Source organism: Orcinus orca, chromosome 1 (assembly GCF_937001465.1).
Source record: "Orcinus orca chromosome 1, mOrcOrc1.1, whole genome shotgun sequence".
NCBI classification, from domain to species: Eukaryota; Metazoa; Chordata; class Mammalia; order Artiodactyla; family Delphinidae; genus Orcinus; species Orcinus orca.
The window spans coordinates 211,289,658-211,425,078 of NC_064559.1; the positions used below are offsets into that span (position 1 = coordinate 211,289,658).

The window sequence follows — 135,421 nt, forward strand, 5'->3', positions numbered from 1 at the left end:
CAGCCCCATGGAGACGCCTGCAAGGCAGGCACTGCCATGCCCCTTAACGGTTGAATTCACCCTGCCTTCACTCGGGGGCTCTGCGCTGACCCTGGGGTCTCCACGGGGAGGGGCAGGAAGCCTCTCTGGAGCAGGGCTGGGAGGCCGTAGGGCAGGTGGGCTGCCGGCCACCCACGCACTAACCACGCTCCCCCCTCCAGGTGCTGTGAGGACCGGACATGGGCCCATCTGAGGCGTGGGCGTGATGTCGGCCCAGGAGCTCGCAGCCTGCCTCTGCTGGCAGGGGGACCGGCACCTGGCCCAGGGGGAGACACCACTGGCCACCGCCTTCTACCTGGCTGCCTTCAGCTGCCACGCCCCCTCGGCCTTGCGGAGCATCCGAGCTGCCCTGGCCGGGGCTCGGGGGCCCCCCGTGGTGGCCACGCTGGAGGCCTGGTGCCGAGGTGACAGCCAGATCCCGGCCATCCACTGGGACGGCATGGCGGTGGTCTCTCTGACGGGGACCCTGGCCCGCGCCTTCCTGGCCACGCTCTGCCCCGACCACCCAGCTGCAGCCCTGCACTCCCTGGCGGGCCTGCTGGCCCACGGGTACCACGGGGAGGTGGTGCAGCGCTGTGGGGCCCTGCTGGACGCTCACTCCCAGCAAAGTCTGGAGCTGCGGCTGACCCGTGCCCTGGCCTGGCTCCTGTCCGGGACACAGGTGGACGCCGGGGTGGCCGACTACCTCCAGGCCTTTGCAGCCAGCGCCGACCGGGTGGTGGCCTTCGTTCACACCCACCAGCAGCCCTACCTCCCCGCTGTGGTCAGCACCCTCCAGGACTACATCTCGGGATTCCAGGAGGCTGGGGACGGTGCCAGCCAGCAGGAGACCGACTGCCGGAGGCTCCTGGCAGCCCTGGACCCTGTGGGCACCTGGAGCAACACCCCGTCGCCCGAAGCCCTGCTCCAAGGTGGCAGGTATGAGGACTGCCAGACGGCCTGCAGCCGGGCCCTGGAGGCCGCCTCAGCGGGCAGCAGACCCCAAGGTAGGCGTGCCCTCCACACCCCCTAAGGGCCGGGGCAAAGGTTGCTCTCACCATCGCTTCACTGCATGGTTAAGTCCTGCTTACGGTGGGGGTGGGAGTTGTGCTGGGGCTGGGGACACCACAGTGACAAAACAGAAAGACCCCTGACCTTATGTAGCACCAAGAAAAGAAGCAAAACAAAATCTGTGCTTTGAAAAATGGACTGTGAGAGGTACTGCTCTAGCCTCATGGTCAGGGAGGGCTTCTTGGAGGAGGTGTCGTTTGAGCTGAGACTGAAGGATTCAGCAGAAACAGAATGTGAGAAAGTACTTGGGGTTCCTTGCCACTGAATGGAGCCAGAATAGCTGGCGGGGGGCGGCGATGAGGGCAGAGGGAGCCGGGAGATGCTAAAGACAGTAGCGGTGGCTAAGCCCTCCTGGCCTTGAAAGACTTTGGATTTTATCCTCAGGGCCACAAGAAGCCTGGGAGGGTTTTAAACTGTGGAGTGAGGTGCTCTGATTTGCATTTTTAAAGTTTCCTCTGGCTCTTGTGCACAGAATGTGCCACGGGGCCAGACTGAGAACAGAACCTGCTGGAGGCTGGAGCACGGTCCAGGTCTGAGTTATCACTGAGACAGAAACGACAAGACTGTGGCCAGATGTAATGATGGGGAGAGGACGGGGGCGTAAAGGAGGTTCAGCAATGATTTTAAGAGCTCGCCCTCAGCAGCTCGATTGCAGAGGCCGGGGAGGAGTGGACGGGAAAGGGGGCACCAGGGGCTGGAGACACCCCCAGTCTGAGATGCCGCTCCTGCCAGGCCCCTTCGCTGGGTCCGCCTTCACGGCGGGGGCAGGGGCAGTGGGGCGTGTGGTTGGGAGCGCGCCGGAGCCACACGCCAGCCGGCAGCCACACTCCCGGCTCCCTGCCGCCTCTCCACCTCCCCGTGCAAGGTGGTGGCCACGCCCACTTCTGAGGGTTGCTGTGCAGATTCAGCGAAATTGTGTATCAAGCCCTGAAAATGTTGTCACCCGCTAAGCGCTCCCCAAAAGTGTCCCTTGAGCCCCTCAAGTGGACGTGTCATTAGGCAGCTGGACACAGGAGCCAGCTCATGAGATGAGTGGGGGCTTGGTCTGAAAAAGGGGTTTGGGGATCATTCACACAAGGAAGGGATTTAAAGTCAAGGTCTAGATCGGGAGGGAGCTCGGGAGAGAGTGGGGCAGCCGGACACCTAGAGGTGGGGGGCAGGGGCCTGCCATTCACTCAGTGGCGGAGCCACTGTGTGGGTTTGATAGCATTTTCATTGCATCCACACAGCACCCCTCGGAGGCGGGTGCGGGCACATCCCCACGTGCCCGTGGGGCCGCCAGGGGTGCACAGGGTGTTCACAGAAGCTGCAATTTGACCCCTGGGTGCTCCTAACTGCCCACCGCACTGCTCTCCACCAAAAGAGGACCCAGCAAAGGGGACAGGAGGACAGGAAGAAGGCGGAAGCTCAGGGGCCTGCAGGGCAGTGACGAGGGTGCTTGCGAGATAAAGAGCTGCACCGCGCTCAGGGCTGCCTCAGCTGAGTCCACGTGGAGAGCGGGCCGCGTCTGTGTGTCCCGCGAGGCTGTTGGCGACCCCAGGGTGACAGGGGGGCCAGACAGAACTGAAAACTGAGCGGGCCAATTTCTTTCTGGAAATACGCCAGACCAGATACGCTGAAACCCTCCTGCTATAAATTACCTAGAAACGCTCGAGTCACGAAGAATCCTGAGTAGGAGGCCCTTGGTGCCCACAGCACAGACAGGCAGCGGCCTGTGCGCTGGGGGCGTTCAGCACCCCCTGGGTGGAGGGCGTCTTCCACTCTAATGGCCAGATAAGCCCCTGCAGAGACCCAGAATCCCCAAAGGGCTGCAGCCTTGAGGAACAGTGTTCTAGAAAAACTCTGCTCCACCCCACCCCCGCCCCCAGAGGCTGCAGGAAGCTTGTCTGTCCCGCCTGGGCTCTGCAGCGACAGGCAAGCCTTCACTATGGATCGCTGCATTAATTAGGACAGAGTCACTTACGTCACTGGGAGTCACCTTATTATCCCCACCCACACTAGCATGGCTTACCGTGTGAACAAATAAATTCTCCTGTAACAAACTTTCTACAAATGTAGATTCCAATAACAAGTGCATTCTAATCTCCAGGTTACTTATCCAAAGTCCTTGGAAACATCGAACAAAACCTTCCATATTTGGGAATATGCTCAGCCCTTTTCAGTACGTGGACATACAAGGACACTCAGTGTATGAGGACAAGATACAGAACAAGAGTAGCTTTAACTCACATCCGCCAGGGGCCTCAGTTCCCTGACTGCTTATCCTCTGAAAGTCCCCAGGGCAGCCGTCTCCAGTTCGTTCAAGGCTCCTCCTTAAGAGCTACTGGGGTAGGTGAGAGACAGAGCCATGGTTGCAGCTCCACCCAGCATGGAAGCAGAGTTCACTTGGCCTTGAGATTTGCTGGGACCAGCAGGAAATAGTGGAAGTGATGCCGTGTGGTTCTGGAGGCCAGCCTCCACCTCCATCCTCTTGCAACATTCCCAGTGCCCTGCAAGGAAGCTAACTAGTGAACCACGAGGGCACACACAGAGAGGGAGGCTCAGCCCACGGCCGACACCAGGGCCCCAGACATGTGAGTGAGGCCACCTTACCCCCTCCTGCCCAGTCGAGACACCAGGTGGCCTTAGCCACAGGAGTGATCCCCAGTGAGACCAACAGAAGGACTGCCAGCTCAGCCCAAACTGAAAGAGAACAGCAGACAAATAGAAATGGTTGTCGTTTTAAGTCACTAAGTTTTGTGGTAGCTTGTTACACAGCAATAGTAGCTGATACAACTGCATACTGAGTCAAAGCATTGGTTGTTGTTTTTTTTAAATTTATTTTATTTATTTATTTTTGTCTGTGTTGGGTCTTTGCTGCGCGTGGGCTTTCTCTAGTTGTGGCGGGCAGGGGCTACTCTTGGTTACGGTGCACAGGCTTCTCATTGCGGTGGCTTCTCTCCTTGCGGATCACGGGCTCTAGGCGTGTGGGCTTCAGTAGTTGTGGCACACGGGCTTAGTTGCTCCACGGCACGTGGGATCTTCCCGGACCAGGGCTCGAACCCGTGTCCCCGGCATTGGCAGGCGGATTCTTAACCACTGTGCCACCAGGGAAGCCCAAAGCATTGGTTTTTGATGCATCCTTTAGCCAAAACTGAGTTGAATAATATAAGACTTATAGTTTTATGTTTCTGTAATAACGCAATTTACTACATTCATTAATGGAAGAAAGAAGAATATATTATCATTGCAATAAATTAGGGGAAAGTATTTTATAATATTTAACATCTCCAAAATGTAAACAACCAGGAATAGAAGAAAGCTTACTTAATTGCAAAAGATAAAATTTATCAAAACCAAAATACCGCACTTAATGTGATAGTTCAGAACCAAGAACATGGCGGCTGCCCACTCCCCCATTTATCCATCATTGCTCTAGAGATGCTAGCCAAGGCAATGAGGGAAAAAAAAAATGTAAGACTAGAAAGGAAGAGATAAAGCAACCATTATTTCAGACTATATAATTAGCTATGTAGAAACCCCAACAGAAACAACAAGAATGTATTAGATATAGGAATAGAATTTAACAGGAGATACAAAAAGTATTTATGTTTATAGACACCAGCAACAAATAGAAACTTTATGGGGTTTTTTGGTTTGTTTTTTTGTTTGTTTCTTTAGATTTTTTTTTTTACATCTTTATTGGAGTATAATTGCTTTACAATGGTGTGTTAGTTTCTGCTTTATAACAAAGTAAATCAGCTATACATATACATACATCCCCATATCCCCTCCTTCTGCATCTCACTCCCACCCTCCCTATCCAACCTCTCTAGGTGGTCACAAAGCACCGAGCTGATCTCCCTGTGCTATGCGGCTGCTTCCCACTAGCTATCTATTTTACGCTTGGTAGTGTATATATGTCCATCCCACTCTGTCACTTTGTCACAGCTTACCCTTCCCCCTCCCCATATCCTCAAGTCCATTCTCTACGTCTGTGTCTTTATTCCTGTCCTGCCCCTAGGTTCTTCAGAATCTTTTTTTTTTAAGTTTCCATATGTATGTGTTAGCAAACTTTATGGTTTTAAAATACACCATTTGGGCTTCCCTGGTGGCGCTGTGGTTGAGAGTCCGCCTGCCGATGCAGGCAACGCGGGTTCGTGCCCCGGTCCGGGAGGATCCCACATGCCGCAGAGCGGCTGGGCCCTTGAGCCGTGGCCGCTGAGCCTGCGCGTCTGGAGCCTGTGCTCCGCAACGGGTGAGGCCACAGCAGTGAGAGGCCCGTGTGCCGCAAAAAAAAAAAAAAAAAAAAAAAAAAAAAACACCATTTACTGTAGCAAAAGAAAATAATTTATTTCAATGAGTCATATGACTTAATGGAGAACACTATAAAATTTATTAAAAGAGAATAAATTATACGTATATAAGCAGAGAGATAGTCACTGTCCATTGATAGGAACACTTGATATTATAATAGAAGAGCAAAGGACCCATAATAGACAAGACAAAGAAGAATGAGCAGATGCAGAGCAGGAGGAGGAGGGGAGAGAGGGGGAGGGGGAGGGGGAGGGGGAGGGGAGGGGGAGGAGGGGGAGAAGATGCAGAAGAAGGTGGTGGCATAAGGATTTTCTCTACCAGTTAATACAAAGCTATGATAATCAATACAGAGGATATTGACTTAAGGGATAGATAGACTAATAAAACCAATAAGAGAGGTTAGAAGTAGACCTGTATTTGTCTGGAGCTTAATATGTGAGAGTGCGCACTGCAAATCTATGGGGAAAAGAGGACCGTGTTATCCACTGCATGGTGCTGATGCTCTACCTCTAACCATGCGCAAAAACAAGTAAATTCCAGGTGAATCATGTTAATAGCTAAGTTTTCCAGTTTCTAAGAGAAAATATGAGAGAACATCTTAAGACTTCTGTGTACAGCTGGGCTTCTTAAGATACAAAAAAAGTGGAGGGGCTTCCCTGGTGGCGCAGTGGTTGAGAGTCCGCCTGCCGATGCAGGAGACACGGGTTCATGCCCCGGTCCGGGAAGATCCCACATGCCGCGGAGCGGCTGGGCCCATGAGCCGTGGCCGCGGGGCCTGCGCGTCCGGAGCCTGTGCTCCGCAACGGGAGAGGCCACAACAGTGAGAGGCCCGCGTACCGCAAAAAAAAAAAAGAGAGAGAACAAAGAAAGTGGAAACGGTAAAGCAAAATTTGATACATTTGATTAAATTGAAAATTTTAAACTTCTGTTTTGCCCATAACTATGGAAAATGAGAGGAGAATCCACAACAGAAGAAAATATTTGCAAAATATTCAGTGGGCAAAAGATGAGTACCCAGAGTATTTGAAGAATTCCTACATATCAATAAGGGGAAAAAAAAATCCAGTACAAGAATTGGCAAATGCATTTCCCAAAAGAGAAAACACAGATGGCTAATAAACAACGTGCGGAAAATATTCAACATCATAGTAATGATACAAATGCAAATTAAAACAATGAGACACCACTTTCTACCCAGCAGATTGGCTAGAAAGGTTTTTTAAATAAATGAGCCTTACCAGCACTCAGGAAAATGAAAATTAGAACAACAGTGGGGTAGCATTATAGCATTTTATATTCCCCCACTGCCAGATTTTCAAAATGTTTAAATCTAACAATAAAAGATTCTGGCTTTCAATAACGGTGAAGTAGCTGGACTAAACTGTGTGTCCCACATATAATTATAAACTTGGGGCAAAATATAAAATGCAAATAGTTGGCAACCGAACAGTGACCAAATGCAGGGAGAAACCGGAGACTGACCCCTAAAAGATGAAGACTGTACAGGTAAGATTTGCAGGCTTGCAGCGTGTTGCCTCCTTAGTCCATGTTTTTTCCACGTAGGACAGAAAGTTGCCATTTTACTGGCTTGAGATATCACATGACAGAAGTTGGGGGTGAGAAAAGTGACTGTAAAGTTAGAAGGCAAATTCTGCAAAAGAGAGAGCCACATTCAAGGGGGAAGGGTGGGAAGACCCCAAATCTGTGTACGAAAGGCCCTTAAATCCTCAGCTGACCACTGAACTATACACACATGGGAGAGACTGGGTGGCCTAAGAAAGCAACAGCTGGAAGCTGCAGGAACTAATGGAGAGTTCAGCTGCTGTCCAGTAAAGAAGACAGAATCTGGAGTTTGATCCTAGCCAATTGAACTGCCTGCGGAAACAAAAATCAATTCTCTTCAGAGGAAGACAACTGAACCCAGAGTCTCTACAAAGAATCAACCAGATGTCTAGTGTACAATTTAAAAAATTACTAGGCATGCAAAGAGACAGGAAAATAAAAGGTGAGCCACAGTCAGGAGAAAAAGAAGTCAACAGAAACTGACCTCCAGATGATCCCAGGGCTGCAATTAGCAGACCAAGGACTTTAAAGGAACTGTTATAAATATAGTCAAGGACTAAAGGAAAATATGGTCATAGTGAATGAACAGTTGTGGCATCTCAGTAGATAGGTGGGAACTATAAAAAAAAAAAGAACCAAATGGAGATTCCAGAATTGAAAAACACAACTGAAATGAAAAATTCAGAGCAGATTGGAGACAGCAGCAGAGCCAGTGAACTTGAGGTACAGTAGAAAGTACTCAATAGGAAGATCAGCTGGAAGGTGAGCAGAACCCTGGTGACCTATGAGACAATAGCTGGAAGTTTAACGTGTGCAACTGGAGTCTCAGAAACAGAGCAGAGAACACACTTCCATGTGGGTAAATAATAACCAGCCCCCCAGGCCCCATGGGCTCTCCATCTGCTGCAACTCCCTAGGATCTCTGAACTATTGCAAAAATCAGGGATACAGGTGTTTTCTCCAGGACTTCGTAAATGACGGGGAAGTCTCAAAGTTTCTTTAAATTTGGCCACCAGGAGTAGACTGGGTGACCTTGTTGTTGGTTGGTTGGTTGATCTCAAGGCGCAAGATGCTTCTTTTAGTTGGCTATGTGCTGTGTTGTGACACTTACCCACAATGGCAACAGGGCAGGGCAGTAGCAAGTTTGCTTCCATGCAGACGTGAAGGCTTTGCCCTCTCCTGTTTCAGTGTAAAGGATTATTACTGTTGTGGCTATTGAGTTAGGTTATAAGGAGAAGATCTGAAGGAGTCTGTGCAAAAGGCACTGGAGTGGAGGTTCAGTGCCCCAGCACTGCGACTCGCCGGGCCCTGAGAACTCCCCTCCCCAGCAGCACTTTCCTGACCTATAATGCTATAAGGGTGGGCACCCATGACCTTGAGCTCCTACCAGCACTGAGTTTTCTGCGATTCTTTCAACAGCACGCACCTGCCTGGCAGGGATGGGGTGGCCTGGCTTTCTTCACCAGTCGGAAAGCCCCCATTCACACAAGCCCCAATTCACATGTTTACGCTGCTCGGATACAAAGTATGGGGACGGTGGAGGTGAGGCTGCTGCTGATGGGAAAGCTCACTGAGTGACGCCACCCACCAGTCCTGGTTCCAGGCCTGGACACACATTAATCCATTCAGTCCTCGCAGCCCTGTGAATGGAGACCATCCTCGTTCCCACTATAAAGCAGAAAAGGAAACTGAGGCACGGCAAGATGCAGTAAATCCCCACGTTCCCCGCTCGTTAAGCAGCATTGGGCGCATCACCCCTCTTTCCGGAACCTGATGGGGTGATCTCATTTCAAAGACGTGGCCAGAGAAGCCAGGAAACAAAGATGCTGGCCCCTAAAAGGTCACAGGCTCAGAACCTCAGCCCTGACCTGGGGGGCAGGGGTGGAGTGGGGTTGTTCTCAGAAGAGGGAACTCAGCCCTAAACTCCATCACTGCAAGTGCCAGGGGTGTTGTGACGAAATGCCCGGGGCTGCTGGGCTGGCTGTGAGCCCAAGTGGCGAGCAAGTGGCGAACCCAAGTGCTAGGTGAGCTGCTAGGGAGGCCCACCCTGGTTGCCCCCTTCTGAGCCTGCTCTGTCCCTGATGGGCTGAGGGCCTCCTGCCAGCACTCATCCTTCCGGTGCCATGTCCTGGGCTTCTGGGAGACTCAAGGGAATCGCCGTGAGAGGCTTCAGAAGGTCCCAGCACTGGAGGGCTGGGGTCTGCAGGTGGCTCCCCTGGAGGACGTGGCCCAACAGGCAGGACCAACACCTCTGTCCTCTCTCCAGGTGAGCGTCGGGCCACCCTGCTGGTCACACGCGCTGCCGCGACCTTCCTCCTGGACAGCGGGGCCCAGGACCTCCTTCGGGACCTGCACGAGGCCTTCTCCGAGAGGCCCTCAGGAGCGCGGAGGCAGTTAGAGGCCGTGCTCTCGGCCGGGGACCGGGAGCGTCTGCGGGCGCAAGTGCAGGAGGCCGCGGACGTAGGCTTCGCGCGCTTCCAGGAGACCGTGCGGAGCCGCCCCGAGCTCCGAGAGGACTCGGGCCGCGAGCTGCTGGCCCCGGTGACCCGCGCGCTCCGGGTCCTGTGGCGCGTGGCACCGCCCGGGGCGCGCCAGGCACTGGGCACCCGGCTGGCCGAGTGCCTGCTGCTGCGGGGGGACGCGGTGGGCGCTCGGGCTCTGTGCGAGCGCTTGCTGCGGCCCTGGAGCGCCGGGGACCGTGCGCGGGACCGGGTCGGGGACCGCGCGCCCCTGCTGGCGCTGCGCGGCTTCTGCGCGTTGCACACCGGCGACGCGGGGCGCGCCCAGGAGGACTTCCAGGCGGTGGTGGAGCTGGGGCCACCGCACCCTGGTAGCTGCGTGCGAGCCCTGTGCGGCCGCGGGCTGCTGCGGGTGCTGGCGGGCAGTGCGTTCCTGGGCGCGCTGGACTATGTCACCGCCTGCCGCCTGCGGCCCGAGGAAGCTCTGCTTGTCACAAAGGCCTACGTGCCCTGGAACCAGCGGGGGCTGCTAATGACCGTGCTGCGGGAAGAGGGCCGCAGGATGCTGCAGCGGAGGCCGGAGCCGGGATCCGAGAGCGCGCCAGGCCGCAGGAGCAAGGCTGCGGAGACCGACAGCCGCGCTGCGCAGGAAGGGTAAAAACTAGCCCCGTGCACGCCCGGGGCTGCTGCTTCATTCTGGTCTCCTCCAAGTTAGTCGCGGTGTGTTTCCTACTACTTTACAGTAAACTGAGGCAGGGAGCTGCCAGGTGATTTCCTTAGATTTAGCGCCGGGGCCCGGATCTTAGGACCCTCGGTCCCAAAGGGCAGGATGCATTATGGACTTAGTTGTCAAAGAAGATTAGAAACGCAAAAATGGGAATGAAGAAATAGAACTTACCTGTCATCCCACTGTTACATTTCCTTGTTGTTCCTCCTTGTGCGTATGGAGCCCACTAAACTGTATTTGTGCTCTGTGTGCAAATACATCCCACCTGTTCTACTCCCTAGATCATGAACACTTCTTTGGTCCCTAGATACGTTTCTTGGGCAGCCCCATAGCTCATCCTGTGAACGTGCCATCAATCCTTCGGGCTCCGGGGCGTCTGCTCTTAGTTATAACGCATCCCGGGTAATCTCCAGCCTGTGCAGTGTTCTGTGCTACGGATGGAGACAGAGGTGGAGCTCCTGGGTCAGAGAACACAGCCCCCGCGAGGCCCTTGACTTTGGAGCTGCCCACCTGCCCATCGGTCCACACGCTCCAGCCCTCACGCTCCTTTCGCAAAATTCTTTGCCAGCCCAGTGGGTGAACCTGCAGCTGTTTTGACTTGCATTTCTCTGGTAGCTGGGAGGTGGCAGGAAGGTGTTTTAGCAAAGCTAAAAGCACTGAGCTGAGGGGCCCCTGGGGGGGGGCATGTTTGACATCAGCCCCCTCGCCCCTACACACACACACAGGCACGCACACACGCACAGGCACGCACGCAGGCTTCCTCAGCCCCCTAGTTCCTTAATTTGCATTGCTTTGATTTGATGCTGAGGAGGAACTTTCTTGTAAGAGATTTGGGGCCCTTTATATCTTTTCTCTCTGGGAACTGTCAAATTTGAGGCTCCGGCCCCTTTTCCCAGTGGGAGCTCCTTCTCATTCCCAAGAGGGCACCCTGGGTGTTATCCAGCTCTGCCTACGGCACCCCTGAGCCGTGCAAGGCCACTTTTATCCTGTTTTTACAGAAAAGAAAGCTAAGGTAGGGTTGGCTGGGAGTCAGCATACAGCCTCGATTTCTCATCTGTAAAATGCCCGCCCTACGGGGTGGGGGAGAATGGGGGGGGTGAGGGCCAAGGGCTGTAGGTCGGAAAGGGCAGCCGTGCGTTCTGGGGATGGCACGAGGGCCCTTCCAGCAGGAACCTGGTCTCTGAGGCCCAGCGGGAGGGGCGCTGCCTGGACCAGGTGCAGGGATAGGATTTGCCTGCAGCCTGCCTCCCTGGGCAGGTGAGAGGGCTGTAGCACAGGGGTCAGCCCCCTCCCAGCTGCTCTCTCCACAGGGACGCCCGTGGCGTGTACCAGCTGGCCATGCTCCTGATGGAGCTGGACACGGAGGATGAGGCTTCACGCCTCCTGGCAGCCGATGCCCTGTACCGCCTGGGCCGCCTGGACGACGCCCACAAGGCCCTGCTGGTGGCCCTCTCCCGAAGGCCTCAGGCAGCCCCTGTGCTGGTGCGGCTGGCCCTGCTGCAGCTCCGGAGGGGCTTCTCCTATGATGCCAGCCAGGTGAGGGGGCCCCGGTGGGCCACAGCAGGACAGATGGAAACAGGGCACAGCTCTGTGGAGGGCACCAGGACTCCACCGGCCCTCGCTCAACACCCTGCAGCCCTGCAGCCCAGAATTGAGAACAGGCAAAGCTTTCCCAGCCCCGGTTCTGCCACCTCCAGCAGGTGCCTCACCTCTCTGACCCTCAGTCTCCCCACCTGTGCCCTGATGTTCCAGGTTCTCATGAGAATTAGCTGCAGCAGGTACCCCAGGGCCCAGCAGGTCTCCAGCGTGCAGTGGCGCTCTGTATTTGCTTTTCGTGTGTTGTGAAGAAAAAGGGCCATGAGTTGAGTGTAAGCAGAGCTTAGTCCCAAGTAAACTAGGCTTGGAGGTAGCCCTGTCCCGGGGAGGGGCAAGAGCAGAGGAGCCCCAGGCCCTCAAGCCCTGCTTGCCTCCCCTCCCTCAGGTGTTATGAGGGCTTCCTGTTGGAACGCGGCAGAAGATTATGTTCCAGGGGCAGATCCAGGCTTTGGGGCAGGGCTGTGGGGCCTGTCGGCTTCCCTCTTCCGCTCTGGCCTGGTTTGGGTTCTGGTCTCCCTGAGCTGGGCCATAGGGGTGGGAGGGAAGGATGGTCTGGGACCGGTGTCCACACAGGTGCAGCCAGCAGGGGCAGCATCGGGCAGGCCTCTGTGAAGTTATGTCTCCCCGAGGGTCTCGCTCCTCCCAGAGCAGGGATTGATTCCAGGGCTTCTGCTCTGCACCTTCTGAAGGACTCCCTGGGCCCTCTGTCACTTTACGACTTGAAAGCCCCCTTTCCCACTTCTCACACCTGTGGCGCATGGGCCCGTGAGGCGAGGCGAGGCGAGGTCTCCATGTCACCGAGAAGGAGGCACGGCTCAGGGACACTGGGACCGCCCCCCCCCCCCGCCCCGCCCCAGCTCCTGACACTCAGCAGAGGAGCAGCCCAGAGCGGGGCCCACACCTCCCGACCCAGTTTTCCCTGTGCTCAGCTCTAGCAACCTGCAGTCCCTGCCCCATGAGCCACGCCCACGAGCCACGCCCCCACGAGCCACGCCCTTGCGGGCTGCATCCCTGAGCCACACCCCTGCACGGAGGATGGGGGTGGACTGGTCCAGCCTGGGGCACAGGGAGGACCAGTGGTGACGCCCCTGCCCCTGCAGCTGGTGAAGAAGGTGGTCCAGTCTGGAGACACAGCCTGCCTCCAGCCCACCCTGGACGTCTTCCGCCATGAGGACCGCCAGCTGCTACAGGGCCACTGCCACGCGAGGGCCCTGGCCATCCTGCAGACACAGCCAGGCGGCGCCAAGGGCAGAGCCCACACCAGGGAGGCCATCGCCTACCTCTCTCTGGCCATCTTTGCTGCAGGTAGGAGCCGCCCTCGTTCCTCGTTCCTCCAGGGCCCCCACCCTGTGCCAGGTGCCCAGGGGCAAGGGGCGCCTCTGCCATGCGGGGGAGGGGGTGTGGTCAGGCACCAGGGAGTCTGAGCACGTGCTTGGCTCAGGGGCGTGGCGTGCTCCCGGGCCACTCACTGCAGCAAGCGCGCTAACGCCTAGGAAAGGCCCGACCAGCTGGGAGCTGAGCTGGGACCTGAGCTGGGACCCTCTCCTGAATCCTGGGCCACCATTGCGCACACCCAGGGCCCCGAGGGTGGGAGGGCCAGACTCAGACGAGGCCCTTCTCCCAGCTCAACCCTCTCCCCCCATCTGTGGGGGATGAGGGCCCCAGCCCCCGAAGCCCTTCTTAGGAATAGCGGGGGCAGCTCCGTGTGTGTGCGCCTGGTCTCCCCGCTCACCCAGCCCACCCACCACGCCCTGCCCTAGGCACAGGAGGGTCAAAGAGTTGGGCCTTCTCAGCCTGGCACCTTCACGGCTGCAGCCATTCTGTGACCTGCCCCGTGGACCCTTCCCCCCACCCCCGCCCCTCTCCTGGCCTCACTTCAGATGCAGCTGCAGTGCCCCCACCTCTCAGAAGCCCCCTCGGACTGTCCACCAACCCTCCCAGATGCCACCCCTCCTGGCTGAGCTCCCCGTGCCCCTCAGCCAGGGCCCCTGGATCAATCCAGACTGCTGTTCCCTGGTGTGTTGTGGTGCCCAGCAATCTGGGAGCTCCCTAGGTGACCTGAAAGCCACTGCACCCCCTCCCCCTGCCCCTTGGAGCACCAGGGCAGGTGCAGTAACTCCTGGATGAGGGCAGACACACTGACCCTGGCCGTGCCCAGCCGAGGTCACATCTTGACGCCACACCCCCTTCCTCCAGGGAGTCAGGCAAGTGAGTCCCTGCTCGCCCGTGCCCGCTGTTACGGGTCCCTGGGCCAGAAGAAGACGGCCATGTTCGACGTCACCTCCGTGCTAAGGGCTGAGCCGAGAAACGTGCAGGCGCTGTGCGGACGGGCGCTCTTGCACCTGGCCCTGGACCAGCAGAAGGTACGGGCCCACCCTCCCCACCTGGGGCTGGGCAAGTGGGGGTGCCCAGGGTAGGCGCTGCTCTCCTTCTCAGCTCCCCAGAGAGAGGAAGCAGGGCCAGGCCATCTGAGCGTCAGTCATCAAACCCCCGCCGGTACCGGGGCTCACGGGAGCCTCACCATCACATCCCCGGTTTGGGGGAGTCTTTCCCTTCCATCTGCAGAGTCCCCATGCCCCCCCCCCCCGCTTTAGTCGGCATGGATTGATGTGCAAAGCCTCAGGATTACTAGGGGGCCCCCCACCTTACAGTGATGAGACCTCCGCTGCCCCCTTGGGTGCCACTCTGAGCTGTCTACACAGGGCCTGTGGATTTGGGTGGCCAGCGTGCAGGGCCAGGGGTGGGAGGCGGTCCATTGCAGGCCCAGGGCAGGCACCTTCCAAAGGGAAGATGTGCAGCCAACCAACAGCCCTGGACAAGGGCACTCTGCAGCCAAGGGCAGTGTCATTGGTGAATAACTGAAACCGACTGTCTGCCCTGATGCTTCGCTGGGCCAAAGTACAGCCCAGAGGTGTCCTCCCTGCCAGGTTTCTGAATTTCTTAAGGGTTGGGATCTTAGGAGACAAGGAAAAATGATCCAAGATGCCACTGGGATGACGGCATCTCAAGATGGTGTTTCTGCCTGTCAGGGTGTCTGTGTTTCCCCCAAGGGCCCTGGCAGCCTGATTTCTGTTCCAGCTGGGCACACGCCTGTGCTTGGGAGCCCAACCCTATGCAGGCCCCTTCCTGTGCTGGGAAAGCACCTGTAGTTCTCAGGGACAAGCCCATTAAACAGAGATGGGATTCAGCCAGGAGGGCCCTACTGCAGGAGGCGGACCCCTTGGAAGCCCACCCCTGGGTGATCTCGACATGCCAGCAACTCCTCCGAGAGGCGCCTCAGAAACAGCCCTCCCACCGCTCTGTCCAGGGCAGCAGGGCACGTGGCACGTTCCAGCAGGGCACCTGGGTGTCTGTGAGTCACATCGTCACACCCATGAACTTCCTCCTCCTGGGGATGGGCTGAGGCCAAGCACCGCATACCCTCTGGCCCTTCACCAAGAGAGGAGCTCTGAGCCAGCCTGCCAGGTCCAGAATCCAGAGCCCTGCTCCCCCGCCTCTGACTTTCTGAGCAGGCCCTGCAACACCTCTGAGCCTTGTTTCAACATCAGTAAAATAAGGGGGCGGGGAGCAGTGCTTGTTCAAGGCCATCCATGCTCAGCCGTGAGGGGGCTGCTTATTCAGTGCTGTCAGATGCTCAGCGTGGTGCCTGGTCCCTAATGAGGGCTCCATGTGTGGCAGCTGGAATCCCCATGAGTCAGCACAGAACTGGACTTTCCAAGCTGATCAGGTGTACCACTGGCCAGCACCAGGGTCACGTAGGGCCCCGGTCATAGTGTAGGAAGGACCAGAGAGGACCGTCTTCCCATCCACCCATCTAAGGGCTCTGTCTCTCCAAGACCTTCATCCCCCACACACCTGCTCCAGGAGAACCCCATCGCTGGACTTTAAAAGTATCTAGGCACACTTCCAGTGCTGGCTAGGAGAGGGTAACTGGTGTTGGGCTGCTGAAAACAAAATATCTGGATAAAATACATGACAACTGTCTTCAGGCCCTGAACAACAGGCAGTGGAGAACTGCCATCCCAGAGGAAAGGGGAACCGCACCAGGGGAGTCCAAGGGGAGCCCCACGATAACCTTTCTTCCTGGGGAGGCTTTCCCGTTACTGCACGAGGAGGTGGGGCAGTCAGCTTGCTGAGCTGAGGAGGCAGAGACTGGGGTTCCAGGCTGCTGCAGTTGCTGGGATTTGCAAGGAAGGGCAATGGAGAACATGGGGCTGTGCAGAGAAGTCTTCATGGGATTCCAAGTGGTTCTTGTCTGAGTCTGGGCTGCACATGCAGGGGCCCAGCAGAGCTCACCCGTGGCAGGAGATGTTGGAATTCTGACCCTGCCAGAGCAGAGACCTTTCTGAACACCTTGGGCGCTTAGCTGAGACCACACCCTAAATAAAGGTCATATCTTAGGACTAAGTTCAAAACTGAAATGGACCTGCCCTCACAAGGAACAAAACCAAGTCCAGCAGAACCAAAATGACCCACCAGAATAAAACACAACCTCCTTTATGAGAGGGTGACATAGTGCAGACTCTCTACAATGTACCATCCACAATGTCCAGCCCCAAATCAAAAACTGGTAGACACACAGAGCACCGGGAAATGTGGCCAACAGTAAGGAAACTAAGTACTCAATAGAAACAGATGTTCGTCTGGAACAGCCACCTCAAGATGGCTCAGATGCTGGAATTAGCATACAAGGATGCTAAAACAGTGGTCGTAAACATGTGAAGAACGTCAAGGAAAATGTTTTCATAATGAGTGAACAGATGGGGAATCCTAGCAGAGAAATGGAGACTATAGAGAAGAATCACGTGGAAATTCTGGAGCTGAAAAGCATATCCAAAAGTTTAAAAATTCACCAGGTGCGCTTAACAGCTGGTTGGAAATTGCCAAAGAAACGGTTAGTAAAATTGAGGATGGACCAACACAAATCATCCTGTCTGAAGAACAGAGGGGAAAAGGACTTTTTCCAATGAAGAGGGCTTCAGTGACCTCCGGGATGATTCCAGGCAGTCCAGTATACGTATAACTATAGTCCCAGAGGAGAAATAATGGGGCAAAAATATATGCATGTGTGTATATATGTATATGATGTATATGTATATGTATTTGAAGAAATAATGGCAGCAAATTTTCCAAGAAGCTCAACAAATCCCAAGATGATAAACACAAAAAGAACCACCCTAGGCACACCTTGATCAAATTTCTGAAAACAAACGATAAAGAGAACATATTCAAGGCAGCCAGTGGGAAAAAGAAACATTACATACAGCAGTATGAAAAAATGACTGACTTGTCATAGAAACGATGGAAGCCAGAAGACAATGGAATGGTGTCTTTAAAGATACATATTTTGGGGACTTCCCCAGCAGTCCAGGGGTTAAGACTCCACGCTTCCACTGCAGGAGGCACGGGTTTGATCCCTGGTCAGGGAATTAAGATCCCACAGGCCATACAGCAGGGCCAAAAAATAAAGGTACATGTTGTCACCTTATAGGACAACTGCCAACAACTGTTAGAGGCAGAGTTAAAAGGCCAATGGAGGAACTAAAATGAAATACTAAAACTATTCAGTTAACCCAAAAGAAGGCAGAAAGGGAGAAAAACAAAACAAAACAAAAGACACCTAGAAAACCAATAGGAGGGTGGACCTGAAGATGACTCCATGGCTTCCGACTGTTGGCCAGGTCAGAGGTCAGATGCAAATGGCTCACCAGGGTCAAGGCTCTCCTAAAGGGGCCCAGCCTCCCCCCTGGCCTTGTGTGCTTCCACAGCACAGTCAGGGCCTCTAGACTCCTCCGCCACCACTCCAAGCGCACACTCAGCCCCTGGCCCATGGCCCGTCTGGTACCAGCCCAAGCCCACCTCTGCGCCATAGCGGGTTCTTTATCAGTGTGGCTCTTCTGGGGTTCCAGACCGTTTCCCCGTCCAGAACTCTGATACGCTTGCCTCAGTTTCACCACGCCCTCCATGAATGCTCACCATACGGGCCCTCACGTTGGCTGACCCCCATTCCTACCCCATGCTGGGAGGGCAGGAGCTGGGCCATCTGCCCGTTCTGGTGTCGCCAACACCCGGCATCAGGAGGAACACGACAGATACCCAGCTGGGACCACTTCTGCCACCCACCCTGGCCTCCTCCCCTTGCAGGAGGCTGTGGACGACATCCTCTCGGCTCTGAGGCTCAGCCCAAGAACGGCGGTCCCTGAGATCCGCTCTCTGAAGCCAGAGGTCCAGGCCCTCATCACGCAGGGCCTCTCATCCCGCTGCCGGGCCCTGTTGATCCAGCTGCCGGGCACAGGGGCCCGCCTGAGCAACGAGGACACACAGAGCCTCCTGGCCGCGGGGGAAGCACTGATCGAGATCGATGCCGCGCAGCCCAGCTGGCACATCCTCCTGGCAGACGTGCTGGCTGCAGCGGGTATGTGTCAGCCCAGACATGCAGAACATGGGCGTCTGTCCCTGTTCCTCCCACCCCTGGATCCTTTTCTTTAAAATGGGAGAAAGAGACTCAGGACTCTGGCTTGTAAGGTCCCTTCCAGCCTGAATCCCAGGACCTGGTCCCTGTATGGGTCCTCCGTGTGGCTTTGCCCACCGGGAGGTGAGACAAAGGAGTGATTTGGGGTTTCGTAACAGGATCAGATGCTCAGGCCTCCTCATTAACTCATGCATGTATCCAGCAGATGTTTACTGAGTGCCCTGTTCTAGGTGAGATTGTCTTAGGCCCACATGTGTCGGTCTTCCCTGCAAAACCTTGAAAATATTTCAGCACTAATTTGAAAGGGAGACCTCTCTGCAGCCTGCGTTTCACAGGCCTGTCATCATCACTTGCAAGCCTGTGAGGTGCCCCCACCAAGGCCTTCAGGGCCTCCAGGGCTGCTCTAATCCCATGCAGCCCTGCTCAGGAGAGAAAGCAGGTCCTTGCAGTGACCATGGTGAGGGGGCTTAGAGTCCTGTTACTCCACCTGGGGGTCGAAGAGTGTAGTGACTGCCCCCAAGTCGAGGGGCTGGGTCATCAGGTGAGTCCGTGTGAGCGACATGGTGTCACCGTGCCCCTCTGCTCCCTGCTCCTTCCTTCTGGTGCTGAGCCCCTCCATCAGCCAGCCACTCCCAGAGCCAGCACCAAGAAAGGCTGAACTGGGCTTCCCAGTGGCCCCCCTGCCCCAGCTCCACCCTGACTGTCCTTCCCCAATCCCTGACAGGCAGCTTTGAGAAGGCCGGCGCCCGCCTGCAAAAAGTCCTGCACCTGGCCCCTGCATCAGAGGCGGCCCGGGCCCGGCGTGGCCTGCTCCGGCTCAAGAAGGGTGATGTGCCGGCCGCCACACAGGACCTGCAGCGTCTGGCAGAGACAGACGCCCAGGACCTCGGCTTCCTGCTGCATCTCCTGGAGGCCTCGGAGAGGCAGAGCCTCGCCCAGGTGGGCACAGCACCCCACGGAGGCCCCAGCCCAGCCCCTCTCCAGCACCTCGGGTGGGAGACCCCCAGGCCCGGGGCTCCGGGTATGCTAACTCCCCGTGCGCCTGATCTCACTTGGACAGGGGGTGGGATGGAGGTTCAAGCGGGAGGCACCCAGATCTGGCCAGCTCAAGCCCTGACACCCCCAGAGACCTCAGGGCTTCTTTACATGAGGCGTACAAGCCACAGCTGACTCGGGGTCTGGGAGAGGGAGGGGACCCCATCCTCAGAGCCAGACTGAGCCAGGCAGGAACACCTGGCCCTCGTTGAAGCCCACCCCAACCCCAAGGTCAGGCCAGGATAGGCATGTCCCTCCCAGTGAGCGCGTGGGTGGCGGGCCAGCTCCTGCCCCTCGTGAGCTGAGAGGGACCCTGAAGGGATGTTGGGCTGCGGCGCTGCCTCTTTGGGTGGGTGATTGTTCCACTGCTCACCTGACAAGAGCAAAGAGCACCTTCCCCCAGGCCTTGGGTGGAGCCACTGCCCGCACTGTGGCCCTGGCAACTTAGTGGGGGGGGGGGGGGGGACTGTTTCGGGGGAGGGGGAGTTCACTTCAGAGAGAGAAAGTGTATGGAAGACCCTGAGAGAGGGCAGTGGGGGTGCGAGGCGGCCCTGGAGGTGAGACCACGGTGGCGACAGGTAGGCCAAGGCCAAAGCCTGGAGGCAGGAAAGATCGCAGAGTGTTCAGGAAACAGGTGGGCAAAATGCAGCTGGTGTGGGAGTGCAGGGGGAGGGGCTTGGGGTGGGGGGCAGAGGGAAGGGTGTTCTCCGTCCTGGTCTGGCCACCTTATTCCCTTCACTTGCTGGGGGCAGGAGCAGGAGAGGCAGGGCTTTGGAGGGGGTGGGCGGTGAAGGGACCAGCAGGTTGGAGTGGGGCGGGGCCAAAAGCATCAGCCGGTGAATCAAACCCCTGCGCGGCCTGGGGCACGTGCTTCACCTCCTTATGCCTCCGTGGGCTCTATCACTCAGGGTCCTTCAGGAAAACGAAAACCGCACTAGGCGTGTCAACGAGGGGGTCAATAGGGGAGTTGGCTAAAATGAGCGTTAGGGACGGAAGGAGTGACGCGAGCAATAGGTCATGCAGGGGGGGACAGCCCTCGTAGGGCTGAGGGGGCCAAGAAGCATGTTAACAAGGCCTAGAACTCAGAGGAGCGGCCGCGGAGCCCGGGGATGTCGGAGGAGGGGGCCTGGCTGGGGTCTCAGAGCCTTGAGGCGGGGGAAGGGGGGCTCTAAGCTGGGAGCGGGGAGCTAGGTGAGCGTCTCTCGGTTCACAAGGCGGGGCTGGGCAGGGCTCTGTCTCTGAGTTGAAACGACGGCCTGGGCCCGGACGAGAGCACTAGGCAGGGCCGCCTGGAGCCCAGATTCGGTGCCGCGAGAATTCGCTCCACGTTGGCCGTGGCCGGGCGACGAGGGCCGACCCGGAAGTGAGACGGAAATAGTGGCGCCCCGTTTCCGGCGATAGTACGGCTGCACGGCCGGTGGCGGCGCACTCTTCCCCGGCTCCGGGAGGACCACGCAGAGCCCGGGGGGAGGGCGCTGCACGGAAAGGATGGGTCGCCGGTCCGCGTCGCACAGCAGGGCCGAACTGGCTCCAGCCCGGGCTCCGGCCTCCCGCCAGCCTGTGTGCGCGGTCGGGCTGGTGGGAAGACAGGACCATGCGTTCAGCCCGCCGGGTGCTGGGTGCCCTGTGCTCTCCTGGGGACAGGCGGGGATCGGGGCGTTGCTAGTACCTGGCTGCATGGAAGAGGAAGGGTCTGGAATGTGCGCGTTCAGTCCGTGGGGGGCCACTGTGGGCTCTTGGTAGCAGGAGGAGACGAATGAGGCCAGCGGATTTATCCGGGCCAGTTCGGCGGAAGAGGTAAGGCATTTTGGCAGGTTTGGGGAGTGGGCTTCAGTCACACTCAGAAAAGGAGAGTGAGCCTGGGGGCCAGAGGAGAGGCATCGGCCTTCAGGGCTGCGCCATCCAGACGGGGGCAGCGCCATCCAGACGGGGGCAGCAGGGGACTCAATCCAGCAGTCCCCAGGGAGAGAAGTGCGGGGCGGACAGCGCCCTCTGATCTCTGGCCTGACCCTGCGGCATCCAGCGAGGCCGAGGCTGAGTCCACCACAGCCCTCCTGGACGCACCGCTCTGCCCGTCCCTGGGGGGCAAACGCAACCCCAGCCCCTGGGTCGTGCTGGCAGGCGCTGGCAGTGCAGGGGGCGCCCGGAGAGTGTCTCCCTGGCCTTGACTCCACAGGGCCTGCGGGAGCAGCTCGTTGGTTAGCAAAGTGAGAAGCACAGTAGCGCAAAGCAGACCCTGCTTTTCTGACCCGGGGCGCAGGGGGAGGCCCAAGGAGCAGGCTCAGCGGAGGCGGTCTCGGTGGGTGGGCAGGGCGGGAGGCTGGGAAGGGGAGGGGAAGGAGGTCACCCCGGTAAGAGAAGCTGGGCCCGCAGGTGGGGCAGTAGGGCTGTGAGGAGGGGGAGGACGCCTTCTGAGCAGGGCCTGCCTAGGGAGAGGTTGCAGGGTGGAGGGATTGCAGCGGGTGCCTCCACGCTGTGCCTCCACCCCTTCCAGAGGGAGCGGGCAGCTTCTGCCTGGGGAACAAGCAGCGGCCAGCCCGTGAGGGGCCTTCAGTGTTCTGGGTTGACCTGACTTTCCTCCCTCCGTCCTCTCTGTGCAGGCCGCAGCCCAGGAAGCTGACACCCTCATGAACTCAGGGCAGCCCGGCCAGGCGCTGGGCTACTGCTCACTGGCCGTCGTGGCAGGTGGCGGTAGCGCCTGTCACCTGCGCCGGCGGGCTGCCTGCCTAGCCGAGCTACGGGAGTTTGGCCGGGCACTCGGGGACCTGGACCACGTGCTCCGAGAGGGTTCAGGGGACGGTGACCTCCAGGCACGGGCGGAGGACTTCTGCTCCCAGGGCCGCCTGCTTCTGAGCCTGGGGGACGAGGCCGGGGCCGCCGGGGCCTTTACCCAGGCCCTCAGGCTGGCGCCCGCCCTAGCCCAGAACAACCTGTGGCAGCGGCCAGGCCGGGCCCCCACTGCCCACGCGCTCCTGTGCAGGGCGCAGCACTGCCTGGACGAGCAGCGCTACACAGAGGCCTGGACGGCAGCCGAGGGCGGCCTCCTGGTGGACCCGGAGCACAGCGGCCTGAAGAGACTGAAGGCGAGAATCCGGAGGGAGGCAGCCTCGGGCTGCCGGCTCCACTGAGCCAGCGCTCCCCAGGCCCAGCCGTGGGGCCCCCCTGTCGTTAGCATTTCTCGTCCGGGCCCTGGGGTGCACCCCGCCCCCAGATCAGGGAGGTGCTCACCCACCCTCCCCCTCCTCCCAGTCCTGGGGTGGGCTGGTGACACCCAGCCTCGGGAAGCAGAGCAGAGAGCTCCCCACTTGCCTGAGTCACCATCCCAGGAGGCTCAGACACCCTCCCCTCAACAGCAGCCTGGTCCCCAAAGCTGCGGCCCTCTTGGCCCACACGTGGGGCTCGGGCCTCAGAGAGCAGCCCCAGTCCTGTCTCTGGCTTGGGACCTGCAGGGTGGACGGGGTTCAGGCCGGCCCCTCGTGGCCCTGGGGAGACGGTGCCAGCCCAGGAAGCCCTTCTCCAGGTGTGAAGCAGCCCTTGACCCTGGCCTGACGTTCGGGCCAGCCTCCTGCAGGGCCTGGGCCCCCTCAAGGACAAAACTCCCAAGCTGAGCCCCAAACGCACGCTTTCATCAAGGTTGTTCTCCAGGGAACCCAGTGCCTCCTCTCCCACCTGCCGTGCAGAGCCCTCCGCCCCCCCGAGGGGCCCCTGATGAGCAGAGCAGCCAGACGTCTACTCGGCAGGTCTCCGGCAAAGCTGCCTGATGTCAAGGCGCTTCCTACGCGGATTAAACTGAGCCACCCCCGCTCACCAGTCTGCTTGGAAAACCTTCTCTCCTGGCGGGAGCGGAGAAGCCCACCCTTCTCCCATCACTGGGGTTTCAAAGAAGCCAGGTCCGAGTTACGCAGTTTTTCTCTCCTGTTCCCGAACACAACTGCTGGACGGGCCATCGGGTAAAGCCGGGGGCCATGGGGTGCGTTCGCCCCTGCTGTCCTCCCCCCAAGATGTCCTGCCCTCATCCGTCCCCTCAAGGCCAGAGATCCCCGCGCTGAGCCTGCAGGTGCCCGACTCGCCACAGCTCTCCAGGACCTGATGCTCTTTGCGGAGCCCCCGACGTGCCTCCCACCCCCAGCTGCTCACTGCTGAGCTGGAGGCTGAGAAGCTGGGCCTGGATGTGTCCCGACAGAAGGCACAGAGGGCAGCCCTCTCCCTGCAGCCTGGCCGCCTGGCCTCATCGCCTGCCCCTGCTGGGCGCCAGGACTGCTCACAAGTGGGCCTCTCAGCCCGCGGCTTCCTCTCCCCCCTCCTCCAGGGCAGAAGCTGGGAAGGTGGAGCTAACTGCTGTCAAGCCCCTCACCACAGAGCGCATCTCCCAGAAGCTTTTCACGTGTGTTGCTGCTTCCTTTTTCTCACTGGAGGCTGAAGTAAGCTCGTCCTGTTCTGAAAGCTGAGGCTGGAAAGGTCCAAAGGTTCACAGATGGTCACAGTCAAGTTAGCCGGGATGTCTGGGGACCACTCCCAAGCTTCCGGCTCTCCGGGCAGCTTCAACAGAAGACAGGCCTACGGGACCTGCAGAGAGGGCTCATCCTCCCAGCTCCACGGGCCAAGTCTGCCCTGCCCCGAGTCGTCCCCGCCCACCTCCACCTGGGCAGGGGGTGGTTCTCACATCTGCAGGTACACATGAGGCCACTGTCCCAGCCTCCTGTTGTGGCGCCCAAGTGGACAAGGGCTAGCGGGCGCCGGACGGCCTCCAGAGCAGATGATCAGGTGGGTCTGATGCAAATCAGACTCCTCCCCCAGAGCAGATGCTGCACCTTGTTTTCTCAAAATCACATTTCAGGTCACCAAGAAAATGTTTATGATGTGGTATAGAGAGCATTACCTACTCTCAAGGCGATAAAGCTATAAATTAATTTTTTTAAATTCCCTGCAGGAGGGGCTTCCCTGGTGGCACAGTGGTTGAGAGTCCGCCTGCCGATGCAGGGGACACGGGTTTGTGCCCCAGTCTGGGAAGATCCCACATGCCGCGGAGCGGCTGGGCCCGTGAGCCATGGCCACTGAGCCTGCGCGTCCGGAGCCTGTGCTCCGCAATGGGAGAGGCCACAGCAGTGAGAGGCCCATGTAACGCAAAAAAAAAAAAAAGAAAAGAAAAATCCCTGCAGGTGAAACACCTCTTGGATCCAACAGGAAATCAAATCTGGAATTGCAGAATATTGGAAAAAATAATTGTGACAAAAACAGTCCAGGGAAGCCCCTAAGGGATACAGTGTCCAGAGGGAAGTTCACACCCTGAGTATATAACTGACCAACGAATATGAAGCACATCTTCATCTTGAGAAGTTAAAAAAAGACAATAAAATAGAGAAAATCAGCAGGTAGGAATTAGTAACAATAGGAGCAGAAATTAATGAATTAGGAATAGAAAAATGGAAGAACTCAGAAATCCAAAACACAATTCCTCAAAAATCAAATAGATGAACCAGTAGCTAACTTAATCTAGAAAGATGGAAAAGGCACAAAGACAAATTTTTTGTAAGTAATAAGGACAAAATAACAGGAAATTTAGAGAATCATAAGGCATTACTTTTCTCAATTTCTGCGCAAATAAATTTGAAGGGCTGGATGAAATGTATAGGTTCCTAGGAAAACATTATTTAACTAAACTAAGTCCAGAGTAGACGTAAACATTACACGGGACAATTACCGTGGAGGGAAACAGAAGGTTGTTAGGGAGCTTTCCTCAGAGCAGCTCCAGTTCCAGATGGTGTCAGGGAAGATCTGCCAGCCTTTAAAGAACAGTCAACTCGTAATTGCTTTAAACTCCTTCATAGCCAAGAAAAAGAAGAAAAGCTTCCAAGTTCTTTTTTTTTCTATCGAAGTATAGTTGATTTACAATATTGTGTTAGTGTCTGGTGTACAGCAAAGTGATTCAGTTATACATATACATGTATATATCTGTATTCTTTTCTTTCGATTCTTTTCCATTATAGTTTATTACAAGATAGTGAATACAGTTCCCTTCCAAGTTCTTTTTTGAAGAAAGCATGATCTCAACCAAATGAAAGCCACAAACCAATTTCATTTAGATTTCCAGTTCAGAAACTCTAAATGAAATACCAACAAACCTGAATCCAACAGCACGTTAAAAGAATAGCACACCACAGGCAACGTACACGGGAATGCAAGGATGGTTCACAATTGGGAAAGGTGTTCATATAGTTTATCACAGAAATAGACCTAAGGAGAAAGCGAGTCCCGTGACCCTTCCTGGGTCTGTAGCGGGGGCACGGGTCACGTGTGGTGAGTCCACTCCAACATGTCATCTCCCTGTGCCATTGGGTTCCTTCCTCTATGGCACACAAGGGAGGTTCTGGCATCTCAGCTTCATTAGCTACAGACCACCATTAAGTCCAGATAGAGTCACTACCCGCAGCTGGCGTGAGCCGACACACAAATGCAGAATCTTTGTTAGGTGCACCCGTATGAATGGGGCCAACCCAGCCCAGTGCTGGGCTCCCTCCACTGTGGTCTGACACCCCTAGACCCAGTCCCCACACGTAATCCTCAGCTTTCTCAGTGTCAATTAATTATACCTTGAAATTCTTTGGGTGGATACGCTATTTCCTTCTGGGAAAGATGTCGTACTTTCCCCCACCCTGAGCGTGCTGAGATTGGAGCCTACTTATGGGTCTGGGGTCAGCAGGGGGGGTTGAGTAGAATGAGGATCCTCTTTCTAGGCACCTGATCCACGTGAGGTTCTCGCAGGGTTTATAGTGAAGAAGGGCTCGGGCTTCCCTGGTGGTGCAGTGGTTGAGAGTCCGCCTGCCGATGTGGGGGACACGGGTTCGTGCCCCAGTCCGGGAAGATCCCACATGCCGCGGAGCAATTGGGCCCGTGAGCCACAACTACTGAACCTGCACGTCTGGAGCCTGTGCTCAGCAACAAGAGAGGCCGCAACAGTGAGAGGCCCGCGCACCTTGATGAAGAGTGGCCCCTGCTCGCTGCAGCTAGAGAAAGCCCTCGCACAGAAACGAAGACCCAATACAGCCAAAAATAAATAAATATAGTGAAGAAGGGCTCATCTCCTCAGACCCTGGAGGGGCTCAGAGGACCCTGCGTGTTCAAGGTTCTCAGCTTCATCTGAGCCCAACCAGACATCCCATTCCTCGTTTCAGGGTCCCATTCCTTCCCTGTCAATGCCCGAACTTTCTCGTAAGAAACTTGGTGGGGCTGTGAAGGCACCAACACTGCTGGGATTGTCCTACTCACAGGATCAAATGCTGTGTTTGCCTTTCAGCCACATCAGCGCTGTGCTGCTGAGAAATGAGGGACTCTTAGGGCTGTGGCTGGAGCTGAGTGCAGACCTGAGCTCGCGAGTGTCCAGGACACCAGGGACCTCGGCTGCTGTCATTCCGTCAACGGGGGGGCAGCCCTCAGCTCCCGAGGCCCAGATTCAGCTGTCACGTCACAGCCGAGCTCGGTGGCAGCTCGGTCACTCCCAAAGCCACCATGTGCCACGAGTCACATCTCCCACGGCCTCAGCCCAAGGACACAACTAGGCCAGTCCCCAAACCCATCTCCGGAGGCACCTGCTGGGGCCACTCCTAGTGCCAATTTATGTGTCATCAGTGTCCACTCAGGAGACAAAAACCACACCCAGTGATTCAAATAGCGAGAATTTAATATAAGGAACAGTTAGTTACGGGGGTAAAATAACTCTAGGGTCACGGAAGTAGCAGCCGAGCTCCAAAACAGGCAACCCGGCCCTCGGCACGGGGCCCTCCCGCCCCCAGGTGTTTCCCAACCACACTGTTGGGCCAGGCACTGCACATCTGTCTTCTCCTCTGACTCCGTGGCAAACCTTGTAGGGGAGGGGACCAGTGTTCCAGCTATTGGGGCTGGGTTGGGCACTCAGTGACGGAGCCCTGGGGCACAGTCAGACCGCCCTGGCCCCTTCCCTTCTGCCCTGGAGGCCCAAGGCCTGGCCTCAGGATGCAGCGAGCAGGGAGGGGGTGCGGGGCCTCCCAGAGGCCCGGCTCTCATCCCAGCTCTCCAACTGCCTCGAAGCTATTTAACCTCTTCCGGCCTGGAGGTCTTCTCCAAGCGGGGCACCTCGTGCCTGCCTGCTGCGTGGATGGGCAGGGCCAGGAGAGGTCCGGTTCCCGTCGTGCTGAGGCCCAGAAACACGCCTGCCAGGGGATGCTGGTCTTCCTGCAGAGGACAGGACCTACCCCAGACCACCCAGCCCGAGAGCGTGGGGCAGGGAAGGACCGGACCCAGCAGTAAAGGGCAGGCGTCTACAGGGTCTGAGGGTAGCCCCAGGAACAGAGGCTACTCCCTGCCTGCCATGGTCCCAGCACTGATGAGGGAAGGGATGCCCACCACCTGCCATCATGGGGGGCTGCCTTCTTGGACCCCAGAGCTGACGCTGGGCCTCAGACCTCCACATCCCGCATCTGCTGCCTGAGAGACAGGGAGGGGTGGGCAGGGAGCCCGCACTGACCCCTGAGCTCATCTAGAAGAAAGGACCAAAATCCACCTGTTGGAGGTGTCCTGAGCAGCTGGGTCGCTGTCTGTCTAGGGACCTGGCTGGGGCTGGGAGTCTGTAGCTCCTTGGCCTGTGGACTCCCCTGCCCCGCTTCCCAGCTTCTCTTGGAAGGGAGCCAGCACTGCTAGGCTTGGCACCACCAGAACCTGCCGGCCTCAGCGCACTGCCTGCTAGGAGGCCGGGCCGGGACCCCAGGCTCCTTGCTCCCTCAAAGTTTCTATCTTTCACTGATGGAGCTACAGACGGGGAGGACCCGGAACGGGGCAGTGTGGGTGGGAAAGCGCAGCTGAGCTCCTGAGACCAGCCAGCCTCTGCATCCACGCAGCCTCTGGCAGGGATGGGGGCCGCTCTGGCTGCACTGCAGGGAGCGTAGGTCCCCAGGGCCGTCACACTCTGGGAAGGAGTCTCTAGCTGGCAGGCTGGACCCTGACCCACCTCTGGCTCCCAGGAAGGGCAGTTGCAGCTTCTCAGTCCCCTGACCTTGACCTCATCTCCATTCAGGCCAGCAGCCCAGACAGCTTCCAGGCCAGGCTGCCAGCCCCTTGCTCTGGCTGGGTTCGGGGGAGCGGAGGGCTGCCAGGGCAGCCGGGGGCTGAGGAGAGCCTTGCCTGGGGGTTGGGGTGGGTTCTGGATCTGAGCCCCTGAAGTGCTGCCCTCCTCCCAGGGAGGGGCCAACCCAAGAGGCCACCTGAACGTGGACTGGAATATTCCAACGAGGCCCAGTGCAGGCCTTCTGGTGAGGGGTGGCATGAGCGGCTGTGTGCCCTCACACCCCTGGCTCTGTGGCCTGGCCCCTGGCCTTGGACAGCCTTACAGAGTCCCAGGGGCCTGGGAGGATCCCTCCGTCCGTGGGATTCTGAAACGGAGGCAGAACCATGCTGATGACCGAGTTGGGCCCAAAGAAGGGACATCTGGGTCCTGACTGGGGCCCACTCCACGCAGAACCCCCCAGCCCGGCCCCCAGCCCTGGGCCAGGGGCACCCGCCTAACGCTCTGAAGCACTGGGGTGCCTCTGCGAAGCCCGGAGGGCCCCTCCTGTCCCCCAGCCGGGCCACCTGCCTCCTAGGGGTTAGGGTCTGAGCCTCGAGACCCCCCAGGGACGGAGAGGCAGCCGAGCCCCACGCCAGCTGAATGTGGGTGTCTCTGGGTGCGGACCACCCCCGTCATGATGAGCAGGGACGCCTCTTCCCCTGACACCCCGGCAAGACCCCCAGAACCCACCAGCCTCACTGGAGATGGAAGGGAAAGGACCCCGCGGCCCGCATGCTTCTCTGGTTCCGACCTCTCTCGGGCAAGGCGGGCAGGGTGAGGAGAGGGGTCTGGCCTTCCTTCCCAGGAGCCGTGCGGCCCCTTCGGACTCCGAAGGGAGGGAGGAAGGAGGGCCGGAAGGCAGGGTCCTCAGCCTCCAGGGGGCGCCGCTCAGCAGGGAGCCTCGTGCCCCTCCCCCCACACCAAGCCCGGATGGAACCTGCCAGCTGTGAGCAGGGGGCGGTCCAGGCCTCCAGAGAACCCATGACCGCATCACAAAGGAGGCCCCACCCCGGGAGCCCTGCCGACCCAGCCTTCGGAGACCTGCCCGTGGGTAGCGGCCTTTCTGAGAGACCCGCAGGTGAGCCGGGCCAGCTTTCCTGGGCGGTGCGGCGGGGGGAACACTCTCCAAGCACCGGCCCATTTCCCAGGCCGTGGGGCAGGCAGCCCAGCACCCCGGAAGTCAGCAGGACAGAGTGAAGTGGATTAACTGAGTGATGAGCGGACTCTAGTTCTGATCAGAGAAAGAAGACGCTAGTGACCCCAGAGCCACAAGTGCCAGGCGAGGCTCGGACCCGGGCATTCATTCATTCGACAGTCGTCAATGGGTGCCTCCAAGGTCGTGGGCACCCGTCTAGGTCCTGGGGACCAGGCAGAAGCAGCCCCCTGCCCCGGCACTGACGTTCCCAAGGGGGCGGTGGGCAACAGAAGTAGAAATAAGGGCCGTAGAGGCTGAGCCGTAGGCGAGGTGGTGAAGCAGGCCAGGTCTGGGGGCAGGTGGGCCCGGAGAAGGTCTAGCTGAGGTGACCTTGAGCACGGACTTCCGGGGGCGAGGGGCTCAGGTGGGGGTCCGGGGTGGGGAGTGCAGAGAGAGGTGATGGGGGCCGAGGGGCTCCTGAGATCAGAGCGGGCCTGGCTTCTCCTCTCTGGTTGGGTCATGTGACAGGTGATGCCAGAGGTTGAGAGACCCAACGCCCCCACCCTCCAGTGGGTCGGGACAGGTGTTGGCAGGTGAGAACAGCTAACCCAGCCCTGGGCGATCTCCGGGCTGCGCGGGCGGGTGGGACAGGGTCTGTCCTCTGTCCTGGGGCGGGGCTGGGCTCCAACCGACCCCAACCCCGACGTCAGGAGTGTGAGCTTGTGTGAGGACTGAAGCTCGGCAGGGCAGCCAGCTCTCCCCCAGGGCCCGGGCACATTTCTGGGTCAGGGCTCTGTGTGCCAGTAAGAGCGGCGTGCACACGAGCACACACACGTACACCCAGGAGCACGTGCAGCCCTTGGTCCGCTGCCCCCACCTGACCGGAGCAGCACACCCTCTCCTGCACACAGCAGCAGCCCTGGGTGTCTTCCACCGCTGCTCACCGCCCGGCTGTCACCGCCTGGCTGGCTGGAGAAGGCGTCCCTTCTGTAGTGACAGGGTGGGGAGACGGCGGGAACTGCGCGCCAGCCAGGTGACTCTTGGAGCTGCCCTGCTGGGGCCCGTCGTGGCCTGCGTGGTCACCGCTGCGTAGGTTCCAGTCATTCTCGCCTCCCCCTTGCCCCTTGGGCTCCAGGCAGGAACAGTGGGCAGGGAGCCCAGTGGCCCAAGTCACCTCCCAGAGCGTGTCCCTGATGCACCCAGGCCCACAGCTTCTCGGCACAAGAACCCCAGGCAGGCTCCGCTGCAGAAGCCCCTTGACAAGCCTGAGAGCTGGGCCTCTGGGTCCCGCGTGCCCACCGCAAGCTGTGAGTGGAGCCGGCCCGGACCAGCCCCGGCCAGAGAACAAGCTTGGAGGGGACTCCCTCCAGAAGGGACAGCCACCAGGGCCAGCAGGCCAGTCCTGCCCCACCCCCGGCACTCAGACGCTGGCCCGGGGAGAGAGAGAGGAAAGCCCTCAGGCACAGGCCGGCCGTGGCCTTGGGATGGAGAGAGGGGCTGAGCATCCGCCAGCCTCAGGCAGGGCCTCGGGAGCTCCACGCCCGTCCTGCGGGCCCTGGCGCCCCAGGCTGGGTGGACGCCGCCCCAGGCCTCGGTCCTGGAGCTTCTCAGCTGTGCGCTTTCCCCGTCTAGAGACTTGCAATGAGGAAGCCCGAGAGCCCGGTGGGGATGGTGGAGATCGCAGGCTGCGCAGGGCAGAAGCGCCGAGGCTTCCTGGAGGGAGGGCTGCTGCTACTGCTGCTTCTGCTGACCCTGGGCCTCCTCTACGCCGACAGAAGAGGTGAGTGAGGGCGCCCCTCCCCTGGGCCCGCCACCGACACCCTGCTCACCGCCTCTTCCCCACGCGGCCTCGGCAACGTCTGCGTGCCCGCCCACCTGGATAAGCCAGCCATTGAGCGGGCAGGTGGGGTCTGCTCGGGGCACCAGGGGCTGCCGGGCTGTGCTGCAGCCTGGAGAGAAGGGGCACTGACCTGCGGGGGCCGGGGCCCTTCCAGAAGGCTCCGCCCAGGCGCTGGCCGGTACAAGGCTGGTTCTGCTGGCTCTGGGCTGGCGGGGCCCTGCGGGACTCCCGACATGCGGCAGAGCGGTTCCCCACGCCACATCTGCGCGGCCCCCTCCCCTCCCCTGCCGCACAGGGCGCTGCAGTTCCCGGCCTGCCCAGCAGCAGGAGCCCGCGCTCCAGCGCTGGGGGCGCGCGGCACAGCATCCCTCCAGCCAGCGGGGCTCGCCTGCCGCCTCCGGGCGGCCACCCTGCAGAGAACCTGCTGGGATCCTCCTCGCGGCCCCTGCAGGCCTGGCTCCCCGGGGCCTCGCGGCTTCCCAGTGATGGGTGGGGGCCAGGCCGGGGCCCTAGGGAGACGGGGACGCCAGGGCCATCCTGCAGGAACACCCCCACTCACAGCCCCTCCCCAAGGCCAACGTGGAGGAACCTGGACTGTTCCCCCCTTGCGTCGGGAAGCACTGCGGGGGCGGGGGCGGGGGCTCGCCTGCCTGCACCTGGGCGCCAGGTGGCCTGGGTCAAATCCCGGAGGCACCTTACTCCCAGCAGGCACAGCCTCGGGCACAGCTGGGAGATGCAGTTGGTTCCTCCTGCAGGCGGGTGGGTGGACGGGTGGGCTCAGGACTCAGGGGCATCTGCAGGAGAAGCCCTCCCCACGGCCCCAACAGTAGGGCAGCACAGGCGTTGTTACTAGAATATTCCCTCACTGGCCAGAGCCACCTGCGCTGTGGTGGGACCATCCATCCATCACTGGGCAAGGCTGTTTCTGAGAACCAGGCGCGGGTGCTGCCTACAGATGTGGTGGACGGCCCCTGCCCAGGGTTGCTCCCACCTGACCAGGTGCCTGGCCGGACCCTGCCAGCCACTGCCGTCTCTGGCCCCTCCGGGTCTCCTGGCAGGGTCGAGGGACACTGCATCTCCATGGTCACGGGATGTGGGGAGGGACCGCTCACTGCTCGGAGAGCCCTGGAGAGCCCAGACCCCAGGGAACCTCTGTTCGGGACTACTGGGCTGCAAACACCTGGTTGAGAGGCTCCCAGGGGACAGGGCTGACCCCCCCCACCCCACCCCACCCCACCCCAGTCCTCATCTAGGTGGTACCAGCCTGACAGCAGGGACCCTCCCTGCCCAGCCTGCCTCCTCCTCATGGTCCCCTAAATACAAGTGGGGTCCCTGCCAGGGCCCCTCAGGCAGGACTCTGTGCCCCTACCCCCCCGAAATGACCCAAGCCGATCTCAGCCTCAGGTCCTGATGGAGCCCGTGGAAGAGTTTAAATGCTGCATTATTATTTATTTCTAAAGACTTTCTCATCCACTATGGTTTTGTGGGGTTTTTTCATTGATTTATGAGTTATTTAGAAATCTCTCTTTTTAAAATTTCTAGATGCTTGGAGACTTTTTCTTAGTTACCTTTTTAAATTGGTTTCTAATTTAATTGCATTATTGTCGGCAGCCCTGGTTTATGTGATATTGGTTCTTTGGTCTTTGCTGAGGGCTAACACACGGTCAGTTTTATAAATAATCCACGTGTGCACGTGCAGTGCACACAATCACCCTTAAGTGAAAGTGGAGATACAGACAGAGGTTTAGATGCCCCCATTAGGTCAATCAGATCGTCTGTATGTTTGTTTTTTTCCATTTTCTTGACCTTTCAATTATTGAAAGATGTGTGTGGCTAAAACCTTGGCCTAGAGAACTATCAGTCTTCTTTGTAGTGATGCCAAGTATTAATTTGTGTATTTCAAGGTTAAACTACGGGAATTTCCTGGCTGTCCAGTGGTTAGGACTCCGTGCTTTCACTGCCGAGGACGCCGCCAAAAAAAAAAAAAAGCCACATTATTATGTGGATGCAAATTTAGAATCAGTGTATCTTCACTCCGTATGATTACGTAGCGCCCCTTTCTATCTTAACTGTGCCTTTTGCCTTAATATGTTTTGTTTTGACTTCTGTTTTGTCTGATATGAACTAGCATTTGTTCTCTATTTTTTCCATCCTTTTTCTTTGAGACTTTGTCTCTTTAGCTTTAGGTGTGTCTTTTGGAACCGTGTGCAGCTGGATTTTGTCCCCATCTTGTACCTGGAGGATTTAGTCTATGTGCATTCACACAGAAATGTACGATTTTTTTCTGTTGTGTTCTTCTGTGTTTCTGATGCCTCTTCTTTCTCTTTCCTTACCTTCTTTTGGACTGATCTGTTATTTTTCACTCTGTTTTCCTGCAACTATCTTGAAAGTTTTATATTTCTAATCCTTTTAATGGTTACCTTAGTTTTTTGTTTTAATATTTATTTCAAAGGTTATAGATAAACCTTTTTCAGAAAATTGAGTGTTTTTTGAATAAAACTTTGAGTGGGAAACACAATCCTACACCCACAATCCTGCCTCCTGGAATTCTGCTTCTCAGAAAAAGCCATATTCATTGTCTAGTGCAGAGGTCTGCAAACTATGGCCTGTGGGCCAAATCTGGCCCACTGCCTGTTTTTGTAAATAAAGCTTTATTGGAACACAGCTGTGCCTACTCACTTATGTATTGTCCGTGGATGTTTTCAGGCTACAAGCGCTAAGTTGAATAGGTGAGACAGAGTCTGTATATGGCTCACAAAGGCTAAAACATATATTGTCTGGCCTTTTACAGAAAAATATTGCCAACCCCTGGACTGGAGTGTCTAAGCCTCATCTTTGGACCCTTCTCTCTTTATCGTCAGTGTTAGATCACAGGGAGGCATCGTAAGGTTGTGGTTAACACCCAGGCTCCTGAATCTGACAGCCTGGGTGGGCTGCCAGCCCCCCGGATCCCAGCTGTGTGACCTTGGAAGGTTTTCTTCACACCTCTGTGCCTCAGTTTCCTTATCTGTAAAATGGAACACAACATAGAGGCTTACTGGAGGGTTCAATGATTTAATACATCAATAACACTTAGAAAAATGTCTGTCATGCCATTTATGATCAGATTTAATAATAAAATATTAGATTTGTCATTGATTCCCTATCCATATTGTTATTGACATCCCGAATGGGCGGCAGATTTAGTTCCTTAAGCCACCCAGGCTTCCACTGTCCTGGTATAGGTACATCATTGCTTTTGGATAAATCCATATGCGTCATTACAATAGTTCTCCTGAGCATTTTTCACAGCTGAGCCATGAAGAATAGTTGGATTACATTTACTTTCCTTGTTATTATTTTGTTTTCTTATCATTAATAGCTATCTTGTTTAAGGAGTTTCATTTCTCTCTCTCTCTCTCTCTCTCTCTCTCTCTCTCTCAGACTCTATATACATATCTGTGGGATGGTTTGATATTATCCCACAGTATTTGGGTGCCCTGTTCAGATTTTGTTCATTCTTTTACTCTTTGTGATACAGTTTGAAGAGTTTGACCCTAATTAGTCTTCAGTTCCACTGGTTCTTTCCTCAGCTGTATCCAGTGTGCTGGTCAGCCAGTCAAAGGAATTCTTCATCTCTAATAACATGCTTTTTCTTTCTGATATTTCCATTTCCCTCTTTTTTATAGTTTTCATCTCTTGTTGAAATGTCTTGTCTGTTCATGCATGTTATCCACCTTTTCCATTGGATGGAAACGTATTACCATATTAACCATAGTTATCTTGCAGTCCTTCTCTGATAATGCCAGTATCTGAGCTATCTCTGAGTCTAGTTCTATTGATTACTTTATCTCATGGCAATGGATTGTTTTTCCTTGCCTGTGTGTGTGTGTGTGTGTGTGTGTGTGTGTGTGTGTGTGTGTGTGAGATACATTTTTACTGAAGGCTAAACACCCAGCGAAAGAGCAGAGGCTGAGGTAAACAGCATTTGCACCAGAGACAAGCACAGTTGTTCTGTCTGTTAGTGTGAGAGATGGAATCCATCCAGTCAGGAGTCAGCTGATTCAGGGTTTTGTTTTCACTTTTGTCACCCTCGGTGCCCCACACACTTCACCTTTCTCTGGCTGTGAGCAATGATTACCTGTTCTTAGAGAAATGGGTCTGGGGGGGCCCGAGGTTCCCCATTGTTCCTGCTCCAGCCTCAGCTCTCAGCAGTCCCTGGATGTGTGCAGCACAGAGGGTTCTCCATGCCTCTGCCCCTCCACAGATGGTGGGCTGCCCTTGCTTTTTAGTGCTTGCCTCATGCTGGGGTGGGGGATCTCTGGTGTCCTGGCCCCGTCTCCGTCTTGGAGTGGGGGCGTCTCAGTACCCCTGCCCCGATCCCCATGTCCATCAAACTTTGCCTCATGCCTGAGTCCCCTGCCCCTCTCCTAGTGGCAGCAGACCTCAGCTTGATGTCAGTCTAGGATCCTGGGCCCACAGGGGTGTCCTGTGCCGCTCCCATGAGCAGAGGATTTTTATATCTGACTCTCCTCTGGGCCAGTAGGTTTTCACCTGGTCCATGGGAGTGAGAGGTTTACTGCGCTCCCCTCAGTGGTTTAAAGCTCTTGCTTCCCACAAGAGGAGGGTCCCACAAGAGGAGGGTCCCACAGGAGGAGGGTCCCACAGGAGGAGGGTCCCACAAGAGGAGACGCCTCATGCTGGCACCCCAGCAGAAGCAGATAACCTCCTGCATGCCTGTGCCACTGAGGGGGACTCTCTGGTCTTCTGAGACCTGCCCCAGTTCTTCTCATTGACACCTGGTAAGGATCCATGGAAATAACTGGTGAATGAGTGCAAAATCCCCCTGTGTTGGGGCTTCCCTGGTGGCACAGTGGTTGAGAGTCCACCTGCCGGTGCAGGGGACACGGGTTCGTGCCCCGGTCCGGGAGGATCCCACATGCCGCGGAGCGGCTGGGCCCGTGAGCCACGGCCGCTGAGCCTGCGCGTCCGGAGCCTGTGCTCCGCAACGGGAGAGGCCACAGCGGTGAGAGGCCCGCGTACCGCAAAAAAAAAAAAAAAAAAAGCCCCCTGTGTTGAGGCTCCAGCTGTTCCACACTGACAGGCTAACTCGCACTTGGCCTTCAAGAATTCATTAAAAGGTTAGCTGATTCTTCTTACGCACTTGTGTGGTGACTGCCTCTTACTCCTAGGTCCTGTCAGAGTTCTCAGCTCTGCTTGGTGGGACGTGTCGCTCTGTTTTCCTGGTCACCCTTTTACCTCAGGTCCTAGATGAGCTGCAGAAAAGCTGTGAGTTCTGTAGACTGTCTGGATTTTTCCTGTTGTTAGAAAGGGAGTGATACTCCAGTCGGCTTTTGATGTTGCAAGTGGGGAGCAGAAGTAATATACCTTAAACTTTATATGCGTATTTAACTTAAGGTATTCAGCTAGTCAATATCTTCATATGTCTTCCAAACAGTACAAGGATTTAGAACAGTTTAACTCGTCCTCCACCCTGATCACATGTTATTGTGGGTAAGTCCGTGGTTTCTATCTTATTTTTTATTTACTGCACATAGGCAACATTCTCTAATATACTCAATTTAATTTCGATTTTCCCAAGTCCTTATCAGTTTCTTTTTTTTTTTTTTTTTTAATCTACTTTTGGTTGCGTTGGGTCTTTGTTGTTGGGTCTTCGTTGCTGTGTGCGGGCTTTCTCTAGCTGCGGCGAGCGGGGACTTCTCTTCGTTGTGGTGCGTGGACTTCTCATTGCAGTGGCTTCTCTTGTTTCAGAGCTCGGGCGCTAGACGCACAGGCTTCAGTAGTTGTGGCACATGGGCTCAGTAGTTGTGGCTCATGGACTCTAGAGCGCAGGCTGAGTAGTTGTGGCGCATGTGCTTAGTTTTTCCACAGCATGTGGGATCTTCCCGGACAAGGGGTCAAACCCATGTCCCCTGCATTGGCAGGAGGATTCTTAACCACTGCGCCACCAGGGAAGTCCCTTATCAGTTTCTTTGCTCATCATTCTTCCTACTTCTCAGGTAGCCCTTATGAAATCATTTACCTTCTTTCTGAAGTACATGCTTTTGGAGACTCCTACACAAAGTGTGTCCATGGACCAGTGGTGTTGGCCTCACCTGAGAGCTTGTTAGAAATTCAGAAACTCGGGGCCCATCTCAGGCCTACTGGATTAGGATCTGCATTTAATCCCCAGGTAACTCAACTGCACTAAAGTTTGGGGAACACTGATTAGGACACAGCATTTGTTGATCTTGCTTGATAATCAGAGTAACCTGGGGCAATTGTTAAAAATCCAGACCTTGGACCCTGTCTCCATCTGCTTGGGCCACTGTAACAAAATACCATAAGTCAGGGTGACTTAAGCAACAGAAATCTATTTTCCTCTAGTTCTGGAGCCCAGAAGTCCAACATCAGGGTATCAGCCAGTTCAGTTCCTGGTGAGGACTCTCTTCTTGACTTACAGACAGCCACCTTCTCACTGTGTCCTCATGTGGTGGACAGAGCAAGTTCTGGTGTCTCTTCCTCTTCTTATAAGACACCAGCCCTACTGGATCAGGGCCCCACCCTTATGACCTTATTTAACCTTCTTCACCTCCTCACAGGTGCCAATGCCAAATGCAATCACATTAGGGGTTAGGACTTCAACATAGGAGTGGTGGGTGGCGGGGAGAAGATACAAAAGTTGAGTCCATAACAGGACTCAACCTAGGCAGAACCAGGAAATCTTACAGGGTAAGACCCCCAATTCTGTACTGTAACCAGCATGTGAGGCCTTTCTTGTGATCAGGCAGACTTGGGGAGCACAGCTTCAAAATACTCTTTCAACTGTAAACCTTCATTTTTGTTTACTTGAAAATGACTTTATTTGGTAGTCATCCTTCAGTGATAGTTTAACTGGTTACACAAATCTGGGCTTAGTTACGCTCTCAATATCTTAAAGATTTAGTTTCACTGTCTCTGACTTCCGTTGCTGCTGTTCAGAAATCTGGTTCAATCTAATTGGCCTTCTTGCCAGATGAACTTTTTCCCCTCTGAGCTGTTTTCTCCCTGGTACTGTGCATTTTTACCGTGAGGTGTCTAACTATGAAGCTCTTTTAATTTATTCTGCTTTACATCTGTTGTGATTCTTGAATCCGAGCACTAATGACATTTATTAATTTTGGAAACTTGTAGCCACTGTCTTTTTAATATTGTGTCTCCCACATTATCTTTATTTTCTCCTAAAATTATGATTACAATGCACTTAATTTTTCTCACTCTATCTTCCATATCTTTTAGAGAAAAGTTTCCATCTCTTTGATTTTGCCCCACATTCTGGGTAAATTCTTTAGAACTACATTAAAGTTCACTAAATCTCTCTTCAGCTCTGTTGTATCTGCCACTTAACCCATCCATTTTGGATTTTTTCTAAAAAAAAAAATTATTTTCAACAATTTCATGTTTTTTATTTCTAGAGTTTCCAAGTGATTCTTTTACAAATTGATTTTTTCAATTTTTTCTTTGCCCTCATTTTTAATTTTTATTTCTTTCAATGATTCAAACCTACGTGAGTTATTTCTGCATCAGCTAGCCACTGCTGCCTAACAAATCACCCCAATACTCAGGGGCTTAAAACAACACTTATTTATCATGACACACATCCATCAGTAGGCTGCAGGGCTCAGCTGATGTAGGTCAGCCTCAGCTGGGGCAGCTGTTCCATGAATTTCATCCTCCTACAAGGACTAGCAAGCATGTCACTCTCCAAATAGAAGCTCATGGGGACAAGTGGAAACACACTTAGGGCCTAGGCTCAGAGCTGGAGTACATTATTACCAAAGCCATAGGGGCAAACCCACAGTGAAGAGAGGGAGGAAATATTCTCTGCCCCTTCAGGGGGAAGCAACTACAATGGCATGTGCAAAGGCACAGATACAGAGACATTGAGGTTTGGGGCCTGTGATGCCAGCTTCCACATGTTATGGGTCAGATAATCCCCAAATATGAATCCTTGGGGTTCTAGTCCTGCTGTTTGCTGTTTCTCACTCATAGAATCTGGTCTTTTCATAAACCTCAGTCCATGTTCAAATTGGCTTTATCCGCGAGAAGCCTTTGTTACTTGGGCTAAGTTTCCCTCCAGACAATATGTGTGTTTGTTTCCATCAGGCACCTGGGAATGCTACCAGCCTAAATTTAATTTCTCAGCTTGTGGTTTCCTTGACCACAGGGTCATGTAAGCTCACACCCCACACCTGCATGACAACCAGCCTGTGATGATACATTCTCCAGGAAGGACGGTTATTTTCCACCCAATAAAGTTCTTTGTATCCCTCTTTTGTTAGGTAGGGAGAGACAGAGACAGAGACAGGAACAGGAGAGAGACAGAAAGAGGAAACAAATTATTCACTTCAAGGCCAATCTTTAGGAGAACAGATCTTTCAAAGGAAATGTCAGGTTGTTGGTTTTTTTTAATGTAGAGTGTCTATGTGAAAATAATTGGCATATTACAGAAGTTATTCAAGCAAATATAAAAAAGAACAAGAGTAGACACATGTCAACTGGGCACAAGGAAGTCTACTCCCTTCTGGAATCATGAAGGGGGGAAATATCCCTGTTTGGGTTCTGTTTGCTGTGTGTCCTGTTGATCCTATTTTAGCATTAGAGGAAGACTTCATTTCTATTCAGCTTTTGTGTCAAAGGCATTGCTGTTTGCCTCTTCTCTTGCTCAGAAGGCTAGTGACTGGCCGTGGGTGCATCACCCCACATGCCTGTCAGTTTTCTCATCAGAAAAATGGAGGTGGTGACCCTCACAAATGAGGTGGTGTAAGTTAAAGGCAAAGTACACAAACATGGTGATCTCATCTCATTCAATTTTGGAAATGTTTTCTCAAGAGCCCACTGCATCCTCTTGAGCTGTAGCATCAGATGAACTTACCCCAGGAACTTCCCCCAACCAGAAGGTTATGGCAGCCCACGCTGGGAATGCAGTGGAGGAAATGGGAGTGGGACATAAACATGGAGAAGGCATGAACTTACCTCCCCAGTGTTGGATGTTTGTTCTGGTTTCGTCTGACTAGACTGGAAGCAGATCAATCAGACGCACTGTTTGGGTTCCCACAATGCTTCATTCACCCTGTTTACCCTGCGCTCCCCTTTCTGGTCCTGGTCATTATTCCTTCCCACCAACCTGGACTCCCAACTGGTTACCTGCTCTTTCTATGGGAAGACTTTCTTTAGTTATTTGTTGTAGTGAGTGTTGTGTAATGGAGACAAATTCTATCAGATTTTGCCTGAAATGTCTTTATTTCACTTTCACTTTTTACTATATTTTTGCTGGATATAGAATTCTAAGTTGGTAGGTAGTTTGTTTTCTTCAAGCATCCATTCAAGAGTTTGTTCCATCGTCTTCTGACCACCACTGTTTGTGATGAGAAGCCAGCTGTCACTCTTCTTGTACCTCCCATGAATTAATGTCTTTTTTCTCCTCTGACTGTTTTTATGAATATCTCATTCTCTATAGTTCTTGGCAGCTTGACTTGATGCTGCTGCGTGCGTGGTTTTCTTTGTATTCATCCTGCTTGGGATATACTGCCCTTCTTGGATCTATAGGCTTATGTCTTTCATCAATTTTGAAAAATTATTAGCCATTATCTCTTCAAAGATTGCTGACTCATACCATTCTCCTGTGGGGCTCTAGCTACATGGATGCTAAGCTATTTAATATGGTTCCACAGATCTCAGATCCTCTGCTCATGTTGTTTCAAAGTAATTTTTCTAAATTTCTTTTTCTTTTTCTTTTTTTGGCCATGCCACACGGCATGTGGGATCTTAGTTCCCTGACCAGGGATTAAACCCAGGCCCCTTGCATTGGAAGAAGCATGGAGTCTTAACCACTGGACCACAAGGGAAGTCCAACTTTTCTAAATTTTAAAACAGCTTTAGATTTACAGAATTACTGCAAAGAGAGTACACAATTCCCATATACTTCATACCACATCTTATATCACATAAGTGTGATACATCTGTCACAAGTAATGAACCAATGTTTATATATTGCTATTAACCCAGTCCATGCTTTATTCATATTTCCTCAGTTTTCCCCTCATGTCCTTTTCTGTCCCAGGACCCCACATGACTTAGTTAGCAAATCTCCTTGGACTCTTGGCTGTGATGGTTTCTCAGCCTTCCCTTGATTTTTATGATCTTGACAGTTTTTAGGAGGACTGGCCAGGTATTTTGTAGAATGTCTCTCATTTGTCTGATGTTCAGACTGCGGTGATGTTTTGGGGAGGAAGCCTACAGACCAAGGGCACATAATTTCAGTGACTTACCACATTGATGTCAACCTTGATCACATGGCTTGAGGTAGTGTTTGTCAGCTTTTTCCACTGTATAGGTACCTTTGTCCCCTCTCTTTCCACACTGTCCTCTTTGGAAGGAAGGCAGCACATGCAGCCCAAACTTAAGGGGTGGGGAGTTACACTACACATCCTTAGAAATGGAGTATCTGTGTAATCTATTTGGAATTCTTCTGTTTGGAAGACTTGTCTATTCCGCCACCACCCCCATTTTTTATTTATTCAACAATTTAGAAAACAACTTGTCAGCACTTCAATGAAGCCTCACTTGTCGAGTTTTTCTTTCATGGATCATGCTATTTGTGTCGTATTTTAAAAGTCGTCACCAAACCCAAAGTCATGTAGGTTTTCTCCTGTCTTCTTCAAGAAGTTTTACAGTTGTGCATATTATATTTATGTCTGTGGTTTATTTTTAGTTAATTTTTGTGTAAGGCATAAGGCCTGTGTCTAATTTTTTTGGTTTGTTTTTGTATCTGAATGTCCAATTTTCCTTTTGGAGCATTTATTGAATGGCTATACTTTCTCCATCGAATTGCCTTTGCTCCTCTGTCAAAGGTCAGTTGACTGTATTTGTGTGGGTCCATTTCTGGGCTCTCTATTCTGTTGCATTGATCTATTTGTCTCTTCTTTTGCCAATACTATGCCATCTTGATTACTTGTAGCCTTATCGTAAGTCTTGAAATCAAGTCATGTGTCTCTCCAACTTCATTCTTCTTCATTGTTGTTGTCTGTTCTAGCTACTTGAGCCTTTCCATACAAACTTCAGAATCAGTTGGTCAATAAATACAAAATAGCTTGCTGGGATTTTGATTGGAATTATTTTGAATCTGTAGATCAAGTTAAGAAGAATCAACATCTTAATAATGCTGTCTTCCAGTCCGTGAACACGGAATATTTTTCCATTTCTTTACATATTTGATTTTTTTCATCAGTGTTTTATAGTTTTCCACATATAGGTCCTGTACATATTTTGTTAGATTTATACTTAACTTTTTCATTTTTTAGGTGCTATTGTAAGTGGTATTGCTTTGAAATTTTCAAATTCCAGTTGTTCATTGCTAATATATAAGAAAGCAATTTGTATATTAATCTTGTATCCTGCCACCTACTATCGTCTCTTATTAGTTCCAGGAGGTTTTTTTGTTGTTGTTGTTGTTTTGTTTTGTTTTGGTTTGGTTTGGTTTGCTTGATTCTTTGGGATTTTCTACATAGATGACCATGTCATCTGCAAATAGAGTTTTATTACTTCCTTTCCGGTCTGTGTTACCTATATTTCCTTTTCTTGTCATATTGAACCAGCAGGACCTCTCATGTGATGTTGGATAGGAGAGATGAGAGAGGACAGTGCTGCCTGTCCCCAGGCTTAGGGGAAATCACCCAGTCTCTCACTGTTAACTACCATGTCAGCTCTGGGTGTTTTTTAGATGTTTTTCTCCGTTCGGTTTTTTTATCTTTTTCCTTTGTGCTTCAGGTTGGATCATTGATACTGACCTATATATGCTGACACTAATACTTTCTTTTGCAGTATTCAGTGTGTTTTTAAACCCAAAAAATGAATTCCTCACTCTTTCTATTACATTTCCATTTAGTTCTTTTTTAGAATTCCCATTTATCTGGTAAACTTCACCATCTATCTACATATTTTTCCGTCTTTTGTACAAGACCCTTTATCTTAATTATCATGGTGAGTTTAAAGACTTTGTCTGCTAACTCTGACACCTGGTCACCAACGAATCCACTTTGAACTGTTTTGGGGTTTTCTTCTTGGTCATGGGTCACATTTGCCTGTTTCCTCATGAAGGAGGATTTCTCCCAGCTTTCCTGCCCTGGCCCTGCCTTCACCTGCATCACCGCCATGCATTATGGGAGGCCCCAGAGCAGGAACCAGAGCCTTGTGTGACAGGGGCTCCTTGGAACCCGGATCCCTCCCTCCAGCCCACGGGCAGGAGCAAAGGGCTTGTTAAAAATCCCCCCACTCCATGCCCCTCCTGGAGGAGCCCTGCCCCTCCTCCTGCTCCGGTTGCAGGTGAAATAGCCACAGTCTGCTTAGACTTTCTGCATCCTAATCAGAAGCAAAGACCCCTTCTCCCCCACCATCTCTTTGGCCAGAGCTCAGATGCCTAGTCCACTCTTCCACCGAGGGCGTGGCCCTTGTCCAGAGGCTCTGGGTTGCTGAGACTGGCAGATGCCCGTGGGGCAGACAGACGTAGCACCCACTGAGCACTGCATTTCTGTTTCTGATCCATGGGACCGTCCACGGTTTGCCTCAATCTATGCATCACTTTTCTCCTTTTCCACTGGACTGGGGGCCCCTTAAGGGCAGTGCCCGTGTGGGACTCAGGTCTGAATCTCCAGAGCCCAGCACCAGGGCTGGTTGATAATATTAGCAAATGTTGGATTCATGGATGAACAAATGGATGGGTGGAAAGAACAGCCACTAACAGGTGGAGGAGAAACACCTCTCCCCACACCCCCACCCCCCAGATCACACATCTCATAAACACTCCCTCCAATGGCCAGGCCCCCAGGGGACACCCAGCACATTCAGGGCCTCCTACACCCTCTGCGGTCTCAGGGGCCGGGCTGAACCGGGTCCCAGGCTTGCCCACAGCCCTGACCTGAATGAGGCCCTGTTCCCTCCTGCCCACCTCTCTGTGGGTCTCCCTGGTGGGGAAGGTGGCCATGCCTGGTGGGCTCTTTCCCTGGACCTGACCCCCTTCCCTGCACTCACGCCCCCTTCCTGCACCCCCTCCAGGCCGTGCCCGCCCCCCTACGTAGTGGACAAATGAGGGAGGGCAGCTTTGCACTTTCAGCTGCCTGCACAGGTGGAGGGGCTGGAGCTGAGGCCAGTGGGCCAGGAAGATTCCCCCCAGAGGACATCCTTTCCCCCTTAAAGGGCTTATCGTCCCTGTCTTGGTAGACCCCAGGGGCTGCCCACCCCCGCCTGGGTGAGGCCCGTGGCCCCGCGGTAGAGGAGGATGTCAGAGAGCACTTCTTAGGGGAGAGGTCCTGCCTCAGGACCCCTCTGGGCCCAGCAGCTGCGGCCCCAGGGCCGGCGGGCCTCCCCCTCTGCTCAGATTTGAGTTCTGCTGGAGCCCCTGTGTCTTGGTGTGCCTGGTGACCAGCCCTCACTACAGCGGGAAGGGGCCACAGCCCTACACAAGGAATCCCCAGAGCCCCCAGGACCCCCTCCGCAGGAGAATGCCTGTGCTGCCCCAGGTCGGCCCCAAGGCACCCGGGAAGCGGTGGCAGCAGGAGAGCTGAGTTCTGTGTTTCTCCCCAGGGAAGCAGCTGCCACTCTTTACTAGCCGGCTTTGCTTCTCAAAGGAAGAGAAGACCATTGTAAAGCGAACACCCCGAGGTAGTCCCATCTTCCCTCCCAGCACGACCCGAGCAGGGGGGTGCTAGGAAATGGCACCCCGCATGGGCAGGCTGGGTTCCACTGCAGGCCCGGGGTGTGCGGCAGGACAGGGGGCCCTGCCCAGGGCACCAGGGTCCCGTGGGAAGAAAGGGCAGTGGCAGGGATGCAGCCGTGAGCACCTGCTGATGCAAAATGCTTCCTGGGCGCCTGGGAACCGGCAGTTTCAGGGAGCGGCTCCTGAGGTTCTGCAGCTGCACATTGATACAACCAGCAGGTGAGGGGGTGGGGGGTTGGGAGAGAGTAAGGGCGTGCAGGGACGGGGAAGCACAGGCAGGCTGTCTGGAGGAGGTGACGCCTGATGGGTGAGCGCTGGCTGGGCCGACAGGCAGGAGGGCAGAATGGCCAGCTTCAGCCCTCAGCTGTGGGGATCACAGGGTGTAAAGGGGCTCCCGGGTCACTGCAGGGGTCAAGCCAGAATGAGCTTACCCTCACTTAAGGCCCCAGGACTGGGCCACCCAGGGAGGATGCAGGCTGCCCTCCAGATGCCCTCAGGGCCCAGGCTGGACCGCCCATGGGGGTGGGGGTGGCCGAGGTTTAACCCTGCCGGCCCCATCCCTTCCCACCCCACCTGTGCCCCGCCCACCCCTGCCAGCCCCACCGGCACCGACTATCCTCGCCAAGTGCTCACACTACTCCTTGCCGGCAGACGTCCAAAAGCCCAGGGACGCAAGCGAAACCTGCACCACCCCTGGCTGCGTGATGGCAGGTAAGCCCCCCTTCCCTCCGAGCCTCCCACAGCCCTGCCAGGGGGCTCGGGGGCCCCCCGTGATGCTGGCACAGGCGCTGCTTGAGGCCACAGGGAGCCACCGCACTCCCGAGACGCGGCATTGGCTGGTGGGCAGACCCTGGATGTGCCTGGGGGCAGGGACTCTACTGCGGGTGTCTCACCTGCCCTGCCCCCCAGGAAGCTGCTCCCTGCCTGCAGAGGCCCCCGTGACCACAGTGAAGCTGGCACAGGGACCCCAGGCGCTCTTTTTTGCACTTACAGAAGGAAGGTCACACAAACACACACACTCTCTCAAGTTGTCTCCCAGGAATTTGTCTTAAAACTGGGCGCCACGTGCCATTATTTCCAGATAAAACACAGTGAAAATGGTATGAAGAAACACTAGTGTAAAAACTCAGAAATGTGATTTTTCTGCCCACGTTGGGGTAGTGGATGGACTCCTGTGGGGCTGCCCCCTGTGAGGTCCCAGCCAAGTGGAACAGAAGGCGAGGGAGGGTCCTGGCTTGGGGTCCAGCCTGGCCACCTCTGCTGAAAGCATCCTGCCGGGAACATGGGGGCCCCACTGTCCGTGCCACATGGGGTTCTGGGAGCAAACCCATCTGCTCCAACAGAAAACAAACCCCTATGGTGGGCGAGAGCCACCCTCCCCCACGGACGCACGGACCGGTGAGGGGGCTCCAGGGCAGGGCCAGTGCTGAGCGCTCGCGGTGAGCCGGGCGGGCTTGGCCAACACCTGGCCATCTGTGTGACCCAGGCGTCCCGGATTCGCAGATGTGTGAGCGGAGGATCGGAGAGGTCACGGGGTCCGAGCTCACGTGGCTGATAAGTGGGGTCCTTAGAACTGGAGGCCCTGCTGCTGACCTCCCTGAGGTCCCGGGCTGACTAACGCTTCTGAGGGCACAGGGCCGTGATTGAATCCCCGACAGCCCACCGGGCTGTCCACACCGGATCTCCCCTCTTCCTCTGCACCACCTGGGGACGAGCAGCCGCCAGGATCCTCCAGAACATGGACCCGTCCAAGAAGCCCTGTGAGGACTTCTACCAGTACGCGTGCGGGGGCTGGCTGCAGCGCCATGTGATCCCCGAGACCAGCTCGCGATACAGCGTCTTCGACATCCTCCAGGATGAGCTGGAGATCATTCTCAAAGGTGAGCGTGGCCTCCACCCAAGGAGTGGGGACGGCCCATCGGGTCAGTGGGCCCAGGGGAGGGGGAGTCCCCTGGGATAAGGGCCTCCACTGGGTGCGGCAGGGACACGGGCACCTTTGACCTGGCCTCCCCAGCAGCCTCCTCAGGCCTCTGTCCGGTTTCTCCTCTGCCCACAGGGGTGCTGGAGAATTCTACCACCAAGGATCGGCCAGCTGTACAGAAGGCCAAGATGCTGTACCGCTCCTGCATGAACGAGAGTGAGTGGCCGATGGAGCTGCCCCGCCAGGACCCTGTTCCAGGACCCCATAGCCCTGAGACAGAGCACAGTGGAGTGGGCGCCTCTCCAAAGTCGTGCCGGTGGGAGCTGTGTGCTCCCCCTAGCTGGCCACCGGGCCCAGGTGCCCTACGGGGTCCAGGCTGACTGCCAGCTGCCCGGGACCGGCTCACACCCTGACCCCAGCCAGCCACACTGTGCCCAGGGAAATGCACATGCGTGTGTGTGTGCGCGTGCCTGTGTGTGGTTTGAAGGAAACATTATTCAGGACACTTGGTAAAGATAGTAAAAGGCAGACTCTTCAGGGCCATCTCAGTAGGTGCAGGCATCACCGCGGTGGGGTCTAGCAAGAGGGGAAGGAGATTGGGCTCCACTCCAAATACAGCGAGGGCAGGCAGGTGAGGGTTTATAGCCGAGGGGCAGGAGGGGTCAGTGAATGGAAGATTTTACTAACAGGAAACATGGGGGGGGGGCGTGTCTGGCAAAACTAACCTAATGGGATTCTTGCTGAAGGCAGGCCAGGCAGTCAGACATCACCTGGGGGACAGTGAGGGGCGAGGACTGCGGTCAGCTACCGAGAGGGATCAGATATTCAAGGGGCAGCGGGACTTCTCGTTAAAACGACCACGCAGAGTTCTTGCTAAAACTGGATTTTACCAGGAGGTGCTGTGATGGGCCCAGCAGAAGGTGCAGGAGCCTGACTGAAGGCGGAATCGAGAGAAAATCTTACCCTGTGTGTCTGTGTGTCTGTGTGTCTGTGTGTATGTGTGTGTTTTGTGTGTATATGTGTGTACACGTATATGTGTATTGTGTGTGTGTAGATGCAAATGCATGTCTATTGTGTGTGTATATGCACATGTGTGTAGGAATATGTGTGTATGTGTATGTGTTTATGTGTGTATGTGTATGTGTGTGTACACGTATATGTGTATTATGTCTATGCGTGTGTGTTTGGGTATATATATATGTCTGTATGCCTGTATGTGTGTGTGTGTCTATGTCTGTGTACATATGTGTGTATATGGGTATTATGTCTGTGTGTGTCTGTGTGTCTGTATGTGCATGTGTGTATGCATTTGCGTATGTGGGTACGTATATATGTGTATATGTGTGTAGGCATATGTGTGTCTGTGTGTATATGTGTGTGTGTCCATGTGTGTGTCTGTGTGTATCTATGTGTTTTGTGTGTATGTGTGTGTACATATATGTGTGTATATGGGCATTCTACCTATGGTGTGTATGTGTGTATGTGGGTATACGTGTCTATGTGTGTGTGAGTTTGTGTGTATGTGTGTATGTCTGAGTGTGTGTTTGTGTGTATGTGTGTGTTGTGCGGCAGGGGTGGGGGGGAGTTTCCCAGTGCTTTGGTTCCTGTTAAGAGGTTCACACACTTGGGGCCCCTCCGGCCCGTCTTCCCTTAGGCGCCTGCCTGGGGGCCTGCAAACCCAGCCTGTGGTTCCGGCTGCTCTGGGGGCCGCTTCCCCTCCCCGGCACCAGGGTCTGAGGCTGGCTGTTTCCCCAGGGGTCTCCTGCAGGGCGGGGTTTGTTTCTGGTGTACCTAGTAGCGAGACTTGTAGGGCCCCCAGCATTATCGGGGTGTCTCCATGGGGTCCTGGGCTGGCACGCTCCTCTCCTCCCCATGGAAACAGGAGGTCACGGGATCCAGTCTGGCCAGCACCTGCCAGGTGAAGTTCCCACCTGTATAGAGTTTCTGGCCTGAGAGACCAAATGTACGAAAGGGCCAGGGCCAGACCGTGTATAAAAATACAACTCTGACCCCCGGTCTGCAGCCAGGCGGCCAGGCCGTCACTACAGGAACCTGCGCAGGAAGCCAAACAGTAACTCCTGTAACGATCTGCCCGACACGGCAGACCTGACCCGGCCCTGGCAGCTCCCTAGGTTTTGTCCCTGCTCCCAACTCAGGACCCAAGAGAGCAAGCCCAGTGTGCCCCCACCAGCCACGTGGGACACCCTGCTTCTCGCTCCCCAGGCCCCGGCCCCCATCAGGGCGCCCTAGGAGCCGCCCCCCTCCCCCTGGACCGCCCCCCTCCCAGCCCGCCCCCCCAGGTCAAGCGACCAACCGGCGAGGCCCTCCCCGCCCCAAGCCTCCACCCCGTCAGCAGCAGGCCAGCTCTATTCCCACCTTCGCGGGTTCTTGTGCCAAGTTCTCCCAAGCTTCCTGGGCGCCCCCATGCTGGGAAGCTGTGCTCCGTGCTCTGTCCGCAGTTCAGTCCACCCGGCGCTGGAGCTGGAGGGCACGCGGGCTTCCCAGCCGCCGGCGTGGACCCCCGCCCCTGCCTGTTCCCGGCCTTCCAGAGTGCCGCCTGGGCTGCTCTGAGTTTCGGGGCCTCCCTTCCACACCCTTGTCCTGGTGGCGCCTGTGCTCATCGACCCCAGGCCCCTTTCCCGCCTGCGTCCCGTCCCTGCTCTTTCCAGGCCCCTGCGTGTCCTGTGCTGCAGAGTCTGCACCGGGAGGGTCAGGCTCCGTGCTGGGCGTCAGCATCCCCGCGGGTCCCTGTGCCGGCGGGCGTCACGCCCGCCCCCCACCTCCCCGCCAGGGCATCGGGTGAGCGACCGCTCCCTCCCCTCTCAGGTGAGATAGAAAAGCGAGACTCGCAGCCCCTGCTGGACATCCTGAAGGCGGTAGGAGGCTGGCCAGTGGCCACGGACAAGTGGAGCGAGAGTGTAGGTAAGGCAGGGCCTGGTGGCAGGCTCACATGGGCGGGGGCCCTGGGCCTGGTGGCGGCCTCGCATGGGCGGGGGCCCCTGGGCCTTCCAGGCCCGAGCCGGAGAGTGTGCAGCAGCTGCTGGCGGGCTCCCAGCGGCTGGGCCCCTCCGCTCTGCAGAGGGGCATCCCTTCCAGAGCCCTAGGGAAGGGCCGGGGCCCCGGCTCTCAGCGTGGGCTCTGCTCCCTGCTCTCGGGGGGTGGGGGGCGCACAGCGCTGCTCTCCGGGCCCTGCTGATCCCCATGGACTCTGGACGAGGGGCTGGGCTAGGACCCCAGGTCCTGACAGGTCTCCAGCACGGGGTGCCGGCCCCCAGGCGCCCGGTGGGAACTGGAGCAGCAGCTGGCCGTGATGAACGCGCAGTTCAACCGGCGGGTCCTCATCGACCTCTTCATCTGGAACGACGACCAGAACTCCAGCCAGCACATCATCTATGTACGAGCCGCGCCGGGGGGCCGGGCAGGCCGGGTCCCCTGGGCCTGGCTGGGGGCTCCCGCAGGGCAGCGGGGAGACAGCTGTTACCACCGGGGGCGGGTGGCCCGCAAATGCTCCCAGGGCCCTGCTATCATCCACACCTGCAGCTCAGGGGACCTGTGCCGATGGTCTGGGTTTCTGCTGGGCCTTCCGGGGCCCGTGTCCTGACCAGAGGGGCGGCCCAGGTGCCGAGCTGGTCCTCGGGACGGTCCGTCCAGGCCTTTGGCAGCAGCACAGAAAGCCCGACCTCAAAGAGCCACCACTGGCCACAGATAGGCCACAGAGGACCCCGCGTGGAACACACACTCCGCTCTGGGAGGGGGGCTGTCCGAGGCCCTGTGGGTGGCCCGCACCCCCTGGCCACCCCTCAGCCCACCTGCAGTCCAGCCCCAGAGCAGGGGTCGGGGCCCAGTACCTGCACACGCTCCAGATGGAGCGCCCGTTCCCACCAGGCACAGCATGGTGGAGGGGAGAGGGCTGGGCCCACCTCGGCAAGGCTAGGGGTGTCCCAGCTCCATGCCCAGGGTCCCACGCTCTGTCTCCAGATAGACCAGCCAACCCTGGGCATGCCGTCCCGAGAGCACTACTTCAATGAGGGCAGCGACCAGAAAGTGAGTCAGGGGCAGCCGACGCTGGACCTGCCCCCCTGGCGCTTTCCCGCCGGCCCCTTCCACTCTGGGCGCCCTCCGCACGTCACTCCAGGGCCCACCTGTGGCCCGGCTCCCTGTGTGTCGCTCGACACCAGCCCCTCAGCTAGCCACCTGCGTGGCTCAAGCCCGGCACTGAGGGCTGGACATGCAGACGTGGACCCGTGCCTTTGTCACCATCGTAGGGGTGTCCCTGAACCCCCAGGGGCAGGCTCGGGGATCCACTCAGCCCTGCAGCCCCGAGGGGCACACCTGCCATCCCCATCTCGCCAGGGCAGGACTGCGGTCCACACCGCCGGCTCACTGCACGTGGCCTGTAGAGGTCTGAGTGCAGGCCACCCGGGCCCTGAGGCTGCTCCCGGAGCCACCCTCCTCCTGCACCCGGGAGAAGAGAGATGGGGAACCGAACAGCAGCAAGGCGCGCGGGACAGGGCCGGGGGGTGTGGAGGGGGGAGTCGGGGGGGAAGGCCGGGGAGCAGACTGAAAGACAGGAGGTGACATGGCCCACGGCTTGGAAGCAGTGTGGGGGGCCTCGTGGAGGAGGTGGGCTGTGAGCTAGGCTGGGAGGGTCCAGCCAAGAGAAAAGACAAGCGTGGCCAAAAGGAGCCGTGGAGTGGGCAGTGGGGCTGGGAGAACAGCCCAAGGAGCCCAGCTCAGAGCAGCAGGGACTGGGGCCCCTGGAAGGGCTCACGCCTGGCAGCCACGGATCAGACCCGGCAGCTGCTGGCCAAGACCAGCCTGGCGGCATCAGCCCAGCCTGATGCCAAGTAACTGGCGTGGCCTCTGCGGTCCCTGCCTGCAAATGAGGAACCCCCACCAGACAGGCCCCAAGAAGGTGGGTCCAGGAGGGACGCACAGCCTCAGGACCCAGCTCCTGACGCCCGGCCTAGGCGAGCCTGGCTAGGGCAGCCCACCCGAACCCTGGCGCCCGATGGCTCTGGGCCTTTACTAGCACCTACTGTGTGCCCCGCACTTTACATGCAGCCGTGCAGTCCGCTGGAATAGGTCTCCGGTCCCGTGCGAGCTGCTCGGGCACGGGGTCACACACAGAAGGGAGGCAGCAGGGAGCCCGGCGCTGAGCGTCTGGCTGTGGGTCGGCGAGCAGCCCATCCAGCAGGTGTGGGGAGCAGGCGCCGTCCACCCACGGGGCTCACAGCCTCCCACCCGCCGGCTTGCAAGCAGCATGAGTCCCAGCGCCGAGGGCCCCTGGTCTGGGAGGCGTGGGCCGTCTGGAACCCCCAAGCCTTTGAGCATCCCTAGGGCTGCTTTGTGGCATATGCCCACCCCACCCCCACAGAGAGCTCCGTGGGGGCCAAGGTGCCCAAGGCTGCCAGACGGTGTCCTGCACCCTTTGGCTCAGGTACGGGAAGCCTACCTGCAGTTCATGATGTCGGTGGCCACGATGCTTCGGGCGGACATGAACCTCCCCCAGAACAGCGACCTGGTGCGGGAGGACATGGCCCAGGTGCTGGAGCTGGAGACGCAGCTGGCCAACGTGAGGCCGCGGACCGGGGGCGGACGGGGTTGGGGGGATCAGGCCAGCCGCCCCGCCCCTGTGACCACCCGCCCCGCTGCAGGCCACGGCCCCACAGGAGGAGCGGCACGACGTCACCGCCCTGTACCACAGGATGGACCTGGAACAGCTCCAGAACGAGTTCGGTCTGAAGGTGAGCCCCAGCCATACCCGCCCCGCCGCTCTCCCCTAAGCCTCAAGTACGCCCACCCCAAGCAGGGCCCACAGGACCGGTCACCCAAACAGGGACACGTCCACACAAGGACGGCAGGTGTCAGCTGGCTGCCTGGGGACGTGGGGCCACCCGCCTGTGAGGTGCTGGCTGCGGCGTCCCAGGTCTTCCGAGCAGGAGAGCGGCCTGCGAGGGGCTGCTGACTCGGCCGCCCGCGTCGGGCAGGCCCCCCGCCCGGGGCTTCCTGTCCCCAGGCCCGGCTCGGGGCCCCAGCGCAGCTCTGCCCTGACAGAGGGCCCCACGGCCGGACCCTCAGACCCTCCCTTACCGCTGGCCAGGCCCGGGAAGGGGGAGCTCAGCCCTGCGCCCCCCAAGGCCCCGCACTCACTCAGCCTGTCCTGAGCCGTCAGAGGGGCCTCCTCCTGTGGAAGGAGGGTCTGGACGTGGCTCTAGCCACCGCCAGCTGACTGCGGCGACCGGGGCCCAGGTCAGGGGAGACGGTGCAGCTGGGGACGGAGCCCGCCGGCAGAGGCAGGGCCTGAATGTCCTTCCTGTGACCAGAACACCTAAGTGTGTGGAGCCACAGAACAAGACGCGAGAACTCGGGGGGACCCTGCCCGGGGATCCCGCACCTGGCGCCCCAGAAGGCCCCGTCATCCCCCACGCTTCCTTCCCGGCTCCCAGCGCTGGCCTGCCGTGACACCACCCCGCACCGCCCGCCAGCTCGCCCCCTCCCAGGCGGGCACTTTGAGGGGCCAGCCGTGCTCTGGCACTGACTCCATCCATAAACGAAGCAGGCAGCCCCCCGCCCAGGGCTTGGGTGGGGGAAAAAGAGATGTGGCCTGCAGAGTGTGTCGGAGGGCAGGCAAGGCGGGCACAGAGGAACAGCGAGTGAGTGCCAAGGTCCTGAGGCCGGGGCTGCAGGGCGGCTGGGGCCGAGCCGAGGCCGGGGAGGGAGGGTGGGCCATGTCAGGCCTCTGGGGCCATTTTGAAAGCACCGGCTTTGATGGGACAGGACTTGACTCATAGCGAAGAGAACCTGGCTGCTGAGGACACAGGGAAGGGACTGAGGGCCAGAAGCAGGGAGACGGGTCAGGAGGCTGCAGCACAGCCTAGGCGGGACCAGGTGGCGGCCTGGGACAGTGGCAGCGGAAGGGCTGAGAGGCGTGGCTCGTGGATTCATTTGGAAGGGAGAACAGCAGGACCTGCAAATGGACCAAACGTGGGAAGTGAGAGGAAGGGGGGACGCAGATGGCCAGAAGGTGCCGCGGAGACGCCCCGGAGCAGGGGTGGCCACGTGCAGGAACGCAGGGCTCGCGGTGTCTGGACTATGATGCGTTCACAGAGCTTAGAATTGCCACACGTGAGCCCATCCACACAGCCCCCTCCCTGCTCTCCTCCCCAAAGCAGCCATCACCCGGCCTCCACCACACGCGTGCGCCGGGCTGCTCTCTCCTACGTTCTGTAGGTGAGACGGCTTCTCACCGTCGTCACACCTCTCGCTGGGGCAGCGGCGGCCTCTCAGTCACCCTGATCCCTGCGCGATCGATCCTAAGAACACACAACAGCTGTGCTCCCGTTCTTCTCTTGCTGGGCCTCTGGCTGTTCCAGTTCTGGACTTTTCTGAGCGATGTGGCTACGCTCATTCCCATGCACGTCTTTTGGCACACACGCGCGAGCATTTCTGTCAGGTGTCCATAGGGATGAAGTGGCCAGGTCTTAGGACACAGGTCATTCCAAAATCATCATACAGATGTACACTCCCCAACAGGAGTGTGTGAAACACCGCCTCCAGTGCTTGGCGGTGCTCGTTTCTTCTGTCTTAGCCCATCTAGGGATGTGTTGCAGATGAACGTGTTGCGGAATTTCATCTGGGTTGGATTTGACTTTCCCTGAGCACTACTTCACACTGACTGGCCATCAGTGGCCCCCTTTTGTGAAGTGTCTGCTCAGGTCTCTTGCCCATCTGCACTACTGGGATATCTGCCTTCTTCTCACTGACTTTTAGTTCTCTGAATACATTGGATGTGACCCCTTGGTAGTGTCTGTGTAGTAAATGTCCTTTCCAGTGGGCAGCCTACTGTTTCACTTTCATACTGGTTCTTTTTTTTAAAGGAGGGCTTAAAATAGTCCAATTTATCCAAAGACGGATGGATCCTGTCTCCATGGCTAGCGTTCATTGTGTTCTGCTTAAGAAATCTTTGCCCGCCAAGGTTGTTTAGGTCGACAGTCTACCCTGAGTTGATTTTTATGTACAGTGAGAAGGAATTGTTTCATCTGCTCCTTGTGGCTGTCCAGATGACCTAGCACCATTTATTGAGAAGACTCCCCCATCAGCCATTGCGCTGTGTGCCAACTTGATTAAAGACCGAGTGCCTTTCTGCACGCTTGTGCCTAGTGCATGTCTGGGTCTGTGCGTTTGCACCTGTGTGTGTATTTCTGAACTCTCCTCTGTTCCAATGGTCTGTCTATTCATGTGCCGGAACCTACCGCCTCCATTGCTATAGCTTTGTGGTAAGTTTTGATGTCTACCAACTTTGTTCTTCAAATCAATTATTCTTGATCTTCTGCATTTTCTTACAAGACTCAAAGTCAGCTAGTCAATTACACACACACACACACAAAATGCTGCTGAGATTTTGACCGGGATTGCTTGAAATCTAAGCATCAATTTGGGGAAGAGCCACATCTTTCCAAGGTTGAGTCTTCTGATCCATGAAACTTCCATATAGTTACTTCCATATATTTATGTTTTCTTTCATTTCTCTCAATAAGTTTTATAGTTTTCTACTTCAAGGCCTTACATATCTTTCATTACATTTGTTCCTAGGTGCTTGTTTTTTTAATATTATTGTAAATGGTATCATTTTGCAATTTCTCTCATTGTTTGTTGCTAGGATACAGCAATACTTTGTATACAGCAATTTTACTCAAAGCATGTAGTAGTTCTAACAGTTTATCCTTTAATATTTTATAGACACAGAATCATGTCCTTTGTAAAAAATAAGTTTTATGTCTTCCCTTTTCAATCCTTATTGATTTAATTTTTTTCTTGTCTTATTGAACTGGCTAGGACTTTCAGCATAAGGCTGAAGTCATGATATCTTGTTTCCCTCCTGATCTCAGAAGAAAAGCTTTGCAACATTTTGCAAGCTTTCATTTAATTTTGTTTGCTGTAGAATTTTGTGGGGTTTTGTTTGTTGCCACTGTTGCTGTTGTACAGATCCTTTTATTAGATTACAGAACTTCTATTTCGATTTGCTGAATCTTTTTCATGAATAGTCAATTTTAATATGCCTTATCTGCATCTATTGAAATTACCATGTGATTTTCCTTCTGTATTGTTACCATAGTGAATTATATTGATTTTCAAATGTTACACCACACTTGTATTCCTTGAGTAAATCTAATTTGGCTGTGTTGCATTATCCATTTTATATAGGTACGGATGAATTCCGATTGCTAATATTTTGCTTAGAATTTTTGTATCAATTATCATAAATGAGACTGGCTTATTGTTTTCTTTTCTTTTAATGTCCTTATTTTGGTATTAAGGTTATTCTTGGTCTCATAAATCAAGTTGAAAGAGTTTTCTCTTTTTTCCTTCTCTGGAAAGTTTAAGATTAGTGGTATATCTTCCTTAAATGTCAGATAGTATTCACTGGAAAAGCCAGATGAGTCTGGAAATTTCTATGTGGAAATATTTTAAATTAAATAATCCAGTTTCTTACATACGAAACTATTTATATTTTCTATCTCTTCTTTATTTTTTGCCGAGTTGTGTTTTTCCAGGAATTCTTCCATTACACTTGGATTTTCCAATATATTGCCATAATCTCTTTTCACTGTTTGTAGGCTCTGTAGTAATGTCACCCACCTTTTTCCTGATTCTGATTACCTGCACCTTCTCTCTTATTTTTTGAATATTCTTTAGAGGGGGCTGGGTTTCTTGGATGCCCAAGAACTGTGTCTACCTCTCCATCTCTCCCTCTTTCTCCTCACTCCCTCCTTCTCCAGGGATTTAACTGGACTCTCTTCATACAATCTGTGCTATCCTCTGTCAAAATCGAGCTGCTGCCAGATGAGGAAGTGGTGGTCTATGGCATCCCCTACCTCCAGAATCTTGAAGACATCATCGATGTCTACTCATCCAGGTGAGGCTCAAGGAAGGTCCCAAGAGGTGTCAGCATCTTTCCCCTGCTCTCTCCTCATCCCCAACAGCTCCTCCTCTCAGGAGAGGACCCCATAAAGCATTACTCTGAGGCGCGAGGGACATGACGGGGTCAAATGTTTGTGGCCAGTGGAACCTTACGTTAGAGATGCGAACCCCTCCTTGAGTCATCCAGGGGCAGGCAGGACGTATCTGTGGGTCGTTTTGGAGATTTTCTCCACCACCCTGAAGTCTCTGTTTGGTGTGGAGCCTGCTGTCCAAGGGCCCATAAACCACACCCTCTCCCTGGGCAAACAGCGCACACCTGTTCTATCCGCTGCTCTCTGCCTCCTGCCCCAGGACCATGCAGAACTACCTGGTCTGGCGCCTGGTGCTGGACCGCATCAGCAGCCTGAGCCAGAGATTCAAGGATGCACGCGCAAACTACCGCAAGGTGAGCGATGCCCTGCCCCTGCACCGAGCCTGGCCTGCTTCCTTGTTAACACTGACCACCTGCTGTGGGCCAAGCACCAAGGTCACCCTGGGATCAGAGCTGCGATCCAGGCTCATGAGACACGCCCTCTTGGGGCAGCCTAACAATAAGCCATCGACAAAGCACAATCTGCTCTTTCAAGACCAGCAAGTAGGATGTGAGGGGAGGGGGTGAGGGCAGGGAGAGCCTCTCTGTGAAAGCGAACATGGAGACCTCAAGGCACGAACGACCCAGGCCAGATTCCCAGGAGCAGAAACAGCTAGTGCAGAGGTCCTGGGGCAGGGACCCCGGGGTCACATGGGGGAAGGAGGGAGATGAGGTCGGGGAGGAGGGGGAGGCAACCATGGGCCAGAGCAGCATGCGGATTCCACGTGCACTGAGAGCCACTGGGGTGTTAAAAGCGGGAACCACAGTCCGATGTCCCGCCGGGTGTGGTCATTCTGGCCGCTGCGGGGGCACAGGCCGAGTGGACGCAGGGGTCCAGCCCCGATCGGGGAGATGGGGGCAGAAGCCGTTGTGGCAATCAGGCCTCCTGCTTTGCCGTCTTGGGCTGAGGACGCCACGAGCCAAGCGTGGAGAAGGGAGCTGAATCCCAGAGCTCAGAGGACAGAGAATGAGTCACACTGACTTGCTAAGAGGCAGGAAACCCCACAGCCCCGGAGCGTGTGGCCAGATGCTGGGCAGAGCTCCGAGGGGGCCACGATTGGGGGCCAGAAATCTGACGGGGGGCACATTTCCATCTTGTGCCCTGTGTCCCCAGGGACAGATGGGCAGACATTCTCATCGTCATTTTGGAGACGGGAAAACCAGGGCCCAGACAGCTGGCGGCTCACGGCTGAGCTAGACAAGGCCCCCAAGGTCAACGCCAGCCTATGCTTTGGGGTAGGGCTGGAGTCCTTGAGAGCAGAGTCGGCCAGACAGCCAGGCCAGGGTGGCAGGGACAGGGGCCAAGGAGGAACTCAGGGCCGGGCAGGGCACCCGCACCCGGGGGTTGGGCTGGGCCGGGAGCCCAGCCTTCCAAACTGCACACCCGGTCCTCCCACACCAGGGGCGGTGTTCAAAGGGGGTGTCTGAGTTCACCAATGTCCCCCACTGGCCCCTGGGCACGCTGGGGCCGAGGCCAGGGAAGCAGACGTTGGTAAACGTGGTGAAATGAAACGTGCCAGGCGCTGTACGGCACGTCGGCACAGGAGGTGCGCTGGCGGGAGTGCGTCAGCTACGTCAACAGTAACATGGAGAGCGCCGTGGGCTCACTCTACGTCAAGGAGGCCTTCCCCAGGGACAGCAAGAACATGGTGCGTGCCCGGCGACCCCGCCCTGGGCCAGGGGACACCAGCCCGTGGCACCTCTCGCCCCAGCAGCGCCTGTGTGCTCAGCGGTACCGGGGAGCACGTGTTTGCCCGGCGCCCCATCACACAGCGGGATGCGGGGAAGCCTTGCCTGCCCCAGGCCTCTGGCCCCCAACAGCTATTGGCCCCGACCCCCAGCCCTGAGGGCCTGCCTGGGAAGGGGGCAAGTTGTACGAGGTGTGGATCCAGGGCCTGGCAGGCCCTAGGCCCACCCAGGACAGAGTGCTGCCGTGGGGACCCTGTCCCAGGGGGTCAGATTCCGCCCCCAACCCCCCACCACGTTCGGAGCGGCCCCCTGCAGAGACCCCAATGCCGATCAGCTGGGCACCAGGGTCACGCGCCCCCGCCAGGTCAGAGAGCTCATCGACCAGCTGCGGGCAGTGTTCATGGAGACCCTGGACGAGCTGAGCTGGATGGACAAGTCATCCAAGAAGGCGGCCCAGGAGAAGGTGGGCAGGAGGCTGGGAGAGGGTGGCCCCGGTGCGAGAGGTACAGGGTAATCGTCGCCACCCCTTCTTCAGAGATGAGGGCAGTGAGCCTGGGGGTGGGGGGCTCAGGAAGGGGCTGCAGGCAGAGGCGAGACCCCCCAGCAATGCGCGGGGGCGGCCACGGCCCCAGGGGGCAGGACCCCCTCTGGGCTGGTGTGACAGCAGCCAAGCAGCTCTGCCCGGCCCGACCCCAGACCCCTGGCTGGCGGCCGGGTGCGAAGGTCGGTCTCTGGTCGAGCCCTTCCACGCTCTGTCCCCATTAGCCTCCCCACAGCCTGCAAGGAGGGCGAGTCCCTTAGCCCCTTACCCACACGGCGGGGGCAAAGCCAGGATGCCCACAGTGGGGTGGGCAGGGACCGGCCCCCATCTCCTCCCTAGGCCATGAGCATCCAGGAGCAGGTTGGGTATCCCGACTACATCCTGGAGGAGGGGAACAAACACCTGGACGAGGAGTATTCCAATGTGCGTGCCACCCACACAGCCCCACCGTCCCCTGGCCCCAACCCAACCCGCCCCTGAGCCAGCTCCCGAGGACCTTGGGCCCTCAGCTACCGGGGGTGGATCCGTCCGTAACTCAGCCACCTGGCCGCGTGCTGGGGCTCTGGCATCACCTCCCATTACAGGTGGGGAAACCATGGCTGGGAGGGACTTGGATCTTGCCTAGTAAGTGCACAGAGCCAGGCTTGGCCCCTAGTCCACTGCAGGCAGGGCCTGTGGGCCACATTTGGAACTGCCTGGCGAGTCCTGAGGCCAGTCCCCAGCCGCCCTGGACCTCCCTTACCCCCGGGCCCCTCGAGGACCCCGCACGCATGCCCACCCGTCTCCTGTAGCTGAACTTCTCGGAGCACCTGTACTTTGAGAACGGACTGCAGAATCTCAAGGCTGGCGCCCAGCGGAGCCTCAGGAAGCTTCGGGAGAAGGTGGACCGAAACCTGTGAGTGGGGACGGCACGGGGAAGGGGGGCACATGGGCCAGCGGGGGAGGGCGCTGGGTCTGACTCAGAGCCCCCCTGCACCCGCCCTCTGCTTCTGGGGTCCCAGGGAGAAGCCAGGGCTTTGGACTGGCCTAGATCCTGCCCTGGCCGTTGGCCGTGCTGGCCTCGTGGCATGACCGCTGTGCATGGGTCAGGGTGGGCTCTGGCCAGCTGAGTAGGGGGACCTGGAGGGCAGGCCCAGGAGACCTGGGCTCTGAATGACCCACTTGTCTATCACAGCTGGATCACCGGGGCAGCTGCGGTGAATGCGTTCTACTCCCCAAACCGAAACCAGATTGGTATGTTCACCCCACGCCCCATAAGCCCTGCCGTCTTGCCTTCAGAGCCTACGTTTTCTGCTCTGTAAAATGCGGCAGGGGATCATAACCTTTACCTCCCGGCCGTGAGGTTAAATGCCAGGACGCCTAGGTGCACCCACCCCGAGCCTGGCGCACAGGTGTGCTCGCCCACAGCTTACTCCGCCCCCCGCCGCCTCCTCGCACAGTGTTTCCTGCCGGGATCCTCCAGCCTCCTTTCTTCAGCAAGGAGCAGCCCCAGGCCTTGAACTTTGGGGGCATCGGGATGGTGATCGGGCACGAGATCACCCACGGCTTTGATGACAACGGTACGGGGCTGCCTGGAGGGCAGAGCCGCACCTCCAGTCACAAACACACCCCTCCCGCCACTGCGCGGGGGCCCCCCGCCTGGTTCCTGCCTGGTTCCAGGGGCCTCCAGCTGCCACCCAGCGAGGTTGCCTTTCCCATTGGGCTAGACCAGCGAAACCTTCTGAGGGTAGCCCCATGTCCCCAGGGTCCAGCGCTCCCCTCCCCTGGGGTTTAGAGAGTGTGGACACCACAGCAAGGCTCCTTAGTCCACAGTGCCTCTGGGGTCCTGTGACCCAAGACCCCGGGCCCTGACCTTGGGGATGGCATGGACACCACTGAAGCCTTCCATCCCCCAGGGCCTGAGCAGCCCCGTGACAGGGGGCCCATTCTCTGCTCATGTGAGCTCTAGACACTGGGGTTCCCTGGAGGACGTGGGGGAGAGGCTGGCGCTGCACAGGCCGGGCCTCGTGGGCAGCCCCCCGCCCCCATCCAGGCCGGAACTTCGACAAGAACGGGAACATGATGGACTGGTGGAGTAACTTCTCGGCCCAGCACTTCCGCAAGCAGTCAGAGTGCATGGTCTACCAGTATGGTAACTACTCCTGGGACCTGGCCGACGACCAGAACGTGAGCGGCCACCACCCGGACACACCGCAGCCCTGGCCTGGGGGAGGGCGGAGCTGGGGAGCCCGGGCACCCCCGCCATCCTGTCTCCCGCCTGCAGGTGAATGGCTTCAGTACCCTCGGGGAAAACATCGCAGACAATGGAGGGGTGCGGCAGGCCTACAAGGTGCGTCCAAGCAGGGCCCCCGAGGAGGTGGGGCGAGGAGCGACCAGGTCCAGGCAGGGACGGCCCCTCAGCGCGGCAGGGACTGACCCCTTCCCAAGCCCAGGCAGATCCCGGGACCCTTCTCCATCTGACAGGGAGGCAGCAGAGCCCTGGGGGAGCCTGCCGGCCACAGGCGGGCAAGCCCACACTTTACCCCAACCTTAACTGAGGCCTCCGCGCTCTGGGGAGACCACTGCCCACTGCCAAGTAAGGCAGTGACAGTCACTGAACGCCCGCCAGCCTCAGCGACAGCCCTGCACCAGCAGCCTCGGGCACTGGCCGTCAGGCGCTCATTCATGTGGCGGGCTGCCCAGGCAGTGGGCTCCTACCGATGGTCCCTGGGGTTCTCAGAGGCCCCACGCTGCAGGGGCAGGACCCCCACTGGAGGAGGCCCGGAAGCCAGACCTCCCTTCCGCCCCAATGCAAGGACCCTGGAGTCCTGGCCAGCCCGGTGCTGCCCCCAGGAGGGCAGGCCCTGGCCCAGCACCCGCTTGGTGCCTGCAGGCTTACCTGAAGTGGGTGGTGGAAGGCGGCAAGGACCAGCCGCTGCCAGGACTGCAGCTGACCGACAAGCAGCTGTTCTTCATCAGCTATGCACAGGTAGGGGTCGGTCCGCTGCCCCACTGGCTGGAAACCGGCTCCCCCACTTGCACCCTTGGCGGGCCCCCACTGACGCATGCCTCCAGGGACACCCTGGCGGGCAAGCCAGGCAGAACCAGAACTAGTGGGCCAGGAAGTCTTCCTGGAGGGAAAGGATGGTGGCGGCGTTGGAGCCGGGGAAGATTCAGACGTAGCTGTGCAGGGAGAGGGGTGACCCGCTGGCTTCCCTCCCCCCACCCAAGAAGGAGCAGCGGGGGTCCTGGCGGGACTCCTTTGTGCCCAGAGAGGAACCAGGCCGCACTCCCTCCGTGCCACAGCCCTAGGGGCGCCTGCCTCCCCAGGCCCACGGTGCCCCCGTAGCATCCCCTCTGGTCCTCCTTGCCCCTGCACCCCATCCCCCTGCCCCTCCTCCAAGTCCCGCAGACATGCCCCTCATGCACCCACAGGTGTGGTGCGGGTCCTACCGGCCCGAGTTCGCCATCCAGTCCATCAAGACCGACGTCCACAGCCCCCTGAAGTACAGGCAAGTGGCCCCCGTGCCCCTGAGCCCCGCGCCCGGGCCGGCGCTGTCTCAGGCTCCTCCGTCCACCCGCAGGGTGCTGGGCTCGCTGCAGAACCTGGCCGCCTTCGCAGACGCGTTCCACTGCGCGCGGGGCTCCCCTATGCACCCGAAGGTGCGATGCCATGTCTGGTAGCCAAGGCCAAGCCGAGCTGCGCGGCCCACGCCCACCCGCCGACCCGAGGTGCCCCGTCCGCGCGGAGACGGTGCTGCCAGCGAGGACCCGGCGTGCACCCCGCTCCTGGCGGCCGACCCACCCGCAGCCAACCCACCCATGCCGCGCCCGGCCTCCGCACCCGGCCTGGAGTGCGACCCGGCCCTGAGCCCCCTCCGCGCCCGCCCGCGAGGATCCACACCGCCCACCGCAGCCCTGTAGACACGGTTATCAGTCTTCTGCCCGCTCGCCAAAGCGCGTCCTCCTCAGACGTCCACGAGCTTCAGACTTGAGCTAAGTAAAGGCTTTAAAGCAGTCGGCTGCCTTGTCTGTGTAGCAGGGCCCAGGGCCGGCCGTCGGGGTGACATACCTGAGAAAGTGCCCCACTCTCCCGCTGCCCCTGCCGCTGACTGCTGGTGGCCAAGTGAGGAAATGGCAGGGCGCTCCTGACAATTTCCCCAGGGTCTCTCTGCCGGGGGCACAGCAATGACCATGATGCCCCCAAATGCCCGCCCTCGGGGATCACAGTTCAGGTAGGGAGAGGGGATCCTGACCCAGGAAGGAGCTGAGCTCCAGGAGAGGGGCGGGGGGATCTGAGCTGCAGCCCAGAATCTGGATTTGGGGTTTTGTGTAACTGGAAGCCAGTGAGCGGTTAAACCTTGTCACCTGCCCTGAGTTTTTAAATGACCACAGAGAGGCTCTGTTGGGGGCCGGGGACGCTGGGACGCCAGCTAGAAGGCCACTGTGGTTGTCCAGGCCTGGACCAGGGGCATGGAGGGTGCTGAGAAAGTCATCTGAACTCAGACAAGAGAGCTCCTGACGGGGCAGGACAGGAGTTCTGCTCTAGACCTGTTAGGTTTGAGGTGCTTGTCACCTCCCCGCCTCGTGACAGGGGCATCAGGGGAACCGGACATCCCCCCCAGGCTACCCCCCACCCCCAGCGGGGCGCACATGGCAAGTCTCACGTGAGTAAAGGGTCTGCTGGCAGAGCAGCCCTTTCCCTAAAAGTCCCCGACTGTCCCCCAGACTCCAGCGGGTGGAATGGAAACCATCTCCTCCCTGGAAACCCAGTTAGCTCCCACCCCTCCAGGCCAGGCTCCCGCCTGGAGCTTGGGGAGTTTCCTCACTATCAGACGGAGCCCATCCCACCCTCGCCTCCCACACCCTGGACCTGTTCTCAGACCCCTGACCCACATGTGCCAAAGGCCTGAGGTCTCCAGGGAGGCTGCAGGGGCACGTCCACCAACAACAACCCACCAGGGAAAGCGACTCTGCTAGCAGGGAGGGTGACGCCTCGGGAGGCATGACTGCCCCGCTGGCCTGGATGACGCCAAGAGCGATCAGGGCCGGGGTGGCCAGGGCTGCCAAGGACGCAAGACTCAGAGGCAATGAAGAAACACTGTCCAGAGAGTGCAGTTTAATGCTCATCGCTGCCTGCAGACCAGGCAGAGTTGAGCCTCAGCCCAGAGATTCTGGAATTTGTTCACATCCAACTCCCAGTGTGCCCAGGGCAGGAGACGCCGCTCACATCCTTGGAGGCCCGGGGCCTTCACCTTGAGCACGCCTCGTCACACTGCGGAGCCAGCAGAGGCCCCGTCAGCCCGGCCACACTCCCCGGGGCCAAGAGCAGCAGATCCCACCCTCCAGGGGTCTGTGGCCCAAGCAGAAGGAGGAGTGTGCTGGACAGTCCCCTCCATTCGGGGCACAGGAGGTAGACCACCAGCACCAGGCTAAACTAACGTGGGCAACGGTCACCTGGGACAAACCCCAGCCCTCCCAGGCTGAGAGGATGGGCCCCTCCTCTGCCTTGCAGCCCCTGACCAGCCCCCTGTCCCCTGGAGAGGGCCCTGCTGTGCCTGCCCATCTGGCCACCCTGCCCCTGGCCCGTCACCGCAAAGTGGGGTGGCAGTGACATCCTGGGGCTGCTGTGAGCCCAGAATCACCTAAAGCCAACAAGGTCTGGCTCAGCACCGGCCACAGCGAGTGCTCAACCCAGGGGTTGGTGGGGGGGGGCGGGGGGCGGCATTCTTGGCGCAGCGCCCGCCCCAGACCTGGGCTCACCTTGGGCGGCTCACTGGTACAGACCTCCGCAGAGATGCCCAGGGCCTGCAAGATGCTCTCCTGGGGGGCGTAGTCACCTGGAGACTTCTGGACGAAGTGTAGCAGCACTTTGTGTCCACCTGCAGCCGGCAGGCGGGGGGGGCGGTCGTCAGGGTGCCCCTGTGTGGCCACTACCCCACCTGGTTACTGAGATGAGTGAGCTGTTCTGGCCACACCCCGCCCAGTTAGGATGACACTCAGAGCTGGGCCACTGCACTAAGGGGGTAACTGTGCTGAGATCAGGAAGCCGGAGGGAGGGAGGGTGAGGGCAGGGTCGAGTTCATCAAGACCTTCCCACCTGAGTATGTGGCCCTGCACCCCCGACCCCGTGACCCTGCGGTGGCCCCTGATGCCCCGCCCCTGGCCCACCTCTGGCGACCACCAGCAGCCCTCCGCTCTGCAGCAGGTCCCCGGAGAGATTGCCCTGGATGCCGACAGCCTTGGCCTGGGGGGAGGGGAGCAGGCCAGGTCAGTCCTGGACAGAAGGCGCTGCACCTGAGTCCCACACGACCTTGGCCGTCACAAACCTTGGCGGCTACATCACGCACAGGCTTCCCCAGGGAGGCCGGCAGGACGCTCAAGTTGTTGTACCTGCCGAGACACGGCTGGCTTGTACAGGCTCTGCCTCTTCACCAAAGACAGCCCAGCGCCTGCCCCCAGTCTCTGCACAGACCAGTTCCCACAAGCAGGCCCCGCCCCATCTCACCAGGGGCTCAGGAGGCACGGGGCAGCCAGCCTGTGGGCTGGCAGGCCTGGGGCCCCACAGAGGGTGTGGGGAGTGTGGACTGGGTGAGCCCGGGGGTGCCGGCTCAGCTGGCACTGCCAATCAGAGGAGGCAGCCAGCCGGTGGGCTGGCAGGTCTGGGGCCCCACAGAGGGTGTGGGGAGTGTGGATTGGGTGAGCCCGGGGGTGCCGGCTCAGCTGGCACTGACAATCAGAGGAGGCAGCCAGCCGGTGACAGATGCACCCGAGGTGGCTAGGGTGGCCCCTGACTGGGGCACTAGGCCCAGGTGCCCTCTGCAGCCAGTTGTGGGGAGGCCCTGGGTGAGAAGCCTAACCTACAGCCCGTAATAGACACTCGGCACCCAAAAGAGAGCCCAGCAGGGCTGGCTGGAGCAGTGGATGGCCCCAGAGCCGGCTTGGCCAGGGAGAGGGGGAGGGGAGAAGAGGAAGAAGGGAGCGGTGAAGCCCCGAGCCCCCAGCTCACCGCTTGAAGCCCAGCTCCTTGTAAAACTGCTTGCTCTCATCCAGGTAGAGCTCTGAAAAGTAGAGGCCACAGGTGGGTGCCCCAGGCCCACCTGCCCCCCTGGCCCACCCTCCTGCATCCGGCCTTCTGCCCACCCTTGGTACCCAGCTCGCCCACCAAGGACCAGGAGGGGCAGAGCAGGGCTGACTGTCCCCATTGTTAGAGGAGAGGCAGAGGCCCAGAGGTACAGGTGGAAAGGGAGAAGCAGGACTTGTCTGGACTCTGCCACTGGGCCCAGGGCTCTGTGAGAGAAGGGGTCCAGCGGGGTGGGGTTGGGAGGCAGCGGAGCCTGGGCTCTGATCCCAGATACTCCTTGGGGAAAGCATCTGGAGAAGCTCAGGATCTGGCTCCTGGGGAGGCGAGGAGCTGGCAACTGACCCAGTAAAGACCTTTGCCCTGGATCGCAGGCCAGAGTCACCACTGAGCCCTCCACAGTGGGAAGAACATCATGTCTGGGGCAGGCGGGTAGAGGCCACAGCCAGAGAAGGCAGGGGAGGGGAGGGGAGGGGAGGGAAAGGGGGAGGGGAGGGGAGGGGAGGGGAGGGGACACAGGAGCCTATCAAGGCTGCTCCTGGAGAGAGAAGGGCCTAGACTGTGCAAGAAGGAGGCACCGAATGCCCTGAGTTTGAGAAGGGGTCTCAGGGCAGGCTGGGCATTTGAGGGGGGGCCGCAGGGGGAGGAGGGTGGGGAGTGCAGGCACCTCCCGCGAAGTAGCCACCGTCCAGGAACTCCTGCAGGCCCAGGGCCTCGGGCCCCACGCCCACCAGGCGCACGCCGTGCTGGTCCAGGAGCCCCTTCAGGCTGCTGAGGTCCCGGGCGATCCAGCGACACACCATGCAGCCAAAGCGCCGCAGGCCGGCCACCACGCACGCCTGCTCCTGCCACAGGCTCCGCAGCTCCACGGCCTGCGCCGGGGCGGGTGAGGGGCGCCGTCGGACCACTGCCCGTGCGCACGTCCTCACCCCCGGCCCCGCTCCCGCGCCCCGTGCCCCCGGCCAGCGCCGCGCACGCCCAGCCTGCGCGCCCAGCCTGCGCGCCCAGCCTGCGCCCCCAGCTCCGCCCTGAGCCCCAGCGCCAGCCTCGGATGCCGCTGCCAGGTGCCGGGGCGCACCCACCACCCTGAGCCCGTCCAGCCTCACCTCCCCGGTCACCGCGTGCTTCAGGACACACGCGCCCACGCGGGCAAGGTCCACCGTGCTCATGGCGACTGCCACCCCGGACCCCAGCAGCAAGCCCGCTCTCCAGCAGTCCGCTCAGCCTTCAGTACTACGCGCGGCCCGGCTCCGCCCCGGACACGCCCCCAGACCACCGCCCCGGCCCGCCCCCTCCGCCCCGGCCCCGGCCCCGGCCCCGCCTACCGCAGCTGCCCGTAAGCAAAATAGGCTCCCGGGCACTCGTTTTGTATATGCATGAGCCCGTCAGCCAATGGCGCCGCTGATAGTGGGCGGAGCTTGGAGGTGCGCCTGCGCAGAGTGCAGCGCCCGGCCGGGGGCGGGGTCAGTCGTGGAGTGCGGGGTGGTAAGCGACGGAGCGGTGGGGGTCCCGGAGTTCCAGCGGGGGTCCCATCTGGTGGAGGAGTCCGAGGGCTTAGCTTTTCCCGTGGTCTTGTTTCATCTTGAAAATCCATGAGAATGCAGCGTTTTCTCAGTTACACGTTCGTGTTGGCTTTAATCATAAAATACTGTCAATTTCATGCCAGCTAATACCTGCCTTTAACCCCCAAACTTTGGGTGAAAGGGACCCGAAAGGGATAACAGCAGTGTACTAGGTGCCTTGCCGATTTGTCTTGTTTTTTCCTCGCGACAGCCCTCTGACACCTTTCAGTATCACCCAATCTTACCGATGAGGGCCCTTGGCAGAGAGGCTGAGGGGTGGAGCAAGGCGACTCGGACCGCGGGGTCCCACCTGGCCATGGCCCGCCCCGCTCCGAGGGACTGCGGTTCCTGGCACTCGGCCTCACTCCCCAGGGCCCACAGACGGCTCCAGGCCCTGGACAAGGCTGGAGAATGAAGGGGCAGCAATCAGCCTGCCCTGGGTTTGGGGAGGGGGGAGTCCCCCTCTTGATACCACACGGTATTCCACAGGGCCTCCCAAGAGAGAGGGGGAAAACTGAGACCCAAGGGGGTGCTGCTGCCTCCTTAGCCTGCCCTTGGGCCTGGGAGGATGACGGTGCTGGGAGTGGCTGAAGGTCCAGGCTCCAAAACCAAGTTACTATGCCAAAAAGAGAAGGACTTCAGTTTCTGGGTATTGAAGGCAGAAAGGACAGGCCATGCAGAAACTAGTAGCAGCAGGGGGCCGTTTGCCCAGTAGGGACGGAGAAACAAGGGGAAAATGCCACAGTTCCCAAACCCAGCCGTGCAGCCCCCGAGGCCGAGGTACCTCCGGGATCGCTGTGAGCATCAGGCATCCTGGTGCCACGTGTGCTGTTCCACATCCCGCCTCTCCTGTCTCCAAAGTGCGGCAACCCTTTCGAGTGGGAGGCAAAGCCTGGGACCAGCAGCACAACATCACGTGACCTGTTCCTCCTGGAGCATTTATCTCGTGGTTGTCATCCCCGTCGTTCTTGTGGGGACTTGTCATAATATACCGGCAATGCATGAAAACCAGAAGGCTACCTGGTGAGCAAAGCCTGTGGTCCTGTCAGGGCTCAGGTCCCGAGGAGTGACAGCCCAGAGACCCTCCACGCTCTATCCCTCAAATCTAGAGGAGGCGGACCCCAAGAGTATCTCCAGCATTCCTTGCCCCTTAGGGATGTGGACCTCCCACAGAGCCAGAGCCACCGTGTCATGAGATCTCTCAATGGTAGGGGGACAGGATGGGGAGCCCTCTTCCTCCCTGATGCCCACTCACAGCCATGAACTCTGAGCTCCCATCCTCCCTGAGGGGGCAGTGGGGGCACAGGGCAGGCTGCAAACAGCTGGGAGAGGCACTGGGATAAAGGGTTAGAAGCCCCGTTGTCAAGGCCGCGTCCCCACCAAGAGCCTAAGTGTCCTTCATGCCTTTACTGGTTCGTTCATTTATTCCCTTCTTCTCTTATCTGCCCTACTCTGGGCTCCTCGTCTGCACCAGGTCCCAGCTGGACACCAACATCCGGCCTGTGTAGACCCAGCTCTGGCCTTTGGGAAGGCCCATGCACACCCAAAAGGGAGCAGGTACTCAGCAAAGATATCCGAATTAGAGAGGTCGGCGACCATCTCAGGGTGTGTCAGCAAATCCTTGCTGTGTCCTCACCCGAAGTCCCCCAAGGCGCAGAGAGGTCTCGGGTTCCAGGCTCTGAGCAGACCGGCCGGGCAGTGGCCAGTGTCCCTTCTCACCCCAATTCTGTGGCACCTGCTCCTTGAGGGGTGGGGGGGAACCTCCCCTCTGAAGTGCTGACCCCCTGTCTGAGCCTGACGGTCAAATTGGAGCTAGGGACCAGGGTTTGGCAACGGAGGAGGTGGGCAGGTTTGCCCCTGTATCTCTTCGTGTGTCCTGGGCCCCTGGGGGTCAGGCCAGCAAGAAGCCCTGTCCGCTTTGGCCTGGCCTGTTTCTGTAAAGCTCAGTCTCCTGGGGAGAGGCCCCACATCTCTGTCTGGTTCCTCCTCATGTGTGTCTCTGTTCCACAGGAAGACCCGCCAAAGGGAGATTCTCCCTCCAGGTATTAATACCTGTCCCCCCAGCTGGATATTAATACCTGTCCCCGCAGCTGGAGGTGATGCTGCGGGGGTGGGTAGACGCTCCCAGGCCTCTGATGGTCTTGAGTCCTTAGTCTACAGCCCTGCCTGCTAAGCTGGGAAGAGAGACACAACTCCTCCCATACAAACTGGGTCCCCGGGACACCTGGGGGCTGGAGCCGGGCTGGAGCTGAGCGTGTCCAGCAGAAGTGGACGCGGCTCTCCAGGCTCTGCAGGCCCTGCCGGGTGTCACCGCAGAGGCTGTGGAGGACACTGCAACCGAGTTCACTGCGAGGGGCCAACCTGCTGATCAACGGGTCCGGGACGCAGGCGCCTGAGATACCTCGGGCAGTGCCTGCTGGGAGCTTCAGCCCCCCGGGCCCGAGCGTGGAGGTGAGGGGAGCTGGTGGGACCCCTCCTGAGCTCACTTCAGACTCTACCCAGCAGAGAGAGGGGCCGCTGCTCAGGGGGCTTTGCAGACCCCTCACACACACCTCCCCGTCAGCTGCAGGAGGCCTCGCTCCTGAGCCGCCCAAGCACTGAGCCAGCCCTGTGAGGAGGCAGCCACTAGCCCTTCCTGGCGCCCCAACCCCCAACCCCCGGCCCTCTGAGCCCCAGGCGCTCATCCGGAGGACGGACCTGTGGGCACGTCCCTCCCGGGGCTGGGACTGGACCGGACGGGCCTGAATGTGGCCTTATGTGAGCATCACATTTGGAAGGGATTTCTCTAAATCGTAGTCGTGTTCTGCTCCGTTTCCTCATTTGGAAGCTCTGGCCTCCACTGGGGGTCAGACAGGTGTGGACACAGGCCTAAGGCTCCCGGCAGGGAAGATCCCTGGGAGGCGGGCTGGGGCAGCGCCGGGGGCAGCACCTGTCCTCCACATGCTGGGGGTGGGGCAGTAGCAGGATCTGGGGGCCGGGGTCAGCTTTCCTACCTGGGTCACAGACTTGGCACTGCAGACCCTCGATCAGGCATTGAGGTGGACCATGGAGGCCCTGGGGTTGCAGGGAGCAACTCCCCACAGGGCAGCCTCGCCCGGTGCCCTGCAGCCCAGGGACCCAGGGCACTAAGGGCTGGGAGGGCCGGAGGGAGCCCCCCATCACTGGACACCCCGGCAGGTACAACCCCATCTGCAGTGACCTAAAGGCACCTGGGCTCTTCCCCACGCCCTGGTGAGCATGCTGGGGGAAGTCAGACCGTTCTGGGGGAACGTGGAGCCCTCCTGGGACACCTGGGCCTGGTTCTGTCACAGGGGCCGCCCTACAGGGCTCATGGCCCACTCCTGCCGTCTGTGCCCCCTGCCAGGGCCTTCATGCCACCCCTGGTGGTGGGCGCTGTGAAGGGAGGGACTCCTGGACAGGGAAGGGGTGGGGGGATCTGCCCTCAGCCCACAGCGCTGGACCCCCAAACCAGCCCCACAGAGAGGGTCCCTCCAGGGCTGCACTCGGGCCGCCACCTCCTCTTTGCCCAGGGTCATCGCTGGGAGCAGGAGGTACAGCACCTAAGGGAGAGGGCCCCGAGCCTCAGTCTCTCTCTCTGTGAAATGGGGCAGCAGCCCCTGCCTCTGGCCATGCCCTGCAGGGGTGCCACGGGTGGACCCAGGACAGGCTCCAGGAATGCCTGAGTGTGACTACCCCGCTCAGGTCTTGGCACCCCCTTCCTGGCAGTGTGGGAACGCCACCCTCAGGGAGCCCAAGGCCCTGTGGTCTGGACAGCATGCCAGCCTCCCTGCTGGCCTGTGCTGGGCCTGCTGAGCCCTGGGGAGCCGGAAGCATCAGAGCAGGGGAGGCCCCCAGGCCTGCCCAGCCGGGGAGACAGGCTGCTCCGGGCCCGGGGCTGGGGGAGGCCACGCTGGGGCCCTGGTCCCAGGGCTGGCTCCGCCCGGCAGTCAGGGGCCCTCCCTGAGGAGTCACGGCCTGCACTGGCGGGGACCACACTGCCGGGAGCAGGTGGCCTCTGGCCCGGTGCATGAACATCTGGGCTTATCACCCAGGACAGGGCTGCCGGCTGTGGGTGGAGATCGGCTGCCTGCTGCAGAGCCCCACCCCAAGGGTACGTCCCAGCCAGGCTTTCCCAGAGCAGCCAGGCCAGGGGGCATCCTCGCCTGCAGTGGGCTCACCTGAGACTCCTGGATGGGGCTGCGCCGCAGGGGCCTGTAGAGGACAGTTTCTGCTGGTGGTGGGCCTGGCTCTCCTGAGGTCAGGGGGCAGGGTGCCAGGGCCTGGGTCAGCCCGGGAGAGCCAGATACTGGGGGAGAGAGGCCCATGTGAGGTCAGGACAGGGACATGGCCCAGGCCGGGATGGGGAGGGAGGGGTCAGTGGGGCACACCCAGGGGGCAGGAGTGGGGACACTGCTGGGTGGTGGGACAGGCAGACAAGCTCAGGGGTCTCCCCAGGCTCCAAGCATTAGCCTTGGGCAGCGGGCACCAGGGTGGCAGCCCCCCGCCTCGCAGAGGCTCCGTGTCCCTCCACAGGACCATTCAAACCCTGGTTACAGTCCCCCAGAAAGCCAGGGAGGAGGGGTCACCTGTGGTAGGAAGTGTTTGCTCTCCAGCCCCCAGGGTCCCCTGGGCCCACAGCTGCTGGGGTAACAAGCCCTCTCAGCGACAGCTCAGACGGGGTGCAGGCTGCGTGCAGGGGAGAGGCGGGGAGACCGGAGTCAGGCGGGGGGTGCGGGCTGCCGACCGGGCGGGGGGGCGAGGGGAGGGGCGTGTAAGCGGGGAGGTCAGGCCCCCGCTGGTGCAGTCTCCGGGCACAGGTCCTCCTGCCCCAGCCAGTGCCAGCTTCCTGGCCCCGCCCCTGTGCGTTAGCAGGCGCACTTCTGTTCCTGTAGAAGCGGGTGGCCCCCCAAAAGTCATGTGTGCTCCGCCCAGTGCACTGAGCCCACAAAGGGGGCCCAGCTTGGCTTCCCTTTACCTGGCCCAGCCTCCACAGGTGACAGTCCCCGCCCGCATGCAGTGTGTCCCATGCGCGTCCCCACCGCTGCCAGGCTGTGAGTCCAGCTGCCTCCTGCGCCTTCCTGAGCTCAGCTCTGCGGAGTCCGAGGGGATGCGGGAGCGCACACTTTGCCATCTTTGACGGCCAGAGGGCCTCCCCACCTTGTCCAGACCCCACCTGTCCCTGGAAAGGGGCAGGGCTGGGTCATTTTGCTCCATTTCACTGAAGGGGAGACAGGGGCTCAGAGAGGGACGGGCCTTGCCCAGAGTCCCCCGTGCAAGCTGTGCTCAGGCCCAAACCCCGATCTTCCCGTCCAGTGGGGCTCGGGGCTCTCCCCACCCAGGCTTCTCAGCTCCACCAGTGCCCTCAGAGCTGGTGAACAGGGGCAGGCCTTGGGGGGGGGGACCACCACTGCCACCCTCTTGTGCCTCCGGGCTGCAGAAGGAGGGTGTGAAGAGCCCCACCTCACATGACACTGGAGCAGGACGCCGGGAGGGTGGGGACCCCAGCGGCAGGTGCGCGTGTCGCCAGGCTGCAGGCACGCGGGGTCAGCCAGCTTTGCCTGGATCTCCCCAGGCAGGAGCTACACGAGTAGGACTGGCCAGCGGCCACCACGTCCTCACGGTCGCCACCTACTTCCATTTCCAGGGGAGCCTGGGGAGGAGAGCCTGGGTGCCAGGGAAGGGACAGGGCAGGGGTGCAGTCATGGGCGTTGGGGTGGGGGGTTGACTACCATCCTGTTTGCAAAGCTTCCCAGAGCTCAGACGCAGAGCTCAGCACTGGCCCCTGTCCCCCAGTACAGCCAGCCCAGCCCCACAGACTCCAGGAGTCTGAGGCAGGGTGGAGGACAAGTGTGACCCGGCGGCTTGGGGGCCCCTGTGAGACGTCCACCAGACGTCCCCCTGGGAGGGCCTGTCCTGCTATTCACCTCTCCACTGCCTGCAGGCCACCTAGGGGTTTCCAGTAAAGGGGAAGGGGCACCCCTGCATCCTTGGAGGAGGCTGGGGCGGGGCCCTTCCCCGCTCACCATGTGTCCCCATCTCTGGCTGTCATCTGCTGGGCGTCCCCTCTCCTCCCTCGGCTCCAGGCCCCCAGCATCAGCAGGCAGGGCAGGATCAGAAGGTGTCCCCCAGAGAGCCCTGTGCCTGTCTGAGGCTCCGTGGGGCTCCTGCACCCAATCTATACTTGGGGGGATAGAGGCAGAGCCCGCATCCCAGGGCCTCTCTTTCCACTTCCCTGTATGACTGCGGCGCTGGGACCCAGGGCCTCCTCTCCCCTCTCCTGACTGAGCCAGAGCCTGTGCCAGAGACCCCCCCGCACCCTCAGGGCCCAGGGGAGGGCTGTGCCCGGTCGGGATCACAGACCCTGACACAAGGCTGAGCATCTCCCCCATCCCAGTTCTACCGCAGCTGAAGGAGCCCCAACTCCAGCCCCCATCACCCGCTGTCCCCTCGAGATCCTCCTACAGCCCCAACTGTGCCCTCCAAGGGGCTGCCTCTCCCACTGTGTCACTCAACACCCCAGCCACCCTGTCAAGACACCTCCAGATGGACTCCTGGAAACCCCTGATCACATTTCCCCTCTCTTCTTGAGAGGGAGATTTCCAGGGTCTTGAGGGTGGAGAGAGATTGGGAGATGAGCCACAGTCCTGGGGGGCGGGAGGACGGGGCATCCCAAGCCCCACTCTGGAGGCTTCCCTTCCTGTCCTCTGTGTTCAGGCTAGCCTCAGCTCCCCCTGCTCTGTGGCAGCCCCAGGCTGGGCGCGGGGCTGATAGGCAAAGCAGCCTGGTGCCCACCTTCCTGGGGCTCATGGTCTAGTGAGGAAGCCGAGTCTAAAAGCCAGAGTAGCTTCATGTGGTGAAGGCTCACTTATAGGCAGCAGATGCCAGGCAGGGCTCTGAAGGATGAATAGGAGCCCTGCGGGGGGGAGGGAGGGACAAGGTGAGAAAGGCGTTCTCTGAGGAAGGATGTGTGCTGAGCAATGTGGCAGGGCCCACTCCTGGTGAGGCCTGCAGCGGGTGGCGACACAATGCCGGCCGTGGCCATCTTGGCTAAGAGATGAGCACGCACACAGGGGAGGACCCTAAGATAAACCAAATACGGACCCAGAGCCAGGCAAACCAAGATGACTGGCCAGAGGAAACCAGAAGAAATGCCCCATATAAGTGATTCAAACTCTACCCCAAGGGCACAACTCTTCCTCTGAGCCCGCCTGTGTGTGTCCATCCACACGTACCTTTTCCTCCCTTTTTCCTCCTAATAAACACTTTATTTGTTTCATTTCATTTCATTTCATTTCATTTCTACAAAGCAGACAAGCCAGGGTCTTGTCACTGGCCACTGGCCCTCGTGGTCTAGTGGCTGGGATTCAGCACTGTCACTGCTGAGGCCCGGGAACCGAGATCCTGCTTCAAGCCTCTGCAGGCTGAGGCCGCCGGAGATCCGTGTGTGGCAGCAGCCTGGTGAGAGGCTCCCCATCCCCCACTCATTCTCTCTCGCCCCTTCGAGCATTTGTGGGGCAGCCCTGAGCCCCCACCCACCTGTGAAATGGACACGCTGACGCGTATCCATGGAGAGTCTGCGACACCCAGGGCCGGGCTGCTCTCCCACTCCACACTCAGTGTACGTCCCACACCTGCGTGCCTGTGTTCCATAGAAGGTCCTCCGCACAAGCCCTCGATCGACCCCCAAATAATCCATCTTGTCAGGGGGACCCCCCACACACACTGCTGCTGAGATATCTGACAGGTGACAGATCGGATCCCTGGATTCGCCATCCAGCCACACTGACCAACTGCCCAAGTGACCCAGAAGCAGGGGGTGCGTCCACGGCCCCAGCCCTGCCCCTGGGCAAAGGCCCTGAGATAGGCTGGCGGGGAGAGGAGGGGGCATCGGCCCAGGCACGCAGTGGTCGCCCGCTGCGTGGCTGAGGGTCTCTGCCCCTGCCCGCTTAGGGAAGCTGGAGGGCCCTGAGCCACCGCGCCCTTACCCTGAGTCCAGGCTCCGCAAGCCTCCAGAAAGCCATGCTCTGTTTAGCCCACATTTATTAAGCACCTACTGCATGCCAGGGAATGGGGCAGAGGGATGGCCCATTGGGGCTGTCCCCTCCCCCAGAGGAGTGATGTGCTGGTAGACAGGGTAACTAGAATCCTGAGTGTGGACAAGGGGGCTCAGAGGTGGGCACCTTAATTGGGGTGGGAGCGGCTCACGACCCCATGATCTGGAGCTGCTCCAGGCACAGAGGCCGCAGCGGTATCCACAAGGCGGCCGCAGGCTGCTGTGGTCACCACACACCCCTGCCCGCTGACCTCCCTCTCTGGTCCCTCTCCGCGTGAGGCCGGCCTCTGCCCCCCCCACGGGGCGGTGCTTCCCGGAAGGTGACGCCCCTCTGGTTTCAGCGTAACCCCACCCCTTTCCCAGAACTTGCCTGAAGGCCCGCCCAGGCCGGGGCGGTCCCTGGCTGTCTGTCCCCACCCACCGTGCCCTGCACACACCCGGGGCTGGGGCAGGCTTGAGCCGAGGAGCCCTCCGCCAACGCCAACGCCAACGCCTCCGCCTCCGCCTCCGCCTCCGCCGCGGGAGAGACCTCGGCGCCCCTTCCCTTCCCGGGAGCTGCCAGGCGGCAGGGCCAGGCCGCGAGCCGCCAGGGGGCAGCAAACCCCACACCTGTGCCCCGGTCTCTCCTGGGCCGGCTTTAGCTTCCACCGCGGGCTCAGGGAGCTGGTGGGCAGGGGTCTCGGGCCACACTCCCTTTAACACTGTGACCCCACGCCCCCTCCTGTCGGGTTCAGTGCAGGACACTTCTCAGCCCTGCTGCCACGTGGGAGAAGGTGGGGAATAAACGGGGGGCGAGATTTGGGGGACCGGAAGAGGTATGCAGGGGCGTTCCACTCCTTGCTCTGCTCCGTCATGCTGGGCGCCCACAGCAGGGGCAGGGAGGGGGCGAAGGAGGTCAGGGCGAGCCCCCACTGCTGAGGGGTACCAGCCCACCCCCGACTCCTGGTGTGTACGTGGCAGGGTCCCTGAGTCAGCAAGGTCTCGGAATGCTCTGCTTTGACAATGACGTTGCTGCCTTGGAACCCACGACTTGGGCACCAGCGGGGCTCACACAAGCGGAGGCTCCCCCCAGGAGGCCTGGGGGGGGAAGGAGCAGTGGCTGCGTCAGAGCACCCTGAGGGTCTTCTTTGTCATTAGGGGTCGGGGGAGTGGGCTGGGCATCGACCACGGTTCCAGAGGAGAGGCCAGCAGGGCAGGGGTCTCGCCCAGGATACCCCGGCACAATGCCCCACCCAGCAGGCCCAGTTCCCTCCCCGTGCGCTGGGCGGGGGCCCTGAATCTCAGGGGTGGTGGTCAGCTTGGGGTGGGGCAGAGACCCAGGGGGAGTCTGCAGACCACAACTTTTATTCGAGCCCCATGTTATCCAGCTCTGAGACATACACGGTATTTACCCTGCAAGCATCCGCAATGCATACGCCTGCATCCCACGGGGATCTCACGTCCCCTCGCCCCCACTGGTGTCGGGCAGGTGGCCACGCCCTTCAAATGCACAGCATGCCCCCAGCCCACTCCCTCTCTAACGTAAAGCATCCAGCCCTTTCCTGGCCTGGAAGAAGCAGAGGTCCAACTGCAGGGCCTGGCTGGGATGACGGAGCACACCTACCCTCCCCCAGGCCCCTCCCCACTTCCCTGCCACGGACGATCTTGACCAGTTACAGCCTTTGTAACACACAAAACCCTTGTCCCCAGGACCCCTCCTTCAAGGTTAAGACCCAGGCACTGCCTGCAGCTGACGGCCCCACCAGTGATAGGCTGACTGCTCAACGTCGGCCCTGGCGCAGGCAGGAAAAGGATGGGAACCACGTTCCTTTCTTCAGAAGAAGCGCTGCGCCTGGCCAGCCCGGGCCCCCTCTCCTTTGGGCCCAAGGGGCCTGGCAAAGTCCCCACCAGGGCCTCACCCGGACCCTGTGGGAGGGGGCTGCGCGGGCGTGCTGCTCTGGGGCGGCGGGAGAGGGAGGTTCTTCTGCAAGTCGCTCTTCAGCTCCGCCTGAGTCTCCATCCTCGCCTGGTGATGGGAGAGTTCAGGAAGGCTTCGCGGAGGCGGCGCACCGTGCCTTCCCTGGATCCATCCGTGGTGCTCTCAGTGTTGGGGTGCTGCAAAGAGTGAGCCCAGCTGGTGACCGCGCAGGGGGAGCGGAGACTGGCGGGGCGCCGAGCCCCCAGTTTGCGTGACACCCCCGTCACAACCCCTTCCACCCCCCAGGCCGGGCGCGGAGCTCACCAGGGAGGGTGCCACCTCCTTCTCCGTGATGTCCCTTCCCCAGCGCAGGCGCAAACGTCTGGAGCAGGAGGGAGAGCAGAGCGGTGGTGTGGCGTCCACAGTACCCTGCCGGGACCCCCGGGGGTGCCCTGTGCTGCTGTCACACCAGACCCTGATTGGGCTTCACTTTGGGGGTACTCATGGGGCCACGCCTGCCGCCGGGCGCGAGGGGCTGGAGCGCCTGGCGTAGGAGGGTGGCAGGAAGGCGGTAGTGGTGGTGCCTTTATGGAACTGGGTCGGGGTGGGGGGGCCCAAGGGCAATCGGGCTTCTGCACCTCCCCACTCTCGGCAGCCAATCGGAGGCTGGAGCTGGACAAAGCTCGGGACACCAGAGGCCGCTGGGCTGGGTAAGGACGTGCCTCCGCCCCCAGCAGGTGGGGGCGTGGGCAGGGCGGTCGGGGACACGTGGGGCGCAAGCTGGATGCCCTGCCCCTGCGTCCAGCCCTCAAAGCCCCACAGACCGGCCCCCAGCGGTCCAGCAGCAGCCCCAGGATGCAGGGCCAGGAGCAGGGTCCTTCCCTGGGGTCTTAGCATACGGAGCAGCTCCTTCCCTGACACCAAGGACGAGCGTCCCCACTGGCCACCCTCTGGTCACTGCCTGTCCACCGGTGACACCCTTGGTCCCTCTTATGAACCTCTCCAGTTCCTCACACCTGACCAGGAGCTCTCTCAGCCAGGGAACCTGCTGGACCTGGTCATGCTCACTGGGTGACAAAACTGGTGCAGGGGCCACCCAGGATGTGGGAGCAGCGTGGAGACACATCCTAATCAGAGAAGGGTCCCACCAGCAGAGCTGCACCCAGGGGTCAGGGCCCCCGGACGGCCAGCACCTCTGCCCCTGGGAGTTCCCACCCGCCCCCTTGCTTTTGAGAAGCCAGGCTCCAGCTGCCACCTCCTCCAGGAAGCTCCCCTGGCCTCCCCTGGCCTCCCCCAGGCTGGTTCTCTTCTGATTTGCTCTGGGCAGCTAATTCCTGGGGCCAGGTACCCTGCCTCCCCGCCCTGCCAACCCCACCCCCGCTTCTCCAGGACCTGCTATTTTTAAACAGCTGAACTTAGGGGGCTCTTACACCAGCCCAGGGAAGTGGCAGTGCTGTCCCGCACGTCAGATGAGGAAGCTAAGGTCAGGGAGGAGGCCTTGCCCAGCCCTCTGCCCCCACCATGTCCCCCTCCTGTCACCAGCACTGTGGGGCAGAACGGGGTTGGGGGGGGTGAGGGTTTCAAAGCAAATGGGAGGTGAGAGAAGCAAGGCAGTGTGCTAGCGAGGTGACGGCCCAGCGTGGATGGGGGGTGGGGGGGCAGCCCGATGGCAGCGGCAGGCACAGCAGCAGGAATGTGAGGGTCCGAGAGAGAAGGCCCAGGATGAGTGACGGAGGCCCAGGATGAGTGACGGGGGCCCAGGAACCGTGCCAGCCTCGGGCAAATGGCGGGGGTGGCGAGTGGCTGGCCCGGGTGGCCCCACAAGGCTCTCCCAAGGGCCCAGCCCAGGGACCACTGGGCCGTCGGTGGTCAGCGGGCAGGCACCGCCCCGTGGACACAGGCGCTGCTTGGGGGTGGCCAGGTAGGCTGCGGCGGAGCCTCTGCTCACCCCGCCCGCCTCCGGGCCCTGAAAGGCTGGGAGCCTTTTGTGGGAGAGCAGCTGGCGGCCCGGCCTTTATGTGGGGCTGTGGGAAAGTCCCCGGGCCAGCCTCTCACAGCCTCTCAAAGGCAGGGATTATCTTGGGGCCTGCAGGACACCCTCTCAAGGACATCCCTCCCAGCAGGGGTGGGGGCAGGGCGCCTCCCAGAGGTCCCGTCCACCAAGCCCTGGCCCTACAAGCCCCTTGGCCAGGAAGGGTCCCCTGGGTGGAAACCCTGCCCCCAGCCGTCCAGCTGCCAGGCTCAGAACCGCGTGCCACACAAGAGTGCCCCCCACCATGCCCCTCTGGGGCTCTCCCCTCCAATTGTCCAGGCCCCTGGCCCTTTGGGGGGCTGGTCAGCAGAAGGTCATGCTCGGGGCTGTGCCCGCACTGGGCTGACTCAGGGCAGGCCCAGGGATGAGGTCAGGAAGCCTGGAAGGGGAGGGTGGGCACACTTATTTAGCACCTACTGCATGCAGGCTGAGCGGGACGTGCGCCTTCTCCCTGGTATTGCTTGGAATCCCGAGAGGGAGGCAGGACCTCTGCTGCTCCACAGAGCAGGGGACAGAGCAGGCCCAGCTCCCTGCTGAGGTCACCCTGTCCTGGGTGCACCTTGGCACCGTGCCTGGCCTTTTCCTGTTCCATCAGCTGGCTTCCAGGTGGCGCAGACGTAGGCGGGGATCACCCACCCAAGAAACGGAACAAAGTGGGGTGGGCGGAGGCAAAGGCTCAGGGTGACCCTGGTGTTAATACCAGAAGCGGCTGCGAGGCCACCTGAATACTCTGCTTTTGACCCCTCCCCCCATCCTCAGCACATACCCACCGTGGGCTGTTATTAGGCCCATTTTACAGATAAAGATACTGAGGTCCAGAGAACCCAAGTACTAAGTGGCAGCACCTGGATTTGAATCCTGAGCCCACAGCGCTGTTCCAAATCCGTGCTGGTTCCAGAGGCTCTCTGGCGGGCACATCCAAGGGGTAGCAATCCGAAGGGCTGGGGGCAGGGAGGCAGGTGGCCCCCTGGTCCCCTCGTCCTGCCTCCTGCCGTCATGCTGTCATGCCTAGCGATGCCAGGCCGGGCGTGCACAGGACACCCGGGGGCTGTGGGGCAGGAAGGCGACGCTGGGCCAGATGTGTGGCCTTCCAGCCGCTGCCGCTTCCCCAACCTTCAAAGGCAACCAGGGGCCCCGCCCCGCTGGGACGACTGCTCCCCAGATGGCCTCTGGGCCCACAGCTCTGCACACAAAGCCAGGCGGCCCATGTAAATGAGTTTGTCGCCGGGCACGCGCCTTTTGTGCCAGATGAATGTCCTCAGCAGGGGGGCGGGGTGTGGGAAGCCACCCGGAGCGGCCTCCCGCCCGAATTCTCTCACAAGACTGGGGGCGGGCAGGGCTCTGGGGCGGCTGCTGGTGGAGGGGGAGCCCCAGAGCCAAGACCCGGTGGCACAGCGGCGGGCAGCCCGCACCCCCCCCCCCCGTGCCCCATACTCCTGGGCCTTCTCAAGTGGCATCAGACAAACAGGGCTCCATGAGGCCCGCGAGACCACTGGAGTTCTCTGCGCAAACAGAGGACCAGAGGCCCTTGGGGGACTGACAGTGGCAGTCCTCACTCTCCCATGGGAGTGGGCTCCAGGGTAGGAGGCGGCCGCCCCATGGGGCCCAGAGCCTGCTGGGCAAGCCCAGGTGGTGACCTTCTGGACGCCTCTGGTTGCGAGCAGGCGCCATCTGAGTCCTGGAGGGCAGGGGCAGGAGACAGGATGAGGCCACTGCCAACTCAGGGACAAGCAGAGAAGGGAGGGCCAGATTCCGGAGCCCTCACCTCTACCCAGTACCCCCGGCCCTACCCCGCACCAGGCTCTGGACACTCTGCCTGGCACAGAGCAGCTACTTCAAGGGGGTCATCACTGCCCAGCTGGGGGTGGGCCACCTTGCTCCGGCCTCCTCCCCTCGGCTTTCAGCCAGCTGCGAGCCCAGGGCTGGTCTGGCCACACTTGCCTTCATCTGTGGACCATGTCCCCTGCCCCACTGAGTGGGTCCAAGGAGACCCCCAGCCCAGTGGCTGTAGGAGCATCAGATGTGCCCTGGGCCACTGCTGAGCCTCACCGAGGGGTCCCCACAATGGGCTGGAAGCCCAGAGCCCCTGACAGCTGGCTCTGACTGCCAGTCTAATGCGGGGTCTGCAGGAGGTGGGAGCCCCAGCAGGTACCCACAGGGAATGCTGATGAAGTTGTTGTTTGGCGTCAGGGCAGCGGTCCTGTGGGGGGTTGGGGAGGAGCTGGGGCATCCAGGGATCAGGGAGCAATGACCATGAAGGGCATGGAGCCTGAGTCCCACAACTGTGATCCCTCAGGTCCCCATAATACCTGGGAGCCGAGGGTCCCAGCTGGGATGGTACCTGCAGGGCTGGGGTTCTTCTCTCCTTTCAGCCGTCATAGGATGGGGGGAGGCGGGCCTGGGTCAGGCCGGTGAGGCAAAGAGAAAGGACTTCCAAGCCCAGCGCCCCAGAGCTGCAGGTTCCCTTCCCACCCCAGCCCCCATAACGGACCCACAAGCAGGCAGCCCCCATCCCCCATGGGGCCCTTTGTCCTCTCCTGCCAACCCCTAAAGCCCTCGTCCTCTGAGCCGCTGCCCTCCTGTACTTCCTGCCCCTCAAGAAAGCAGGGTACTCCCACCCCCGTGCTTGTTTTGCAAGCCCCCAGTGACCTGACCAGGAGGCAGGGGAGCTCCCTAAAGTTCAGCCAGGCCATCAGTGGGGAAAATGAGGCCCAGGGCAGGCTGCCTGGTCTCCAGCAGGCCCACAGTGGGACTGCTGGTGGAGGAAAGGAGTGGACGAGTCAGTCTAGGGCCCCCGATGAGAAAGTGGGGGCAGCTGGTGAAGGTGACCTTAGCCAGGGACGGGGAGCTTGATGATTTTAGGACAAAACGGATCTTCCCCAGGTGTGCAAGAGCACACGTGCTCGGGGAAGTGGGGAGGCATGGACCCACCCAGTGGGTGTGCAGGGGAAGATTCCCCCCAGGCCGTGGAGGAAGCACAAGGAGGGGCCTGGGGGCTGCGTGACCACCTTGGTGCTTTCTCCGGGGAGGGGGAGCTGCCCCATCTGCCCTAACCCAGGGTCCAGTCTGGCCTCAGCCACCACCTGTACAATGTGCAGGAAGACCCTCAGCCTCAGCAAGGCAGCCATCCCTGAGTGGGGCTCCCACACCAGCCCCAGCAGCAAGAGGGATGGGCAGGGCAACCCCCCTCCCGCCCCCCCGCCCCCCGTGGGTGGTAAGGACAGCAGTTACCACAGCGACAGCGTGGTGGGCGCCATTCCACCCTGCAGGTGGGGCAAACCTGCCCCACAGTAAACACGTTAGGGTTTAGGTGACTGTTTCACGCACTCGACTCTGCCTCGCATCAGGAAAGCAACACTCCTCATAGTAAAGGAATGGCCTGGCTGTGTTCCAGTAAAATGTTATTTCTGTGTGCTGAAATTTGAATTCCATCTCATTTTCACTTGCCTCAAAATATTTTTCTCCTTTGGATGTTTTTTTAAGGATTTAAAAATGTAACAGAGTCCTTCTTGGAAGGCACAAAAATGGTGACGGGCCTGATGCTTGCCCGGCCCTAAAATGGTTTGATCCTCCGAAACCCAGCAGGTGTGCGCAGGCATCGTCCTCGTTTTACAGGTAAGAAAACCGAGGCACCGGTAGGGTACATGGCCTACCCGAGTCATCCGGTGCCGAGACACCCCGGGAGGGGCCTCCGGGACTCCTCCCGCCCCAGGCCCCGACCCGCGAGCCTTCCCCTGGGCGCCGGGCAGCCCCGCCGGGAGCTGGGACGCGCGCGCCCATCCGCGCCCCTCCCGCGGCCGGCGGGCTGTGGGTCCGCGCTGCCAGGCGGTTCCCACACTGCGCGGCGGGCGCGGAAGCGTGCCTGCCCCCCGCGGCATTAGTGCCGGGGTCTGCCTCTGAATGAATGGGGGCGGCCGCGGGGGGCGAGGGGGGGCAACTCCCAAAAGACCATCTGGCTCCGCGTTATAATAGAGCAATAAAGGGCTTGTCTGCCTTTCAGAGGTTGGGAACGAGCTGCTCTCTGACACCGCGGGGTTTTTAACCAGCTGGGGACAGCGACCCGGCCCTGCCCCGGCCTCGCGGGGAGGGGGCGGGGCGCGGCCACGTGGGCCCGCGCGGCCCCTAATCCGGAGGCGCCCGTGAGACGCGCGGCTCCCGCGCTTTCCCACCGCCCACCTCTACGCGTCCCTGTGCCCACCGCCCTGGCCCCTGCTTTACACCTGGGAGACCGAGGCACGGGAAGCGGGGGTTTGAACGAGCCTGGGGTCTATGCCCATGTCTGCCAAGTCTGGAGTGCAGCCCTTTTGGGAACCTGGGGCCTGGTTTGGTCCCCAAAAGCGGGGGTCCCCAAGTCTGGCCTGGAGACTTGACAGGACTGCAGAAACTGGCTAACCACCGTCCCCACCCCCCACCCCGCCTTGGAGGGCAGGGGTCCCTCAGACCTACAGACACCCTGCCCCAACCCCACAGTCAGGTCCCAGGGTGGAGCCTGACCTCGGTGAGATGAGAGAAGGGGGTGGGGGGAGCTGGGCAGCCATCCAAGGGCAGCTTCGGGGGAAGGGTCCAAGCCCCCCGAGTCACAGAACCTGATCGAGTCATCAGGTTTGTGACCTGACCCCCCAGCTGGCCAGACCCGGGCCAGGCAAGCCGCAGAAACGGACACCCGCAGCCCCAGCCCAGCCCTACCTCCTGGGCACCTGCACACAAGCCTTCCTGAGCAGCCCTCCGGCTCGGAGCCCCCAGCGGCTCCTGCTGCAGAGGGAGAGGTTGCTGCGTGGGCCTGGGGCACGGAGGGCCCTGTCCCATGACTCCGCGCCCCTGACTCGGTGCACTGGCCATACTTCAGACAAGAGCCACAGGCAGCCCACGTGATCAGCCCCAGCAGCAGGGGCTTCTTCTGGGCCGGGGCGCCCAGCAATGCCCCAGCCCCGCTTTGGCCATCCTCGGTCATCTCCAGCAACCTGGAGCCAGTCCCTCCCTCAGGTGGCCTTAGCAGGGAAAGCCCATGCTACACAGGTAAACTGAGGCCACAGAAAGCCAAGGGCAGAGCCCAGCCTCAACCTGGACACCCCCTGTGCCCATCCCGCCCAGTCCCTCCTCCCCTGAGACCCAGCTCCAGGCAGCGCAGCACTGAAATGTCGGAGGGAGGGAGACTTTCTTCAGCGAGGATGATCTGTGTCTACACGGGGGGGCAGCACAGACCCCAGAAACTGGGAGCCAGCTGCGGAGTCGACCAACCACGGGAAGGGCTTCTTGGTCCCACTCAGCACCCGGGGTGAGGTGCCACCACGGGCACTGGTTGGCTCCCACTGGCGACCTGGAAACCACCCCGCTTTGGATGGGGCCCAGCCTGGAAAACTCAGAGCTGGGGCAGCTGCTGCGAGACAGAGGCTAAGGGTCTGACCCCCAGGGGCGGGCCCAGGCAGGGGCTCTGGGGCCTTAGGGCGCGAGAGAAAAACTCTAGGCAGGAGCTAAGGGGGGGGGGGGGTAGAGAGGAGGTGAGCGCAGAAGACAAGGCTGCCCGCCCCTGCCTCTGCCCCTGGAGCATCCCCTCCTCTGACCCCTGGGCTAGAAGAGCTGCAGGGCCCCAGCTGCCCGGCTCACTCTGTGGCCTTGGGCCAGTCCCCTCCGCTTGCGAAGCTTCAGTTTCCTCATCTGTGAGGAAACCTCATCTCCGGGGCTCGGCGTGCAGCAGGCGCTCAGTAAATGTCAGCTTTACGTTAGCGCCCTGTGAGCTGGGGGCAGCCCCGCCTCGAGGGCTGACTGGTATCCACCGATAGGATGATAAGATGCCCAACCCCTGACAGAGGAGATGTGGAGACAGGATGGCAGACACCCCCCCTCCCCCAATCACCCCCTGCAGCCTGCTCTCTGTCCTGGGGCTGAATGGGCTCTGCCACCAGGAACCCCCCACCCAGCAGCACCCAGACTCAGCTGCGAAGCTGTCTGCAGCCCCAGCTGTCCTGGGGAGAGGTCTGGGGGCCGCCCCTCTGCAGCCCGGCTCCCCTATGGGGGCTCCAGGCCGAGGGGCAGGAGAAGGCATCTGGCCCCTGCCCCCCTTCCTCGGGGCCTCAGGTTCCCGCTGTGTGTAAGCCTCCCCCCACCCACCATCACTGGACTCCAAGTCCCCCTCCTGGGTCCGGCATAACCCTGGGGAGGAGGGGCTGGTCCTGAGCACGGAGGGCCGTGCTGGAGGGAAGGCCCCTCCGCGGCCACCCTGAACCCCCAGCCCGCTTCTGGGCTCTGGGGCCGACTGACCCACCATGTGGCCCAGGACCACAGCCCACTCCCAGGTAGGGTGGTGACAGTCCGCGGCCACAGGCCTTTTGGCAGGCTATTGCACCCTCAACACCTCAGCTTCCTCGGTTTCCCCCATGAAACAGGGGTAATCCTTCCTGCCTCTGAACGTTGCTGGAGGCCTGGATGAGCCATGGTGCCGCACTGGGCAGGGCACTGACCCCTAGACAGTGCAGGAGAGGGGCTGCTGACAGACAGGGTCTTCCTCACACCCACCTGGGGCCCAGGGTCCACCTACTCCAGGAGGGGTGCCCAGAGCAGCGCTCCCCCCAACTCAGGCCCCCCTCCCGTCGGGGCCTCTAACGCTGGGCAGTGAGGTGTGTCCACGCGTTGACCCGCCAAGGAAAGCGGGCCAAGCTGAGGGGCCGGGGGGTAGTGCCAGGCCCTTTACCTCCAGAGCCCAGGCACGGGTGTGTATTCACAGGCACGCACGCAGGGGAGCCCCTTCCAGCCATTCTTGGACACTTCTGGTGCCTGCTTCTGCTCACCCCCAGGTCCGTGTCCCACCATTCTCTTTTCCTGGATAAAGCTTCCCAGAATTCCTCACCTGGGACACACCCGTGCTCCCTTCAAGGACCTCCTCGGGCATCACCTCCTCCAGGAAGCCCTCCCTTGGCAACCCTGCCTTTCCCTTCATCGCCCTACATCCAGGGCTCTTCTGAAAAACGTCAGTGTCTCAAGCCTTCCCCAAGACGCCCCCTTGTTCCCTGGGGCCCCTGTGGGAGCCTAAACGTGCCTTTTTAGACATTATACAAACAGTAGACACTCCTTCAAGAAAATCTGGAGAAAGCAGACATAAGAAAAACTAACCAAGCTTCTGGTCCCCAAAATGTCAGCATTCGGGAGGTTCCCTCCATCTCTCTGCCAATGTCAGGTGGACACTCGGTCTTCGATGTAACTCCATGGTGGGCTAACTACACCCCCAAAGTGACCTCCTACGTGCAAGGTCTCCCCAGCCCCAAGTTCAGCCCCCGTCCACCCCCCAGGGCAGGGTCCAGGCCTCAGTCCCTTCTCAGCCCAGGTGTGCCCAGGTGTCCGCTGCCCCAGGGAAGGGAAGGGAAGGGAAGAGTCCCGCAGCTGGGAGGGAGGAAAGAGCCCCCTCTCGTATCCACTTCTTTGGTCTGGTTCTGGGGGGCGCGGGGAGCTAGGGCAGAAGGGGGCTGGGGAGTGGAGGGCGGGGTTTCCTCCCACCCCCCAGAGCACCCCTCCCCCAGAGCGGCCACGCAGCCGGAGGTTCCCACACTCTCGACCCTCCGCCTGCGGGGCTCGCAGGCCGCCTGGGAGCGGCCGCCCTTTGTCCACGGTCCTGGCCACCCGCCATCTGGAGCAAGAGTCCGACTGGGGATGGAGGGATCAATGAGGCTGCTCCTGCGTGCCACGGGGGAGACGCATGCCACCCCTCCCCGCTTCACTCTCCGCGGCAGGCGCCACTCACGCCAGCGCCCCAGGCCCACAGCCCAGGCGCTGCGCCCCTTCCCCTCCCCCATCCTGTCTCCGCGGGTCCAAGTCCCAGCTCCCACCCTCACCCTCCAAGTGGCCTCAGCAACCTCTCGGTGCCTGGGGGCTCTCGGAAAAAGGAAGTAATAATACTGCCTGGTCCCCAGGCAGGTCTAGCCTGGGAAATATACCAGAGCTGTTAGCCCTGCCTAGTACGTAATAATAATAATAAATGCTCAAAAACCCTCTGGTTCCTATCTGTGCAATGGGGCAGGGACACTCCCCTCACAGGGCAGCTCTAAGAAGGCAGATTCCTGTTCCCTGCCTGGTGCCTAGTAGATTCTCAGAAACTGGGAATCTTACCCCAATCCAGCTCCCGCCCGGATCCCCAGGGAGAGACCCCAAACCCCCTCCCCACCCCCGGACAAACTCAGCAACCTATAGCCACCGCCTCTCCAGTGCTCCCAGGGGCCTGCCTGGCTGGGGGCAACTGGGAGTGGCACCCAGTCCAGCCTTGCCCCTTCACGCCTGGGGACCCGAGCCGGGCGCCTTCCTGCTGTCCTGGGTGCTCTTTCAGTGGCCACCGCAGGTGAACCGGCTGGTGATGGAGGGCTGGCCGGGGGCCCCGCTGGGAGCCACTGGAGGGCAGGAGAGGGGCACAGCACTGAGTTTGGATGGGCCCAGGGCGAGAGCCATGGCACAGAACCACCCCAGGGGGCACCAGTCTCTGGTCTGTGCGCAGCCTGGGGTCCTTGTGGTGGCACATGGCGGTGTCACAGTGGGTTGTCACTGTCTCTTTTCTCCCAGAAGGCCAGCCTGCCCACTCCCCACACCCCAAGAAGGAAACCCTCCTGGGGCCAGAAACACCCAGGTTGTGGACAGCCTGGGACTTCACAGAACCCTGTAGATGGCACGACCTGCTCCAGGGAATCTGGCCCCGGGCTGAGACGGAGGCGGCAGAGGCCAGTGGGTACAGCAGGGTCCCTTCCACACCAGTCCAGCCTGCAGGGCACTGGGGGGTCCAGGGCAGGGTCACTTGGGGCTGGATGGGGGGTGGGTGGGAGGGAGCGTGTGGCTCTTCTCCAAGGAGTCCTCCTTTTTTAATTTTTTTTTAATTATGGTAAAATACACATAACATAAAATAACCTTAATTATTTATAAGTGCACAGCTCAGTGGCATTAAGCACAGGCACGCTGTTGTACAAACATCACCACCATCATCTCCAGAACTTTCTCATCTTCCCAAACTGACACTCTGCCCCCATGAGACACTCACTGCCCACCCCCGCCCCCAGCCCCCGGCCCCACCCTCCTCCTTTCTGTCTCTGTGAGTGTGACTCCTCCAGGGATGTCACAGAAGCAGGATCATGTAGGATGTGTCCTTTCTGGCTGGCTCATCTCGCTCAGCACAGTGTCCTCAGGGTCCATCCACGTTGGAGCAGGTGTCAGAATCACCTTCCTTTCTAACGCTGAATAACATTCTGTCATAGGGATGGACCACATTTCACTTATCCATTCACCTGTTGATGGACACATGTTGTTTTCACCTCTTGGTGACTGTGAATAATGCTTCTGTGAACATGGATATATGAGGGTCTCTTTGAGATCCCGCTTTCAATTCTCTTGGGTACAGAGCACAGGTGGAATTGCCATGTCACATGGTAATTCTACGTTAAATTTTGGAGGAACGACCACACTGTTTACCACAGCAGCTGCACCATCCCTATGAGAAGACCTCCCTTGTCATGGGGAGCAAATGCCCCTGGAGCACCGCCCCCGTCATGGTGCCCTTTGCTTTGCAGTCAGCCTGGGAAGGGTGGAATTGGGGTGTGGGTTATTTAGAAATAGGTTATGGGGCTTCCCTGGTGGCGCAGGGGTTAGGAATCCGCCTGCCAGTGCAGGGGACACGGGTTCGAGCCCTGGTCCAGGAAGATCCCATATGCCGCGGAGCAACAAAGCCCCTGCGCCACAACTACTGAGCCTGCGCTCTAGAGCCTGTGAGCCACAACTACTGAAGCCCGCGAGCCACAACTACTGAGCCCGCGCGCCTAGAGCCCGTGTTCCGCAACAAGAGAAACCATCGCAATGAGAAGCCCGCGCAACGCAACGAAGAGTAGCCCCCGCTCACTGCAACTAGAGAAAGCCTGCGTGCAGCAACGAAGACCCAATGCAGCCAAAGATAAATAAATAAATAATTTTAAAAGAAAAAAGAAACGGGTTGTGGTCCTAGATCCCTGAATTCTAGCATAATCATACCCAGCTCATGGGTTTGGCCTGGAGCCCCACATCCACAGCAGGCACCTTGCCTCAGCAGCTGTTTCTAGACACCTCACCCCACCCTAGACTTACCGAGCTCTCCAGGGTGGGGGCAGGACGAACTCTCCCCGCCCTCCCCCCAGCTGCTGGGGGCAGCCAAAACAGAGGGTCCGAGCCCCCTCCACGCTCTGGGATGCTTCCGCGCTAAGCCTGCCAGCCAGGAGAGGCCCTGGGCTCTTCCCGCCTCCTCCCTCCTCTGCAGCCCCCCCAGGCTGCTGGGCCACTCACCTCGGATGGACGTGTGAGCCAGGAGCCCAGCGACTTTCCCACACTTTGGCCCCATTCACAGTGTTAAACGGCCCACAAAGGCCAGGCGTGTGCCTCGGAGGCCGCGCTGCCATCTGGCCCGCACTCGGGGAGGGATCAAGCCTTTCATCCGGCCGGACTGAGATTTAACACCATTCATTTCATATTTCCCACAACTCAAAATTGGATCAAAGCTGCTACTGTCCAGGGGGAGGGGGGAGGGGAGGAAGGCGGGAGGAGTCAGCCTCCCACGGCCCACCCGCCACCCTCACCTCCACCCTGGCCCACTGCGGGTGGGCGTGCAGCTGGGGTGGGGTGGGGTAGGGCCTGGACCACGTCTCTGGCACGTGTCTCCCTTGGGCCGAGAGCTGGCTTGGGGGAGGTGGCCAACTGCCCCTCTGAAGCTGGCGGGGTGGGGGACAGAGGGACGGGCCCGGCCCGCGTGCTGCCCTCAGTTCCGGGCAGAGCCCTGGGGCCCCCACTGCCCGCAGCGAGGCAGTCGAGCACACGCCCCTCGTCCCTGCATTTCCTCTTCCTTGGCCAAGCTCCTCCTTGGCGCCAGGTGCCGGGCTGGCAGGGTGTGGGCGACGGGCACACAGGCAACTAAGCCATCCTGCCCTCCCCCCAACAGTCCACCCCCAGGGAGTCCATAGGCAGGCGAGGGACCCACCAAAACGTGCTGGTCGCCCAGCGCAAGCCCCACTTTTGGTGCAAAAATGGCTCCACTGAGCGTCACCGGGTGCCCCTTGCAGCCTGTGGGATATGCCAGCCCACGCTGACAGTGCCAGCCAGGGCTGTGGAGCAGAGGGCAGAGCACATGTCTCCAGCACGCCCATCCCAGTTTGCCTGGGTGCCCTCTGCCCTTTTGCATCAAACCTGATCGGGCCGGATATCTGTGGTAGGGGGTCCACCTGCTCGAGAGGAGCCCAGGGCTCAGGGTCACCCACCTCCCAAAGCCAGCCTGGGGCCTGTTTCCCCTTCAAGAGAGGTGCTCTGGGGGTAGAGCAGGTGCCAAGGGGTGAATGTGGCTGCCCTCCACTCCCTTCCAAAGTCACCTATAGGTTCCTCCCCGGGAGCCCCCCAGCCTAATCCATCCCAGTGGGTGACCAGCAGTCTCTTGGGGCTGCCCTGGCTGTCCTGACACCATCCTCCTGCTTCCCGGATGGGCCCATCTCCGGGTCCCCAAAGGCTCCTTGTGCTGCGGACCTCTTGAGCGGGTCCACCAAGCAGGCCACTCATAGCTGTGAGTCACTGCCTAGACCCTCGTCAAGGCCCTGCAATTCCCAGCTGCGCTCGGACGTGGCTGCCGTCCAGGGAACTGTGCTCCTGGGTTTCGACTCACGCACCCTGATGCCAGCCGCTGGCTCCCCGGGCTGAAGCCCTGCCTCCTCTTTGGACCTTGCTGGGTCCCGCCTTGCCCCTAGAAGGTACTCCCAGCCCCACCCCCTCCCGCAGTCCCTGCAGAACTGGATTCCTGGCTGCAGAGAATCAAAGTAAAGTGATTGTTTTGGGTGGAGGGGTGCTCCCAGCAAGCCCTCCCCTAGGGACCCAGGGTGGGGTTGGTGGCCCCCAAGCAGCGGCTGGCCCTCAGCTGGGCTGACCGAGTACCGGGATCAGCGGTTCCTCCAGGGCGTCTGAGTAGGTACAGCGTTCGTGTGGGCTCCAGGCAGGAGCCTCATGTCTGCCACCTGGCACCCCCTTCCTCAGCACTGGCAAAATGCCTAGGGACAGCAAGCCCTCCAAGTGCTCCTAAGGCAGTGCAGAGGGTAGCATGCAGCCAAGGCTTCCCCCGAGTCACGCAGGAGCAGTGACCACACACCTGTACAGAGCACGCCCGCAGCCACGCGCCCTCCCGTGCTCCGTGGACAGCCACGGTCAGACTCCCATCCAGATGGGGGTGGGGTGGGACCCTGGAGGCCACCTGCTGATTCAGAGCACCCCAGTTGCCACAGTCTGCTGAACTGCTCCAGGGAGGAGGGAGTGCAGCTCCTGGGGGGGACCGCCTAGGTGCCGGGCTCCATGCTGGGCGTTTCGGGTACTCTGGCTCCCTGAAGCTACCCAGAGCCCAGCCAGGGAGGCGTGGCAGCCCATTTTCTAGCTCTGAAGTCACGTGTCCCAGGTGACAGCCTGGGGAGACTTGCCACATGTGCCAGTAGGTCTGATCCTGAGAGCCTGGGCCCCTCTTCCACCTGTGCAGAGGGAGGTGACTGTGTCTGTTCAGGAAAAGGGCGGCTTCCTCCGTCCCCCTCGCCTGTCAGGGACGGTGCCCACCCTCCTGGAAGCCGCCCGCACTTGTGCATTCTAAAGCTTCCCCTTATCTGGGCTCCCGGCCTCTACCAGCCAGCAGCGGGGAGTCGCTGGGGGGGGGAAGGGAGAGAAGAGGGGGAGGGAGGGAAGGGGAGGGGAGGGAGGGAAGGGGAGGGGAGGGGCGCAGCTCCTTCCTGCCCCCACCCTTGTCCCCGCGGCCTGGGAAAAGGCAGCATATTGAGGCGCGGGGCTCCCAGCATCAGGCCCCGGGATGCTAATGAGGGCGAGCGCGTTCCCACAGCCCGGACATTGTGCCGCGCGGCCCACCTGCTCCTCGGGGAGCGCCCATTGTGCCCGCGCCAATTCACAGGCAATTTAGCGTGCGCTAATGGGCCGGCGCCTTTGTGCGGCCCGCGCCGCCATTGGCCGCGGAGTGTGGGAACGGCCGCGGCGCCCGGGCCCCAGGCGCCAGCCCGCCGCCCGCGCCTATATAGGGGCCGGGGCCCGCGCCAGCACGGGACGCGCCCGCTCCGCTCCCTGCTTCCTCGCCTCCTCGCCTCTCCCCGCGCCAGGCATGGCCCCCAGCACCGTGGCCGTGGAGCTGCTCAGCCCCAAAGAGAAAAACCGAGTAAGTGCGCGGCCGCGGCCCCTGCGGCCCCCGCGCTGGCGCGGCCCCGCTGACGCCCCCTCCTCCCGCCCGCAGCTGCGGAAGCCGGTGGTGGAGAAGATGCGCCGCGACCGCATCAACAGCAGCATCGAGCAGCTGAAGCTGCTGCTAGAGCAGGAGTTCGCGCGCCACCAGCCCAACTCCAAGCTGGAGAAGGCCGACATCCTGGAGATGGCCGTCAGCTACCTGAAACACAGCAAAGGTGAGCCGCCCAGCGCCCTGGAGCCCCGGCCCGCGCGACCCCCGCCCCGCCCCGCTCCCCGCCGCCCCGCGCCCCGGGCTCCCCGGCCCCGCTCACCGCCGCCCCGACTCCCCGCAGCCTTCGCCGCCGCCGCCGCCGGCCCCAAGAGCCTGCACCAGGACTACAGCGAGGGCTACTCGTGGTGCCTGCAGGAGGCCGTGCAGTTCCTGACGCTGCACGCGGCCAGCGACACGCAGATGAAGCTGCTCTACCACTTCCAGCGCCCGCCGGCCGCGCCGGCCGCGCCCGCCAAGGAGCCCAAGGCGCCTGGCTCCGCGCCCGCGCCCGCCCCGGCCAAGGCCGCCGCCGCCGCTTCTGCGCGCCAGCCCGCCTGCGGCCTCTGGCGGCCGTGGTGACCCGCGGGCGGCAGCCCTGCCCGGAGGACCAGAGGGCCAGCGCGTTCCTCTGGCAGAGGGAAGGGCCTCCCCATCGTCCGTGCCGCCCCTGGCTTGGACTGGCCCCTTCTCCGGAAGGCTCTCTCTCCAGGCTGGCGGGCCAGCAGGAGGGTCATTCTCGGAGAATGTGCGTGCAGTGTCCTTGTCATTTAGGGCCCATCTTCTGCCAAATGTCTGACCCCATGGGGTTGCTCTGTGTTTGCATTTCAGCAAGTGACTTCTGGGAAGTCCCCACTGCCGGGGTTCTATGATATTTGTAGGCGGCGGGGCTCGGCCAGCCGGCGCCCCATGCGTAGAGGGCTTTCTTCAGATCCGGTGCTGCCAGGCCAGTGGGCCTGGCGCAGGCCGTGCCGTGGGCACATTTGCCTTTTGTGAAGGCGGAACTCAAGGTGTATCCTCGTAGGAACGACAGTGTCAGCCTGGATGGGCGTGGAAGGACAGGGCAGAGCCGTGGGCGCAAAGCCCCTGGGGATGCTTTGCTGTCTGGTCGGGGCTCACACCGGGGCTGTGTGGGGCGGCTGGGGGTCTCCACCACGATCCTTAAAGGATTCCCGTGTGGGTGGGTGCGCGTGGGCACAACTCTGTACTCAGAATTTGAACTCTCAGTCATGTGGGAGCCACGGGACTGCTCTAAAGACTTCTAATAAAATCCGACGAGTTCAGCCCCCTCCACTGTCTGTCTCTTGTGCCTCACACGTGTCCTCGGTGGCCACCGGGCAGGCGGGTCTGCAGGGATGACAGGGAGTGGGGACTATCATGGTCTGCAGCCACGGGTGGGCAGTGTCCTTGCCAGCGACCCCCTGGACACAAGAAGAAGGGCTGGGCTCCTGCTGAAGGGAGGGGGGAGGGAGGAGGGCAGGCAGAGGAGAAGCCCGGAGGGAGGAAGCAGAGGTGACAGGCAGGGAGGGAGGGAGGGGGCGGAGCAGAAGGTGGAAATGACGGGTGAGGGGTCAGGTCAGGAGGCCGGGGAGAAACGGGCTTTCGGGGAGAAAGTGAGTGAGAGGCAGGGAAGCAGGGGAGAGGCAGGCCAGAAGGGAGAGGGCCTCACGGAACACATCAGGTCCCCCGTGTGCAGTAGGAGGGGACATGGCGGGGAACCTGGGTTCTCGCCCTAGACCTCTCACTATAGCTCCCTGCAGGTGGGGGTGGTGGCAAAGTGACAGGAATGTCCAGCTCCGTCCAGCTGAGAGCAACCCAAAAGCCACAGCCTGCAGCAGACCTCTTGCTGCAGCAAAAAGGGGGTAGCTGGGCCAAACACACAGAAGGTGTTTGCCCCGCCACGGTCCTCCCTGCCCGGCGGCCCTGTCCTGGGACAAGCTCCTGGGGTAACTTTCTCGGCTGGCCCACAGATGGCCAGCTGCCCTGCCTTCCTGCAGGTGGACCGCTCACCAAGGCTGAAACAGGCAGTGCTGGCAATGAGCCTGCCAAGGGCAGGCCCTGGTCTCAGAAAGGGCACCTATTTTTAGGCAGGCCCGGGGTGTTGGTTGAGTCTGCAGGGACCCAGAGGTACCCAGACTTGCCCTCCCTCGTTTCTGCTTGGCACCTCTCCTTGCTCTGCCTTCCATCCCTTTCTGTCCACTCTGCAGCGGAGGTCCGTAGCACCCCTTCCAGGCCAGTACTGCTAGTGGCCTCTGGGGTCCCTGCTGAGCCCTGGGAGTGGTGAGCAAGGGATGGGAAGCCCCTCTCACACCCCTCACGTTTATTGCTTGTGCGGCAGGCACACCATTGAACTTAGCGGGGGCAATCGCTGTTCTCGTGCGTGTACCTCCTGGTCAGGCTGACCTGGTCAGGCAGCTGGTGGCATGCTCAGACCGAGGCTGAGGTCCAGAGACTCCAAGTAACTGGCCCAGGGTCACCTAGGAGGCAGGTGCCAAAGCCACTGCGGGCCCTCGGCATGCTTCCAACACTGGGCTCTTTTGCAAAGTGCCCACTGCCTTTGAGGGGTACACGCCCCTTAAGAAGAGCCCCCACGCCTTCCCAGAGACGCCCTGGAAGCCTGTCCCCAACACCACATGGAAGCTTTCTCAGCTTGTTCCCTGCAAACTCCCACAGACTCCCTCTTTTGCCAGAAAACGGCCTCCTCCAGGAAGGCTGCTCGGCTTTCCCCTGCACTTTCTGAGGGTCTCACCATCATTCACACATCTCGCCCAGCTGCAAGGGTAGCTCCTACTCCAGGCGGGGTGAGAAAGGCTTCTAGAGGGCGGGGTCCCCAACTCCCCCTGTTTGCATAGGGTTTTTAACACCCACGGTCCTGCACTCCTAGGGAACCAAGCTGGTGGGTCCCAAGCGTCTTCACGTGCAGGTGCCAGGCTCACAACAGCAGTCACTAAAGAAACCGATTACCCTGGTGGTCTCCAAACCCCAGGTGCCCCCTCTGCACTAGCTCATATCATTGGAGGTCAGCATCCGGCCAACTCAGTGAAGGAACAACAAAGACGACGACAGCCCAGAGGTTTTGTGTTGAGCTGCCTCGCGGTCCGGTCTGGGGGACCCGCGCCCGCCTGCCTGAGTCGGCCCTCCAGCCGCCACCGCCGCGGCGACGGGAGGGGCGAGGGCCGGCCCGAACGCTCATTAGCATAATCTATGCGCGGGGGGCGTTTAGCAGTCAAATATATGCGCATATATCTCCATGGCTGATGAGGCTGGCCGAGCACATTCAAAATGGCGGAGTGTGGAGCGAGCGGCAGCGGGAGCAGCGGGGACAGCCTGGACAAGAGCATCACACTGCCCCCCGACGAGATCTTCCGCAACCTGGAGAACGCCAAGCGCTTCGCCATAGACATAGGTCGCCGCGGGCGGGCGCGGGGAGCGGGGCGGCGGGGGCGGGCGCGGGCGCGGGCAGCGAGGCCGGCGGGCCGGGGCGGTGGCAAGGACGAAGGGCGGGGCGCGGGCCGTCGGCGCGCACGGCCTGTCGGGCCTTGTAGTCCGCGGGCAGCCGGCGGCGCCCGCTCTCTGCGGCAGCCGGACTACAGCTCCCGGCAGGCGCCGCGCGGCCGGAGCGGGGCATGCAGGGGCTCGTAGTCCCGCGGGAGAGGCGGCCTGGCTGCCCCTCTGGCATCCCGCCTCGGGAGCGGGGGTGGGGGTCGGCCGCCGGGCGGCGCAGCTCCCCGCCTGCCGGAGATCGGGGGTCGGGTGTCTGGGGCCGGGGCTTTGGAGGACCTGGGCGCAGACCTCAGGTCGGAAGCACCCCCGAGCCCCGCCCCCCGCAGGGCCCTCCTTCCCTCTCCGACGCGTTGACGCCTCCCGCCGACCGCTTTCTCAGATGTGGACGCTGAGGCGCGGATACCCGGGCGGTTCGGGGCCGGTCCATGACCTCCGGCCCGGGACCCCCGTGCGCCTGGCCCGCCGTGGCCGCTCAGTGAATGCAGGGACAGACCGTGCGCTTCTCCCCGGAGGGGTTGGGCCGCCCCGCTCCCCTGTCCTTGTGGGGGGGCGGTGTCCAGGGAAGTGGGGAGCGTCCTGAGCCCCCACCTGCAAAGCCAGAGGCCGGGCGGAGCCAGGCAGAGGGCGGGCGAGGGCAGCTGTGAGCCTGAGGTCGGCCCCCCGAAGAGGACCCGCCAGAACGGTGCCCGGCTGGACGCTGGGCCAGAGACGGTGAGCGCGAGGAACCGCCTGGGGGCTCAAGTCAGCCCCTCGGGGCCCTGCCGCTGTCCTCGGAGCCCTGTGCACTCCGGATGTGATGGCAGTCCAGTGGCCGTGTGCTCGGAGCTTCCGCACTTGATGCTGCTGCCCTGACCCTGGGGGCTCTGCTCCAACGGGTCGGCACCTAACGTTTCTGAAGCACCCCCGAAAATTGGCTGGCCACAGGGCTTACCTGGGTCGTTCTGCGTGGCCCTACCTTGTGGCGCGGAAGGGGGAGTTCCTGCCTGTCCTCCAGGGCCGAGCCCGGTCAGGGTTCCTTAGCAGAAGAACACTCAAAGGCATATTTTCAGCGTCCATGTTTATTTCCTCTCTGAAATTTCCCCCCGGCTCTGGGTCCTCTGTCTGGTTCTTTAAAAGACACGTTCATTGCTACTAAGGACAAACATTTGTGCGTTTATTTTGGGGGGGAGGCGGGGTTTGGCCACCCTGCGAGGTTTGTGGGGTCTTCGTTCTCCGACCAGGGATTGAACCTGGGCCCTCAGCAGTGAGAGCGCAGGGTCCTAACCACTGGACCGCCAGGGAATTCACAAGGACAGACTTTGTTAGTGTAGCTGATGGGAGGTCACGGGGCTCAGGGCAGGGGTCCTCCACCCAGGAATCCACAAAGCCAGAGTGCGGTCAGTGGTTCACAAGCAGGTTTCTGGTTTCCTCTCCCGTCCCCAAGCCTCTCAGTCCAGCTCTGACGGGGCGCCCCTCTCCGCGGGTGGAGTCCCTGCTTCAAAAGCCTCAGGGATGCTTTGGGTCAACACATACTTGAAGCTGACTTGACTCCAGGTTTCTGCTGGGCAGAGGGAGGGTCCCTTGGGTGAAGCAGAAGGGGCCACAGGGCAGGGATGTGCACGGAGGTGCCTGGAGTGGAAGGACAGCCCCGCACCATGCCCCGGGGTTCTGGATGAACTGGCGGGTCTTGGCTCAGGTCCCTCCCATCAGTCGGGGATGCTGTGGGCCCCAGGGTGGAGCATGGGGTGGGGTGGCCCGGAGAGCCCATGGCGTCCACCAGAGAGCGCGGGACTGTGCTGGCCGCCTGGTCACTGCCCTCGTCAGGTGTGACGTGTGCGGCCCCGGCCCGAGTTGGCATTCACTCTAATCGCAAGGGACCCTGAGAGCAGGTGGGCTCCCACAGGCGCCCCCTGTGCTGCTCTGTGAACTCACCCTGGCTCAGACTGACCGCACTGCTCTGCTCGCAGCCCCGTGCCCCATCCGCTGTCTCCTGGCTCGGGTGGGAGACAAGTCTGGGCAGTGCCGGGCTTCGCCCCACTCGGGGTACATGGTGTGCGGTGCACAGAACCCAGCTCACTCCCCACGGCCCCCCACAAACCCCAACACTGTGTGTTTTGGTTGTGATTTATAGCTGACTTGAAGAGCACACTGTCTGGAATTGGATTTCTGTGACCTGGGTAACTTACGATGAGCTTCTCAAAAGATGTCTTCATCCCTTTGCGTTGCCTGTCTTTTTAGGAAACGATTTATTCACAGAGGTGAATCGGGCAACAAGCATTTCAGTGGAAGATGCTCCGTGCCAGGCCGGGATTGGGGGCAGGGAGGAGGGATAAGGAGGCTTAAGGCCAGGTTCTGTGTCGTAAGCTGACGGTCTGGGGATGAGAGCAAGCCCAGGACGACGGGGTTCAGTGACCAAACGTGGCCCAACGAGGCCAGGTCGCAGGACGTCCCGGGAGGCCCTGTCCACACTGCCAGACAGGTGGCTCCGATGGGACAGGTGTGACTGGTCTCGGAAGCTGGGCTTTGGTTTTTCTAACCTGGAAGAGCTTTGGCCTTCGGATACTGTGTTTCCAAATCTGTGTTTCTGACTTGAGCGTTTGTGGAATACTCCCTTAGTGTTTTGTCACAAAACAACAGTTGTTAATAGTTTTAGCCGCCTTCTCCAGACAAGGGGTTTCCCCCTTATTTTTGTCGGGCCTCCTAGGAAGCACAGTTGGTTCCAAGGTCACTTTGCAGAGCTGAGCCTTCTGCCTCTCTCTGCTCCGCCGTTCGTGGCTTCACAGCCGTGAATCACCTATAGCCTCCGACGCCTCCTCTCTGACTCAGGAGTGGGGCTCGCCAGAACTCCTCCTCCAGGAGGACTGCTCTGGGGATCTTTTTAACTTGCCCAAAGGCCTTATCTGCTTCCTGATATTCTGCCCCTGGTCACAGGCCAGGGGCATCCAGGCTTCCCAGGGGCATTAACAAGTCCCCGCCGCCCTCTGCAGGGCCTCCTTGGTGAGTCCGGGCCTCAGCTGCTGCTCTCCGGCCCCTTCCTTGCACATTCCTGGTGAAAACAGCCCCTCCCCCGCCTGCATTGCCTTCTCCACCTCCTTCCGCGGACCGTCAGTTGTATGCTTTTCAGTGAAAACAGTGCATTTGTCAGCGTTTTCCTTTGGTTCATCCTCAAGATCAGAGTCTGAAACAGGATTTTCCTAAACCACTGAGGGTCGCCGAGCCACCCATAAACAGCAGGTCCCTTGCTCATCAAGGACTCAGTGCTGGTGGAGAAACGGACAGTCTCCGTTTCAGTCTGGGCCCTGAGGAGGAACAGAGGTTTTCAAGGAAGGCAGAGTGTGTTTAGGTCTCACGGTTCATTCCCTTCCTCCGTTTGGTGCCCTGCAGGGTTTTCACGTTCAGGTAGCACCAGACTCCTTGTGGGCAGGACCCAGGGCTGGCAGAGGAGGGCCTGTGGAAGGGCAGCCTCGGGTCCCTTCCAGCCACTTCTGAATCCGCGGCATCTGTGTCTCCCCTGTAGGCGGCTCGCTGACCAAGCTGGCCTACTACTCCACCGTGCAGCACAAAGTTGCCAGAGTGCGGTCCTTCGACCACTCAGACAAGGTGAGCCTCCTGGAGGACCCCGGGCAGGCCCTGGAAGCTTCTAGTGCCGATGCCCCTCCCTCACGCTCCCAGCTTAGTTCCCCTTCCATCCCAGCCCTGGCAAGAGCACCCCCGCCTCCCGCCTGCTCGTGCCTCCCCCCCGAATCTCCCACCTGCGTCGCCATCAGGACTCCCACGGACTTCAGGGTAGGCAGAAATCGTCGCCGCTGCTGAGGGTGCCCAGGGGCTGTGTGTCAGCGTCGTCCCCTCCCCGAGGCAGTGCACACACGCGGGTTCCCCACCCTCACCCCCAGGACACAGAGCAGGACCACGAGCCGCCCTATGAGATCTCCGTCCAGGAGGAGGTTACCGCCAGGCTGCACTTCGTCAAGTTCGAGAACACCTACATAGAGGCCTGCCTGGACTTCATCAAAGACCACCTGGTCAACACCGAGACCAAGGTCATCCAGGCGACCGGGGGCGGGGCGTACAAGTTCAAAGACCTCATCGAAGAGAAGCTGCAGCTGAAGTGAGTGGGGACCTCGGGGCGGGGAGGGGAGCGTGGGGGCCGGTTGGCCTCCGCTCACGGGGTCAGGCCCTGACTTGGCGGCCGCAGTGGCCCCTCTCCTGCACCAGCCCGTTCGCCCGGCTCTGGGGGTTCCTAAGACCTCAGGACCCAGTGAGGCTCCGGGTGGCTGGTGGGTGGCCGCGGGCCTGAGGCCAAGCTCTGGGCCGGCTGCAGTGGGATTCAGGTGGCCGAAACTCAGGAAGGCTCGGGGGACTGAAGATGGTGGGTGGGGAGAGGCAAGGGCTGAAAGGAAAGGAACGGAGCCCCGAGACCGAGTCGGGCCCGCTCCCGCTGGACGGAGGGTCCCGGGGCCACGGCCCTGCCAGGGGGGCGGGGAGGCAGGGGCCATTCGTGCCGTGGCCTGTGCCAGTGCCAGTGGCTGGGCTGCTCCCTGGCAGGGTTGACAAGGAGGACGTGATGACCTGCCTGATCAAGGGCTGCAACTTCGTGCTGAAGAACATCCCGCACGAGGCCTTCGTGTACCAGAAGGGCTCCAACCCCGAGTTCCGGTTTCAGACCAACCACCCCAGCGTTTTCCCGTACCTCCTAGTCAGCATCGGCTCTGGGGTCTCTATCGTGAAGGTGGGGCCTGGCTCGTGGGAGATGACGGGCCTCTGCAGCGCTTTGTTGAGCACTGGCTGCATGTCGGAGCCATGCCGGGCACAGGGAGGCGGACACAGACCCAGGCCTGCCTCTGGCGCTCACGGCACGAGGCCGCACGCGGAGTGCCTGGCGCGGGCGGTCTGCGGGGAGGTGGGCCCCCTGCTTCCAGCACGAGCACCTGCCGAGCCCACCCGGACTCGACCTTCAAGGGCGCCGCCACGCAGGGCGGGGGATACCCCTGAGCCGCCGCGTCCCTGGGACTTGCTGGGCAGTGGCTGGGGGCCCCCTTGCTAACGTACCTGCCCTCGTTTCGCTCCAGGTGGAGACAGAGGACAGGTTCGAGTGGATCGGTGGCAGCTCCATCGGGGGTGGCACCTTCTGGGGGCTTGGGGCTCTGCTCACCAAAACGAAGGTATTTGGGCAGCTCTGGGAGGATGCTCCTGGCTCCACGGAGCAGCCTGTTTCCTGGTCCCCTGAGGAGAGGGTTGGCGGCTGTGGGGTCGGAGGCTTGTGCTTGGCTGGGGTTGTTGTGAAAGTGGCTCTTCCCTGTACCTCGTCCTGCGTCCCGAGTCTCTGAAGGATGGACGTCCAGGTGGCCAGAGTGTCGCCCAGCTGGGTGGTGCACAGAGGCTGCCCGTCTCCCCCCACCTCTGGGCCATAACAGGAGAGGGCCTTCCCTACCCAGCGCGGCGGCTGGCCTCCTTCCGTGGGCTCGTCCAGGGCCGTGGGGTTCTCCCAGCTTGCGGCTCCTCAGGTGCTCCCGTCTGCTCTGTCCCCACAGAAGTTTGACGAGCTGCTGCATCTGGCTTCCAGAGGCCAGCACACGAACGTGGACATGCTGGTGCAGGACATCTACGGAGGGGCCCACCAGACCCTGGGGCTGAGCGGCAACCTCATCGCGAGCAGCTTCGGGAAGTCGGCCACCGCGGACACAGGTACGGCCTCTCGCCCGCTCTGGCTGTCGGAGGCGCGTGGCGCCCGCCTGGCCGCTTGCCCAGCGTGCCGCTTCTGCCCCCAGAGTTCTCCAAGGAGGACATGGCCAAGAGCCTGCTGCACATGATCAGCAACGACATCGGGCAGCTCGCCTGCCTGTACGCCAGGCTCCACTGCTTGGACCGGGTGTACTTCGGGGGCTTCTTCATCCGCGGCCACCCTGTCACCATGCGCACCATCACCTACAGCATCAACTTCTTCTCCAAGGTAACGGGCCGCCGCGTCCTTCCTCTGCTCTGCCCGCCCCTGGCCCGGGCCCCTGTGTCTCCAAACTCTCAGGCCTGAGAGGGGACGGGAGCAAGGCGGGACCCAGCTGAGCACCCCCAAGCCCCTGCCCGCAGCCCCTTCCCACCCACTAGCTCCGGGCATCCTGCGCTTGGGGCGCCGTGGCCATCCCTGAGTTTGGCGCGTTGCCGGGGGTGGGGTCTAGAGACCGCCTCCCACTGTCCGCGAGCTCCAGGTGAGCTTCTAGGTGTCGGTCACGGCGTGGGGGTGTGTGGCCCCCAGCAAGCATGGGGAACTGGGTGGGTATCCATTTTGTGGAAGAAGTTACCCTCTGAACCGGGGCTCCCCACGCCCCGGGCTGCTCCCCATCGCGCGCGTTACCACCCGAACCATCATGCCCCCCGCCCTCCCCCGACGCCACCCCCGTCCATGGAAAAGTGGTCTTCCATGAAACCGGTCTCTGGTGCCAAAAAGGCTGGGGACCGCTGCTCTAAACGGTGGGCCCTTGAATTCCGCGTGTGCGTACAGCCCCGTGGACAGGCGCCGAGTCGGGAGGGAGGCCACCTGTGTCGGGTGGACTTGCAGCCTTGGGCTGAGTGGCGCTTCAGGGGCGTCTCCGTGGCAGGGGGAGGTCCAGGCGCTGTTCTTGAGGCACGAAGGCTACCTGGGCGCCATAGGAGCGTTTCTTAAAGGAGCCGAGCAGGACAGTGAGTACAGCGCGGCCTATGTTGGGCAGCGGCATCGGGAGGCGGGGAGGCCTTGGGGAGTGACTGGAATGGCTGCTCGTGTTAAGCGACGATCAAGGGCTGTGGGTGGACATGGTGTCTTCGTGGGCTCTCCCCAGCAGTGGCAGGAGCCTTTGCTGTGATTCTCCTGAGGGGCCGGTGGAAACCGATTCGCGTGGGTGCCACGTAATCAACCCATGGGTCCTTAAGTGACGGGGCTCCGTGCAGGGGCTGCGCGCACGGCCTCGCCTCCGAAGGCCTCGGCCCGCCGGCTCCTCCCGGCCGTCTGCCCAGCTGTCGCTTCAGATGCGCATCCGGTCTGTCCTCTTTGAAGGACACGTGAAGGAATCGCAGGCGTGATTCTGCACGAGGAAGCACAGGGCAGACTGCGTGGGGGTCAGCGCCAGTCAGAGCAGCCCAGGCAGACCTTCACTGCGTCCCTAAGTCCAGCTTCTCACTTGAGATAAACCACGGGTACCTTTCGGAAGCTGCCGCTCAGCTTGAGAGGTTTCTGTGCCAGTAAGAAATAACACAACAGAGCAATGCCCCCGGCCCGCCCGGCGCCAGGGAGGCCTTCGGCAGCCGGTCCTCCCAGAGGCAGTCCAGCCGCCCAAGGTTTGCCGAGCCGCTCGCCCCTCGGTTGACGCCGGGTCTCTTGTCCCACAGACCCAAACCAGTACAGTTGGGAAGAGAACTACGCCGGCAGCTCCGGGCTCATGAGCTCCTCACCCGAGCTCTGCCCAACACAGCGGCCGAGGAGCGGCACCGTGAGTACGGGCGTGGGTGGCCCTGGGTCCCACGTGCGCCGCCTCCTCTGTGGCCTCCTGGTGGTCCCCGAGGAGAGCCGCCATGGCCGGGCTCGAAGGCGCCTCCTCCTGGTGCAGGCCGGTCGTGAACCACAGACTCTGGGGCCGAAGAGAGACGTTTGCAGCCTGCAGCTGGCTGTTCTCATTCCTCCCGTAGTGTCTCACATTCTTCGGGTGTTCAGCCGGAGCCCTCAGGGCCACGCGGTCCCTGCCGGGCTTGCAGGGAGAATATAAAGTTTCGGGACCACAGGGGGTCTTTCCTAGGGCTCTGGGACCGTTCACAGCAGAATCGGGGTAAAACTGTGGGTCGCGGGCACCAGCCTGGGCCCCTTCTCTTAGAACACGTTCTCTGCGTGATGGTTTCAAGGCGGTACCGAGCCTGCAGAGTCTGCGAATTTCCTCAGGCGATGCCACCTTTTCCTCAGTCGCCCCTTGGGGTGAGGCCCACCATGTCTGGATGGGAGCTCCCCCCGCCAGCCGAGCCGGTGTGGAGAGGGTCTCCCAGCTGGGACGGGATGGTACTGCCGTGGCCCCGTCCTGGCCCAGATCATCGTTGGATGAGCTGTTGCCATCTTTTTTTTTTTTTTTTTTTTTTTTTTTTGCGGTACGCGGGCCTCTCACTGTTGTGGCCTCTCCCGTGGCGGAGCACAGGCTCCGGACGTGCAGGCCCAGCGGCCATGGCTCACAGGCCCAGCCGCTCCACGGCATGTGGGATCTTCCCGGACCAGGACACAAACCCGTGTCCCCTGCATCGGCAGGCGGACTCTTAACCACTGCGCCACCAGGGAAGCCCGTTACCGTCTTATTGACATCACGTCCCTGATAACCCAGGAAGTGGTTTATCAGAATCGCACGTGGGGCTGGAGGACAGGCCGAGGCCTGCAGCTGCCTGGCCTGGCCTGGCCTGGCCTGGGCACACAGGTCGGGATGCTACCTTCAGGACAGGTTGCTAGCCAGTTTGGAGGGAAAGTTGGTTTTCAGTTGTAGATGCAGATTCTCTTGTAAATCAGTGTAAACATGGCAAGAATGTGCCTCATCCGCCTCTCACTTCCTGGGGAGAGTCCCCCCCACGTGTGGCACCCCCAGTTCCCACAGCTCCACACCGCATCCTTTGCAGCCAGCTGTGCGGGGGTAGCTGGGCCCTTCCCAAAGGCAGGCACCAGGGGCAGGGTTGGCAAGGCCCAGGCCCGCCGTGACGGGTGTACAGAGAAAGGCGTTAACGTCTCTGACTTGTCGAAGGACGATGTGGATGCCGGCCACACGGACGGCAAAATGAAATGGGTGGGCGGGCCAGAAACCTTTCAGCCAACGCTGATGTGCAACGCGGCCCCTCTCCGTGACAGCTTGGGCACCCCACGCGCCTGTCGTGCTGGGGTGTCCCTGCGAGTGGGCGTGGGGATCCCCAGGGGCAGGGGGCCAGGCCGAGCTCAGATGTGAGCTCCCACTCATCGGAGGACAGGGCGGCCCCTGCCGGCCAGCCGGGCAGCAGGCAGCCATTGCTGCCTTTGACCCCCGTGGAGACACACCGGCTCCTTCCCTGCTAAACGTGCGCTCACGTGGCGCGTCCCCAAAGCCCATCTCTCCCTCGTGGGGTGGATCTTCTCATCCAGACCATCCCTGGTCCGAGCACACCTGCCGCCTCACCCTGCTAGTGGGCCAGTCAGCAACACAGGGCCAAGTCCCAGGTGGGCAGCTCCCTGGAGGGTGGGGGGCAGGAGCGGTGCCTGGAGGACGAGCCCTGAGCTCACTCGCTTGTCACGTCCCTGGAGCAGCTGCCTGACACAGTTCTCATCCGAGAACGGGGCCAGGCGCACAGGACCCTTCGTTTGAAAGACCCTGGTGTGGGCATCGAGCGTCCCGGCCTTGCTGAGCATGGCAGGGGCAGTGGGTCTGGATGCGGGGCGTGGGGGGACGGGGCGGTGTGTCCCCCCCTGGGAACTGACCCCGGGCAGGAGCCGCAGGACAGAACCCGGTGGGCAGGGCGGTTGGACCAGAAGGGCGGTCGGTGTGCGTGCTTCAGAGCGCGGAGCAGAGAGCATGGGGCGCGGCAGGAAGACGGGTGCGTGAGCAGACCCAGGGTCGGGGCGTCGGGCTCAGGGCCCCGGACAAGTGGAGGGCTCGCCCGGGCTGAGAGAGGCCGTGAGAGGCAGGCAGGGCCCAGGGCCGGGGAGGAGCCGGGCTCTCCATTAGCCGCGCACGGCAGCCTCCCTTCGTGCGGGGAAACCGGTTCCAAGACCTGTAGAAGGGGCTTTTGGTCTTTCAGAAAGGACACGGCTGACGTGCCTGCCTGCTTCTCGTCCTCCCAGTTCGACTTGCTGGAAATGGACCGTCTGGAGAGGCCGCTCGTCAACCTGCCTCTCCTTCTGGACCCGTCCTCCTACGTGCCTGACACGGTCGACCTCACGGACGACGCGCTGGCCCGAAAGTACTGGCTCACCTGCTTTGAGGAGGCCCTGGACGGGGTGAGGGCCTGGGGCGGGGGTGAGGTTGGGATGAGGGCTGGGGGCGGGGCTGGACACCCCCAGGAAGAAGACACCCGTCCGTCCAGGAATTGGGCTGTGGGCCTTTGAGGTCCTGGCTACCTCTGACTGTTTCAGGTTCCCAAGGGGCAGTGAGAGGCGGGATGGGGGAGAACAGGGGTTTCCAGGAGCCTTTTATTTGAGGTGTAATTCATAGTTCCCAGGTGGGAGCCTGACTGAGTAGTTTGTTGGGACGTGGTGTCAGTGAGGTGCGTCCTCATCAGCTCGCAAGTGGCTTTCCCGGCTGCCGTGTCTCTTTAAAAAGCAAGCAGTTTGCCCAGGGCTCAGGGGCAGCGGCGGCTGGCCTCCGGCTCCAGGCTTGGGGGCAGCAGTGGCTGGCCTCCGGCTCCAGGCTCAGGGGCAGCGGTGGCTGGCCTCCGGCTCCAGGCTCGGGGCAGCGGTGGCTGGCCTCCGGCTCCAGGCTCGGGGGTCAAGGCCATGGGAGCCTCCTGGGAACGCCCATTCCTCCACGACGCCCCTCAGAGAGGCCCGTGGGGTCTGTCTTCAGAGCGAGGGGTCCCACAGACTTGGAGATGCTCCAGAACCACCAGTTCCCCCAGCAGAGCAGGAGCTGGTGTCCAGTGGGCCCTGGGGCTGGTATCAGAGGACACGGACATGAGCTTTGGGTCAGGGCTGGCGGCAACCCCGTTCCCACCTGGCAAGGGAAGCCCCCAGTGGCTGCCACCAACGCCTGCCGTCCACGGGCTGGGGGCTGCCCTGAGCACTGCTGGCCGCCCCGTCCTTGGTAGGTCGTGAAGCGCGCCGTGGCGAGCCAGCCAGGCTCCGTGGATGCAGCCGAGAGGGCCGAGAAGTTCCGCCAGAAGTACTGGAACAAGCTGCAGACGCTGAGGCAGCAGCCCTTGTGAGTGGCCCACCTGCTCGCCCTGGCCAGGGCCCCGAGAGGCGGCCTCTACGGGGACGCGCGCTCGCACCCGAGGGCCGAGTCCCTCGAAGTTCTCCAGGAAGCTCTGTGCCCCTCCCCTGGCACACACTCGGGGACGCTTAGCACCCCGCTGGCCTCCTGGGCTTCTCCTTTTGGCGCCTGGACGCCACGAGGACGCCCCTGGGTGGGGAGAGTGCGATGGGCAGTGCAGTCAGCCGTCCAGCCCACTCAGCCGCCCTCCGCCCGGCTCTGTCTTCAGCGCTTATGGGACCCTGACCGTGCGCAGCCTCCTGGACACGAGGGAGCACTGTTTGAACGAGTTCAACTTCCCGGACCCCTACTCCAAGGTGAGCGCCCCCTTCTCGTGGGTGGGCACATGCTTGCAGGGGGCCGTGGGGAACGGGGCGTCAGTCCCGTCCTGTCCAGCGAGCGGGTGTGCTGGCAGCCCTGACCCCCGGCACTGGCGACAGGCTGCATCCTGGAGCCGCCCTGGTGAGGGTCCATCTCCCAGGAGCTCTGGGCCGCAGCCCCTCGGTCGGCAGCACCGGCTGTGGACCGATGCCGGCGCCACTGTGACCTCGTCAGCAGCGTGTCCTGGGGGTTCTAACCCGCAGCCGGTGAGGGTGGCGGGCATGTGGCACTGAGGCCCCCTCGCCTCTTCCTGGCCTCCTGAACTCAGCCTGGAAACTCAAGGGTTGGTGCCTGAGGATGTCCGTCCTGGCCACGAGCCTTCCAGGGCCTGGCTGGTGGCCTGGAGGTGCCTCCCTGGGCTCTTTGACCAGGAAGCCGCGTGCCCTGGAGCCGCGGGCGGGGTCCGGAGCCCACCGACCTCAGCTCCCTGCCGCCTCCTCCCTGCCCTCGCACGGGGTGTCTGGGGACAGTGGGTCAGGGTGCCGAGGGTCTCACGGTCAGGGCAGCGGGCACCCACGGGGTGTGGGTCCTCCGTGCTCGGCCACGGCACCGTCACACCTGAGCCTCTGTCCTCAGTGCACGCTTCAAACCTGCACCGATACCAGCATGCCCCCCATGCTTGCCCTCAGCCCGCGCTGCTCCGAGTCAGCGCTGCTTTTAACCTGACGCGATCTGGGTTTGTCTAGCCTCCCGCAGTGACGTCACATGGGAGTCTTCTGTCCCCTAGAACGGGCTCGCTGTTGGTGCTCTCCCGGCGCGGTGCTCTCCTCTCCCTGCTCTGCCGGGGGCCTGGGGGAGGCCAGACCACGTCTTCATTCGCATCTCCCCGCAGGTGAAGCAGAAGGACAACGGCGTGGCATTGAAGTGTTTCCAGAGGGTGATCCACTCTCTGGATGCCCTGGGCTGGGAGGAGAGGCAGCTGGCCCTGGTGAAAGGGCTCCTGGCTGGCAACGTCTTTGACTGGGGAGCGAAAGCCGTCTCTGAGTAGGTGCCCGCTGTCCTCACAGCCCCTGCAGGCCCATCCCTTCCCCTCCTCCTTCCGGCTCGGCCTTAGAGCCACAGCCCCTGGGCCCGAACTGACGCCTGGGCCACACGTGGCTCCGGCAGTCCCAGCCTCGGCCGGCCCAGCTTGGCCCTCGAGGAGGTGGCAGAGGGGGCACCGGGGGTTCTCGGGGGATGGGGTACTGCTGGGGGCTTGCTGGGCACGTGTGGCCTCGGGAACGGATGGGACGGGTGCTGGGACCCAGCCTCCCTGCCCGCACACAAGAGCAGGCGCGTAGAGGGCTGCGGGTGTGGGTGTTGTCAGTGTGAAACTCCGCGTCACAGTGACCGTGTGGGGTGGGCTTAGACGCTGTTGGGTGTTTGGAGTGAATAGGTGCCTCGTGAAGTTCAGCGGTGGGCACGCGTCTCCCCGTCCCCCCAAGGGTCCTGTCCCGGGGCCTGCTGTCTGGTGCCTTCCCCGGGGCTCCCGTGCAGGGGACTTGCTGGGTCACCCAACGTGCGCTTTCGGACCCAGGCACCCGGGACAGCCATCGCCCCCTCCCTGCCCTCAGCACTGGCTGCCCCTTGGGCGGCACGTTGGGGCGAGGCTGGTGGCCGGTGCTCCCCAGGGGCCTGGCCTGTGGCTGCAAGCACGGAGGCTTCCCCGTGCCACCTCCCCCGTCCTCGAGCCGACGCGGCAGCAGTGACGGGGGACAGCACGCTCGTCCAGCTCGGGAGGGGCTTCGTGGCCCACGGGAGCGACGGAGGCCAAGGTCCGGGGCTTTGGTGACTTTGTCTTCTCCTCCCCTGTGCAGCGTCCTTGAATCTGACCCCCAGTTTGGGTTTGAGGAGGCAAAGAGGAAGCTGCAAGGTAGGGGCGCCCAGGGCTCTCCTCCAGTGCCAGGACTCGGGCCGGTGGGGGGAAGCAGCGAGGTGGCCGCGCGTGCCCGCTGAGCCGGGGGGAGGCGAGGACCGGCTCCCCGGAGAGGCCGGCGGGCGGGTGACCGCGTCCCTGTGTCCCGCAGAGCGGCCCTGGCTCGTGGACTCCTACAGCAAGTGGCTTCAGAGACTGAAGGTACATGGAGCTGTCCCCGCCTCTGTCCTGTGCCCTAGGGGCCCGGGCAGGGTTCACGGGTGGGGAGGTGGTGCGGGCCCGCGCGGTGCACTGAGGGCCCCCCGGAGTGTCCCCCTCAGCCCCCCGCCCCGAGCTACAAGCATGAGCTGGCGTCCCTGCTCCAAGCCTGACTTCGGCGGGACAGCGATGAGGTCACTGGCCTCAGGTCAGAGGTCCTTCGGGCTAGCAGTTCTGGAAGAGGCCGGGGCTGCCCCTGTGCCCCCAGTGCCTGCAGGACCCAGCAGCCCTCGCCCGGCCGTGGGGAGTGGAGTGTGGAGGTGTCTGGAACGCTTGGACGCGCCTGTTCCCAACTGAACGTCCTGGTTTTGTCTTACAGGGGCCCCCTCACAAATGTGCCTTAATTTTCGCAGATAACAGTGGAGTAGACGTCATTTTGGGAGTCTTCCCCTTTGTCAGGGAGCTTCTCTCTAGAGGGACGGAGGTGAGTGTGGAGGGCCGCATGGCGGGTCCCTTGCCCAGCTCCTGTGCTCGGTGGGGTTGGCATCGCCCTGGGCCCCTCCGTGTGCAGGTAGGTGCCGGGTAGGCAGTGGCACGGCAGGAGCAGAGGAGACCTGGCTGGTCACGTCCTGGGGCTTAGGTCAGCCTGACCGCGGGGCCCTGGGGCCGTCTCCATCCTGCCCCAAGAGCCGGCCCAGCCGTGAGAGGTCGCCAGAGGCCGTGCTCCTCCGCTGGCAGCCCCAGGTGGGTGGGTGGGTGGTGGGCGGGCAGGCGGGCGAGCCCAGGCTGGCTCAGTACTGCCGGTGGCCAAGGTCCCTAAGGAGCCCGGGCATCCTGCCGCAGGTCATCTTGGCGTGCAACTCGGGACCCGCCTTGAACGACGTGACCTACAGCGAGTCCCTCATCGTGGCTGAGCGCATCGCGGCCATGGACCCCGTCGTCCGGTAAGCTGGGCGGGGGTCTGGGGCGCGGCGGGGCAGCTTCCGGGGGCGCCGCCTCGCGGGTGACCTCACGGGTGCTGTGCTCGACAGCTCGGCGCTCGGAGAAGGGAGGCTGCTGCTCATGCAGACTGGCTCCAGCTCCCCGTGTCTCGACCTCAGGTAACGCGGCCCCTCTGCCCGCGGGTGCCCCGGTCCCCTGCGGAAGCCGGCTGTGCCAGCCACAGCCCCGGGCAGGGTCCAGCAGCTCTTCCCTCGGGACCCTGGGAGGAAGAAGCAGGCGGGGCGCGTCCCCGCCTTGGGAAGCTGCCCGCGGGCGGCCAGCTCGCCGCCACGGCGCTTCCCATCCCGGGGCTTCTAGAGCCTGCGGCGGCCCGTGTAAAGGAGGGCACATCTGGGCTCTGGACTGTTAGCCCCCCAGTCTGTTCCAGTGCTGATTCTCCAGTATTGACTTAATCCCCTTCCAGGTCCACCGTTAACCAACAAGGAGGGACAATAAAAAGCTATAGAAAGGACTCAGATCCTTTAAAGTTCAAAATACAAAAGTATCGTTAAGGCCCAGTTTTCAGAACCGGCTTCCTTGTAGCAACGGGAGCGCAGCTGCCAGGGGTCCCCAAGACCCTGGGCCCCGGGCCCCGGGAGGGCAGCTGCCGGGCTGGCTGTCCGGGGATCAGGCTGGACCCAAGGCCCAGGTAGTTGGGGGGGCCGAGGGTCGGGGGTCTCCGGCGTTCCCGCCAGTCGCCGCCCTTGGCTGGAGGCAGGGTGTGGCGTCTGCCCCGGGTGCAGCTCAGTGCAGGGTGCCAGGCCCCCCGCCTGCACCCTCCTCACTGCCCCCTTCCTCCCCGAAGCCGCCTGGACAAGGGGCTGGCCGTGCTGGTGCGGGAGCGCGGCGCCGACCTGGTGGTCATCGAGGGCATGGGCCGCGCCGTCCACACCAACTACCACGCGGCCCTGCGCTGCGAGAGCCTCAAGCTGGCCGTCATCAAGAACTCGTGGCTGGCCGAGCGGCTGGGGGGCCGGCTCTTCAGCGTCATCTTCAAGTACGAGGTCCCGGCCGAGTGAGGCGCCACCGCCGCCGGGCTGCTCCGCCCGTCGCCTCAGGAACGTATCTCGACGGCAACAGGGACCCGCGTTCAAATCAGAGTATTTATATTGTGCTTCTGTGAGAGACCGGCTGCACCCAGGTGTGGGCTCAGCGCTCGTGGCCTCGGGCTCGGTGTTTCTTCAGTGCTGACGTGTTCGTGGTGGGGAGACACGACTTTTGTCCCGTGAGACGTTCTTATTGGAATATATTTAACTGTTAAATAATCTTTTATATATATATACATATATACATATACATATATATATATATATATATAAAAATATAAATATATACGTATACGCCTCTGACAGGACGCTGAGGTCAGGGCACGGCAAATAGCTTCCAGAGTGAGAACAGAGCGTTTCTGCCTTGGCTCGTTGGTGTGAGGGTGGGCAGCCCCCCCCGGGGGCCCTGCCCACGCCTCCCCCAGGGAGCACAGCAGTGGGGTCTCTCCCTAGGTGATCTCTAGAACTCTTAGGCCCACCTTGGCCCGTGGGCCATGGCCGCTGCCCTGTCACGTGGCCTCCAGCATCGCTCCCCGGCGTGTCCATCTGGAGAAGGCCTCCCCCGCGCCCCTGCCCCGCCTGGACCCGCTACGCACGGGAAGGACAGACAGGCTGCTGAGAGGAGGCCACGGGCTTTGAGGGCCCTCGAGGACTTTCAGGGACTTGGTGGCTGGTCCAGTCCTCCTGCTCGGAGCCCTCAGACCACGTGGGTTCTGTCGCCACGGCCTTGCGCCCATGCCCAGAGCCCTGCCTGACGGCAGGCGGGTGGGGGGTTCACTGGGCCCGGTGATGGAGGTGCTGTGAGATGGCAGGGGCTCCTCCCCCACTGGACCCGTCCCTCGGGGTGCAGACCTGAGCCTCAGACGCCACATCGCGGCAGGAGAACTGGCCACGGAGCTGCGAGGCCGCCTGTGCGTGCCATTGGTCTCAGGAACGAAGAGCTGCGCGGGGGCCCTGCTGCCGTGGCCCCGGGCCCTGTGCACTGAGGAAGCCCCACTGCCCAGCACCCAGGTCCCTCACTGCTGGAGCACCCAGCAACGTGAGGACGGGCGGGATGAGGAAGGCCGTCGGGGCTGCCCCTGCAGGGACCTGAGCCCCACCCTCTTTGCCCAAGATCCCCTCGCACTTGCCCTGCTGGGCCAGGGAAACCGGGGCCCTGCACCCCCTTCCGGGAGCCTGAGCTCAGCGGTCTGGGACCTGCACTGAACCTCAGGGGGTGCTCGACCTGTCCTGCACCACAGCAGCCCCCCTGGGTGACCCATGTGCTGCACCCCACTCCTGGATGGAGAGGGCCCTGGCCTTCCTGTGAGCAGCCGCCAGGGGGAGCAGGGGGCACGGCCATCCAGAGGGCACAGGCTAGGCCTGTCCAGTGGGTGGTCCATGGATCCCCTTTCCGCAAAGGCTCACCCACCTTGACCCCAACACAGCCCCTCGCCACCCCCCGGCCTGCACCTACGCACGGCTCAGCTTCCTGTGGTCACCTCTGTGAGGCCTGGCCTGCGCCCTCTTCTGCCCAGGCCACCCTCTGTCCTCCCGTCCCTGGTGTCGCAGCAGCAGCATCCCAGCTGGTCTGGGGCTCCCTGTGCAGGGCGTGCCCTGCCCAGACACCCAGGGGGACTCCAGAGGTCCAATCAGAGCCCAGCTCGGCCTGTGTCATGATGCCTCGCTGGGCCTCCCTCCTGTCAGGCCCTGGCGCTCCCCTGAGGGTCGCTGGACAGGCGGGGGGAGCCTGCGGTGGCCCCACGGTGAGTAGGGCACCAGGGCTCTGAGCACCTGCCCTGCCCTCAGGTACCCCTCTTGCGATGCCCTGTCCCTCTCTCAGCTGGGACAGGAAGGGTCTGGGCCTCCCAGCAGCTGAGGGCAGCCCCTGGGAGGTAATGGAACAAGAGGCAGCGCCCACCCGGGGCTGGAGAAGGGCTGGCACCCCCCCGCCATATATTGTGAGCCCTGGCAGATTGCCCCAGGCTGTGTCCCTCCCTGCCCCCCGCCTCCCCTTCACTTCTCCCAAGATTCTAGTAGCCCAGACGCAGTGCCTTGGGGACCCCTCCCTTCCGGGGTTGGGCCACAGCTCCCCCAGGCTGAGCTCCCCCAACCAGAGGAGGGAGGAGGGCCTTCCCGGTTCCGAGGGGCCTGACTGGTCCTGGGAGGAAAGTGGCACTGGCACAACTGCCCATCCCCCAGGCCTTTGCTGAGTTTGGGCAAGCGGCTGGCGTGGGTCCCTGGGGCCTACGAGGGACACAGCAAGAGACAGACCGCCACAGAGCGCCTGGCGCCCACCAACACCCAGCCTTTCAGACGCCTTGCCCGGCGCCCACCGTCCCCAGGGCCTCCGACCCTGGACAGTAGGGCTGATCCTGGTGTGGGGCCCGAGGCCTCCCCGAGCTGAGCCATGGGTGGGCTGCCCCCAGCCCCTGCTTGTTGTACCAAGTGAGTCCACCCTTGGGGGGGCGTCTGACACCTCAGCTGGCTTCTGTGCAGGCCAGGTGCCCGGGTGGGGAGGGCAGTCAGCCCCCCAGCTTCTCGAGGGAGGGGGCGGCCCTGACGGTCCTCTGTGCGCAGAGACTCCAGGAGCAGCAGCCCCACAGCTGGGGACCCTCTGGCCTGGGGCCCTGCCAGGGCCAATGTCTGCCCCCGATAAGTGGGGCGGGAGAGGGGGAGGGAAAGAACAGGGGTGTGTTCGGGGCTTGTGGCCCTGACCCTGGGCGCGGTCCAGCCAAGCCATCCGCGGGCAGAGGGTGGGGGGCATCTTCTGGGTTCCGGCCCCGCGACACCGGGTACGCGGCCACAGAGGGAGCCCACTCGGAGCAAGCGCAAGCGTGTTTATTGGAGCTGTGTTCAGGAGTTTACAAGAGTCTACAATGTCCCGTACAGAGCAGTGTGTGCAGAACAAGCCAGCAGTCGGGCCAGGGAGGCCACGCTCCAGGTCACTGGGCGCCTCGCATGGCAGGGCCCGGCAGACGCGCGCCCGCACACGCCCCGCAGCTGAAACCAGGGGAAAGTGGAAAAGGACACGGCACCATTTTCTTATTGTAGAAGCTTTGCCTCTAAAAATTTAAGTATCTTTCTATGTGTACGTGGATCTTAAAAGATCGTGAAAACTCTGCCCTGCCCCAGGGTGGGCTCCTTCCTCCCAGGAGGAGGGGCAGGGCCGAGGGGCACAGCCACACCGGACAGGCGGCAGCCTCGGGGGCAGCAGCTCCGCACCCTGAGCAAACGCGGGCCCCGCCCAGCCCTGGGCTGCAGCAGGAGGCCAGTGGCGGCAGCACCTGACAGCTGGTTGGTGGCGCCCTTGGCGGGGGCCGGCACATCCCCACAGCCCTCTTGGCCCACGCAGCAGGCGCCCTCAGGGGTGCCCCGCTCCTTCTCTGGGGAGCCCCTCGGGCCCTGCAGCCGCTGCTGCCGCTCCCGGGCCCGGTGGGCCCGGCTGGTGATGGCGCGCACACGGCTCTGGCTGCGGGAGGAGGAACGCCGCAGGAAGCCCGGGGCCCCCGCTGCCCCCTCCCCAGCCGGGACCCCCGCTGCCCCCTCCCCAGCCGGGACCCCCGCTGCCCCCTCCCCAGCCGGGACCCCGCTGCGCCCTCCCCAGCCGGGACCCCCGCTGCCCTCTCCCCAGCCGGGACCCCCGCTGCCCCCTCCCTAGCCTGGCCCCCGCTGCCCCCTCCCCAGCCGGGACCCCCGCTGTGCCCTCCCCAGCCGGGACCCCGCTGCCCCCTTCCCAGCCGGGCCCCCGCTGGTGGGCAACGTGATGCCCCCAGCCTGCTGGAACCCCGTGAGCCTGCGCAGCTGCTCCGTCAGGGCGTCCAGCCGCACCCCCCGCCCTGCCGGCCTCTCCCCGGCCAGGCCCAGGCCACGGCCCGGGCTCTCCACGCGGGGGGGGCAATGTCGTCCACGGTTAGGTCCCCAAGGTTCTTGGACTTGGCAGCCACAGTGCAGTCCGGGAGGCCCACCAGGGGGTGGTGGGCCCAGGGTGGCCATGGGGCCAGGGGGCGGGGCTGCAGCTCGTCAGGCCCCACAGGCAGCTGGCCAGCAGCCTGCAGGTTGGGGTTGGATTTGCTCTTGGTCACAGCGGGCAGGTCCAGGCAGGCGGCCGAGGCCAAGCAGGGCCACAGGGGCAGGCGTCCCGCCGGGGCCCCCGGGAGGCTGTCAAGTCCCAAGCCCAGGCCCTGCAGGGAGAGGTCGATGGCCGTGTCACCAGACGACAGGCTGGAGGACGGGGACACGCTGCCACAGTGGCTGCCTGGCTCCAGCGCCTGCCATAGCTGGTCACCGCCAGTGGCATCCAAGGACACGACGGGGCGGGGCCTGGCCAGGGGCCACCGTCCACCCAGGGACTCCGAGGGGACCTGCCCCTCGCTCCTGGCCCTTCTGAGCACGTGGCCCAGAGCCCGGGGGTGGCCCCTGCCATCCGTCTGGCTACCGGGGGCGCCCTTGCAGGCCCCAGCAGGGCCCCCGCCGTGGCACGCCGACTGCCTGCTTTCAGGGGCTGGCTCAGCGTTCCCTTGGCTCCCGGTCCCGAGCTGGAGGGGCCCGGAAGCTCCCAGAGCCACCCTTGGGGGGCTCGCCGAGCTGGTGCCGGGCCCCGCAGAGCACTGGGGCCCTCCAGGGGGGTGGCTGGGGGAGACGGCCCCCGGCGGTGGGGGGCCAGGACCCCAGGCTGGCTCCTCGGCAATGGTTTCCAGGCTGCACAGGGAGGAGAAGGGGTGGGCGTCTGCGGGGAGAGGGAGAGGCAGATGTCAGGGGTGCCCGCGGGGCTCCAGGCCCCTCCACGTGCTCACAGCTGCCCCCACCCTGCCCCCCCGCTCTGCTGCTGCTGGGGGAAGAGATGGGCCTGGGCGCACAGGCAGGGCCCTCCTGGGGCCGGCGCAGCTCAGGGCCCACGCGCGGCCGGGCCCCGTTACCTGGTACTCAGCCGCTCTCAATCCCTGACTAGGAAGGCAGCGTGGGGACAGAAAGGAGAAGAGGGTGGTCAGCGCCGGGGTGGGGCTGGCCGTGGACAGACGGACGCAAGGCTGGGCGGGTACGGAGGGGGAGCGGGAGGGTGGCCCAGCTTCCAGCACGCCCTCCCCGGGCTCGGATTGTGACCAGGGGCCACAGGCAGATCTGCCACGACCAGCCCTGGGGCCGGGTGGGGGCTCCGGAGCAGAGCTGCTCATACATGCGTCCCCAGGGCCGAGGGCCACGGCCAAGCTGCTCCCCTCACACTGCAAACAGAGGCCTCTACGTCGAGACTCTGAGCCCCAGCCAGGAACCCAGGCCAGACTCCCCAGAGGACTGCGGTGCCGGCCAGGGGGAGGCAGGAGGAGGGCCTGGAAGCTGCCCCCGGGCCCTGGCAGTCAGGCTGGGCTCCAGAGGCCACCCTTTGGGCTGCAGGCCTCGGCAAGTGGACCCGGCTCAGACTCCCCAGTCCCCAGCCCGGGGTGAGGACGGCTGCGGCCAGAGCTGCAATCACTTTCCCAGCCCCTGGGGAGCATTGGGGGCCTGCGGGGCAAATCATGGTCAGACGGGGGTCTGGGGGCTGAGGGGCCCATGGGACCAGCCGGTGGAACAAGGAAACGAAGGCCAGTGAACACACGGAGGCCACAGTTCTGGACACGGAAGCACAGCGGGGACGCCAGCCAGGCCATGCGGGGGCAGCGTGGGAGCCACCACGGGGACACTGCAGAGGAGCGTCTGGGCTTACCGGTGGAGAGCACGGGGGACTTACTCCTAATCTCCTCCAGCTTTTGAATGAACAGGGCGTTCATCTCCCTCTGCAGGGCCCCCGCCTGCCTGCGGGCGCCCTCGGGACAGCGGGGGGTCCCCTCGGGGCTGCCCGGGCTGCTGGAGTCCAAGGACACGAAGCCGCGGCCGCCCGGCCCCGGCTGCTGGGACCCAGGGCCCTTGGGGGCCCCTCTGCTTCTCCCGGAGGCAGTGTGGGGCGCCCCCCGCGAGCCCGCCCAGGCGCGGGGCTGCTGGCTGATGGCCGCGTGCCTGCTCTCGGGCCCCGGGCTGGGCAGCTGCCCCCTCCGCAGGCCCTCGGCGTCCTCACCGGTGCAGGAGCCCACCACGCACTTCATGCAGGTGGTGGCCATCCTGGCAGGCCCAGGGCCCTCGGGGGCCCGCGGGGGCCGCACCTGCACCGGGCTCCTCTCCACCGGTGCCTTACCTCGAGGGCTGCGGCTGCCCAGCTCCTCCAGGGCCGGGGCCTCGGGAGCGGGGCCGGGGCTGGAAGGTGCCGCGTCGCTGGCCTCCCCCTCAGAGCCCAGGTCCTGCGGGCCCAGGACCAGCTCTGGGAAGGCCTTGCGGCCTGGCTTCTGACTCTTGGTTGGGGCGCTGGCCGTGCGCCGCAGGAGCCGCTGGCTAACAGAGGGCCGGGGCGGGGGCCGCCCAGCAGCATGACTGTCCAGGGAGCCGGGCTTTGGGCCTCGGAGGAACAGGCCTTTTAGGCCCAGAGCCTGCTTGACCTGCAAGAGAAGGAGACACATAGCCGGCAGCTGGGCACCAGGGGCCGGAGGCTGCCCAGCCCCGTCCAGCTGTGCTCCGGAGGCCGTGGCCCGGGAGAGCCTGCTGCGGCCCCACGGGCCTGCGCGCTTGGGGCACCACTCAGGGCTGTGTGTAAGGAGGACGGTCTCCAGGGAGGCTCTACCAGGGACGGCGGAGGCTGTGGCCTCAGCACAGCGTGGACAGCGCCTGCCTGCACCAGGGTGGAGGGAGTGGGCGCTGGCGGAGGGTCTGTGGCTCTCAGGGCAGGTGGCCAGGGAGTGCTGGAGCGGGGAGGCCCCCCCAGGGTCTCCCGAGCAGAGACCTGGCCCCCAGCCCTGTGCCCACCGCACTCTTCACCCCTCCAGCCCCTGGGGCCCCAGCTCCAGCAGGGCAGGCTGGCAGGGCAGGCTGGCACGGGGCCCCCAGGGTGGGCCTGGTGTGGAGAGCAAGACGGGGTGTGAACCAGACAGAGCACCGGTCCCGCCCGCCCCCAGGCACCGCGGCCAAGGAAGCAGGCACAGCCAGGTGCAGCCCCACGGTCGGCTCACCCGTGCTCCTGCCCGGCCCTCTCCCCTGGAGTGCTGCCTCTTCCGGGAAGCCTTTCCAGTTGCCTGCCAGGCAGTCCTTCCCAGACGGCCGGGCCCGGGAGGCCCCTACAAGGCCTCTCCCCCCAGCCTCCCGGCCTGAGGACGGCAGCCAGGGTCCCCAGGACCGGCTGGCACGTGCCTGGGTCAACACCGGAGAGGCCGGCAGGGTCCTCACATGCAGAGACCCTGGAGACAGCCACGGTCCCCGCGACACGGGGGCACATCTGGGCAGAGGCGTTAGCGGCCAGCACTTGAATCAGTTCTCTGATTCAAGATCCCAAATCCAGAGCAATTTGGTCAAAGTTGGCTAGAAGGTCATTTAGAAGAAGGTCCAGAATTCAAGCTCGGAGCTCCTGGTCCCTGGGGTCTACCCCGCCCCCACCCACCCGCCCTCCCCCTCCAGCACTGGGCGTGGAAGCACAGACAGATCAGAGGGGCACACAGGCAGGCAGAGCGCAGAGGGAGGTGGGGGAGAGGGAGAGGGCACGGGTACTGGGAGGGCCGGCAGCTAGAGGACTGGACACAGGGAGGCGCAGGGCAGGGCGGGGGGTGGGGGAGGTGCAGGAGTCGGAAAGGCCAAGGGTAGGAGGAGATGGGCCAGACCTCGGGGCGGACACACAGGAGGCCTGGCTGAGGTCCTGGACCTGCCTCGTAAATGCTGCTCTGTGCCTGAGGATGGCCCAGGGGACCCGGAACCACGTCCCGACCCATGTCCCATGAGCTGACAGTCTCCAAAATGCTACCAGGAATTCACGGATGCTAACGGGGTGGCCTGAGCATGCAGGTGGGGGGCGGGCAGGCCACGCCGCCCCCGCGCTGGGGTACCTTCGAGCTCCTAACAGGGCCGTGCTTCTAAAAGTAGACTTTGGACATACAGAAGCCCACTGCAAGACCAAAGAGACAGAGTGAGGCCGTGAGACACGAACAGCGGGCGTGGAGCACGGAGACGGAGACACAGGACCGACAGGGTGACCACGGACGCACGACGGAGCTGGGAGGCCTGCGGGGCCTCCGTCGGCAGCACCCAGGGCCGAGGAGCACGGCAGGAGAGAGACGGTTAGTGCCGGAAGCCACGTGGACGACCACCACGTGCAGCCTTGCTAGGCCCCAAGCTTAGAACCAGGGACCCCTGGGCTCTGCAGACTGCGGAAGTCGGAGGGAGACCCCGTCCTGGGGCAAATGTACTGGGAGCAGGTGGGGGACGGGGCAAAGCCAGGCACACGCCTTTGAGGAGGGACAGAGAACCAGGGCACCCCGAGCAGTAGAAGGGGAGGCTCAGGAGAGACGCGAGGGGCCGGGGCTGCCCAGGAAGGGCCAGGGCTTCCATGTGCTGGTGGCCACACTGGCCCCGGGACACAGAGGCGCGCCCGGGGGCCCCGCCACTCATTTCGTGGATGGAGACACGGGCCCGTCAAGCTAAGCACTAGGCCTCATGGCCCCAGGGACACGGATGGGCTGGGGCTGGGGCTGGGGCTGGGGCACCCCTTCCCAACAGCAAGTGACCTTGCAGGTGACACTCACCTTACCACTGATGTCACTGACGGCCACGTGGACAAAGATGGAGGCCTCTTCCATCCCCTCCAGGTACACGTGCCGATAGCCTGAAACAGCCGGGGTCATGCTCACCATGGCTCCTACCCACCCACATCCCCCACACTCTACTTAAAGGTCCCAAAGCCCTGAATACAACCTGTGAGCCTGGTCCTGGGGCCGCTACCTCCTCCAGAAAGCCTACCAGGATTGCTCTCGCCTGCAGAGCAACCATCTTCTGGGGGCTAAGGGGCTCCGCAGCTGGTGCTACCATCCCCCACCCTGACCACAAAGTGCTGTGGCCTCGAACCCTCCTCCTCAGCTCCCTCGGTATCCCCAGGCCCACCCGTGGCAGAAGGCAACTCGCAGGAGGAAGCTGAGCCCCACCCTGTCCTGGCGTCCTCTGCTGGCCTGTGGGGGACGCGCTACGGGGGGCACTGGCCCAGGGCTCTGCCCTCCCCCACCCCCACTGGCCCCCTGCCCACCTGGCATCATGCTGCTGAAGGCCAGCGTCCTTTGGCCTATGAAGTCACGCCCAATGGGGTCATGGTCCCAGACGAGGAAGCGCACCAGCGCTATCTCAGGCATGTGCACCGTGAACACCAGGGTCTCCTCCCACATGGGGTTGAATCCTGGAGGCCACCAGGAGGAGGTGTCTGTCACCTTTGCCCCACCCCCACCTCTCAGACAGGCCAGTCCCATCCGCACCACAGCTCCAGCCTGGAGGCCACACACCCTTTCCCAGCACCTCCTCCTAGGCTGGCCACCGGCTGAAAGAAGCAACACCGGAAGGCCAGGCGGCTGTCACTGGGCGTCCAGCCGAGGGAGCATCCTGGACAGTTACGTGGGTCACAGGCGGTGGCCCTCACCCTTCCCTTCCCGGTCAGACTGGTGTCAGCAGCACAGGAGCTGTGACGGGGCCTCCGGGCGCCCCCGGCCCTCCCGTGTCCTCACCGTTGTCGTCCACCACGCGCGTCTGCTCCTTGCTGCAGTCCACGGGGAGCCCAATGACCTCCACCTCCACGAAGGGGTCGATGATCTGGCGCAGAGTGCAGGGTGGCACCGGGGCCCAGGCCAACGGCCCGGCCCTCCCCGGCCCCCCAGGCCCTCCCTCCTACCTCCCCTCGGTCCCCCAGCATGGAGTCCCGCGGCTTGGGGAGCTGCTGTCCACTGATGATCCGAAGCACCAGCTGCTTCTTGAGCTGACCGGGCAAAGGGTCCTCGGAGTTGGGGTTGAAGACGCCTGAGGGGGGCCAGGGTGAGGCTGAGCAGGCAGGGCAAACCCACCACCGGCTCCCGGGGCAGCCCCAGTGTGTCCACTCCCTCCTCCACCCCATCCACTGGATGGGAGCCCCGGGTGCGGGAGGGGGAGGGGAGGCAGCCTTCCAGGGCAGGGGTGGGCGCGGGGGGCCGTAGGCCGGTCGCCTCTGCGGCCTCCCCATGATGTGGGCCCAGCTCGCTCCTCCCACAGGTGGACCACGGGGGCTCAGTGCGAGGCCACACCGCCTCTGGGTGGGGGGGCCGGGTGCCCGGGGACAGGGTCCAGGGTGGGGGGCCCTGGGGCTGCGCACGTCGATAACTCGAACAGGCCACTGCAGATAAACGCTGCACAGCGCAAGCCGAGAGGCCCGTGGGAGGACGGGTCGGGGTTACGACGGGAAGAAACCCACAGGTCGTTTTCGGCACATCGGGGAGAAAACTGAGGCGACCGAGAAGGGGGGAAGCGCCGGGTGGACCTCACCCAGGGCGCCTCGCCCGGGGCCTCGCGGGGCAGCACGGGGAGGGCCGCAGATGCCCGGCAGGGTGGCGGCGCTTCCCTGTGCCCCAGCCTGACCCGCCAGCTGGCCTCGCCGTGGCCGCCCCCTGCCACCCCCGTGTCCCCGTCCTGGGGCCACAGCCTCACCCTGGCACATGCACTGGGGCTTGAGCACGTAGCCACAGCTGCCGTTGGCGCTGAACTTGGCCCGGTTCAGCTGGAGCATCCGCCCCTCCGACTGGTAGTTCAGGGCGACTGTGGGGAAGGATGTGAGGTGGCTGGCTCAGCGCCCAGCCCGTGTGTCCCGCCCCGCCGCTTCCTGTGAGCCCGCGTCCACTACGTGAGCAGGGGCCCTGGGGCTCACGTCGGGCACGACCAGGGCCGTGCGACCCGGCAGGACTTCCCGCAGAGCCGGCACAGCGGCCCCGCGCACCTCAGGAGCCTGGACGCGCACCTGTGTCTTTCCCGCCTTGCCCTGGGGTCCTAAGGCCCCCGCCCCAGCGGCCCCCACCCCGGCGCCATCCTGGTGAAGTTGGCTGGATGCCGCGAAGGTTCTCCAGAGCCAAGGGCAAGCGGAGAGGCCGCGGAGAACCCAGCTGCACCCCCTCGCCAGCCCGGCCGCCCCAGGCCCCGGCGCCCACCCATCTGGCAGCCGGTGTTCCAGAAGGGCTGCGGGTTGTAGTTGCTGGAATCCACTCGGTAGGAGGAGGGGTAGATGCGAGAGAGCTGGTGCTGGTTGAAGCGCAGGTACTGAGCCGGCTTCTGCTGCAGGATCTGCTGGGCCTTGGTCTCGCTGAAGGAAGACACCTGCCAGCTGGACGCCACTGCAGGGTGAGACGGGCAGCGTCAGGGTACCGGGCCAGACACCCCCCCAGGGCCCCGATTCCCCCGCCCCCCAGGGGCCCCTCACCCTCCATCTCCACGTCGTGGATGCCCACGGACTTGGTGTATTTGACCAGGTCTGAGAGGGCCCGGGACAGCTTCACGGTCTTCTTCTGCCGGGTGGCCCTGCGGGAGGGGTGGGGTCAGGACCTGGGTCGCACGCCTCCCTGTTCAGGCTCCGGGGAGCATCCCTCAGGCGTCCACTATGCCCCCGTGTTCCAGGCGTCGGGACATGCGGCGGACGTACTGAGAGGTGACACTGGGGGAGGGGGCAGGTGGCCGACCGCGACAGCTGCTACAGAAACGAGCACGGGGACCCGCGCTGGCCAGTCTGGCCCTGCACCCCGGGGTCCCTGCCCTGGGCCCCCACGGCCGCTCCCCACCGTGCGGGTCCCTGAGCCTGCGCGTGTGACGCTGACCGTCGCCAGGACAAGGGTCCCAGCGCGTGCCGCCGCGCTGCCTCTTCAGGGGCCCGGCATGGAGGCAGGCACTGACCCTCGGCTCTGGCCGCCCTGGGCGTCCGGGCCCTCGTCCCCCTCCTCCACGCTGGCCACCTTCTTCAGCTTGCTGCTCTTTTTCTGTGCAGAACCAGGACAGAGTCAGGACTGCTGGAGCGCCAGGCCCAGCCGGGCCGTCTGCAGAGGCCAGGACACTGCGAGGGAAGGGCCTGCAGCCCTGGGGTCCCGGCGCCCACCCTGCAGCCGGGCCTGCCCCCTCTGCAGTGCCCTGCTTGGCCCGGGCCCTGGGTGACCTGCACTCCGGGCGTCGACCATGGACCGGGGGAGGGCCATCGAGGCACCTGCTCCATCCAGCCCCGACCAGGGCCTCAGGAATCCCAGAGGCCCTCGGTCCTGGAGGAGACCCCCCAGCTCTGGCTGGCGCACGTGGGGAGCCCGGCAGACCTTGCGCTTCGAGAAGCTGTGCGAGGAGCCGGCCGTTCTGTCTGCTGGTTCCGGCCTCCTCGGCCTGGGAGGAGAGACAGGCAGCGGGGCTGGGTTGGGATGGGCAGCTCCCCCCAGAGGCCCCAGGCCGCCTTCCTGGAAGGGAGGGAGCTGGGAGGGGCGTGGAGGAAGTGTGCCGGGAGCAGAGGCCCGAGAACAGCGCTCGCTCGCGCGCCCGTATCAGCTCCCCACGATGTGCCGTTCGACACTCCTCCAGTGCCTAGTCTTGATTTCTTCCCGTGGATGGTGACGGCCTAATAAATGCCGCTTGTGTGTCCGGAACATTCCTCGGCGTGCCCGCTTAGGTAATCCTCATACGGGGGTCCCGCAGCTCAGGAGTCCCCGCCTGCTTCTATCTAAGCTATTACCTACTTAGATAATCCCCTGGGCTGTGGCCATTTACTGTTACCGTTTGCACTCGGGGCTACGGTGAGCCTCCTGACGCTGCAGGACCAGCTTCTTCGCTGCTGTTTACAGAACATGCGCGTTGGCAGCTCCCCTCCTGCCCCCACCCGAGGGGCCCCCGGGCCTGTCCCTCCCCGCTCTGGGGCCGAGGCACAAAGCTCTCATCCATCCTGAAGCTCAGTCACACCTCTGGAGCGGCTGGGAGTCTGTGCCAGTGTCCCCGAGGTCCCCCGTCACAGCCGTCACCAGCCGCCCCCCAGCCCCTTCCACAGATGCCCCGCCCCCGCCCCCGAACTCTCCCAACTTTGCTCAGGACGTGCCCACCAGGGCGGGAGCCGGCTTCGCAGCCGAGGTTCCCTGTCAAGGAGGGGCTTCAGCCAGGGGCACACACATCTGCACGTATCTGCACACGCGAGCTTGTGCGCACCCCCCTGTGGGCGCCCCTGCGCACACACGCCTCCCTCGGCCATGCCCCTGCCTGGCTCGCTGGCCTCACCCAGGAAATGAGCAGAACCCCTCAGGTCTGGGCTCCGGCCGCCGAGCAGGGAGCCTGGAGCTCAAGGGGGAGCTGCGAGGCCCCCCCAGGCCCGGCCAAGGAGGGCAGAGGGGTAGGGACAGCCACGGGGCCACCCCCACCCCCTCCTCCGCCCCCTGGGGAGTGCTGTCTCCCACCCGCCGGCTGGCTGCCCGGAGGGGCGCTGGTCCAGAGCCCAAGGCGCAGCAACGGAGGCGCTCAGAAAACCCGCGAGCTGGCAGAGGTCGGGGAGCCGCATTCACGGTGTGTCAGGAGCCGGCGGGGTTGACACACCCCTTGGCTCTTTACACCCCGTGGTCACCCAGCACACGAGCACCCCTGAACCTGGCCACAAGCGCGGAGAGGCGCCTGCTGGCCCAGATCCTGGAGAAGTGCTGAGGCCACAGCCAGGATCTGCTGTCACCCACCCCCACCGCGCGCACCCCAAGCTCAGCAGGGGAGGCGGCACCCGCGTGCTGTCCTCGGGGGGGTGGGGGGGTGGGGGGGTGGGGGGGGGAAGCCCCTCCCACCAGGACACAGCGCCTGACGGGCCTCGTGCTCGCAAAATGGGGTCTGTGGGGCCCACGGGCACCCTCCTGGCCCCGAGGCCAGCTGCCCCACCCATCACAGCCCGCGCAGGGAGCCGGCTTTCGGGCCACTCAGCTCATGGGGCCACATCTCCAGCGTTTGCCGGCCCCTCCAGACGGCCCCACAACTGCTCAGCTGCACTGGCCCAGCCCCCATACGCTTCACGTCCGCCCTGACGGCCCCCACACTGTTCTCCCACAGAGGAACCTCCCAGAGCTCGGCGGCCCTTCCCTGTGCGGCTGGAGGGCCTCCAGGCAGGGGGCTGCACAGCTGCCCAGGACTCACTCGGCCCTGAGAGCCTGGAGCCCCTCCCTGTCACCACCAGACGCCCCAGGCCATGCCCAGGTCCTCTTCCGCAAGGAGCTGCAGGTGCCAGCCCGCTCCTGCCCACAGGCAGGGAGGGTGTGGGCTAGGGGAGCTGTCCGCAGGCCTCCAGGGGACAGGCTGTCAGCCACACAAACAGGGCAGCCCCTCCCTGGCCATCTGCCTGTGACAGGGTGACAGCTGGGGGTCCCTCGTGGTGAGAACTGGGACAGCCAAGTGTGAGGACCGGGGTGGAGATGTACAACAGGAGCAGTGTGTGTGTATGCGTGCAGGTGTGTGTGTGTGTGCAGGTGTGTGTGCAGGTGTGTGTGTGTGTGCAGGTGTGCTGTGTGTGCAGGTTGTGTGTGCGCAAGTGTGTGTGTGTATGTGGCCAGGTCTGGGGGGGCCAGTGTGTGTGTGCAGGTGTGTGCAGGTGTGTGTGCAGGAGTGTGTGTGTGTGTGCAGGTGTGTGTGCAGGTGTGTGCAGGTGTGTGCAGATGTGTGTGTGCAGGTGTGTGTGTGGCCAGGTTTGGGGGGGCAGGTGTGTGTGCGTGCAGGTGTGTGTGTGTGCAGGTGTGTGTGTGCAGGTGTGTGCAGGTGTGTGTGTGTGGCCAGGTTTGGAGGGACAGGTGTGTGTGCGTACAGGTGTGTGCATGCAGGTGTGTGTGTGTGTGTGTGCAGGTGTGTGTGCAGGTATGTGTGTGTGGCCAGGTTGGGGGGGGCAGGTGTGTGTGCGTGCAGGTGTGTGTGTGTGTGCAGGTGTGTGTGTGCAGGTGTGTGCAGGTGTATGTGTGTGGCCAGGTTTGGGGGGGCAGGTGTGTGTGCGTGCAGGTGTGTGTGTGTGTGCAGGTGTGTGTGCAGGTATGTGTGTGTGGCCAGGTTTGGGGGGCAGGTGTGTGTGTGTGTGCAGGTGTGTGTGCACAGCTGTGCAGAAACCTCACGCTCCGGCCCCTCTCCCAGCTGCAGGCCGACCCCGCCTGCCTCAGGGCTCCCACCTTTTTGGCCTCTGCCGTGTGCCCGAGTTTGCCAGGCGGGGGCAGTGTGGACGCGGTGAAGTCACTGGGGTCTTCGCAGTCCCGAATCTTTGCCTCCTTCATTAGGGAATCCAGTTTCCTCTTGGCAATGTTTTCCACATGCTTCAGATTGGTGGAGGCCTGCAAGAGGCGGACGGCCAGCCCCTTGGCCTCAGTCCCCAGCTTGCGGGCAGCAGCGGGGACAGCGTCCGGTCTCGGGCAGGGCCAGCACCACTTCACGCTCACCCCACGTGAGCTCCAGCTCACGCCTGGAGCTGGCCCCAGGCTCGCTCTCACATCACGTTGCTGTGCGCCCCGGCATGTGATTTGTCCCGGGGCCTCAGACAGTGCCGAGCAGGCCCTGAGCCCAGGCCCATCTGATTCTAACACCTGTCTCCTTCAGGTGCATGATGCTGCCCGCCGGACCAAGTGGACCACTCACCGGGCACCCGGCGGCCGCTCTGGGCTCTGAGAGCCGCTCAGCAGCTCAGGATCTGGGAACCCACCACCAGCCACCGTGCACCTCAAGGAGATGGATGGGGTGGGGACAGACCCCAGCGTGGCCCTGACCAACTTGGACCCTCCAGGCAGGGCCTGGGCCTTGGGCATCTGGGCACCCCCATGCCCAGCCAGGCTGGAGTGGGTGCAAGGTGGCCACCACAGACGGAGGGCTTACTACCACCCCTGGCCAGGCAGGGAAACGTGCAAACCCACCCAGAGGGGCAGGAATCCACTGCCTCAGGGCTTTCTAAAACAATTAGCTGCGGCACAATTATTTTCGCATCCGATGGCCCCTCAGGGAGAAATAATACCTTGGAGGTACCCAGAAGAGGGAAGAGGCTAATTAGAGAGTCCCCACCCCTACCCCCGCCTGCCCCTCGGCTGCTCAAAGCCCTTGTGGACTCCTCAGCCTCCCAGCATTGCCCCTGGTCCCAGCGACTCTCTGAGAAGAGGTGACAGCCGCTAGCTGGGAACTCGGGGTTCGTGCCCTGTGTGGAGGGCTGGGCAGGGGGGTGCCCAGCAGCCTAGCAGCTTTGCAAATCACCCTCAGAATCTGCCCCCTGCCCCTCTGTCCCTGCCACCTCCCTTCTACAAGGCTTGAGCTGGCTGTTCAGGTCTGCAGCTCCCCCGGCCCCCAAAGCCCCCCACCCCCACTCACATCCCCGTTGAGGAGCTTGCAGTCCTCATCGATCTCGTCTGCACTGTCCTCATCAGACACCTCGCCCTCCTCAGCGTCCTCGCTGATGTTGGCTGGGAGCTTCTTGCCCTGGGGGAGGAGGTGGACCTCGGCAGGGGCCCTGTGGGAAGTGCTGGGGGGCCGGCACCCACAGGAGCAGCAGCAAATCGTAGGAGCCTTTCCCAAGCTTGCTTGTGGTTCTCAGGCCGGGGGCAGGGCCAGCCCACCCATCCTTGCAGCAGCGGCGTGGGAGGGACATGCCCGGGTGTGATGCCAAAGGCCCCAAGTTGATTGACAGCCACGGGGAGAAGGAGGCCAGGTCAGGGGCAGGCTTGCCCTGTGGCCCCTCAAATCTATCGCAGATGGTGCGGAACCCCAGCAGGGCCTTGCCCGTGACCTGACTGCAGGTTAGAGGTCGGAGGTCGGAGGTCGGAGGCTCAGCAGGATGCTGGCCCCAGGGGGGTAGGCAGGGGCCCACCTTCACCAGGATCTTGCCCTTGAGCATCTGTGGAGAGGGTAGCGTGGTGGCATCCTCGCTGCTAACTGATGACAAGTCCAGCTTGTCCCCAAGGATGTCGGTCAGATACTGGGCCATCTTCTTCTGCTGGACGACACTGCAGTGGTTCTCGATGGACAGAATCACTGGATACCTGTGGCCCCGAGAGGGAAGGAGCAGAATGAGGCCAGGGGAAGGCTAGGTCTCACCTATGTAGGACTGCAGGTCACCTGCACCACTGGATGAGGAGGAATCTTCACAGGAGCCCAGGATAGACGGGGCTGCCAGCCACTCTGGGAAGAGGCCCACCAATGGCTTTCAAAAGCAAGAGAGTGTGGGGGAAAGGAGCTGGGAGACCTTAGGGATGGGTAAAGGAGGCATGTACTTCTTCTCCCAATAAGAAAATAACAAAGGCGAATAGAAACTCCAGGAAAAACAAAAGGAAACGTTCAAGCAAGTCATGGTTTGAAATTGGCGTGGGGGACCTCCCTGGTGGTCCAGGGTTAGGGCTCTGCCCTTGCACTGCAGGGAGCCCAGGGTTAGGGTTAGTCCCCCTCTGGTGGGGGAACTAACATCCCACAAGCCACAGAGCACGGCCAAAAAAAAAATGGCGTGGACTACACGGAGGTGCAATGGATAGACTGTGAGAGAGATAATCCCATTCACCGAGATACTGCAGACGCTGTCCTGTGCGTGGCCCTGGGGCCCAATAAGGAGGGAGACATAGCCTGGTACACACCATCGGGGGGACCGTCATTATTACCTACGTGGTGCAGAGTGGGGAGTGCAGCGCGCGGACTTTCATGGTAAGTTCTTCAGTTGTTAATTTCCTTAGTCACGTGCACATTTACTTGGATTTTTGCCAAAAGGCAACATAATCCCTTTAGAAAATGTAAACGACCCAGACCTAGAGGTCAGAAACTAGAGCAAGAGGGGGGCGAGTCCTGCGACGTGAGAGGCACGGCCTGGGGCAAAGGTCCGCCCCGCCCCATCTCCCAGTCAGGGCGCGGAGGCCTGGGGGAGGACCTTGTGCCCACAGAGATTATGCTGGCATGGGCGGTGCAAGCCCCGTCCTGAGACCCCAGCAGGAGACCTGTGTGTCCCAGCCCCCCTGCCCTGAGACGCCCCCTCACCTGCAATTCCAGAGGCCAGAAGGCCCTGCAGAGATCCCTCCCTCCCACTCCCTTCCAAGACACAGCCTGTGCCAGGTCTTCCCGGAGGGGCACCTCTGTTTCTACTTCTTAAATCAGTCTCGCTTCCCCTGCCCCCTCCTTCACTCTCACCCGCGAGCCTCACTGAGCTGAGACTCGAGGGTAGCAGTGTGGGGAGGCCGTCTTCTATTCCCAGAAACTAAACTGGATTTTGTCCAACAGTGTCTCTAGCCGTTCTGAGTGACGCAAGTTGAGTCTGGACACAGAGTAACTTCTTAAGAGCAATTAGTGCCACCACTGTGGAAGGCCTCTGACACCAGGTGTCTGTGGCCCGGGCCGCTGACACACATGCCCTGCCTGGCCCAGCTGCTGCTCCTGCGTCCACCGCCTTCCCTCTCCTCTGCCCCTGCCCTGCCCCCACCCTCAACAAGAAACCAGCCGCCAAAAGGCTGCACTGCTGCGCAGAAAGGATGTACCGGAGGGGCAGGATGAGGCCCTTGAGCCCCTCCCCCCACCCCCGGGCCAGCCCCCCCCCCCCCCCCCCCCCCCCCCCCCCCGTCCCAGCCACTCACTCGTTCTTGACAAAGGCGTATTTGTTGATGGTTTCAATGACGTCTTTGAAGAGGATCTTGGAGGTCAGAGTGTAGCCATGGTGCACAATGGGCTCCCCGTCAGGCCCATCCCAGCAGTCCACTGCAGGCACACAGGCCTCAGTGGGTTCCAGGGCCCGGACCACCACTGCCCAGAGATCCCCAGTCCGTGGACGCTAACCGGAGGCGGTCCTCCTGCGCCACAGTTAACACCAGGAGAGACGTATCCCGGCCCCGGCCAGGCAGAGGGCAGGAACCGTGCCCAGAGACTCCAGAGGGCTCCTCGGGGCCACCCCGCCCTCCCACAGGAGACATCAGCCCAGGCCTAGGCCCGGCCCCTGGGGCCGAGGGGCGTGCTGGGTCCCAGAGCCCCAGCACTCACCCTCCACGCAGCGGCAGCCGGACTGCAGGACCCAGGCGTACATGTCCACCCTCGACTGGGACATGAGCTGGTCGCCCACGAGGTAGGTGTTGTGAGACGAGGTGATGAAATAGTGGCTCAGCGGCCATGTCATGTCCTGGTGTACGCGGTGGTGCTCCGGGTTGAAGATGTCGCCAGCGGGGCTCCGAGTGTAGTTGGTGAACCCTGCTGGGGGAGCGTGGTGGGGGCAAGGGGCTCAGCCCCGCGTGCCAGCCCCGCCGTGCGCTCATCTCGGGACTGCCCGCCCCCATGCCGCGTGGACCCCTCCGCACCCCGCTGATCCGGCAGCGCAGCTGGGCCGGCGTGGCGCCCACTCACCGTCAATGCCCATGGTCCCCTTACTCTTGTTCTCCGGGCAGGGCTCAAACTGCTCGATGATGTCACGGCAGCTCTCGAGGGTCACGCCCGTCATCTAGGCCAGAGCAGGGGCTTGAGGCCAGGCTGGCCCATCTCCGGCCCCACCGCGGGCCGCCTCCGCGCACGGGCGCTGACCACGCGAGGCTGAGGCCTTGGTCCCTGCGGCGTGCTCCCCCGATTGGGGGGCTCACTGGCCACCCCCAGTGGCATGAGACTTGGGACTCAGGGACCAGCAGACTCCAGAGGGTCCCCTGGGTTTGGAGGAGCTGGCGCTGACTGAGGACCCTTGGCAGGCGAGGGGTCTTTGGCATCATCAGCCGGGCCACCCGCCATCGCTGCTGTGTTAGGGGTCTCGAGGGCTGTGGACCAGGGCGGGCTGGCAGGGAACGAGGCCTGGTGTGAGAAGGACCACGTCCCACCTTGGAGGAGCCCAGGGGGCTCACCTGGTCCCTCCTGTCGCCTCCCCAAGTCCCTCGCAAGAAAGCTGTGTGTGGCAGCCGAGCCCAAGGTGACCTTGCCCATCGGTGGACCCGTGTGTCAGAGGCTGAGTGATTTCCCAGGGCCCCACAGTGCAGCCCCCGGGGACTCCCCGCTCCCAGAGGCAGCCCCACCAGCAGGACTACTAGACGTCCCCAGGAATGTGGGGACGGGTATGTAGTGGGGGGAGAGGGGCAAATGGGGTCAGAGCTTGGAGCAGCTGTGGACCCAGGAGGCCCAGAGTCAGGGGCCAGGGCTCAAACCACCCAGCCGGTGGATAGTTTGGGCCGCAGACGGTAAGAAGAGCTCTGGAGAGCTTAGGGCAAAGGTCAGGGAGCAACGGGTCAGTTCTACCCATCCCAGCCCGGGCCGCGTTCCCTCCCTCCACCCCTGTCGGAACAGCGGCCCCTCAGCCTCACTCGGGCGCTGCCCACAGTAGCCGCAGCCACGCCGTCTGCGGTCCGAGCCCCCCTGTGGCAGCGCTGTCCCCTCAGGGGGTGGCCTTCCCCCCCACTACCCGGGCCCAGGATGAGGGGTCCAGACCCCTGAGCCAAGCGGGGAGCACTCGGCCTCTCAGGACGGATGGGGCGCCTGGGGCTGGGGACAGTAGAGGCAGGCACACCCTGCTGGCGCCCAGAGGCACCCACACATCTGCTGGACAAATGTTGGAGTGAGTTGGCAGTGGGTCCAGAGCCCTGGGGGTGGGAGCCGGCCAGACCCACGAGGCTGGACCAGGCCCGAAGGCTGGGCCAAGGGACCTAGGCCAGAAGATGCTCGACGCCAGTGTCGGGGCCGGGGTCAAGCACGGGCTCCCCTCTGGGAGCTCCGGGGGGGCCACGGTCAGGGCTGAGCCACTCTCCTTCCCCACTGGCTTGGAGGCTGTGGCCCGAGCCAGGAACCGAGGCAGGTGCAGTAAGGGGGCCTCAAATGCCAGATTGGTGCCCACACTTCCCCAAGCTCTCAGCCACACTGTGGATGGGCTCAAATGCCCTGGGAGGCCGCGGTGAGGCCGCAGCCGCCAGGAGCCCGGCTCCTGCCGGGGACGCTCACCTTCTGCTCCACCTCCAGGAAGCGCTGCAGGTCGGCGGCGTCCAGGTGGTCTTTGTGCTCGCTGTAGGCCAGCATGAGCAGGTAGAGGTCCCGGCGGGTGGACATCATCTTGTAGAAGGCACAGAACTCCTCGAAGCCCAGTGTCCCCTGGTGGTCATCTGTGTCTGCTTCCTGTAACGCAAGGCCTCCGGGTCCCCTCACATCCCACCCCGGGCCTCAACCGCGAGGGTACCTCCAAGCTCCCCATCCCTCAGTCAAGCCTGAGTCGAATCACCCCTCCCGCTTCCAGCACCACTGCCCACGCCATGGGCTCACGACTGCTCCCCAAGCCCGGCAGTGGCGTCCTCACTGGGCTCCCCCTCGCCTCTCCCGCCAAGAAGCCACCGAGTGACCCGTTAACACAGCTCTCACCCCACCTCCCCCTTTCCGAGCCTTCCCAGGTCAACCTGCAACTGAACCCAGCAAAGTCACCCCACCCTGGAGAAACACCCCACCCTGCAGCCAACAACACCCCACCCAGGAGCTAACACCTATGCTGGGCTGTGATCTGTAACTAGGGTTGGCCGTCCATTGACTGGAGAAGCACAGGGCCCCCGGGCATGCAGGAATCCCAGACTCCGGCTGCCACAGCAGAGATGCGAGGACCGTGGCTGAGACCAGAGAGCAGCTCACACAATACCCACAGGAACCCCCCAGGCAAACCCACCAGGCTGCTAATGAGACCACAGACTCCTTCATGAATCCACTCACTCAGGGAGCACCTGCTGAGGTGTCAGACCCTGGGGACACCAAGAGCCCAGGCCAGGGACAGACCCAGAGGGCAAGGGCACCCAGTGCTGGAGGCCAGGCTGCCCTTAGGAAGTCATGGGGGTCCCTGGAGCTGGGCCAGAAGGACCGTGTGGAAGGTACTCAGGACCCTGAGTGCCGAGGTTGGGTCCTTAGCCTGGTGAGCAGGGTGGGGGGTGGGTGCGACTGCCCGGCAAAAAGAGACCCCAGGTTCAGCACCATGGAGAGCAGTGCAGCCAGCCTCTCGGGGCGTCTGCATTCTTTTCTCCTATGGCCACACAATCTGGGGTGGCTGGAGATGGGAATGAGGCCCCCCTCTGAACCAGAAGTATCACCAGCGAGCCAGGTGCAGGCTACAGCCACCCCCATGTCCCCGGCCCCGGAGAGAGTAGGGCTCCTGGGAAGGCTGCCCTGCCTGCCCCGGCTTGGCCCCTAGGTGGGCGCCCAGCACAGCCCGAGCATCTCCCTCCAGGACCCGGGTGCCCATGCCGGGTGCTCACATCAAGGCCAGGACAGGGCCAGCTTGGTATGAGGGGCCCAGCCCAGGGCCACCTGCACGGGGCCAGCAGATGCCACCCTGTGTCTGTGCCAGGTTTGGGGGCAGCCCTGTGTCTAGAGCTGGTGGGACGGACCCGGGCAGGGCACTCGCTGCAGGTCAAAGGGCCCCTCTGGGACAGAGTCAGGCTGGAGGCCCTCCCAGGGGCCGTGGCTGCAGCTGGGCAGAGATGCGGGGTGACCTGGCCTCTCCGCGGGCTCCGGGCTGGGCAGCATGCCGAGGTGGTGGCTGAAAATGCTCTGTGACGACGAGGCCCTCAGGGGCCCGAAAGGCGGCTCTGAGCCCTCGGTCCCAGAAACGCCTCTCTACGTGGTCACGCAGCCGCTCTCCTCTCCACAAAGGGAAACCGCGGCGGCTAAAATCACACGCCGGCCGGAGCTGTGCTGCTGGGCCAGGCCTCAGAGCTGCCCAGGGTGCGGCCTGGCCTATGTTCCACGGTTATTTTAGGCTTAATGAAATTACGCTCAAGCCACTCGTTACCCACCATACAGATCTCTCCTTTGATTAGGGCAGTTCCAGGCAGTGGAAACAATATTGAGATTTCTCGACCATAAAATTGTTACTAATTATCAGAGCCGCTCTGCCCGGCTGGAGGTCAGCCCTCCTTCCCTGGGCTCCCGAGTGCCCACAGAGGGCCCCGTGCAGATGGGCAGGGAGGCCCAGGTGCTCAGGGACCACCGTGGACAGCGGCCACTTGGGGCTGAGCTGCCCAGGGTCTGGGGTCAGCAGGTCTGGCCCACAGCTCCCCGCTGGCCTTTCTCCAGGGCCCCCCTGGCAGGTCCTCCTTGAAGCGGTCTGGACAGCACCCGGACACCACTAGTCCTGGGGCTGGTCAGAGGGCTTTGTGGGGAGCCCCTTTTGTGCCCAGGGGGTGCGGGAGGGGCCCAGCCTCCTTACAGGAGGGGCGGGGGGCGTGGGCTCTCCGGAGCTCCCAGCGGGGGGCATTTTCAAGGAAGGTCTTGGTGGCGGACCTTCAGGCCCCAGAGGCCTGTGCCCACTCGCACCCATTCCGTGGGGGGCACTCATCTCTCGTCCTGCCTCCGAGGCCAATCTGAGCCCCTGACAGCCTCACCGTTCTGGAAGGCACTGCTGACCCCCGAGCTGCCCCTGGAAGCAGGGCAGGCAGGGAACGGTGGGGCTGCTCTGCGGGCCTGAGCTATCTGCCGGCCCCTCACTGCCCAGGCCGGCTCTGTCCCCGCTGGGGCCTTCAGGAGGGGCCCTGTGAGCCCCCCAGTACTCACCCAGCAGTCCGAGAGCACTCTGCTCACACCACCCCGCCCCCGCCATTCACGCACGGACCCACGTGCTCCGGGCCGGCCAGCTCCCCTCGCTCCAGCCAAGCACAACCTCCCATCCCTTGCGAGAGCCCAGAAGGGGGCAGCCGGGCGCCGAGCCTCTGGAGCGGTTGGCTGTGTGTGTGTGTGTGTGTGTGTGTGTGTGTGTGTGTGTG

General features: G+C 61.4%; 6 protein-coding genes across 10 annotated transcripts in view; 4 read left to right on the plus strand and 2 right to left on the minus strand.

Annotated features, from left to right (window-relative positions):
- Positions 1-244: 244 nt before the first annotated feature.
- TTC34 (tetratricopeptide repeat domain 34) lies at positions 245-22,533 on the plus strand. The gene is made up of 8 exons (XM_004272549.2): positions 245-1,025; positions 9,215-10,061; positions 11,445-11,670; positions 12,831-13,035; positions 13,927-14,093; positions 17,875-18,145; positions 18,927-19,141; positions 21,838-22,533. Exons 1-8 carry the CDS (start codon positions 245-247, stop codon positions 22,363-22,365), a joined length of 3,240 nt encoding a protein of 1,079 aa, XP_004272597.1. The 3' UTR covers positions 22,366-22,533.
- Positions 22,534-31,086: 8,553 nt separating this feature from the next.
- Positions 31,087-63,183, plus strand: MMEL1 (membrane metalloendopeptidase like 1). Its single transcript, XM_049706244.1, has 22 exons — positions 31,087-31,228; positions 44,888-44,965; positions 45,672-45,731; positions 46,739-46,900; positions 47,077-47,157; positions 49,768-49,863; positions 50,217-50,335; positions 50,920-50,985; positions 52,382-52,516; positions 52,599-52,688; positions 56,724-56,860; positions 57,217-57,310; positions 58,516-58,644; positions 59,049-59,147; positions 59,565-59,648; positions 60,017-60,120; positions 60,400-60,458; positions 60,665-60,784; positions 61,258-61,391; positions 61,489-61,554; positions 62,098-62,193; positions 62,640-63,183. Exons 1-22 carry the CDS (start codon positions 31,090-31,092, stop codon positions 62,886-62,888), a joined length of 2,397 nt encoding a protein of 798 aa, XP_049562201.1. The 5' UTR covers positions 31,087-31,089; the 3' UTR covers positions 62,889-63,183.
- Positions 63,184-64,308: 1,125 nt separating this feature from the next.
- Positions 64,309-67,553, minus strand: PRXL2B (peroxiredoxin like 2B). 2 transcript variants are annotated; one of them, XM_004272303.4, is made up of 7 exons: positions 67,392-67,553; positions 66,953-67,157; positions 66,214-66,265; positions 65,534-65,597; positions 65,376-65,451; positions 64,968-65,086; positions 64,309-64,479 (listed from the first exon to the last, which is right to left on the minus strand). In XM_004272303.4, exons 1-7 carry the CDS (start codon positions 67,452-67,454, stop codon positions 64,456-64,458), a joined length of 603 nt encoding a protein of 200 aa, XP_004272351.1. In that variant the 5' UTR covers positions 67,455-67,553; the 3' UTR covers positions 64,309-64,455. The 2 variants fall into 2 exon arrangements, with proteins under 2 accessions (XP_004272351.1, XP_033288618.1); XM_033432727.2 differs by lacking the exon at positions 65,534-65,597.
- A 25,327-nt stretch (positions 67,554-92,880) lies between these two features.
- HES5 (hes family bHLH transcription factor 5) lies at positions 92,881-94,345 on the plus strand. 3 transcript variants are annotated; one of them, XM_004272302.3, is made up of 3 exons: positions 92,881-93,000; positions 93,076-93,241; positions 93,359-94,345. In XM_004272302.3, the coding sequence occupies exons 1-3, from the start codon at positions 92,947-92,949 to the stop codon at positions 93,634-93,636; spliced, it is 498 nt and encodes a 165-aa protein (XP_004272350.3). In that variant the 5' UTR covers positions 92,881-92,946; the 3' UTR covers positions 93,637-94,345. The 3 variants fall into 3 exon arrangements, with proteins under 3 accessions (XP_004272350.3, XP_033288615.2, XP_033288616.2); XM_033432724.2 differs by having other exon boundaries at positions 93,076-94,345; XM_033432725.2 differs by having other exon boundaries at positions 92,947-93,241.
- A 1,949-nt stretch (positions 94,346-96,294) lies between these two features.
- PANK4 (pantothenate kinase 4 (inactive)) lies at positions 96,295-112,262 on the plus strand. Of its 2 annotated transcripts, XM_004272300.4 has the most exons (19): positions 96,295-96,460; positions 100,055-100,137; positions 100,431-100,645; positions 101,083-101,266; positions 101,607-101,699; positions 102,069-102,222; positions 102,306-102,487; positions 103,131-103,212; positions 103,897-103,997; positions 106,343-106,498; positions 107,305-107,417; positions 107,698-107,785; positions 108,682-108,833; positions 109,646-109,701; positions 109,856-109,905; positions 110,282-110,386; positions 110,746-110,846; positions 110,934-111,002; positions 111,689-112,262. In XM_004272300.4, the coding sequence occupies exons 1-19, from the start codon at positions 96,337-96,339 to the stop codon at positions 111,900-111,902; spliced, it is 2,322 nt and encodes a 773-aa protein (XP_004272348.1). In that variant the 5' UTR covers positions 96,295-96,336; the 3' UTR covers positions 111,903-112,262. The 2 variants fall into 2 exon arrangements, with proteins under 2 accessions (XP_004272348.1, XP_049562072.1); XM_049706115.1 differs by lacking the exons at positions 110,746-110,846; positions 110,934-111,002; positions 111,689-112,262 and adding an exon at positions 110,474-110,645 and having other exon boundaries at positions 96,317-96,460.
- A 2,471-nt stretch (positions 112,263-114,733) lies between these two features.
- Positions 114,734-135,421, minus strand: part of PLCH2 (phospholipase C eta 2) — a 26,720-nt gene continuing 6,032 nt past the window's right edge. The window contains 21 exon segments of the mRNA XM_049698381.1: positions 114,734-115,447; positions 115,661-115,802; positions 115,805-116,637; positions 118,075-118,372; positions 120,500-120,579; positions 120,994-121,140; positions 121,463-121,547; positions 121,627-121,751; positions 122,412-122,519; positions 122,906-123,088; positions 123,175-123,272; positions 123,642-123,724; positions 124,049-124,067; positions 124,069-124,307; positions 126,584-127,051; positions 128,070-128,177; positions 128,566-128,737; positions 130,307-130,427; positions 130,707-130,910; positions 131,064-131,157; positions 132,630-132,800. Coding sequence (XP_049554338.1) covers positions 115,011-115,447; positions 115,661-115,802; positions 115,805-116,637; positions 118,075-118,372; positions 120,500-120,579; positions 120,994-121,140; positions 121,463-121,547; positions 121,627-121,751; positions 122,412-122,519; positions 122,906-123,088; positions 123,175-123,272; positions 123,642-123,724; positions 124,049-124,067; positions 124,069-124,307; positions 126,584-127,051; positions 128,070-128,177; positions 128,566-128,737; positions 130,307-130,427; positions 130,707-130,910; positions 131,064-131,157; positions 132,630-132,800 — 4,215 coding nt within the window. The 3' untranslated portion in view covers positions 114,734-115,010.

Bases quoted from the DNA above. Each gene is read 5' to 3' on its own strand.
- TTC34 (XM_004272549.2), top strand. From the start codon at position 245: ATGTCGGCCCAGGAGCTCGCAGCCTGCCTCTGCTGGCAGGGGGACCGG. The intron at 11,671-12,830 runs GTGAGGGGGCCC...CTGCCCCTGCAG, and splicing joins TCTCCTATGATGCCAGCCAG to CTGGTGAAGAAGGTGGTCCA. The intron at 13,036-13,926 runs GTAGGAGCCGCC...CCCTTCCTCCAG, and splicing joins TCTGGCCATCTTTGCTGCAG to GGAGTCAGGCAAGTGAGTCC.
- MMEL1 (XM_049706244.1), top strand. From the start codon at position 31,090: ATGAGGAAGCCCGAGAGCCCGGTGGGGATGGTGGAGATCGCAGGCTGC. The intron at 59,148-59,564 runs GTGGGCAGGAGG...TCTCCTCCCTAG, and splicing joins AGAAGGCGGCCCAGGAGAAG to GCCATGAGCATCCAGGAGCA. The intron at 59,649-60,016 runs GTGCGTGCCACC...CGTCTCCTGTAG, and splicing joins TGGACGAGGAGTATTCCAAT to CTGAACTTCTCGGAGCACCT.
- PRXL2B (XM_004272303.4), bottom strand. From the start codon at position 67,454: ATGAGCACGGTGGACCTTGCCCGCGTGGGCGCGTGTGTCCTGAAGCAC. The intron at 67,158-67,391 runs GTGAGGCTGGAC...GCCCCGGCGCAG, and splicing joins AGCACGCGGTGACCGGGGAG to GCCGTGGAGCTGCGGAGCCT. The intron at 66,266-66,952 runs GTGCCTGCACTC...TCTACTTTTCAG, and splicing joins CGGTGGCTACTTCGCGGGAG to AGCTCTACCTGGATGAGAGC.
- HES5 (XM_033432724.2), top strand. From the start codon at position 92,947: ATGGCCCCCAGCACCGTGGCCGTGGAGCTGCTCAGCCCCAAAGAGAAA. The intron at 93,001-93,075 runs GTAAGTGCGCGG...TCCCGCCCGCAG, and splicing joins GCCCCAAAGAGAAAAACCGA to CTGCGGAAGCCGGTGGTGGA.
- PANK4 (XM_004272300.4), top strand. From the start codon at position 96,337: ATGGCGGAGTGTGGAGCGAGCGGCAGCGGGAGCAGCGGGGACAGCCTG. The intron at 96,461-100,054 runs GTCGCCGCGGGC...TCTCCCCTGTAG, and splicing joins GCGCTTCGCCATAGACATAG to GCGGCTCGCTGACCAAGCTG. The intron at 103,213-103,896 runs GTGAGTACAGCG...CTTGTCCCACAG, and splicing joins TAAAGGAGCCGAGCAGGACA to ACCCAAACCAGTACAGTTGG.